Source organism: Enhydra lutris, unplaced genomic scaffold (assembly GCF_002288905.1).
Source record: "Enhydra lutris kenyoni isolate GAN:26980312 unplaced genomic scaffold, ASM228890v2 scaffoldscaffold65, whole genome shotgun sequence".
Taxonomy (NCBI): domain Eukaryota; kingdom Metazoa; phylum Chordata; class Mammalia; order Carnivora; family Mustelidae; genus Enhydra; species Enhydra lutris.
The window spans coordinates 5,831,353-5,975,531 of NW_019154149.1; the positions used below are offsets into that span (position 1 = coordinate 5,831,353).

At 36.4% G+C, this 144,179-nt stretch overlaps 1 protein-coding gene and 2 pseudogenes across 3 annotated transcripts; 1 reads left to right on the plus strand and 2 right to left on the minus strand.

The window, feature by feature from the left end:
- The first annotated feature begins 7,358 nt into the window (after positions 1-7,358).
- LOC111158961 (melanoma-associated antigen 10-like) lies at positions 7,359-14,846 on the plus strand. Its single transcript, XM_022521310.1, is given in 4 exon segments — positions 7,359-7,452; positions 11,081-11,144; positions 13,677-13,770; positions 13,773-14,846. Coding segments are annotated over 4 exon segments (1,326 nt in total).
- Positions 14,847-19,759: 4,913 nt separating this feature from the next.
- Positions 19,760-91,299, minus strand: LOC111158962 (annotated as a pseudogene). The gene is made up of 2 exons (XR_002641390.1): positions 91,275-91,299; positions 19,760-20,292 (listed from the first exon to the last, which is right to left on the minus strand). The product of XR_002641390.1 is annotated as a tctex1 domain-containing protein 2 pseudogene (transcript).
- A 116-nt stretch (positions 91,300-91,415) lies between these two features.
- LOC111158963 lies at positions 91,416-92,245 on the minus strand (annotated as a pseudogene). Its single transcript, XR_002641391.1, has 2 exons — positions 91,856-92,245; positions 91,416-91,645 (listed from the first exon to the last, which is right to left on the minus strand). The product of XR_002641391.1 is annotated as a peroxiredoxin-1 pseudogene (transcript).
- Between the last annotated feature and the right edge of the window lie 51,934 nt (positions 92,246-144,179).

Below are 144,179 nucleotides of genomic sequence, written 5' to 3' on the forward strand. Positions count from 1 at the left end.
AAGAGAAGATTGAAGGTGGTAAAAGGATAAAAGAAGAGCAGAGGTCATGATGGGAAAGGAGGCTTTAGAGGAGCCAGATTGGAGAGATCTTCATTTTACTAAAGAGTTCATTGAAGTTTCAAGCATTTTCCTTGGTAAAATCATACCAACAAGAAGGAGGTGGAGAAAATTTGTGGGTTGTATAGCCAGTAAGGGCTCAAGAAAGGGGTTTCAGTCAACTGAAAATTTCTCATGCGATCAAATAGAGAGAATGCTGAGGTCTCACAAAGAGCTAGGAAAAAATTTCCAGTCCAGAAATTGGAAAGTGAAACCACACGCAAGATAAAGAACCAGGAAAAATCACCAAGTCCAGGAAGTTAAGGGGTAATCCCCACTCAAGACAGAGAGTCAGGAAGAAAAGAATTCCAACCCAGCAGATACTTTTCACAAAAGAAGCCTGAGCCTCTGACCCAGGTTCTGCTTGTCTGGAATTGTATTCAATAACCTTAACCATAAAATATTTTTAAAAATTGAAATTCATCCTCAAAGTACACATATTTTATCTTATTAGAAATGTTTTGTGAATGTGGTACAAAATTTGAAGGGACTCCTAAATGTAGAATTCAAAATAGAACTCTAAATCCTTTATTTGTAATATAAGATCTTTTTATAATATATATCTCTCTAGTTCTCTTCCCCTTTCAAGGGTCTCTGGGGTCTTCCTATCACAAGTGCAATATTATACAAACTCCTTCCACATTCTACCAGTGACTGTGCTTGCCTCCTGACTCTTCTTCCACTCTCTCCCTATTACTCGCTCCTTTAGTCATGTAAGAGTTCTTATAGCTCCTTGAACTTGTCAAGCTTGTTCCTGCTTCAGGGTTTTTATCCTGGTTCTCTGAGCCTAAAATGCTCTTCCCCCAGACTTCAGATGGCTCTTTTCCCCATTATTCAAGTCTCTGTTCAATGTTACCCTCAGGCCCCACCCTCACCTTCTATTTACTTACTTTGGTTTTCTTCATAATACTTAAAACTCTGAAATTATCTGGCTCGTGAATTAAGTGTATCACTCTCCATTATAAAGTGTTGGGAGATTTTCACTACTGTGTCCTGGGCACTTAGAACAGAATCTGGCACATGGCATAGTTCTTAGCATATATATTTTGAAAAGAAATACATGGTTAACAAATGATTATAAACTTAGTGACTAGAATTAATTCTAGTGACAATAATAATTATCCATTTTGAGTGATAGTGATACTTCATGCATTCAAATACTTAAGCTTTCTCAGGGAAGCATATATACTAGCCTGGATATTTTCTGGTAATATTACTTAATAGAGAAAAGGGAACAATAACATTTAAGTCCATTTTCATCAGGAAATATCAAAATATATGAAGCTTTTTTTCCTGTAAGATTAAAGAATTCATATTTACAACTGAGATGGATTATTTGATGTTTCTTAAGTAAAGGAAGGCTGAAGTTTGTCTAAGGTTGAAAAAGATTAGTTTATATCATTCTAGAGAACAACTGTTTGCTCAAATTCATGCGGGATTATAATTAAAGGTCACAGGAAAGCATATTTTGTTTTACTTCCGATTGAAATGAGGGAAATGTCTCAGATTAGGTGCTCTTCTCATATAATTAACAATACCTAAAACCTCATTTCTTACAAGCAATCCATTTTATATTTTCTTTTTTTAATATTTTATATTTTTATTGTATTTACATCTACAAATGTATTTGTTCATAAATGCATTATCTGAGGTCACATTCATTTTCTTTATATTGTTTAGCTTCTCTTTTCCCCCACTCAAACAGCTCTTGCTTTGCAACTCATGTTAGCAAATGTGGCTGTGTATGTATTTATGTATTTATGTTACACATATATACACATGTGCACACACTCACACACACATACAACCCTGTGCATAACATTTTCAAATAGCAGAAAAACAAAGACATGGTGAAAAAAAAAAGCCTAAAGAAAAAAAACCTTACCTATAAATAAATAGGGATAATATTTATAGTGAATTTTTTGTCAGTGACCATGCAAGCAAAAAACAGTAGAATGAAATATTTAAAGTGTTGAGAAGAAAAAAGCCCCACCATCCTAGAATCCAGCAAAATTCTCCTTTGAAAGTAAAGCAGAAATAAAAACTTTCTCAAACAAACAGAATTCCTGGAAGAAATAAGCCAGTATAGCATGGCCCTAGGATACAAGATTAATTTACAAAAAACTCAATTGCTTTCTTACATATCAGCAATAAACATTTGGATTTAAACTAAAACAAAACAAAACAACTTGGAAACAGCACTAAAAGTGAAATCAATCTACAGGATTAGTATGTGTGAGACTACAAACTTCTTTGTAGAAGAATTTTAGAGCAGCTTTAAATAAATAAATGAGACATATTCTGTGATCATGGATTGGATGACCCAAGATCGTTAGTATGTCATTTCTTCCAAATTTACCTATAAATTCAACACAATTCTAATCAAAATCCTGGCAAGCTATTTCCTAGATATTGACAAACTGATTCTGGAGTTTACATGGCAAGGGAAACAATTAGAATAGTCAACGTAATAATGAAGGAAAAGAAGGTCATATTATCCAATTTTAAGACTTACTACAAAGCTGCCATAGTAAAGATAACTTAGTATTGATGAAAGAAAAGACACATAGATCTAGAACAAAATAGAGCCAAGAAATATACCACAAAAATATGACCAACTGATTTTCAACAAAGATGCAATGGAGGAAGTACAGTCTTTTCAACAAATGGCAACTGAGCAATTAGACATCCATATCTGAAAAGAGGAACTTAGAACCTTACACACTTTGCAAAAATTAACTCAAAATAAGTTATAGAACCTAATATAAAATGCAAGACTATGAAATTTCTAGAAGGAAACGTATGAGGAAATCTATGTTACCTTGTGTTTGGCGTTGAATTTTTAGATGCAACATGAAAAGCACAAGCCATGAGAAAAATATTAATGTTGTACTTCGTTAAATATAAAAACTACTTCTTTGTGAAAGGAAATGTTAGGAGAAGGAGAAGACAAGTCACTAACCTGGAGAAAATACACTTAAAACACAGCCCATCAAGGATTTTTATTTAAGTATACATAGAACTCCCAAATTCAACAAAAAGAAAACAACATCATTAAAAATGTTGTGGCGCCTGGGTGGCTTAGTTGGTTGAGCGTCTGAGTTTTGCTCAGGTCATGATTCCAGAGTTCTGAGATCAAGTCCTGCATCGGGTTCTCTGCTCAGCAGGGAGTCTGCTTCTCCCTCTGCCTCTACCCCTTACCACCCCGCCCCCCATTTGTGCCCTCTCTCTCAAATAAATAAACAAAATCTTTAAAAAAAATGTTTAGAAGACCTGCATATACACCACAAAGAAGATATACAGAGAACAAATAAGTGTATGAAAAGGTGTCTCAATACCATTATCATTAGGGAATTCAAGTTTATATAATGATGACACACCACTATATACCTATTAGAATGACTAAAATTCAAAACACTGACAAAACCAATTGCTTGCAAGGATTCAGAGTAACTAAAACTTTCATTGCTTGGTTGTGGGAATGCAAAATGGTACAGCCATTTTGAAAGATAGTTTGTGTTTCTTACAAAGCTAAACATAGTCTTATCACACAGTCAAGCCTTCATGTTCCTAGGTATTTACGTAATTGACTTAAAAATTTATGTTCATAAAAAAATCTGCACATGAATATTTATAGCAGCTCTACTCATAATCACCAAAAACTAGATGGTACCAAGATGCCCTTCAATAGGTGAATGGTTAAACAAACTGTTGTACATTTATGCAATGGAATACTATTCATCAATAAAAAGGAATGGGATATTAATTTAGGCAAAGACATGCATAAATCCTAAATGCCTATTACAAAGTAGCCAGTCTGATTAGGTTAGATACGATATGATTCCATTTATATAATATTTTTGAAAGAGAGAAAACTATAGAGACAGTAAAGTGACAAGTGATTGCTAGGTGCTTGGGAAGGAAGGTTGAGTATGTTAAATAAAGGGCATTTATTGGGGTGGTGAAACTATTCTGTATGAAATTATAATGGTGGATACATGACACCTTACCCTGTTGTCAAAAGCCATAGACCTTGACAGCATAAAGAATGAAAAATTAATGCTTACAAATAATGAGATAAATAAATAGGAGGTTGGGAGATGTCAGAACAGAATGAAAATTATGAAAACAACAACAACATATGTATTACAAATGTATGAAACAACTTAACTTAAGGGTATGGGGTTGAAAAGTGTTGACCTAAGTATAAGTATATTTGAACAGTTAGTAACACCAAAGCCAAAGGACTATACAAAAAGCATTGCATTCTAGTTATCAATAAAGTTGTTTCCTACATGCATTTATTAATAATTTATTTATTACATGTGATTATTAGCAATTCTGAGACCATTATACATGTATACCATAATTAAAAAATTAATTAAATGTATGGTGAATGTTGAGAGCCAGGTTTCTCACCATTTGTTGGATTAAAATGTTATGGACAAAAAAAGGTTGATAGGCTGGAATGATTCTTATAGCCATGGATTCAAGTTGCAGAAATCAATAGGAACTCATGTTTAGCTTAATAGAGACACATAGTGTCACATTAATAAGTATTCATAGATATATGTATATACACAGGTTGACATACACACATAAATTTTTTTGCTCTACCAGCTGAGAGGGCCTAGAAGAAATGGCTCTTTGGTAATGATGAGCATACCTAATGCCCAGATTTAGATTTCTTTCTTTTTTTTGTTAAGATTTCTTTTTTTATTTGAAAGAGAAAGTGAATGGAAGAGAAAGAGACAGAGAGAGAGAGAGAGAGAGAGAGAGAGAGCAGGAGCAAGGGAGGGTCAGAGGGAGAGGGAGAAGAAGACTCCCCTGCTCTCAGGGACCCCGACACAGGGCTCCATCCCAGGATGCTGGGATCATGACCCGAGCTGAAGGCAGATGCTTAATCAACTGAGCCACTCAGGTGCCCCCAGATTTAGGTTTCTGATATCAAACTCCAAAAAAAGACACCTGTGTTCTGTGAGGAAATGAATGACTCAAAGACTGGGTTAAGAAATATATAAGTTGGGGGCACCTGGGTGGTTCAGTTGGTTAAGCAACTGCTTTCGGCTCAGGTAATGATCCCAGGGTCCTGGGATCAAGTCCCACATCGGGCTCCCTGCTCAGTGGGGAGCCTGCTTCTCCCTCTCCTTCTGCCACTCACCCTGCTTGGGCTCTCCTGCTCTCTCTCTGTCAAATAAATAAATAAAATCTTAAAAAAAAAAGAAATATACAAGATGAGCTTGGAGCATTTTGTAGTGGCAGAAAGTAAGAGAGTTCTCAATTCTTCATTCTGTAATAACCTATTATAATCTAATATCACTTCATTTAATTCATCTTTGGCTGAAACAATTTGAGGAATTAAATGAAATTAGATTATAACCCAATGCATAAAATACATATCCATGGGTCCATCCGGAGGTAAATAAATAACTGAATAAATACACAATTGGAGGGAATAGACATATCTGTGCAGAAGAATTCCAAATTATATATATATATATACATATACATATGTATATATATATAATCTCATCAAAGAGTAGAGCATAACTCTCTATTTAATTACGGGGTGTGTATAGAGAGTTCTTTTCAAAGAATAAAGTATTAAAGTGGGAAAAAGGAGTAACTTTACAATGGAGAAACTGACAAATGCTGTGTTAGTCAGGTCATCATTATCAACATAAAAAGTGATGTTATGTTGACAGAGTTATTTAAAAAAAAACACTTTTATAAAAATAGAAAAAATGTAATCTACAGATTGAGAGAAAATATTGGTAAATCCACATAGTAAAGGATTCATCTTACATAAATGTAACACTTAAAACATATGAAACAGAAAGACAATAAAATATGAAAACGGAATACACACTATATCTAAAAGAATATATATACAGATTACAAAAAATGCATATGAAAGATGCACAACATCAATGACTATCAGGGAAATGCAAAGGAAAACCACAAAAAAATGCCATTACACACTTTATAGAATGGCTAAAACCCCAAAATATGAAAATACCCAGTGCAGGAGAGGATGTGGAGCAATAGGAACTTTCATTCATTGTTGGTTATAATGAAAAATGGTATAACCACATCAGAAGGCAGTATTGTATGGTTCTATTCTTATGACATTCTGGAAAAGTTACAACCATAAGCACAGGAAAAAAAGACCGTAGTTACTAAGTAGTTGTGAAGGAGACACACAGGAATATTTTAGGCTGATATAACTGTTTTGTGTGATCCTTGGATAAGAGATTTATGACTGTATTTATTGTTAAAATACGTATAACTTTCTGTGATAGTAATCAATCAGCGGTTGGATTTTTAAAAGGATCACTGGTTGCTGAGAAGAGAAAGGATTTCCCAGGGGCAGGGTGGAGGCTAAGGCAGCAGGGAGGCAACCTTTGCTGAAGTGGAGGTGGGAGATGATGGGGGCTTCACCCACAACAGCAGCCATGGAGACCTGCCGCAGCCAATGGATTTGGACGGGATTTTAGAGTTTGATGGGACAGAAGCTCGTGATGGGTTGCATGGAGGTTAAGGGAAAGAGAGGCAACGATTGTGTCAATAAAAATTTCGCAATCTTTGATTCTGACCAAAACGTGGAGTCCTGATCTGGTTTGTAGAAATTATCGCCAGATACTGTCCACGTACAGTTTCTAACGTCTCCGACCCCCACACACTTTTCTCCTTGCAATCGGAGAATGCCCTCCACCCCGCGCCCACCACACCCTCATCCATGGTGACTGTGGCAAACCTACTCTGGCAGAGCCAGAGTGTTCACGGAGGCTGACCGGAAACGCAGGAAGAGGCTCTGAAGGAGGGTCATTCAGGGGCTGTTTGGAGAGCAGTTGTGTTCCCTCTGTGGAGAGCTTCCTGACTGTCCCAAGGATTCCCACAGAAGCATTAACGTCAATCTCTCCTGAACAGGAGTCTCCCTTCTGAGATCAGGAAGGAAAAGCACAGTCGCCATTTTTCTTTCTTCTTCCAGGGGAAGTGCTCCCTTCCCGGCACCTCGGAGGAAAGACCTTGAGTGTCGTCCCCAAGGGCGTGGAGGCCAGAGCTGGAACTCAGCCACCAGCTGTCTCCATTGGGAAGCGGAGCTCTCCCATCTGAGCTTTACCACCGTCACAGGGGCTGAGGTCTCACTCGCCATTCTTACGTGAGGATGGCCTAAATGCTCCTGAGGCGCTGACACCCTACCTGAGGAAGAATGCCAACTCTGGAACAGCGAGCAGGCCCTGGGGAGAGTGGTTCTGGAGATGACTCCACCTTCAGTGAAATCAACGACCAAGCCAAAGAATACCTCTTCTGGAATCTCAGGGCTCCTGAACTTTGCTGAGGGTCCCATCACGAGTAAGAGCAGCTGAAAAGAAGTATGTGGAGCAGAGTTGGGGACAGTTCTTATATAAGCAATTATCCATGTGTTGGTGACATGACCAAGGTGACACACTTCCTCCTGTGGGGCACCTCAGCTTGACCATATGACCCCATTTATGAATGAGTGACATCCATTCTTATTCAAGAACCAACTGTCAGATTGACACATTTCCACGCATGAGTCTTAAATGCCATTTTGTTGCTGGAGAGACTTCACTAAGGCAATTCCGGGACAGATATGTGGTTGTTTCTGTTCTGGAAGAGACCTTTCCACTGTAATCACTGGAAGCTCCTTACCTAGTGTGGAATTAGCTCAGGATTATGTTTAGCTTTCTGTCCTCTCTCCACTCAGAGCACCCTTGACCTCAGCAAGATGAAAGTCCTTAACCTTGCTCCATTCAATGCCCTAAGCCCCAGTACAGGGGGGTCTACAGGAGAGTCTTTCTGATAAATGACAGAATCTGACAGACATTATCACCTGAACAAATAGGGAGAGAGGCCAAGATACCTAAGGTCCTCCCTCCAGCAGAAGCTCACATTCATGTGGGGAGAGAGGGAGGCTTTTGTTCCCATCACATGTGGACAATATGGCACTGAGGCTAAGTCAATAAAATCCTCCCTGGTCAGTTCATGGTGTCTGTAGTCAACTCAACATCGGTGGGTCATGATTTTTTGGAATAGTTCTGTCCAGATTATATTTCTTGGATATGAGTACTCCAGAACTTACCAGGGAGTCTGACTGCAGTAGAAGGTGTAATGAAGAAATCATTGCCCCCAGGAAAATTCTCCCAAGCCGCCACTAATTTCCAGATCCTGCTCTTTGAAAGTGAGGGCTAATGAAAGTAGCAAGGTCATATTTGGCTGACATAAGAGGGCAGAAGGAGCTGCCATTTCCTTTCCTTCTCTCTTTCCTTCTATTACTGACTTTACCTCATCCCCAGTTTCCTTCAGTCCCTGCCCTTAAGCCTTATCTTTGCCCTAATGGACCCACACTGCTGACTCTAAATGAGGCTATACAAGGATCATTTGTTCTCCTGGATACTCTTAAATATATTTGAAAGTGTTCATTATAGGCTTTAAGGCAGGTCTTCAAATCTTTGTGTCCCTGTTTTTGTGTGTAGTGTGAAGGAGGATTCCAGATGCATTCGGTTTTCTACATGGATGCTCAGTTGTTTCAAAGTTATTTATTAAAAATAAAAATTTCTTAGAAGACTATCCTCCTGCTCTGTGGTTGCAACTTTTTCATAAATTAGGTGTGTGTGTGTGTGTGTGTGTGTGTGTGTGTGCATGCGCATTGTTGTTTTCCAGGGCTCATGATTCGGTTTCATAGGTCTCCTTGTTGGTGTCTGCACCCAAACTACAAACTTTGTTCCTGGAGCTTGCTTGTATTTCTTACCGGCTGGCAGAGTAATTGCTCTTGCCTTCTAGTTTTCTCAAGAATATCTTGACTCAGTTTGACCATTTATGTGTATGCTCTTATGTTTAAGAATCATCCATGGTATCATGTACACATATATTCACATATGAAGCCCTTTCCTGTTTTGAAATATGGGGCTGCAGTTAATGTGCATTTTCTTTTTTGTGAGAACCAAAATGTTTACAGTATTAAACCCTTAATCTGTAAATGTATTTTATTTAATATATAGAGGGATTTATGAATATGTTTAAACAACCTTTTTAAATTAAAAATTTTTTTTTCTATGAAGTTCTTAATTTCTGTAGTTAAATATTCTAAGATACTTGATGTTTTGGTATTATAGATTGCAAGTTATATTTTGTTTATTTTCATTTTCACACATTTGTTGCTGGCAGAAAACAAAGTTCATTTTTTGGTATATTGATTTTACACTTAGCAAACATATATATGTTTATGGGTTGAATAGCTCAGCCTTCTTTTTTTTTCATTTTGGATTTTCCTCATAAACAGTCTAATCATCTGTTTATCATGAAAGGTTTGTTTCTTACTTTCTGGTCCCTTTCCCTTTTGTTACTTCTGCTTGGCATCACTGCAGTACTGCTACCTCCATTACAGTATTGAAAAGAAACCATGATAGCAGGAACCCTAGTTTAGTTCCCAAGTTCAAAGTAAAAGCTTTCAACTCTCCCTCCAAAGGTATGATGTTTGCTATAGGTTTTTTTTTTAAGAGTTTATTTATTTATTTGAGAGAGAGAATGAGAGTGAGAGAGGATGAGAGGGGAGAGGGTCAGAGCGAGAAGCAGACTCCCCAATGATCAGGGAGCCCGATGCAGGTCCCGATCCTGGGACTCCAGGATCATGACCTGAGCTGAAGGCAGTTGCCTAACCAACTGAGCCACCCAGGCACCCTCACTACAGGTTTTTCATACACATACTTTATCTAGTTTGCTAACATATTTTTAAGTTTTTAAAGGTTCATTTTAGAATAGTTTTAGATTTGCAGCAAAGTTGCAACAATAGTGAGGAAATTTCACATATGTCCTAATCTCAGTTCCTCACATTATTGACATCTTGCATTAGTATAGTACATTTGTTACAACTGATGAACCAATACTGGTAATGTAATTATTTATACAAGTACATACTTTATTCAGATTTTCTTATGTTTCATCATATTTCTTTTTGTCTGTTCAGCATCCCCTCCAGGACACCCTCTTACTTTCACTGACCATATCTCTTTAGACTCCTCTTAACAGTGCCAGTTTCTAAAAGTTCCTTGTTTTTGATAACCTTGACAGTTTTTAGGAATATGGGTCAGGTATTTTGTAGAATGTCCCTCAATTAGGATTTATCTGATAGTTTCCTCAACATTAGACATGGATTATGTTTTTGGAAGGAAGATGAGAGAGGTGAGGGGCCATTCTTGTCACATCATATAAATGGTGTACACTGTCAACATGATTCATCATTAATGGAATTAGCTAGATGAGGGAGTGTTTGTCAGGTTTTTCCATAGTAAATTAATCCCTTTTTACCTGCATCACACCGTAATCTTCGGAAGAATAGGGGATCCCCAAGACCCCCAGTCATCAAGATTAGGACTCTGAAGGATGACTGCAGAAAACCTCACCCCATATAGAGGAGGCCCCACACAATCCAGCTCTCCACACCTTCAGCCATGATGATGAATGATAGGTCTTCTTCTAGTTAGGGGATCAAACAGGGGTGAGGGACTTGTTTAGAGGGGTCTGGCTTGAGGTTGCAAAAGTGAAGAATCCAGGCCCTGCTAGAAGTCACCAAGAAGACTGTGTAAGAACTGAGTGGACTTTCCATCTCAAATAAAGGAGGACCCACAGACACCTGTTCATGCTGTCAGCCCTGGGAGGCCCTGGGCAGGGATAAGCAGAAGCTCCTGACTCCTTCACTTCCTCTTTGGGAGTCTCAGGAAAGAGGCAACTTTGGCCTGAGGGAGACATCTTCAGGCCAGCAGAGAGAGAAGGTTCAGGCCCTGTCTGGAGTAAATATAAAAGCTTTGAGGATAATTAAGTGTATTTACCAACCTAGAACCCAGAGGGGCCCACAGAATCCACACCTATCTTTACTGTCAGCTTTAGGATGCTTAAGTAGAGGTAACTAGCTGTAGTAGTGTATCCTGATTTCCGTCTTGGTTCCTGACCTTTATATCAGGAGTCTCAGAGAAGCACAACTTCATTTTGGGAGTGGGGTCTCAGGCTGAGTCATGTCAGCAAAGGTAAGGATTCTGAAGAAAGGGTGAAGGGGCCTTTCACCACAAAGAAGGTAACACAGACCTTTCTTCCTCCTGTAGTCAGTCTTGGAAGCCCTAGGGAGGGTCCATGAATACATTTCCTGTCTTCCACTTTGGGAGATTGAGAGATGTGAGGCACTCTCTGAATGATGCTTCATCAGATTAAGCAGGGTAAGGACCTGCAACTTCACATAGAGGGCTATGAGAAGACCTAAAGGAAAGACAGGGGAAATCTTTAAAGTCACAGAAACTTGTTCTAGAGTCATCTCTGAGAAGACTTGTGCATGGATTTCAGGCAGAAGACACCTTCATAATTCTGACATCAATTTCTTGTGAAATCAGGGACAGAGAAGGCCTGGATCCCCTCCATATGGGATAGAAGTTCCCCTAAAACCTCCCTCACAGCCCTCACCTTGACAAAGGAGATGAGTGCCTTGGCCTGAGGCACACATCCTTACCTTGGCAGAAGGAGGAGTGCAGACCTTGCCAAGAGGAAATATGGTGACCTTGAGGATGTATAATGGGACTTTCCATTGCAAATAGAGGGGCCCCACAGAAATCTTTCCCTGCACTTGCTGTCAGCCATGTTTGGACCTATGGTGGCCAGATGTGGTGTTCTCTCATTTCTATCAGTAGTGAGTAGTATCTTAGCTAAGGTCTTTGCTGAGAGGGCAACATGAAAGTCAGCAGAGAGTGGTGTGGCTAAGGCCTTGCCAGGTTTGAATATTAGTATCTTGAGGGATGATGGAGGGTACTTACTGTAGAACAAAGGACAACCTCACATAATCCAGTCCTGCCTTCCAGTGTTAGCTCCAATAGGCCCTGGGACATGGTAGCCATAGCAGCAGCATCTGATTTCCCCTAGGGCATCCAGGAGAGGTAAGGACCTTGGTCTGAGGGGGCAGTAGAGGGAGCAGGCCCAAGTTCAACCAGGAGTCAATGTATGAACTCTGATTAAGGGCTGATAGAATCCACCACCCAGGAGTGATGGGCCTTAGCCCCACCATGCCCATGTTGACAGTTCTCAGAGGCCCTGAGACAAGGTGTAAGCATGTGGTGGACCCTCACTGCTGCCCGATTGTCTCAAGGAAGTGAGTATCTTGGTCTGTGGAGGTCTCTCTTGGGTAAGCAGGGAAAGGGGGCCCAGGCAGTGCCAGTATTCAAGGTGAGGACTCTTGAGAGAGGTCTCAGGAAAACTTTCAACACAGGGGACTGCCAGGTGCTGCCATGTCCCTTCTGTTAGCCTGGAGATTCTCTCGGCAGGAGTATAAGGCAGATTCACTCCTTACCTCTTCATGCATCACATGGACATGGAAATCTTGGCCTGAGGGACTCATCATTACTTTTGTGAAAATGAGCTCAGGCCTAGATGGGGAAAATACATACACCTTGAAGGGAACTAAGTGCACCTGCCATCTTAGAACACAATGGGGCCCATAAAACCCAGTCCTAACATGCTTTCAATGTGGGATGCTGAGGCAGACTTAGCCATGTGTGCTGGGAGAGTTTTCCACTCTTCCATCTGACTGGGAGGGGTTGTCAAAGAAGTAAGGATCTTATTCTGAAGGGGCCCAGCTCAGCACACAAGAGAAAAGAGTCCCAGGCCCTACCATGCATCAAGCTGATGACTAAGAGGGAAGAATTAAGGGACCTCCTACTCCATATAGAGGGAGACCCAGGACTGCTCTGTCCCTTTCAGCTTTGTGAGGCCCCAGACAGCAAGCCTGGATGTGGTGTATCTGGACTTCCATCTTGAAACGCTGAGAGTGGTGAGGTTCTCTGACATGACTCAGCCTGAGACCCCACTCTCAAAATGAAGGTGTGTAGCCTCAGCTTGGCAGAGGGAGGAGTTTCAGGCCCAACGAAACATAAAGAAGAAGACTCTGAGGGAAGAGAGAGGCGATCTCCCACCCTAGAGTGTATTCTCAGAAACCCATTCTTACTTTCAGTCCTAGGAAGCCCCAGGCAGGGCCTTTGGGCAGATAATTCCACTTCTTTAAACCCTCTTTGGGGTCTCAGGGAAATGGGGATCTTGGTTTGAGGGCACCTCCCATCCTAGAACACAGGACACTCTGCTTGCCATCTGTATCCTGAAGCACCCCCTCAATTCCTCTTAGAAGAGTGCCAGGAACTGGGTGGTGAGGGCCTTGTTCTAAAGCACGTGTTCTCAGGTCAGCAGAACAGAGGGGGCCTACTCAGTGCCAGGATTCAAGGTGTAGACACTGGATGTCTACTAAGGGATCTACCCATGCCAAAACAGAGGGAAGCCTACAGTGCTTGACCCCATGTGCCTACAGTCAACCCAAGAATCCTAGGCTTTCTTGGTTGGTTACAACCTGGGGAGCTTTCTCACATCCTCTGATACAATCTTAAGGGACAAAGTGACCCAAAGTCCAGAAGGCCTTTGGGGTCCTAGAGCAACCCCTAAAGAGGAAACCTGTAAGTCAGTCTTTGTCCAGAGCTGCCAAAGTTGCATTTTTCTGCTGAGGTGGCTGACCCTCTCCCTCTCACCTCCAGACCTGTGGTACCCCAACTCCCACCATTCTGCTCACATTTCTACTTGCTGCTGCCAATAAGAGTCGTCATACCTCACTCTCCAGAGTGTCTCCAGAGTGCCTCACATCTGAGCCAGACTTTCAGGCCCAAAGTGAGATACAGTGCCTGGCAGTTGTACATGTTCTCATAGCTAAAGATGAGGAGGAGACTTGCTCCATTTCCTCTTGCTTTTTCAACTTCTCTTACCCCTCCACCTCTTCCTCCCTGCCTTCCTCTCCTATGATATCAGTCTCCCCAGAGAAGGAGGAGGGAGAGGAGCCTGCTGCAACACTGAGTCCTCCCCAGAGTCCTCAGATCTCCTTCTGCTCCTTCTCCACATCATGGAACACATCAGAGGACATCTCCAACAGCCAAGAAGAAGAGGATACAGGTTCCCCAAAGACCTCAAAAGACAATGAATCTTTGCCCAGAGACCCACTAGATGAGAAGGTGGCTGATTTGGTGCATTTCATGGTTCTCAAGTATCAACTGAGGCGGCCCATCACAAAGGCAGAAATTCTGAAGGTTGTCGTCAAAAGATATAAGAAACAATTCCCTGTGATCTTCAAGAAAGCTTCTAAGTGTTTGGAGGTGATCTCTGGCATTGATGTGAAGGAAGTGGACCCCACCACCCACTCCTATGTCCTTGTCAACTCACTGGACCTCACTCACGATGAGATGCTTAGCGACAACCAGAGCATGCCTAAAAATGGTCTCCTGATAATCATCCTGGGTGTGATCTTCATAGAGGGCAATTGTGCCCCTGAGGAAGACATCTGGGATATCCTGAATATGATGGGAGTATATTCTGGGAGGGAGAATTTCATTTATGGGGAACCCAGGAAGCTCATCACCACAGATTGGGTGCAGGAGAATTAGCTGGAATACTGGCAGGTTCTTAACAGCCATCCTCCACGCTATGAATTCCTGTGGTGTCCCAGGGCTCATGCTGAAACCAGTAAGATGAAAGTTCTGGGGTTTTTGGCTAAGATCAAAGGGACTGACCCTACTTCCTTCCCATGCTGGTGTGAGGAGGCTTTAAGAGATGAGGAAGAGAGGGTGCAGGCCAGAATCGGCTCCATGGATAATACTACTACCATGTTCCTTACCCAACATTGGTCAACAGCTTTTCCTGTCCCAACTGAAGAGTGAGGCTGAATCATCACTCTGTGTTTGAGGAGGGCAGTCTTGGCTCTGAGTAGAGGAGAGTCAGGGTGAGGCTGGGGAGAACACGGTGTATAACTTGTGTTCCCATTCTGTATGGGTGACTTGGAAGTTTCTCTTTTTTTTTCTCTTGATATTTTCCAAATGTCCCTTTCAATGGAAAGTTTAATCCTTAAAGACTCTAAGTTTTGAATGACATTAGTAATGCATTTATTGCTGTTTTTCAGGTTTAAGAATAAGAGTTTCAATATTTTGCAAAAATTTGGGAAACCTCCCATCTTATGGGGGACCTGGTACAAGGTAACATTGGAATAGAAATTTCTTTGGAAATGTGAAAGAGCTGATCAGTAAAATATAGGGTTAAATAAACAGAGGTGAAAATGTAAGGGATGGTTTATCCTTGGGTTTGTTTATACCTTCTAGTCCACCATTCTGGAAAATTAAAAATATATACTTGGATTTGCTTGGCCTATTCAAGAAAGTAGATGAAATCTTTATAAAGTCCCTGCTCACTGACTCTTGCATTCACCAAACATCTCTTTGGAAGGTCCTGTTGTACTAGTGGGGATCCTAGGATCAACAGGACAGACCCCTACCCAAAAAATGGTAGAGGCCAGTAGCATCAATCATATCAAGAAGATGGTGAGATGTCCTCCAAGAGCTACAGAACAAGAAAAAGGAATGAGGAAGCGAGACTCCAGATGGGAGGAGTCAAGTAAAAAGGTCCCAAGCCAAGGCACTTTGGGGCTCTGAGAAACTGTAATTCCTTCTGTCAGAGTTGGTTAGGAATCCGGGTGGTAAGTGGGGAGTGAAGGTTGTACAGGACATCTTTCATGAATAGGTTTGGGAGATGTCAGAATCATCATTACTGGCTGGAAGTCTCAGTGTGGTCTGAGTAAAGAGGTCAATGGAGGAGTGACTCCACAGCATGGCAGACACCAGCCCCTACCTTAGGGCCACCCTAAGTTCTGTCAGGAAGAGCACAGCTGCTCCCTGCATCATCTGGCTGAGCAACACTCTTGAATACTCTTGAGTACAAGGGTCCAGTGCACTCTTGCCTATGTCCCAGCACTGAGAGGTGTCCTGGTGCCTGCTGGAGGCTAGGATGTGTCTCCTCTGTGCACAGTGGACCCCTCTGCAGAGGCTGGGGCTATGTGAGTGGGTGGAGGTGATGACTGATGTCTGAGAGTGGGGACAGACCAGAAACACTAGTGAGTAGGGGAAGGGAGTGTGCACCTGCAAGGACAGGGGTGGTTGGAGGGGTAATGCCCTGGGACTAATCACCTTGTTGACTTGGCAGGTAAAGGGCTGAGTGTGGACATGCCTTGAAATAGGTCTGGGTATTGTCCCTGGCTCAGGCTGCCTCCCCCAGATTCTGAGCTGTTGACACACTAGAGGGCAGGTGTCCTAGACTATGACTATTGGTCTATCTTGCTACCAGATAGAGGATTGTCCCAAGGTGCCGACATTTGCATGGTGGATGGAAACCCGTGGAGATGCCACTCTTCCTTGTTAAACTGATGGGTGTATGTAGAGTCCAAAGCAAGAAGTATCATGTATCATGATATTGAGAACACCCCCAAGTCCAAGACAGTGCTTGGGCTGGGTACAAGAAGTCCATAATGTCAAACTCAGTAATAGTTTCCTAGGGGAATTCTGAAGCCATCTGTAGCATTTTCAATTTCTTCCATGGAGTTCAAAGGCCTAGGTAGGGCTCACATTCCACATTTTGAATCAAAACATGTGACTTTTCTTTCATTCATTCACCCAGTCATTCACTCAATCAATCATTCTTTCATTCATCTTTTCAGTCAGGAAGGATTTACTGAACATATGCTGGGAAGAAACACCAAGGAAATAAACCAAAGGAAAATGATAACACACATAATTCAAGCTGTGGATGTGAGAAATAAGCGGGAGACAGATTCTAGAAAATATTAGGAAATTAGCAATTATGAAATGATAGGATAATATATAATGATTCTGAGGTCTTATCTTTGCTGACTAGGCAGAAATCTTTCCTCCCAGATGACATTGATGATAAAGGAGAAAGAATTGGTGACAATTTGAACTACAGTAAACATGAAGAAGGGTGTGGCAGATGATATCACGGTGGGCCATGTAGTTGATGAAGTTGAGTGGGACATCCAGGTAAATAAGTCTGGTAAATGATAAGAACCATGGGTCTCACTCTAGGAGAGGCTACTAGGCTAGAGACTAGACTAAGCTGCATTAGTAGAGTGTTGTATAGAAATCTACATGTTACAGAATGTCATCCCTTTCCTGTGAACACACTTGGCAACCAAAATAAAAAAAGGCATAATACATCTAGGTAATACTTTAAAGGGAAAAGGTACTCCTATAATGGTAAACAAGAAGAAAAAGTTTTCCTGCATTTTCTTAAATTTAGATATATGTATATACCTGCCCATGTACATGCCTGTGTATTTGTGGTTCATATTATATATTACAGTGCTCATGAGATTTCAATCTCACATCTACTATCTTAGATCACTTTAAAGCTCTGCTCTTGGCATCCTTCATTCAGGTCTCAGCTTATTACCTATCAATACCCAGACACTTACTCCTTCCTCTAATCTAGTGTGTCTGTTTTAGGAAGCTGGCTGCTGTGCAGTAACTAAAGTTTTTCATAGCAAACAGAGCAAGACTGAGGCCAACTTGGGCCAGAATACCTGGAGGCCAGTTATCCATGATGCTTACAATATCTAACTGGTGGACACTGTAAAAATTTTAGAAGCGGGACCTCTCTCATTCCAGTGGAAGCCTTCAAAAAGAATCTGACCTATGAGCTTGAGGAAGGCAAAATTATATGATCAAAATAAGGATTGTTAAGCCCAGAGTCCCTACCAACTCAGCATGCTTTCTTTCCTTGACCCCCAGGGCAGTGGATTCTCGCACTCAAACACAGAACTCTAGGCTTTTCCTGACCACAGTGGATGGAAGACCCTTCCCTAGACAGGGATTTCATCATGCTCCTACACAGGCTTCTATCTGTGTGGACCCTAATATACCCAATGCACTGAATTCCAGTTTTGCTGCCTGGTTTTCTGGCACTGCCAAAAGTTTGATTATGACAGGTTTTTGTCATTTTTGCGCTTTCTGAAAGCAATTGGGTGATATGTCCCTTTCTCTGTATATTGTACCTTATACTTTAAGCTAGGTCCTACACCATTGTTTCTCGACCTCTTTTAATTTTAATTTCTCAGAACAGCAGCAGATATTTTAGCTTCTTCGATCTTTTCAAAGGACCAATTTTGTTTCATAGACAGCCATTGTTTTTCTAAATTCAATTTCATTGATTTCTTTCTGCTCTTATCTATATTATTCCCATTCTTCTGGTTTACTTGGGTTGGACTGATTTTTCTTTTTATACTTAAGGTGAAATATTTGGGTCTTTATTAAGCCACATAAAAGCATTTAATGACATAAATTTACCTTTCAGCATAGCATTAGCTGAATCCCTTAAATTCGGATGTGTCCTCTTTTCATTTTCATTTAGTTGGAAATATTTCCTAATGTTCCTGAATAATTTCTTTCAGGTAGGGTTGGTAAAAATGTGTTATTTAGTTTCCAAAAATTTGGTGACTTTTTACATATTTCTTTAGTTTTATTCTTTGCTTTAATTCTATAATGGGTAGAGAAATGTGTAATTTCCATTTTTGAAAAAATTGTCAAGTGTTTTACAATCTGTGTGAATGTTCTGAGTGCACTTGAAAAGAATGTACATTTTACTGTTGGAGTGTTTTGTAAATGCCAAGTAAGTCAATTTGGTTAATATTCTTTTTCAGGTTTCATGTTTTAATTATTTGATTATTTATACAGAGAGGAATGATGATGTCTCCAAATATAATTGTAGCTTCAACTATTTCTTATTTCCCAGTCTCTCAGTTTTTTTTTAGTTAATGTGTTTTGCAACTCTGCTTTAAGTCTGTACATATTAAGGACTGCTATGTCATCTTGATAATTTGACTCTTTTAACATTATGTAATATGATATTTATTCTTGGTAACTTCCCTTCTCATGAAGTTAATTTTTTCTGACATTATTTTAATTATCTAGTTACCTTCTTTTCCATTTTCATTTTATTTTTTTAAATAGCAAACAATAATACTTCTTTGGTGTACAGTGCCAAGATTTTTACCTCTGTCTAGATTTGTGTAACCACCACCATAATCAGGATACTGAATGGTTCCATAACTGCACCCTACAAAAAAATTAAAAACCCTTCCATGTGCTATTTGCATTTATATACTTTTCTGATGCCTAACCCTGAATGACACCTAACCTTGAAAATCACTCATCTGTTTTCCACATCCGTAGTTATATATTTCAAAGAGTGTCACATAATTGAAGTAATAGAGTCTATAACTTAATGATACTGGCTTTGCTTACCTAGTAAACAGTCTTTGAGAGTTTTCTAAATTGTTCTGTGTGTCAGTAGTTTATCCCTTTTGCTGCTTAGTGGTATTCCATTATATGCATACACCTCAGTTCATTAATTCATTCATCCTTGTGAGGACTTTGGATTGTTTTCAGCTTTTGTCATTTATGAATAGAGTTATCACAGACAATCATGTATAGATTTTTGGGTGAGCATAAGTTTTTATTTCTCCCAGGCATGAGGTTGTTGAGTCAAATGATAAGTGTGTATGTATATAAGAAATTACAAAGTCATTGCCCACAGTGACTGTTCAACTTTACATTCACTGGGGCAATCCATGAGAGTTCATGTTGTTGTACATCCTTGTTGGTGCTTAGTAATGTAAATGTCATTTTAAAAATCTATTCTCAAAAGTTGTATCTTACTGTGTTTTTAATTTGCTTTTCTTTAATGGCTAATAATGTAGAAAATGTTTTCATGGGCTTATTTTTTTTTTTTTTTGCCAAAATGCCAAATTATCTTTATTTTGTTGAGATACTTAACAATATAAAAAAGTTTATATTTCTTCATGGTCATATTTTTACCCAACTTTTCAAAGATTCAATAGTAGAAACAGCCGAATGCCTCTACAACACAGAATAAACTGTCATTCATGAAAACAGCGTAAGCGTAGTTGTCAGTGTCAGCACCCCAGAAACAGCGAGCGGCCATGAATACTCCTTCACCTCTTCGTTCTCCAATCACTACTTGTACCACCATTTTGTATCGGTCAAATCCCATTTCTTTTAATTTGTCTTTAATGGTTTCTGATAAACGTTTTGTGAGCTGAGGCATTTCTTCTGGGGAGTACTCAGCATTTGCTAGCTCCTCCTTAAGAACAGCATGGATACATTCTTTAACCACAGAAGGTCTGAACCCGCCTTTGCTGGAAAATGGGCCGCAGAATATAGGTATTCTCGGACTCCCCTGCGTTCTTCTCAGTCTCAGGCAACCCGTCGGCTGTGCCCGTAGTGAAGGACGCAGGTTCATGGGCTTATTTAACATGCATACATTAATTTTAGTGAAGTATATTCTACCCATTTAAAAATTGTTCTCTTTTCTTTTTATTTTTTTCAATTTTAAGGGCCCTTTATATATTCTGGATACAGATCCTAAGTTGATTTGCAAATATTGTTTTCCAGTCTGTAGCTTGACTTTGTCTTCTCTTAAGCATTTCTTTCTCAGAGAGATAAAATTTTTAAATATTGATGATGTCTAATTTATTATTTTTCTTTTTGAATTATTTTTTGGTGCCATTTTTGGGAGTTATTTGCCTAATTCCAGCTCATTAGATTCTTGTATTTTTTTTGTCTTTGACATTTATACTTTTCAATTTGCCATTTTTAATCTGATCCCAGCAAGTCATCAAAGGGAGGACTTTAAGGAAGGACTGAGGAGACCTCCAACTTTAGATGAAGGAGCCCCAGTCCTGCTTGATCCTGAGAAACTTCTGGTGTTACCTGACCTGATCAATGGAGTCTGAGGGAAGCCCAGAATCATCTGAGGGGGCCTGACTCAGGACAAAAGAGGGAGGAGTCCCAGGTCTTCCTGGGTTTCCAGGTGGGGCTTCTAAGGAAGAGCAGAAGGGATCTCCCACCAGATACAGGGCACCTCAGTCCCACCCTGCCCCTGAAGTCAGCCTCCAAAAGCTCAAGACAGGGTTTCCAGATGTGTTATTTCCAAACTTCCATCTTAGGAGCGTGAGGGACTGGGTGTGAGGCTTCCTCCGCAGCATGGGGCTTCAGATAAGCAGATAAGGGGCCAGGCTTCAAGTTAAGTCCTCTGAGGAAGGACTGAGGGACATTTTGCTGCTAACAGAGGGGGACCCCAGCCTTGCCCTGCTTGCTGTCTGCCTTCAGAAGACACAAGCAGTTTCCCTGGTGTGGTATATCTGGACTTCCATCTTTGGAGGTTGAGTGAGATGAAATTTTTCTCAGGAGTACAATATTGGTTCAGCAGAAGGAGGAATCCTAGACTTTGCCATGAATCAAAGTGAGAACACAGAGGGAGGACAGAGGGGACCTCTCATCGCAGATAGATGGATTCTCACAGAAATCTACCCTCACTGTCAATCCCGAGAGTCCTCACTAATGGGCATCAGGTAAAGACAACTCTGCATCTCCTTGACTTCTTTTTCTGGCATCTCAGGAGATGGTGGCCTTAACCTGAGGGCCCATTCTCAGGTCAGCAGATGGAGCAGGCATGCAGGCCCTGTCAGGAGTAAATATGATGGTCTTGAGGAGGACCGAGGAGGCCTACTACCCTAGTACACACAGGACCTCACAGAATCCAGCCTTACTCTGTTGTCAGCCCTGGGAAGTGTTTTTAAATATTGAGGAAGTCCAACATAACATTTTTCCCCATTTGAATCATGAATTTAATTTGCATTTCTGTAATGGCTAATGATATAGAGAAATTTTCCATGTGCTTATTCAACATATTTAACATCCATATGTCAACTACACTGAAGTATGGATTGATGCATGTTGCCCATTTAAAAATTAAGTTGTTTGTTTTCTAATTTTTCAATTTTGAGGAGTCTTTTTGTATTCTAGATATAGGTCTTTTGTTGGGTATTTGATTTGCCAATATTTTCTTCCATTATGTGGCTTTGGTACATATTTGTGAACATGCTGAACATGTCATTAGGGAACTGCAAATTAGAACAACATTGTGATACCACTACTAACCTATTCAAATGGCTAAAGTCCAGAACACTGAAAATACCAAATACTGATGAGGATGTAAAGCAAAAAGAATTCTCGGTAACTGTTGGTGGGAAGGCAAATTAGTATAGCTATTTTGGAAGACAATTTAGCAGTTTCTTACAAAATTAAGGATAATCAAAAACAGGTTTGTGATGTTATTAATAATTATAAAAAATAGAATATATGTAAGTTTACCAATGAGATAAGAATCTTTAAACTAAACAATAGCTTGAATACATAAATGTCCATTAACTATACATTGTATGTTAATTTGGGTGCCAAAAAAAAGGAGTGTAAAGCCCATTTCAAAGGTTGTGTGGAAATAAGATTTCACTTAAGTTTTATGGCTCCCAAGTCACTCCTCAAAATATTAAGAATGTTGTTGCTTATCTGACTTTCATATGATATAGGAAAAACAGCTGGTGATTTACATGGGTTTTTCTAAACTAATAAAGTCATAACAAACACCTCAAAGCCCCTGGCAGCCATTCTTACAAGCAGCACCTCTCTGAATAAGCAAAACATACATCACACTAGGCCTACAGGTGCATTTTGGGTGAATACAATGTTCAAAAAGGTAAAGAAATTCCTAATTTCAGCATTGAGGATTCAAGAAAGGCAAGAACTGAGTTTTTCAATAGACTGCAGGTTCAGCAAAAATAAACTTAATAAAAAGATGCATTGCCATTTCTGCAGCAGAAATAACTAATACGGTTGAGACTGTAAAGAAATGCAATGTTCATCTTACATTAAACATTTTTCAAGTGAAAATACATGTAAATTAGTTTTGTGCAGTTTAAAACTATGATTAAATGTATAATTTATATCCTTAATTAAACTTTTTATTGGATTTTTCATAATAATTCTGTCCAATGTATATGTATAATTAACTTATTGAAGCCATCTTTCCAAAATAAATTTATATGTTTTATAAAAATTGTTCATGTTGCTAACAGTGTACTGCACATAGTGATAATCAAATGACATTTAGTTGGGCTTTTTAAGTGGAATTTTCACAAGAGTTGAGTCTTCTAGTATTTTCATTTAAAAATGTGTATTTTTTTCCCGTAATATTGCAGCTGTGTGTTTTTTTTTTTTTTTAAATGTGTGTCTTTAGTTCTGTTTCTGATAGTGGCAGAACAGTTTGTTTCAGAATAATCCTCTCCACAGGTACTTATAGACTGAGTACAAATTTTTAAAAATATAACTGTTTGAAGGCACAGGAGACTGAAATCAGTCAGAAACTGGAGGGGATTCAATCTTTGAATAAAGGAGAGTACACTGGGTGAGATTCATGATTATAAGATTTTTCCCCTAAGACACTCCTTGGTTTTCATAAAAGAGGAATGCAAGCACTTCAACAGAAAATCACCATCCTATGGGCTTAAAATGTTGAAAAAAAAAAATAAGAAGCCTATAATTGCCAGAATCATTAGAAGTTGAAGAGAGGTATCCTGGAAAGGAGCAATGCAAAGTGAGAGTTGCCCCAAAATATGGGTATGAACTTTCTTCAAATGTTTGGTTAAATCATGAACTGTGTTTGTATAGGGAAGAGTCCAAAGAGCAAAGAGCCAATGGAAAACTACAGTAAAAGGCTGAAAAACACAAGCAGAGATTTCAGTGGTTTCTTGGTGCAAGGCTAACTGAGTTTGGAGTTCAAGTTGATAAAGGTAAGAATCACTTGGTAAAACCTTTGCTTTTCACTGACCAACCCTAAAAGTGTAAAAATTAAGTTTCAAGGTGAAGGTGATGGGTCAGGAATTTAACTGCTTGAAAGAACAAATTTCAACAATCTCTAAAAGAAAACAATGGAATTCAAGAGTGTCTGGATTATGTAAACCATAATGCCTAGTGTATAATAACCATTAATATGCATGCAGAGAAACATAAATATGTGACCCACGGTGATGCTACAGATTGTGTAATTAGTGTACACATTGTTTTGAGGTATAGATAAAATCTTCATACAGAAAGACTGTATGAGTCCATAAAATAAGTATTAAAAATTCCAAAAGATAGAATTCTTATAGAGTATGATTTCTAATGAAAGTATAATTATATTAAAAAATAAAAAGAAATCATGAAAAAATTAGAGAAAAATATTTCAACTATATAAAAATAAAAAAAAATATAGCATGCCAATGGGAGGGGATGGGGTATCTACAGATAAAGTAATTTGTAAAGAAAATGTCTACATTAAAATTCTCACATTACAATAAAGGAAAGTTCACAGATCAATAATCTACATTCTTATCTCAAGAAACTAGAAAAATAGCAAAATAAACCCAAATTAAATGGAAGGAAGGAAATAACAAAGATAAGAGCAAAAATCAATGAAATAGAATACAAACAATGGAGAAATTAACAAAAATAAACAGTAGGTTCTTTGAAAATATTAACACACTTGATGTAACTAGGAAGACAAGAAGAGATAGAAGTAGAGATAGAGATAGAGACGATTCAAAGAGAGAGAGAGAATGCATATGAGTGAGCAAACAAATGCCAATATCAGAAATGAAAGCAGGATGTCATCAAAGATCCTACAGATGTTAAAAATATAGTAAGGAACATTATGAAAACTATATCAGTAAATTTGACACCTTAGATAACATCGAAAATTACTTAGAAAAGATAACTTACAATTGCCTCAAAAAATAGAAAAATAATCTGTATCTATTAAGGAAATGAAGTTTATTTCCAAAACCCTTCACCTCATCATCACACAAAAAAACCTGGGGCCAGATAATTTAACTGGTGATTTTTATCAAACATTTAATGAAGAAGAGATAATTTTATGTCACATTATCTTTCAGAAAATTGAAGAGAGAACAATTTCTAATTAATTTTGTAAAGCAAGTATAAACTTATGTCAAAAGTTGAGTATTTTATGAGAAAAAAACTACTGACCAATATTTCTGGTAAATGTAGAGACATAAAACCTTAATGAAATATTAGCAAATCAAAGCTGGCAATATGTAAAAAGGAAAGAACATCATAATCAAGTGGGAATGCAAGAATGCCAGGTTGGTTTAAAATCCAAAATCTTTTAACATAATTCACTACATTAATTGAGAAATGAATACAATAATCTCAAAAAATGCACTAAAATATTTGACATATGCCATTATATATTTGTAGTTTAAAAAATATTCTCAGTAAATGGACTAAAAAATGTTCTCAGTAAATGGACTAAAGGCTCTAATCAAGAGACATAGGGTGTCAGATGGATAAAAAAACAAGACCCATCTATATGCTGTCTATAAGAGACTCATTTTAGACCTAAAGACACCTGCAGATTGAATGTGAAGGGATGGAAAAACATTTATCTTGCAAATGGATGTCAAAAGGAAGCTAGAGTAACAATAGTTATGTTGGTAAAATTAGATTTTAAAACACTGTAACAAAAGATAAAGAAAGGCACTATGTCATAATAAAGGGTACAATCCAACAAGAAGATCTAACAATTGTAAATATTTATGCATTCAACATGAGAGCATCCAAATATATAAAATAATTAATAACAAACATAAAGGAACTCATTGGTAATAATGCAACAATAGTAGGGAACTTTAACACCCCACTTACAGCGATGGACAGATCATTTAAGCTGAAAATCTACAAAGAAACAATGGCTTTGAATGACACACTGGATCAGATGGACTTAACAGGTAAATTTAGAACATTTCATCCTAAAGCAGCAGAATACACATTTTTTTCAAGTGTACCTGGGACACTCTCCAGAACAGATCACATATTAGTTCACAAATCAGGATGGACTGAGTAAATATAAAAAGATTGAAAACATACCATGCACCTTTTCTGACCATAATGCTATGGAACTAGAATTCAACCACAAGAAAAAAAATACATGGAGGTTAAACAACATGCTACTAAACAATGAATGGGTCAACCAGGAAATCAAAGAAATTTAAAAAATTCATGGAAACAAATGAAAATGAAAACACAGTGTATATGCACTATGGAGTATTATGCCTCCATCAGAAAGGATGAATACCCAACTTTTGTAGCAACATGAACAAAACTGGAAGAGATTATGCTGAGTGAAATAAGTCAAGCAGAGAAAGTCAATTATCATATGGTTTCACTTATTTGTGGAGCATAACAAATAGCATGGAGGACAAGGGGAGATGGAGAGGACAAGAGAGTTGAAGGAAATTGGAAGGGGAAGTGAACCATAAGAGACTATGGACTCTGAAAAACAATCTGAGGGATTTGAAGGGGCAGGGGGGGTGGGAGGTTGGAGGATCCAGCTGGTAGGTATTGTAGAGGGCACGGATTGCATGGAGCACTGGGTGTGGTGCAAAAATAATGAATACTATTACGCTGAAAAAATAAAAAATTAAAAAAAAAAAAGAAAAACACAGCAATCCAAAACCCCTGTGATGCAGCAAAGTGGTCTTAAGAGGAAAATACACAGCTGTAGAGGTCTACCTAAAGAAGGAAGAAGTATCTCAAACCAATAGCCCAACTTTATACCTAAAGGAGCTATGAAAAGAACAAAAAATGAAACCTAAATCCAGCAGAAGGAAGGAAATAATAAGATTAGATCAGAAATAAGTGATACAGAAACTAAAAAATCTCTATAGAACAGATCAGTGAAACCAGGAGTTAGTTCTTTGAAAAAATTAATAAAATTGATAAACCTCTAGTCAGACTTATCAAAAAGAAAAAAAAAGACACAAATAAATAAAATCACAAAAACAACAGGAGAAATAACAACCAGCACCACAGAAATACAATTATAAGAGAATATAAAAAAATATGGCAACAAACTGGACAATGTGGAGGAAATGTATAAATTCCTAGAAACAAATAAACTACCAAAACTGAAAAAGGAAGAAATAGAAAACTTGAATAGACCAATAATCAGCAAAGAAATGGATTCAGTAATCAAAAAACTCCCCAAAAACCAAAAGTCCAGGGCCAGATGGCTTCACAGGGGAATTCTACCAAACGCTTAAAGAAGAGTTAGTACTTTTCTTCTCAAACTATTCCAAAAAATAGAAAAGAAAGGAAAACTTCCAAATTCATTCTATGAGGCTAGCATTACCCTATCAAAAACCAGATAAAGATACCAATAAAAGAGAACTACAGACCATTATCCCTGATGAACATGGATGCAAAAATTCTTAATAAAATACTAGCAAACTGAATCCAGCAATACATTAAAAGAATCATTCCCCACAACCAAGTAGGATTTATCCCTGGGTCACAAAGGTGGTTCAATATTTGCAAATCAATCAACATGATACACCACATTAATAAAAGAACCATATGATCATTTCAATAGATGCAGAAAGAGTATTTGACAAAGTATAACATCCATTAATGATAAAAACCCTCAACAAAGTAGGTTTAGTGGGAACATACCTGAACACAGTAAAGGCCACTTACGAAAAGCACACAGCTAGTATCATGATAAATGGGAAACAACTGAGAGTTTTTCCTCTACTGTCAGGAACAAGACAAGGATGCCCACTCTCACCATTTTTATTTAGCACACTACTGGAAGTCCTAGCCACAAAATTCAGACAACAAAAGGAAAAAAAAAATGGTACCCAAATTATCAAGAAAGAAGTAACACTTTCACCATTTGCAGATGATATGATATGATACTGTACACAGAAAACCTGAAAGGCTCTACCAAAAATTTCTAGAACTGAATTCTAGAAGTGAATTCAGTAAAGTTGCAGAAGACAAAATCATTGTACAGAAATATGGTACATTTCTATACACCAATAATGAAGCAGGAGAAAGAGAAATTAAGGAATCGATCCCACTTACAATTGCACCAATAAAATAAGGTATCTAGGAATACACCTAACCAAAGAAGTGAAAGACCTATAGTCTGAAAACTATAACATACTGATGAAAGAAATTGAAGATGACACAAAGAAATGGAAAGATATTCTGTGCTTGTGGATTGGAAGAACAAATATTGTAAAAACATCTATACTACCCAAAGCAATCTCCACATTTAAAGCCATACCTATCAGAATACCAACAGCATTTTTCACAGAGATAGAACAAACAATCCTAAAATTTGTATGAAAAGATCCTGAATAGCCAAAGCAACCTTGGAGAGAAAAAAGCAAAGATGGAGGCATCACAATTCTGGACTTCAAGTTATATTACATAGCTGTAGTGATCAAAACAGTATGGTACTGGCAAAAAATCCAGACAGTTGGTCAATAGAACTGATAGAAAACACTGAAATGAATCACAGCCATATGGTCAATTAATCTTTGACAAAGCAGAAAAGAATATCCAAAGGGAAAAGAATGTTTCTTCAACAAATGGTTTTGGGAAAACTGGACAGCAACATGCAAAAGAATGAAAATCTACCACTTTCTTACACCATATATAAAAATAAATTCAAAATTGATTAAAGACTTAAATGAGACCTGAAACCATAAAAATCCTACAGGAGACCATAGGCAGTAACTGGTTTGACATCAGCTGTAGCAACTTCGTTCTAGATTATGTATTCTGCGGCAAGGGAAACAAAAGTAAAAATAGGCTATTGGGCCCAGATGTCCATTGATAGACGAATGGATAAAGAATATGTGGTATACATATACAATGGAATATTATTCAGCCATCAAAATGAATGAAATCTTACCATTTGCAATGACATGGATGGAACTAGCAGGTATTATGCTAAGTGAAATGAGAAAATCAGAGAAAGACAAATACCATACGATTTCACTCATATGTGGAATTTAAGAAACAAAACAGATGAACATAGGAGAACGGAAGGAAAAATAAAATAAGATGAAGACAGAGATGGAAGGAAACTATAAGAGACTCTTAATTCGAGGAAACAAACTGAGGGTGGCTGGAGGGGAGGCAGATGGGGGGATTGGGTAATTGGGTGATGGGCATTAAAGAAGGTACTTGATATAAAGAGCACTGGGTGTTATACACAACTGATGAATCACTAAATTCTATACCTGAAAATAATAGTACACTATATGGTAACTAAATTGAATTTAAATAAAAAAAATTAAAAAGTAGGCTACTTGGACTACATCAACATAAAAAACTTCTGCACAGTGAAGGAAAGAATCAACAAAACTAAAAGGCAATGGCTAAAATCAATGGAATTTAAGGAACAAAACAAATAAACATAATCAGGAGAAAGGAGGAAAACCAGGAAACAGAGTTTTAAATATAGAGAACAAACCGATGTAAAGTTACCTGAGGGGAGGAGGGTGGTGGGGCATGGGTTAGTAAGTGATGGGGATTAAGGAGTGCATGCGTGATGAGCACAGGGTGTTGTACAGAAGTGTTGAATGACTATACTGTACTCCTGAACCTAATATTACACTGTATGTTAACTAACCAGGATTTGAATAAAAACTTAAAAAAATACTCTTAGATAGATAGGAATAAAAGCATATTTCCTAAGTTTGAAAAATGGGCATCTATTTAAAAACCTGTATCTAACATAGTCAACTATGTCAACTTTGCCCCTCAGTTCAGAAACAAGGAAATGTGCCTACTTTTTTATTCAATAAAAAATGGATCAAAGGAAAGATCACAAGAACAACTAGAAAATAATTTGAGATGAAAAAAAAAAAACCCACAACATACCAAAATATATCAGATACAGCAAAAACTATGAGCAAAGAAAAATTTACAGCTGCAAATACCTATATTAAAAGTGAAGAAAGATCTGCTTCCCACCTAGATGGCAGAAGAATGGGGGACTCCTTTTCAACCAGTCCTCTGAATTCAGCTAGAAAACTACCAAGCCACTCTGAAAACCCATGAAATCAGCCTGAGATGTAAGATTATACACGTCTGGATCTCTATAGGGCAGAGGATCATCAGTTAAGAGGGTGCACTGGATTGTGGTTGAAATTTTTGGCTGTATATCCCCTCAACCACAATGCAACAGAATGACTAGGAGGAGGAACTCCCAGCAAAGAAAAGACCCAGAGGTAATAGCCTCTCCCATAGATCTAATAAATATGGATCTATGCAAGATGTCAGAAATAGACTTCAGGGTAGCAGTTATGAAGACGATAGTCAGGCTGGAGAAAACTATTAATGGCAACATAGATTCACTAAGGGCAGAAATGAGAGCAGATCTGGCAGAACTTAAAAATGCTATCAATGAGATACAATCTAATCTAGATACCCTAACAGTTAGGGTGAATGAGTTAGTGATTTTGAAGACAAAATGATAGAAAAGAAAGAGCAGGAGGAGACCTGGAACAAGCAGCTTAAAATCCATGAAAACAGAATTAGAGAAATAAATGACGCCATGAAATATTCCAATGTCAGAATTATTGGGATCCCTGAGGTGGTGGAGACAGAAAGAGGACTAGAAGATATATTTGAGCAAATTATAGCTGAGAACATCCCTAATCTGGGGAATGAAGCAAGCATTCGTGTCTTAGAGGCAGAGCAGACCCCTCCCAAGATCAAGGAGAATAGACCAAAGCCCTAGCATGTAATAGTAAAATTTGCAAATCTTACAACCAAGGAAACCATCTTAAGGGCAGTTAGCGGGAAGAGATTCCTTAAGTACAGAGGGAAGAACATCAGAATAATGTCAGACCAGTCCACAGAGACCTGGTAAGCCAGAAAGGGCTGGCAAGACATATTCAGGGTACTAAATGAGAAGAATATGCAGCCAAGAATTCTTTATATGGCAAGTCTGTCATTCAGAACGGATGGAAAGATAAGGAGCTTCCAGGACCAGTAGAGACTGAAAGAATATGTGACCACTAAGCTGGCCCTGCAAGAAATATTATGGGGGGGGGGAGTTTCTATAAAAATTGAAAGACGCCAAGAATGATATAGAACAGAAATAGACAGATCATCTATAGAGACAAGGACTTCACAGGCAACACGATGACAATAAATCTTATCTTTCAATAATCACTCTCAATGTGAACAGCTTAAATGCTCCCATAAAATGGCACAGGGTTGCAGATTGGATAAAAAGACAGAACCCATCCATATGCTGTCTACAAGAGACTCATTTTGAACCTAAAGATGAATTCAAACTGAAAGTGAAGGGATGGAGAACTCTTTCATGCCAACAGACCTCAAAAGAAAGCTAGGGTAGCAATTGTCATATCAGACAAATTAGATTTTAAGCCAAAGACTGTAGTTGGAGATACAGAAGGACACTATTTATTTCATTCTTAAAGGGTCTATCCAACAAAAAGATCTAAGGGTCTATCCAATAAGAAGATCTAACAATTGTGAATATCTATGCCTCCAACATGGGAGGAGCCAACTACATAAGCCAACTGTTAACCAAAATAAAGAGACATATTGATTATAATACATTAATAGTAGGAGATCTCAACACTCCACTCTCAGCAATAGACAGATCATCTAAGCAGAAAATCAACAACGAAACAAGAACTTTGGATGACACACTGGGCCAGAAGGAATATATATATATAACATTCCACCTTAAAACTACAAAATACTCATTCCTCTTGAGCATGCATGGAACTTTCCCAAGAATAGACCACATACTGGGTCACAAATCGGGTCTCAACTGATACTAAAAGACTGAGATTATTCCCTGCATATTCTCAGACCACAGTGCTTTGCAACTAGAACTCAATCACAGGAAAAAGTCCAAAAGAAATTCAAACACTCGGAAGCTAAAGACCATCCCGCCCAAGAATGTTTGGGTCAATCAGGAAATCAAAGAAGAACTTAAACAACTCATAGAAATCAATGAGAATAAAGACACATCAATCCAAAAGTTATGGTATATGACAAAGGCAGTCCTAAGGGGGGAAATACATAGCCATCCAAGCCTCATTCAAAAAAACAGAACAATCTTGAATACACAAACCATCTTCACAACCTTAAAGCTCTGGAGAATCAATAACAAATTAAACCTAACCCACACATGAGAAGGGAAATAAGATTAGAGCAGAAATCAATGAATTAGAAACCAGAAATACAGTAGAACACATTAACAAGACTAGAAGCTGGTTCTTTGAAGGAATTAATAAGATCAAAAACCACTGGCCAGACTTTTCCAGAAGAAAACAGAAAACCAAGGAAATAAATACAATTATCAGAAATTATTATCAACATCTATATGACAATAAATTAAGCAACCTAGAAGAAATGGAGGCATTCCTGGAAACCTATAAACTACCAAGACTGAAACAGGAAGAAATTGACAACCTGAAGAGACCAATAACCCGTAACAAGATTGAAGCAGTGGTCAAAAACCTCCCCCAAAAAACAAGAGTCCAGGGCCTGACGGATTCCCTGGGGAATTCTACCAAACATCCTAAGAAGAAGTAATACCTATTCTGAAGCTGTTTCAAAAAAAAAAAAAAAAAAGAAAGAAACAGAAGGAAAACTTCCAGATCCTTTCAATGAGGCCAGCATTACCTTGATCCAAAACCAGGCAAAGACCCCATCAAAAAGGAGCATTTCAGACCAATATCCTTGATGAATGTGGTTGTCAAAATTCTCAACAAGATCTAAGCTAATAGAATCCAACAGTACATTAAAAAGATTATCCACCATGACCAGGTAGGATTTATTCCTGGGATGCAAGGGTTATTTAACATTCGCAAACCAATCAATGTGATAGAACACATAAGTAAAAGAAGAGAAAAGAACCACATGGTCTTCTCAATTGATGCAGAAAAAGCATTTTACAAAATACAACATCATTTCCTGATTAAAATTCTTCAGTGTACAGAAATACAGGGGATATTCCTCAACTTCATAAAATCCACCTATGAAAAACCCACATTGAATATCATTCTCTATGGGGAAAAGCTGAGAGACTCCTTTCCATTGAGATCAGGAGCACAACAAGGATGTCCACTCTCACTACTATTGTTCAACATAGAACTAGAATTCCTAGCAATAGCAATTAGACAATAACAACAACAAAAATAAAAGATATTCAAATTGGCAAGGAAGAAGTCAAACTGTCTCTCTTTGCAGATGACATGATACTTTATGTTGAAAACCTGAGACACCATCCTCAAATTACTAGAACTCATACAATTCAGTAATGTGGCAGGATACAAAGTCAATGCACAGAAATCACTTCCTTTCTTATTACACTAATAATGTGACTGTAGAAAGAGAAATTAGAGGATTCCATTTACAATAGCACCAAAAACCATAAGATACCTTGTAATAAACCTAACCAAAGAGGTAAAGGATCTGTACTTGAAGAACTACAGAAGACTCACGAAAGAAACTGAAGACACAAAAAGATGGAATAACATCCCATGCTCATGGATCAGAAGAATAAACATTTTTAAAATGTCTATGCTGTCCAGAGCAATCTATACTTTCAACACCATCCCAATCAAAATACCAATAGCATTTTTCAAAGTGGTGGAACAAATAATCCTAAAATTTGTATGGAACCAGAAAAGACCCCAAATTGCCAAGGAAATGTTGAAAAAGAAAAACAAAGCTGGGGGCATCATTTTGCCTGATTCAAACTATATTACAAAGCTGTGATCACCAAGACAGCATGGTATTAGCACAGAAACAGACACATAGATCAATGGAACAGAATAGAGAGCCCAGATATGGATGTTCAACTCTATGGTCAACTAATCTTTGACAAAGCAAGAAAAAATATCCAATGGCAAAAAGCCAGTCTCTTCAATAAGTGGTGCTGGGAAAATTGGACAGCTATATACAGAAGAATGAAATGGACCATTCTCTTACACCATACACAAAGATAAACTCAAAATGGATGAAAGACCTCAATGTGAGACGGCAGTTCATCAAAATCCTAGAGGAGAACATAGGCAGGAACCTCTTTGACAGAGGTCACAGCAAACCCTTTATCTAAGTACAAAGGCAAGGGAAACAAAAGCAAAAAATGAACTTTTGGGACTTCATCAAGATAAAAATCTTCTGCACAGCAAACTCAACAAAACAAAGAGGCAACCCACAGAACAGGAGAAGATATTTGCAAATGACACTACAGACAAAGAACTGATATCTAAGATCTAAAAAGAGCTCCCTAAACGCAACACCCAAAAACCAAATAATCAAGTCAAAAGATGGGCAGAAGACATGAACAGACACTTCTCCAATGTAGACAAACCGATGGCTAGCAGACACATGAAAAAATGTTCAACATCATTAGCCATCAGGGAAATTCAAATCAATACCATATTGAGATACCGCCTTCCACAAGTTAGAATGGAAAATTTGATAAGACAAGAAACAACAAATGTTGGAGAGGTTGTGGAGAAAGGGGAACCCTCTTACACTGTTGGTGGTAATGCAAGGTGTTATGGCCACTTTGGAAAATAGTGTAGACGTTCCTCAAAAAATTAGAAATAGAGCTACCATATGACCTAGCAATTGCACTATTGGGTATTTACCCCAAAGATACAGATATAGTGAAAAGAAGGGCCATATGCACCCCAATGTTCATAGCAGCAATGTCCACAATAGCCAAACTATGGAAGGAGATGAGATGCACTTCAAGAGATGAATGGATAAAGTAGACATGGTCCACATACCAAAGGAATATTACTCACCCATTAGAAAGTATGAATACCTAACTTTTGCATCGACATGGATGGGACTGGAGGAGATTATGCCAAGTGAAATAAGTCAAGCAGAGAAAGTCAATTATCATCTGTTTTCACTTATTTGTGGAACATAAGGAATAGCATGGAGGACATTAGGTGAAGGAAGGGAAAAATGAAGGGGAGAAATTGGAGTGGGAGATGAACCCGAGAGACTATGGACTCTGGGAAACAAACTGAGGGTTTTAGAAGGAAGACGGGGTGGGAGGATGAGTGAGCCTGGTCATGGGTATTAAGGAAAGCACAGATCGCATGGAGCACCATGTGTTATATGCAAACAATGAATCATGGAACGCTACATCAGAAACTAATGATGTACTGTATGGTGACGAACATAACCTAAAAAAAAAAAAAGAATGAAGAAAGATGTAAAAAGTAACAAAGCTGTATCTTTTTAAAAAGGTTTTTTTTTTATTTTGAGATAGAAAGAGAGAGAAAGCACATGAGTTGGGCGAGAGGCAATGGAAGGTGAAAGAGAGAATCCTGAGCAGACTCCCTGCTGAGTGCAGACCCCCCCCAACACAGGACTCATTCTCATGACCTTGAGATCATGACCTGAGCTGAACTCAAGAGTTGGATGCTTAACTGACTGAGCCACCCAGGTTTCTCTCAAACTGTACATCTTAAGGAACTAACAAAAGAAGAGCAAGCTAATCCCAGAAGCAGTAAAAGGAAGGAAATAATAAAGATTAGACTGGACATAAGTGAAATGGAAAAGAGAAAATCACAGAGAATCAGCAAAACCAAAAATTGGTTATTTGAAAAGAATGGCAAGATCTATGAAACTTGAACTACACTGAGCAGGAAAAAATAAATAGAGTGGGGTTAAAAGTGAGGAACTCACTATATACCTTATAGAAATAAAAGGAATTGTAAGAAGATACTATGAATAGTTGTATATCAACTTACTTATTTAGATGAAATGAAAAAATTCCTGGAAACACACAAACTACTAAAACGAACCAAAGAACAAAAAGGATAATCTGAACAACCTTAAAACAGTAAAGAGTTGAAATCAGCAATCTAAATTTCTCAAAAAAGATAATCCCAGGATCATTTGGTTTCAATGATGATTTCCACCAAATAATTAAGGAAGAATTAACACAGACTTTCAAACTGTTATAAAACACAGAAGAGGACTGAACTATTGCACCAACATTGCCCTGACACCAAGGCCAAATGAAGAGTTTACAACAAAACAAATTTACATACCTATTATTTCTTATGCATATAGATGAAAAAATATTCAACAAAATCTGAGAAAAAAAATCTGGGATCATATTAAAAGGATTATACACCATCATCAAATGGGATTTATTCCAGATGTTAAAGTAGTTCAACATAAAAGAATGAATGACTGTAGTACATAGCATTCATAAAATGAACAATCTACATAACCATCTCGATTGCTTTTTGGCTAAAACTAAAATAGGAAAAAATTCAACAAAATAAAACTCTCAGAGTGAAAGGGAACTTCTTAAGCATGATAAAAGGTAGTTTTAGTCACTTTGACTGCTATGACAAACAATGCCACAGACTAGGGGGCTTAAACAACAAACATTTATTTCTCACAGTTCTGGATGATAAGAAGTTCAAGACAAGGTGCTGGCAGTACACTGTCTGTGAGCGTGAGCTTCCTTGTCCATTGACAGACATAGACAGTCTTCTCACTGTGTCTTCAAGTGGTGGAAAGAAGCCTAGAGGCTCTCTAGGGTCTTTTTAATAATGGCACTAATCCTATGCATGAAGGCTCCACCATCATGACTTAGTTCCCTTACAAAGGCCCCACTTTCTAACAGTGTAACACTGGAAGTTAGGATTTCAGCATATGAGTTTTGGAGGATGCAAATATTTAGTTCATAACAAGGTATTTATGAAAAAAAAAGACATAGGTAATATACTCAACTGTGAAAGACTAAAAGTTTTCCTGCTAAAATCAGGAACTAGACAAGGATGCCCACTATTGCCATTTCTATTCAATACTGTACTGGAACTTCTGGCCAGAGCAATTAGGAAAGAAAAATAAATAGGCATCCAACTGGAAAGTAAGAAGTAAAAGTGCAGCTATTCCCAGAAGACAATGTCTTTTATACAGAAAATCCACACACAAAAGACACAGCTAATAAACAAATCCAGCAAATTTGAAGTATACAATGTCAACACATAAAAATCAATTGTCTATACACTAAACATGATCAATCCCAAAAGGAAATTTAAAAAGTAGTTTCATTTTCAATAACATCAAAAAGAACAAAATATTTAGAGATAAATTTACTGAGGCATAAAGACCTGTACACTAAAAACTACAAACATTGCTTAAAGAAGTTAAAGAAGACATAAGTGGAAAGATACACCAAGTTCATGGATTAGAATACTTAGTGTGGTTAGTATTAAAATACTTCCAATTAAGGAGAGCACATGATGTGATGAGCACTGGGTGTTATAGGTAACAGATGAATTATTGAACTCTATATCTGAAACTAATGACGTACTATATATTGGCTAGTTGAATTTAAATAAAAAAGGAAGGAAATTCTCCCTAAAGTGGTCTACAGAATCAATTCAATCTTTATCAAAATCACAACTGTCAAAGTTCACAGAAATGGAAAAATTCATGTGGAATTGCAAAGAATATCATATAGCCAAAATAGTCTTAAGAAAGAAGAACAAAGGTGGATGACACACAATTTCCTACTTCAAAACTGACTACAATACTACAATAATCAAAACAGTGTGATACTGGTATGAGGTTAGGGGTATAAATCAATGGAATAGAGTTAAAAGTCCAAAAAAAAATTCATAGAGCATTGGCTGGTTAATTTTTTATCAAGGAGGACATAACAGTCTCTTCAAGAAATGGTGCTGGGACAACTGTATTTATCTAAGTATAATTAGACACTTACCTTATACCATATAAAAATTAACTTGAAATGGAGCAAAGACAAATATGAGGTAAAACTCTAAGACCCTTAGAAGAGAACAAGAGTATACCTTCATGACTTTGGATTGGCAATGGACTTTTAGGTAAACACCAAAATCATGAGCAACAACAAGAACAAAATAGATAAACTGTACTTCAACAAAATTAAAAACTGCTGTATCCAGTGGAAAAAAGAACTGTGACATGGGCAAAAATATTTGCAAATTGCATATTAGATAAAGTTCTAGTGTTCAGAATACATAATGAGCTCTTACAACCCAACAATAAAAGACGAACAAACTCAAAAAGTGGGCAGAGGTTTTAAATAGACATTTTGCCAAGAATGTATATAAATGGCCAATAAGCACATGAAAAGATGCTCAACATCATCAGTCATTAGGGAAATGCAAATCAAAGCCACAATGAGACACCACTTCACAACAGACAATAACAAGTGTTAGCAATGATGTGGAGTAATTAGAAGTTTCATATAATATTGGCGCGAATATAAAAGGGTGCAGCTGCTTTGGAAAACAGTTTAGCTTGTGCTCAAAAGATTAAACATAGTATTGCCATATAAACTAGCAAGTCTCCTATGTATATATCCAAGAGAAAGAAAACCTGACCTCACTAAAACTTGGACACAAATGTTCACGGTGTTATTATTCATACTAGTCAAATAGTGGAAACAACTCACATGTTCATGAACTGATGAATAGATAAACTGTGGTACACACATACAACGGAATATTTTTAGCCATCAAAAGGAACAAAGCACTACTACATTCTACAACATGGATGAACTTTGAAAATTTTGCACTAAGTAAGCAAAGCTACACAAAGGACAGATATTGTGTGATTCAGTTTATATGGATCATCCAGAACAGGCAAAGCAATAGAGATTGAAAATAGATTGCCGGCTAGTGATGATGAACATTTTTTCATGTATCTGATAGCCATTTGTATGTCTTCATTGGAGAAGTGTCTGTTCATATCTTCTGCCCATTTTTTGATATGATTATCTGTTTTGTGTGTGTTGAGTTTGAGAAGTTCTTTACAGATCCTGGATATCAACCTTTGTCTGTACTTTGTCTGTACTGTCATTTGTGGATATCTTCTCCCATTAAAACCACATTGAGATACCACCTTACACCAGTTAGAATGGCCAAAATTAGCAAGACAGGAAACAACGTGTTTTGGAGAGGATGTGGAGAAAGGGGAACCCTCTTACACTGTTGGTGGGAATGCAAGTTGGTGCAGCCTCTTTGGAGAACAGTGTGGAGATTCCTCAAGAAATTAAAAATAGAGCTTCCCTCTGACCCTGCAATTGCATTACTGGGTATTTACCCCAAAGATACAGATGTAGTGAAAAGAAGGGCCATCTGTACCCCAGTGTTCATAGCAGCAGTGGCCACGGTCACCAAACTGTGGAAAGAACCAAGATGCCCTTCAACAGACGAATGGATAAGGAAGATGTGGTCCATATACACTATGGAGTATTATGCCTCCATCAGAAAGGATGAATACCCAACTTTTGTATCAACATGGACGGGACTGGAAGAGATTATGCTGAGTGAAATAAGTCAAGCAGAGAGAGTCAATTATCATATGGTTTCACTTATTTGCGGAGCATAACAAATAACACGGAGGACATGGGGAGATGGAGAGGAGAAGGGAGTTGAGGGAAATAGGAGGGGGAGATGAACCATGAGAGACTATGGACTCTGAAAAACAACCTGAGCGTTCTGAAGGGGCGGGGAGTGGGAGGCTGGGGGAGCCAGGTGGTGGGTATTATGGAGGGCACGTATTGCACGGAGCACTGGGTGTGGTGCAAAAACAATGAATTCTGTTACACTGAAAAGAAATTAAAAAAAAAAAAAGAAAATATATTGCTGGTTGCCAGATGGGATGGGGGGTAGGGGGCATGGAAATGGGTATTTACAGATAATGTTTGAGCATTTCTTTTTAGAGTGTTGAGAATGTTAAAAAATTAACTGTGTTAATGATTGCATAATTCAATGAATATACTAGATACTACTGAACTGTATTCTTTAATTGGGTGGGTAAATGTAATGGCCTGTGAAATATATCTCAATGTTAAATATATCTCAAAGCTGTAAAATATTCACAATCTCTTAAAATTAATACAGAATCAAATTACAATTAAGGAAAAAAGGAGAAATAAGAGAGCTTGTTAGCCATATATGTATACAAATTTTGTAATTAAAAATTCTCCCACAACAAACATCCCAGAAGAATTTGTTGGTGAATTACATAGAACATTTAAGGAACAATTAATATCACTTGTATATAAACTTATTTGAAAAGCAGAAGAGGAGGGAATACTTCCCAAATTATTTTTTAATGATAACTCCAATAAAAAGGGCAGAAAAAGAGATCATAAGAATAACAAATATAAGAACGACAAGCTACGGACCAAGGTTTCATTAATATAGGTGTAAAATCTTTAACAGGATAGTACCAGATCATTTATTAACATTTTAAAAGCGTGTAGCATATCATGAAGAATTATGGTTTATCCAATAAGAACAAGGTGGGTTTAACTTTTGAAAATCAATCAATAGGATCATTTTCATTAACAAAATAAAGGAAAAAAGAAAAAAGAATACCAAAAGAGCAAAACCATATGATCATCTCTGTACTTTCAGAAAATATATTTGACAAAATTCAATACTCATGTATGATTTTTAAAAACACAAAAGCACACTCATCTAACTAGAAATAGATGAGAGATACTTTAATTAGCAAAAGAGCATATATGAGCAGCTTAACAGCTAATATAATCAATGGTGATTCATATATTCCTCCTAAAATCAAGAACAAGGTTGATATGGGCACTCTCATCCTTTCTATTTATTTTTCTTATTAAGTTTTTCATTTTAATTCCAGTATAGTTAACATACAGTGTTATATTAGTTTGAGGTATACAATACAGTGATTCAATAATTCTACACATTACTCAGTGCTCATCATGATAAATGTACTCTTTAATTCCCATCACCTAGTTCACCCATCCTCCCACCCACATCCCCTCTGGTAACTTCTTTTTCTTTTTAATTTTTATTAAATTGAAAATCTCATTGTAAAATTCATACTGAAATTCAGAGCACTTAATGTATTTAAAATATATTTTTAAAGAAAAATAACAAAATGGAAGGACTACACTAATGAAATATAAGTCTTACCCTAAATCTACAGTAATCAAAACACTGTGAAATGGCATAAATGCAACACAACTGGGTGGACAACCTAGAAATAGACCCAAAACATATGTGGCCAATTGATTTTTGGCAGAGGAACCAAAGCAATTTGATACAGAGAGGAAAGTATTTTTAGCAAATGGTTCTGAAATAACAGTATATCTATATTAAAAAAATAATAATCTTGACCTCTATCTCTTACCACACACAAAAATTAATTCTAGATGGCTCATATATATAAATACAAAAGCTAAAATTATAAAGGTTTTAGAACAAAGATAGAAGACATATTTATGACCCAGGGTTGACAAAGACTTATTAGGATAAGAAAATCAATAAGCATGGGAAACAAAAAAGTTAGTCTTTTCAAACTCAAAAAACCTCTTTTCATAAAAAAATATAGCATTAAGAAAATGAAAAGGCAGGGCGTAGACTGGGATAAAATATTCACAAATCATGTTTCACCAAGGATTTGTATTCAGAATTTAAAAAGAAATGTTATCTTTCAAAAAAACAAAACAAAACAAAGTTTAAATAGATAAAATACTTGATGAGATACTTCACAAAGGATGATATATGAATGTCTAATAAACACATGAAAAATGCCTAACATCATTAATCATTGTGGAAATACAAATTAAAACTTGTGGACACTATTATTTACTCCATAAAATGGCATGAATTTAAAAGATAGCGACACCAAATGTTGGCGGGATGGAGATCAGTTGAAATTCTTTCTCATTGTTAGTGGGAATGTAAAAACACTTTCGGGAGAGTTTTGGCATGTTTTTAATAAAACTAAAACTATACCTGTCCATCAACCCAACAATTTTACTTTATCCAGGAGAGGTTAGAATATTCAAGAAAAAATTTGTAAAAATAATAAAGTTTATGAATTTTATTAAAAATATCCAAAACCTAGAAGCAATGTAAATGCATATCAACAGAAAATGGGTTAAAAATTGTAATATATTCATACAATAGAATAATACTTAGCAATAAAGAGAAATGGACTACTCTTTCAATCAACAGGATGGATGGACATCACATTTATAAACTTAAATGGGAAAAGCTAAATATAAAACCATTATATAATATAAATGAATCTCTACAAAATTCTAGAACATGTATTACTTGTCTAAGGTGAAAATTTTCAGAACATATTTTATCTTGGGTCTGGAAGGATAGAGTCAAAAAGAACATGAGACAATTTTGAGAAGACAGACATTTTATATATGGTGAGAGAGCTGTGTATTACATAAGTATCTATTTGAAACAAATTTCCAGTTAAATTTTGTAAATTTCAATATATGTAAATTTTACACAGAAAAATTACTATGGGTGGCTGTGTGGCTCAGTCAGTTAAGTGTCCAAGTCTTGATTTTGGCTCAGGTCATGATATCTGGTTTGTGAAATTGAGCCCTGCATCAAGCTCCATGTTGGGCATGGAGCCTGCTTAAGATTCTCTCTCTCTGCCCCTCCCCACCCTCTTTCTTTCTCTCTCTGTCTCCCTCTCTTTAAAAAAAAAAGAAAAGAAAAAGAAAAATGGCTGTGAAAAATGAGCAAATAGGGGAAGTGATGTCCATGCAGATAAAACAACAAAGGTAGTATGTAGATAATTATTGAAATTGGTTGATGGTTTTTTATGAGGGCTTATTCTGCATACTTTGTATAAGTTTGAAAATTTGCATAATTAACACTTTAAAAGATTTTTAAAACAGTAACATTCTTTTCAAGTACAACTGAACATTCACCAAACATTATATCTTGGGTCACCAAAAAACCCCAACTAATTTAAAAGGGTTAAATTCATGCAGAGACTATTATCTGACAAGAATGGAATAAAACTAGAGATCAATAACAGAAAAATAATAGGAAAAATGTCAAACAACTTGAAAATAACACATTTCTAACTCACATATGAGAAAATGATAGTCGAGATTTTTAGAAAATGTTTTGTACTATTGAAAATATATCAAAATTTGTGAGGTATAGCTAAGAAAAGCTTAGAGAAAATCTAAAGCATCAAATCTTATATTAGGACAGAGCAGAGGGCTCAATCTACCAATATAAGTTTATATCTTAAGAAACTAGAAAAAGAAGAACAAAATAATCCCAAAACAAGCAAAGAAAGGGAATTATACACATAAAAGCAGATGTATCAATAAAATTGAAAATAAAAATGAAAATAAGTGAAACCAAAAGATCAATCAAATTGATAAACCTTTCGAAAAAATGACAAAAAATCAACATGAATTATCAATATGAAGAATAAAAATAGATGTACAACTACAGAAGACATTAATAAGACTATAAGGGAATATTAGATACAACTTCACACAGGTAAATTCTACAAATTTGATGAAATGGATGAAATCCTTGAAAACCACTAACTACCAAAACTCACTCAATTTGAAATAGATAAACTGAATAGTTCTCTAACTACTAAATAAATTCAGAGTTAAAACCCTCTCAATAAAGAAATCTCACAGCACCAATGGTCTCACTAGTGAATTCTGGGAGACATTCCAGAAATGTATAACACCAATTCTACAGTATCTATTTCAGAAAACAGAAAGGAATACTTTCCAACTTGTAGGAAGCCAGTATTACTGACACGAAAACCAGAAAAATACAGTACAAGTAAAGAAAACAGTACTGTTCATCAACGAAGATGCAAAATAGTAAAAAACAAACAAACAAACAAAAAACAAATCAATACAGCAATTTTACAAAGAACAAAACACCACAACAAAGATTATTTATTCCAAGAATGCAAAGCTGGCACATTTGAATATAAACTAATGCATTCCATTAAAATAATAGTTTAAAAAAGAAAATAAATTATAAAATCAATAGAGCAAATTTATTTGGCAAAATATAACTTCTATCCATGACAAAAACATTCAATAAATGAGGAATACAGGGAAAATTTTTCAACTTGATAAAAATGTATAAAAATTCTACAGAAAACATATAGACTGAATGTTTTTCTCCTAAGACTGAGAACAAAGATACCTATTCTCATACTTCTTACTCAACATCATAGTGAAAATCCTATCCAGTGTAATACAATCAGACAATAAACAAAAGAAATATATATTGCAGGAAAAAAGAAATAAAATTGTCCCTATTTGTAGAGCACATACTTGTCTATATAAAAAATCCCAAGGAGTCCACAAAAACCCATCTTAAAACTAATAAATCTGTTTAGCAATGCCATAGGACATAAAATAAAAACACAAACACAAAATCATTCTTAATATATATATACTAACAATGAACACTGGAAACTAAGTATTAAAAACAAAACTACAGGGGCGCTGGGGTGGCTCAGTGGGTTAAGCCTCTGCCTTCAGCTTAGGTCATGATCTCAGGGTCCTGGGATTGAGCCCCACATAGGGCTCTCTGCTCAGCGGGGAGCCTGCTTCCCCCCTCTCTCTCTGCCTCTCTTCTCTGCCTTCTTGTGATCTCTCTCTCTGTCAAATAAATAAATAAAATCTTAAAAAAAAAACAAAACTACATCATTCATAATAGCTTTCTATTAGAAGACTAAAATAGTTAGATATAAACTAACAAAATATGTATAGTATCTCAAAAATATTACCAAAAATTGTTTGTTAAATATTAAAGATCCAAATAAATGGAAATATATATCATGGTCATGGATTAGAAGACACAGCATAGTAAAAATATCAATTTTAAAAAGGTTGATCTATAAAGTTACAAATCAAAAATCCCTGCCCAATGGTTTTGCATATACAGACAAGATGATTCTAAAATTATATTGAAATACAAAAAATTCACCTAAATAATTTTGAAAGAGAAGAAAAATTTGGAGAAATCACTGTACCTGATTTTAAGACTTACTATAGAACTGCAGTAATCACATTATAGTTATAGTATTGGTGTTGGTCTCACAGATCGACGAAATAAAATAAGAGTTCGGAAATGGAGCCTTGCTAGCATGAACAATTGACTTTTAACAAAGATGCAAAGGTAATTAAGTGGGAAAGAATAGTCTTTTTAATAAATACTATTGCACCAATTAGACAACTCTAGGCCAAACAAATAATAAATAAATGTAGCAACAGTAAATAATCTATACTTCATAACCTCTGCAAAAATTACCTCAAAGTGGATCATAAATCTAATGGTAAAATATAAAACTATAACAATTTTAGAGAAAAACAGGTTATCATGACATAGTTTTAGGAAAAACTTGTTAAATATGACACCAAAATCACAGTCCATGAAAGAAAATTATGACAAAGTGGACTTAATCCAGATTTTGAAAGTTATTTGAAAGATACTTTTAGGTGAAAGAATGGAATAGATATAGTCTGGGAGAAAGTATTTGCAAATAATATAGCCAACAAAAAGCTTTTATCCAGAATTATAAAGAAGAACTTTCAATTGTAAGAACCAAAGAAGGAGTAAAAACAGGAATTCTGACACAAGAAGGAGCAAGAAATGTGGAGCAAGTGTATGCATTTGGGAAGGTCGAATAAAGCCTTAGCTATAACAGGACCAATGAATAGTATATCCCATATAAAAGGGCACGGATTGCATGGAGCACTGGGTGTGCTGCAAAAACAATGAATACTGTTATGCTGAAAATAAATTAAATAAATTTAATAAAATAAATAAATTTATAAATAATAAAATAAATAAATTTAATAAATAAATAAATAAATTTATTTATAAATAACATAAATAAATTTAATAAAATAAAATAAATAAATAAATTAAAAAAAAAGCAAACAGTAAAGAGTTGAGGAGGTGTCTGATACTTCAAATGTGAAAGCAGCAATGCAAAGCTAAAAGGAACATAGAGAATCAGGGAAACATACCATTACCAAAAGACTAACAATAATCTTTCAACTACTGAATTCAAAAGCATGGAATTTTGCCATCTAGCTGATAAAGAATTCAGACTGGCTGTTTGGCAGAAACTCAACTAGCTTAAAGAAAATTCAGAGACACTTTACCAAAATCAGGAAAACAATACATGAACAAAATGAGAAATTTAACAAAGAGTAGCCAAATCAAACAAATTCTGGAGCTGAATTCAGTGAATGAAATGAAAATTGCAATAAAGGGCATCTGTGGCAGAGTAGAACAAATGGAAGATAGAATAAGTGAGCTAAGGGACAGGAACTTTGAAATAAGCAAATAGAGAACAAAATAAAAAGAATGAAAAAAAAGGAAAGAAAACCTATCAAATGTATAAATATTAAAATAATTTGAGTTCCCAAAGGAGAAGAGAGGAAGAAGGGGGCAGGTTTATTTAAAGAAATAATAGCTTTAAAAAATAATAATTGCTGAGAAATTCCCAAATTTGGGAAGATGCTTGGACACCCAAGATCATGAAACTAATAGATCATTCTATTATCTCAATGCAAAAACATCTTCTCCAAGACACCTTATAATGAAACTGTCAAAAATAAAGGATAAAGAGAGAATCCTATAAGCAACGAGAAAAAAAATAAAGATTGTAACCCACGCAGGAACCCTCATTAAGTTATCAGTGGATTTCTCTATAGAAACCATACAGACCAAGAGAGAGTGGAATGACATGTTCAAAGTGTTGAAAAAAAATTGCCAGCCGAGAATGTTCTGACAAAGTTATCTTTCAGTTATGAAAAAGAAATAAAGACTTTCCCAGACAAATAAAAGCTGAGGGAATCCACCGCTACTGGACCTGCCATGCAAGAAATGCTGAAAGAAGTTCTTTAAGGTGAAACGAAAGAGGCTAATTATGATACAAAACATACAAAAGTGTAGAACACACTGATAAAGTTAAATATGCAGTCAGATATAGAAAACTCTAATTCTGTAATAGGATAGTGTGTTAACCACTTAATTATAATATAAATATTAAAGAAAATGTATTAAACAACTCTAGGTAGTATCATTTGTTAATGAGTATACAGTATACAAAGAGGTAAATTATGACATAAAAAATATAAAAAGGGGAGAGTAAAAGGGTGGAACTTTTGTATGTGATCAAAGTTAAGTTACTATCAGCTTAAGATAGACTATTTTATTTACATGATGCTTTATGTAAGCCTCACAGTAACCAGAAAGCAAAAACCTATAGTAGATTCACAAAAGATAAAAAAAGAGAAACAGGGGCACCTGGGTGGCTCAGTGGGTTAAGGCCTCTGCCTTCGGCTCAGGTCATGATCCCAGGGTCCTGGGATTGAGCCCCGCATCGGGCTCTCTGCTCAGCAGGGAGCCTGCTTCCCCCTCTCTCTCTGTCTGCCTCTCTGCCTACTTGTGATCTCTGTCTGTCAAATAAATAAAAAAATAAAAAAAAAAAAAAGAGAAACAGAGAACACCACTGTATAAAATCATCAATCTGCAAAAGGTCACCAGAAATGGGAGGGGGGGACAAACAATGGAAATACAAAACAGGCAGAAAGCAAATAATAAGATGGCATTAGTAAGTCGTTACATATCAATAATTACTTTAAATGTAAATGGATTTAATTTACCAATCAAAAGATTCAGAGTGGTTGGATACATAAAGAAATAAGATCAAACTATATGCTGCCTATGAGATATTCACTTCAGATTTAAAGATACACTCAGGATCAAAGTGAAGGGATGGAAAAAGTTATTTCATGTGAGTAGCAACCAAAAGAAAGTGGGGGTAGCTATACTTAAATCTGACAAAATAGACTTTAAGTTGAAAATAGTAACTAGAGATAAAGAAGGTTTTGATAATGATAAAGGGGTCAAATCATGAAAACATATAATAATCATAAATATAACAAACCCAACATCAGAGCACCTAAAAACATTAAACAAACACTAACAGATCTGAAGGGAGAAAGAGACAATTCACTAATAATAACAATGGTTCAAGCCCAGGGTTTCCCTGTTGACTTTCTGTCTAGATGATCTATCCATTGCTAAAAGTGGGGTAGGGAAATTTTCTGCTATTACTGTATTGTCTTCTAATAATTGAAAATTTGTACCCTTGACCTGCATCCCTGGATTTCCCTTACCCCCAGCACCCAAAAACTAGTTTTATAAAAATAAGAAAAACTCTCAAAAATTACCAGTAAGAAAGCAAGCAACCTAATTTTTTACTTTTTTTTAAAAAAAGATTTTATTTATTTATTTGACAGACAGAGATCACGAGTAGGCAGAAAGAGACCAGGAAGCAGGCTCCCTGCTGAGCAGAAAGCCTAGCACAGGGCTCCATTCCAGGACCCTGGGATCATGACCTGAGCTGAAGGCAGAGGCTTTAACCCACTGAGCCACCCAGGTACCCAGACAAACTAATTTTTTACATGGTCATAATAGTTAACAGACACTTCACAAAAGAAGGTATAGGAATGACAAATAAGCATGAGAAAATATTTCAGTGTAATTATTCATTAGAAAAGTGGAAATTAACACCATGATGAAATATCCTTACTCTCATCAGCTAAAACTCCCATACACTGTTGTTGGTAATGCAATATGGCACAAGCCTTCTGGAAAATGTCTGGCAGTTTATCACAATGGTAAACATACACTTACAATAATGATTCAACAATCTCATTCCTGGATATTTACCCTGAAGAAATAAAATGCATTTGCATACACACAAACTACACAGATGTTTATAATAGGAGTATTCATAATTGACAAAACCAAGAAACAACACAAATGTCCTTCAACACATGCATGAATAAACAAACTATTGTACATCCATTTCATGGAACTTCTAAGCTATAAAAAGAAAATAATTGCCATCAGCAACTTGGATAAATCTCAAAGGCATTAATCGGAGTGAAATAAGCAAGTTCACAAATATTATGTAACCTACGATTACAATTATATAACATTAAAAAAACGATAGCAACAGAGAAAAGATCAGTGGTTGCCAATGTTTATGGTTGTGAGGAAAGAATGACTATTAAGGGATGATAATATGCGGGATTTTGTGGGGGTCATGGATCTGCTCTATATGTTGATTGTGGTCATGGTTAGACAAATTTATATGTGTGTTAAAATTCATAGAACTTTATGAAAAAAAGTAAATTTCATGTATTCTAGTTAAACACACACACACACACACACACACACACACACACACACAAATATTGCACCTTGGAGACACAGAGGATACAGCAGGGATTGTCCTGATCATATCATTGTTTAATTTAATCACCACATGGGTCCTGAAAAATCCAGATGATAATGGTCTATGACAGTGGACTAATGCAAATTTAGGCAAATAATAGGCCCAATTACAACTGTTGTGTCATAGATGGTATTTTTACTAGATCAGATTAACAGCCTCAGGATTTTGTATACAGGTATTGATATGGAAAATATGTTATTTTCCAAATCCATTAGGAAGGAAAATCTGAAACACCCCAGGGATATGTTAATTCTCTTTCTCTTTCATGTAATATAGTCCATAGAAATCTAGATACATCTGGCAATTCCATAGTACATCCCACCGATTCAGTATATTAGAGGACTTGAGGATGACAAGTCAAGTGACCCTGCAGCTAAAACTACCAATCATAAGGCTGGATACTATACCATAAAGTGTAGCACATTCAGCAACAATTCTTCATAAGGGGAAGTGGGATTGTGCATAAACAGTGCAGAGGCTACAAATAAACTGGACTAACATATGGTTATCTAACATAGCCCCTACCACTGTAATATTGCTGCCTGTTACTCAGATCATGCTTATTTTCTCATGGGAATTTCTTTATGTTCAGGTGAAAGAAAAGATCACAAATAGATAAGCCTAGTACACTTGTGCAAACTAAAAATGGACTACTGCTGAACTGCAGTATCATTCAGGGTTGCCTTGAGATACACTGGTGATGGGAAATCCTCCCAGTGAGCAGAGCTCTGTTCATTTACTTTTTTGTGGCGACAGAAGTGGCCAAATATAGGAAAGGTGCCCATGGATTTACTGGGTCCATGAAGTGGCTTAGTTGGTTTGTCAATAATCCAGAAGGAGCAAGGTAGAAGATCAAAGATGTGGATGGGGACGCCTGGGTGGCTCAGTCGGTTAAGCCGCTGCTTTAGGCTCAGGTCATGATCATGATCCCTGGGATCGAGTCCCACATCAGGCTCCTTGCTCATCAGGGAGCCTGCTTCTCCCTCTGCCTCAGCCTGCCACTCTCCCTGTTTGTGTGCTCTCTCTCTCTCTCTCTCTGACAAATGAATACATAAATACATAAATAACATCTTTTAAAAAAAAGCAGGATGTATGACAACCTTGTCTTTAAAAAAAAAAAAAGATGTGGATGGACTAATGGGAGTGGATACAATAGATACAAGTGTAAAGCTCTCTTTTTTTGGCACATTAACATGCTTCGGAGAATATCTGTCCCAGTAGAGGAACTAAACATTCAAGTGGACAGATGACCTGGCAAATTAATGATAGTCAGCTTCTGTCCTCTGTTACCAGAGTACTGGCAGAGATGGAAGCTATATATAGTCCAAACAACATTGGTCCCCTTTTACCACTCCCCACCTCACTACTACCAACGCTGAATGTCTGAAATGTCAACAATAAAGAGAGATATTGAGTCCTTGATATGACAACAACCCCTGAGGACATGAACAGTCACTTTGAAGCAAACTGATCACATTGAAGCACTTTCAGCTTGAAAACTAAAACAATTCTTCCTATGATTAATATATATTCTGGGTATGAGTTCGAATTTTCTGTCCACAAAGTCTCAACTCAAACCATTTCTAAGAGCTCACAGTATGTCTGATTTATCAATGTGGGAAACTTCATAGCATTATCTTGGATCAAGGGACCCCATTTAAGGCAAAGGATGTGTGGTAGTAGGCACATGGATCATGGGATCCACTAGTTCTTTTACATAATGCACTATCTAAAAAAATGACAGGATAATAAGGTAGAAAATGGACATTTAAAGATGTTTTTGAGGGGAGTTACAGCAGCAAGTGGACAGAATTAGAGCTCCCAGACCTCCTCTCCCCAGACCTCCTCTTCCCAACAGGAACATTAATTTAGACAGCCATCCAAATACATGGAAATTAAGCAACACACCTGAACAACCTTTTGGTCAAAAAATGAATCAAAAGGGAAATTAGAAAATATCTCAAGATAAATGAAAAGAAAAATACAACATATCAAGAGCAATAAGAGGGAAATTTATAGATATAAATGCTTAAATTAGAAAGAAGAAAGGTCTCAAACAACCTAAATTTATACTTCAAGGCACTAGAAAAAAAAAACACACACTAAGCCCAAAGTAAAAAGTAAGGAAATAATGATTAGAATACAAATAAATGACAAGAGAATAGGAAAATATTAGAAAAAATAGACAAAAATTGAGTTAATTTTTAAAATAAAGATAAAATCAACAAACTCTTAGACTAACCATGAAAGCAAGAAGACACAAATAAAATCAAATGAAAGAGGAGACATTACAATTGATGCCAAAGGAATAAAAAAGTTTAGAAGGGATTGTGAATAATTATACACCAATATATTAGAGAAACTAGAAGAAATAGATTAATTCCTAGGAACAACTTACCAAGACTGAATTAGGAAAAAATAGAAAGCCTGAGCAGACCAATAACAAAGAGATTAAGTTAGCAAACAGAAACCTTTCAACAAAAGAGAGCTCAGGAACAGATGGCTTTACAGTGAATTGTACCAAACATTTAAAGAAGATTTAATACCAAAACTCTCAAACTCTTCCAAAAAATAGAAGTGGGAACATTTCCAAAAACATTTTATAGGCTACCATCACCTTGATTCCAAAGTCAGACAAAGACACCACAAGAAAAGAAAACCACAGACCAATATCCCTGATGAATATGATGCAAAATTCCTCAACAAAGTATTAATAAATTGAATTCAACACCACATTGAATGGTTCACACATGAGCAAGTGGGATTTATACCTGGATGCAACAATGTTTCAATGTATGCAAATCAATCAATGTGATACATCACATTAAGAGAAAGAACGAAAATTACACAATCATCTCAGACGCAGAAAAAGCATTTGACATAATTTAACACTCTTTTATGACAGAAACTCTCAACAAATTAGGTATTAAAGGAATTTACCTCAGTGCAATAAAAATCCATAATGACAACCTCACATCTTACATTATATACAGTTTTGAAAAACTGAAAAATTTTCCTCTAAGATCAGAAACAAGACAAGGATTTCCACTTTTACCAGTTCCATTCAACATAGTACTGGAAGTCCTAGGCAGAACAATTGGTAATGTAATTTACGTTTGCAGGCAGATGACATGGTCTTTTATGTAGAAAACCTGATAGACTCCACCAGAAAAATAATTCAGTCCAAGTTGCAGGATGCAAAATCAGCATACAAAACTCAGTTGCCTTTCTCCGTACAACAATAAACACCTTAAAAGGGTGTTAAGAAAGAAAAAAATTCCACTTACAGTAGCATTAAAAACAATACAATACTGAGGAATAAACTTGACCAAGGAGGTGAAAAACTTGTACATTGAAAACTAGAAAACACAGAAGAAATTAAAGCAGACACAAACAAATGGAAAAACATCCCATGTTCATGGATGGGAAGACTTAATATTGTTAAGATGTCCAGGCTACCTCAGTCTACAGAGTCAATGTACTCTGTGTCAAAATTTCAATGTCATTTTTTGTAGAAATAGAAAAAAAAATCCTAAATTCTTATGGAACCACAAATGATCCTGAATAGTCAAAGCAATTTGATGAAGAAGAATGAAGCTAGAAGCATCACATCTCTTGTTCAAAATATATTACAAGGCTATGGTAATCAAAAAGGTATGGTACTGACGCAAAAAATAGACATATAAACCAATGAAACAGCATAGAGAGTCCAAAAATAAGCCCATGCATATACAGTCGGCTGTTATTTGAGAAGGGAACAAAGAATTCAGAATAGGAAATGGATAGTCTCTCCAATAAACGGTGTTAGGTAAACTGGATTTCCAGATGCAGAAAAATGAAATTGTAAATCTTACCTCACCCTTACCTTACCTACTCAAAATAAATTAAAGACTTCTTTATAAAATCTTAAACTCTAAAACATAAGGGAAAAACTTCTTGATATTGGTAATGATTTTTTGGATATGGCACCAAAAGCACTGGCAACAAGAGCAAAAGTAGATAGGTGGGAGTACATGAAACAAAAGCTTCCACACAGCAAAAGAAACAAAATGAGAGAGCATCCTAGGGAATGGGAGAAAATATTGGTAAACTACATAAAGGATAAGGGATAAATATCCCAAGTATATAAGGAACTCCTACAACTCAATAGCAAAACAAATAACCTGACTAAAAAAAATGACATATGAAATGAGTATGTATTTCTCCAAAGAAGACATACAAATGGCCAAAAGGTATATGTAAATGTTCTCAACATGACTAATCATCAGGGAAATGCAAATCAAAACCGCAATAAGAAATGGCCTCATACCTGTAAAGATGATTATTACCAAAAAAGAAAAGATAGCAAATGTTGGTGAAGATGTGGATGAAAGAAACTCTGTGCAGTAGTCCTCCTTTATGTATAGTGGATACACTCCAAGACCCCCAGACAATGCCTCAAACCACAGATAGTACTGGGACCTATTTATGATATATTTTTTCCTATACATAAAGACCTATGATAAAGTTTAATTCATAAACAGGCACAGTAAGAGATTAACAAAAAAAACCAACAAAACAACAATGGCTAATAATAAAATAGAACAATTATAACAATATACTATAATGAAAGTTATGTGAACGTGGTTTCTTTCTATTTCTCTCTCTTTTTGTGTTGTACTATATTTGCTCTTCTTGTGATATGGGATGATAAAATACCTACATGATGAGATGAAGTGTAGTGAATCATGTAGGCATGTGATGGAATGCTAGGCTGCTACTGACCTTCTGATAATTCATCAGAAGAAGGATCATCTGCATCCAGGCCATGGTGGACCTCAGATATATGAAACCAGGGAAAGTGAAACCACAGGTAAGGGGAGGCTTCTGTATACTTTTGGAGAGAATATAAATTGGTGCAGTCACTATGGAAAACAGCATGAAGATTTCTCAAAAAATTAAAAAATAGAATTATCACTTGGCCCATCAATTCCACTTTGGGTATATATCCAAATACATTGAAATCAGAATCTTGAAGAGATAATCTGAACTCCCACGTTCATTGCAGCATTATTCGCAACAACCGAGACACGGAAACAACCTAAATGACCATAAATGGATGAATGGATGAAGAACATGTGGTACGTGCATGTGATTGAATATTATTTAGCCTTAAAAAAGGAGGAAATCCTGCCATTTGCAAAAGAATGGATGAGCCCAGAGGACATTATACTAAGTGAAATAAACCAGACACAGAAAGACAAGTACTACATGATACCACTTGCATGAGGAAACTAAAATAGTCAAATTCATACAAGCAGAGAGCAAAATGGTGGTTGCCTTGGACTGGGGGAGAGGAATATGGGGAGGTACTAGTCAAAGGGCATAAACTTTCAATTATGCAAGATGAATAAGTCCCAGTGATCTACTGTATAACATAGTGCCTATAGATAACAATAATCTATTGTACACTTTAAAGTGTACTAAGAGCAGTTCTTATGTGAAGTGTTCTCATCACAAAATAGTAGTAGTAGTAGTAGTAGTAGTAGTAGTAGTAGTAGTAGTAGTCATAGTCGTAGTTGTAGTAGTAGTAGTAAAGGGAAAATGGAAACTTTTGGAGTTGACATATGTGTTTATGGCATGGATTGTGGTGATTGTTCCACAGATATATACTTCAAACTCATCAAATTGTATACATTAAAAAGATTGCTTTTTGCATGTAAATCATCCCTCAATAATTTTTTTTTAAAAAAGATACTGCTGAAGCACCAGCTTGGACATGATACTTCTTGTGGGTGGGGTGTTATTCTTGAGAATAAGCATGATTCTTTAAAATGACAGATGAGAGATTGTGTTGTGTCCTCAACAGATAGTATCCATGGACCCAGGAGCCAGGTGGTAGAAATTAGGAATGGACCCCGTGCACAATCATCCCCAATTATGAACTTTAGGAATTTGTGCTTCCTATTGCCTCAACTCTAGCCTATGTGGATGTAGAGGTCCTGTTTACCAGAGTGGGAACACCTCCACCAGGAGAAACAGTGAGATTCCTGCTACATTTAAAGCCTAGAGAAACTGCCTGGTCGCTTTGGATTCCTTTTGCTAGGAGGTCAGCAAGTACAGAAAAGAATGACCATATTCGCATTAATAATTGATCTTGATCCTCATTAGGAAGTAGGGTTGCTGCTGCGTAATGGGGGGCAGAGTGGAGTCTGTTTGGCATTCAGGCATCTCTTGGAACTCTCATGGTAAGTCTTAACTGTAAATGGACAAGTGCAGGAACCACAGTACATGGGATAAATGCATGGGAACTGTAGCTCAGACCCTTCCAACATGAGGGTCTAGGTCACCTGACCAGGCAAGCCACCTAGACCCGCAGAAGTGATAGTTTAAGGAAAATAAAGAATGTGTGGTAGAGAAGGAGAGGATCCATATCAGTTACAATCTCAAAATTTCTTTTAAACTTCCCTAGAAATTTCTCTTGGGAAGCTGTGTCCAAATATACTGAATCCAATGTGAGAAGCAATTGGATCTCAGTGGCACAAGGAGTGGACTGCAGGAGACGTGGTCTCATGCTCGAATGCCCATTCTGCAGCTGGTGCACCCAACCTTCCAGCTGTTGTAGTGGGGGAAGCCCTCTGGCCTAGAAAATTACATCTTCCGAGTATGGCCTACGACTAATGACTAAAAGACAGAGGGTACAAAAGACTGACTCATTTATTTCAAGTGAAGATAACCATTACGCTATGTTTATATTCCAGTGTTCCCCGCGGGGGGCCTGGACTAGACATTTTATTAGACCACATCCCTGCTGTGCTCTTTCAGCTTCTTTATCCTGCCTCATTCCCTCCCTTACAGGCCTTTACTAAGGAGTACTCCTCCAACAGATCACTTTTACAAAAACCTCTGTTTAGAATTTGCTTTTAGAAATCATACATAAGTAATTTTAAAATGTGAGTTAAGATCCAGGGGACAAGACGTGCCTGGGTGACCCAGTTGGTTAAATGTCTGCCTTGGGCTCAGGTCATGATCCCAGGGTCCTGGGATTGAGCCCCAAGAGGAGCTCCCTGCTCAGCGGAGAATCTGCTTCTCTTTCCTCCCTCTGCCTGCTGCTCCCCCTATTTGGGCTCTCTTTCTGTCAAATACATAAATAATTTTTTAAAAAGATCCAGTGGGAAAGGAAACATGAATATACTTATGCTGATGGAAGGGAACAAGGCCCCAAATATGGAAAGGCAGAGATGGGATCTCAAACACAGAATTATACAATAAAGGAAAAATGCATGCAACTAAGTTCTGAATGTGGAGAGCCACAGAAACTGATGGACTCCATGAAACCCCACAAGGAACAGTCGCTGGGACTGAGTCAAAGGAAGCCCAGCAGCCTTGTTTGCTGTACTCTATTCACGGGGCACACTCTCTGTGCATGCGCACTGACTAGTGAATTGATCACAAATCTCGGACAGAAAAGTGGTATCCCACGACACAGGCACATCTGCAGGATGACTGTAAAGCTGATCTGTTATTTGTTTAAAAGGCAAAGTGCTCATTTACCTATACAAGTGTTATATAGTTCTCTAACATACATCAGATGCTAGAATTGAAAGACAGCTCTATTCTATTTGTACTGGGGTTTAACAAGCAATTGTAATTGTAATTTGCTCATGATGCTTCCTAATGAAATTTATTCACCCCCAATCCTTTACCTTTAATCTTAGTGAGAAAAAGAGTCGCTAATAACATTGAATGAACAGTATATACATGTGTTTGTGTGTATCTGTAATGTAAATTTGCATACATGATAAATTAAATCATATCAAAAACTCAGATTTCCAGTTACGTGCTGCCTAAAGACATGAAAAACAAACATTGCTCATTTGTTGCATACCCAACTCATTAATCTAAGAAACACGAAATGCAGGTATGAGTTCTGGATCTGGCAATATCTAGCACCGTAAACCTTTGAGACAGAGTTTACACATTAGCAAAATGATGAGATTGGTTAATTTTGTTGGTTTCCCACCTATTTCCTTTTTTATCCTCTCCTATTTATCAGATACCGAAGTAAGTGCTGACTACTAAAATTTCTCTCAGCACCAGTGCCACTCTCAGTGTAACTATCCACACTCTCACCCTGCAGTTCTCATCCTGAGCCTGTCAAGTGACTTTCACTGTCCTTCTTCTATGGATGTGGGTGAAAGGTGTTAAGCCAGGATTCAAAGCAAGGCTGAACTACAGACATATTGTTCTTCAAGTCCAACTTGAGGCATGCTTCTCCATCTTAAAAGTTATGAAGGTTTATCATGACTTTGTGTTTATGTCATATTTTAGCTTTACTACCCTGACTTATTTTCTTCAGTGTCATCTGTGAGGCATTTCTGTTTCCTACAGTCTCTAGGAATACATGGTGTTAAAATGGCTGCATATATTAAAACATTATATCTTATTAAGAATTCAAAACCAAAACAAAACTTAACAAATTCAAACCCACCACAGGATTCCACACTACCTTGGGGAGAGGAAACAAACAAACTCCCAAACTATGATTTGTCAAGTGCTGTGTATCTTTCCCTAATTGTGTTCTTTTCAGCTACATGCTGAGTACTGTGAACACAGCATCTGGAACTCTTTAAGAGTTAGAGCTATAGGTTAAAAAATAAGTGGTTTTAATAAAACAATGTTTTGGGGAAGTTTTGAGAGGGATTATATTTCCTAATATTCCTGGTAATGCTGTATCAAGAACTAGCCCGTCAGTTTTATGAAAAACAAGATGAAACAAGATGTTTTCCAGTTCCCACAAGTTTCCATGATATTATAAAGTGGCTCAGTACAGGGGAATATTTTGTTTGGTAACATACTTTCCAACTGCATGAAAATGAAAACTGAACTATGATTAAAAATACATTTTCTTTTTTTCCCAAGATTTTATTTATTTGAGAGAGCAAGTGCTCAGATGAGCGGGGGGAGGGGCAAAGGGAGAGGGATGGGAAGAAGCAGACTCCTTTCTGAGTATGGGGCCCTTCAGGGAGCTCGATCTCAGGACCCTGAGATCATGACCTGAGCCAAAGTCAGATGTTTAACTGACTGAGCCACCCAGATACCCCTAAAATACATTTTCAAACCTGATGTGTTAAGTATACATTTTCTGTGTCTATCTCTTTAAAGTTGCACTTTTCTCCTATTTTCCCTGTATATACCACTACTTTTTAAAAAATAATTGTGTTTAAGTAATAATGATATAGATTGATCTTGATTTTCTGTATTAACACTACCATGTAGTTAATTAGAAACCTGACCCACAACTGTACAAAAACAATCACAAATCCATATGTAATAACCTATTACAGAAATGCAAATGATGTGTTGGAAAAATGAAGGCTTTCCAGCACATATAGCAGTCAGTAAAATAGGGAAAAAATAACTGGCAGAGACATGAAACAACTTATTATAATACTTTATACATTCATTATACAGGGCTTTTGTTTTTTTTCTCTGATGGCTTCCCAATTTCTGCCTTCTGTAAATAATACACTTGAAAGTGAAGAAACACCTTTGCTGAAATCATGGAATCTAAGAGGTTTTCTTTACAATAGTTTTTGACAGATATTTTTTAGGCCATTTCAGAAGAAAAATAAGCACAGGCAATGACTTTTTAAAAACCAGGTCAGAAATATCTGCATTAGGGGTCCCTTTCTATCATTGCGATTTTTGTCTAGAAATAGTGAGAGGCATTTATATTCAAGGTGGTGGTAATTCTTTCACTTATAAGTGATACTTCTCTCCTGGGACCTCTTTCTTCAGAATTAATTGTGCAAAAATTAATCTGGTATAGTTGATAGTATAATATTTGGTGCTAAGGTGGGAGTATGTCTACAAATAAGGTTTGCATAGTTGGCAAGGTCTAGATTATGAAGTATGCCACGTTAGAATTTATTCTGTAGGCAATCAGGGACTATTGAAGGCTCTTAAACCATGACTTAAACTAAGAAATCAATACTTGCTATGAAGATTCATATTTCATGATTCATGAGATATTTAGGAAGGAAAATCAAAAGGCCACGGTGAAGGAAAATGGAGAAAGAAGAGTCATGGTGGATCCCAAGGCTTCTGACCCAAGCTTCTTTGGGGATAATGGTGGGATATGCAGAGGAACAGGGTTTTTGTAGTGTGATATCGACTTTACTTTGTACTTTTTTTGCCTTGGTCTTCCTATAGGACACACATGTAGAATTGTCTACTAGTCAGTCACATTTCTGGGTTTGGGGTTTGTTGCTCCTCAGACTCAGGAAAACAGCATGGAATAAAGAAAGAACAAAGAAGATAAGGAAAAAGTGCTCACACAGTCCTTTCCCCTTGGTCAACCTAGGTATCCTTATTACATAAATAGTTGATCTGTTTGAAAGAGCGCCAAAACCCTAACCATAACTTCCAGTTAAGGTAGTTCTGTGTAGTACATTCAGTAAATCCCCAACTTGGCTACACACACAACAATGTTGAATATTTTAAAAAGGCCAGATCACTGCTTAAACACAAGATATACATCTCCATCAGCCAGAACTGGTACAGAACATGTAGTCCTTTGGGCTCCGGGTATAGAAATATGCTTGCCTCATAACCACCCTTCCATTGCCACAGAAACTGGAAAAAGGTGTGATCACAACCTAGGGCTGAAAATGTATATATTAGCAGCTAAAGGAAACCCAGCTGAAGTACAAGGAACTAGGACAAGTCCCTGTCCCATAAGCCAAGGAACCGAACCTGTGTTATCTCCAATATTGGTGCAGAACAGGACCCCTGAGCTGCCAATAGTAGGCCCATTTCTAGACATATGGTTCCCAGGGGTCTGTGTAGAGACAACCACAAAACTAATAGACACAGAGAAAGAGCAAAAGAAAGGATATATTTCAACCATAGAGAATGAGTAGGATATGAGAAATAATGCTACTCAAATAAGGAAATACATGGGTAATAATTACTACCACCTATAAAATAGCTCATTTTTGTGGTAAAACAAAAAGTCGAACTGAAACCCAGACAAAAATAATAAGGAAGATGACTAAGAAGAGGGTAGGGGAATAGAATTCTGTGAATGGCTGAAATGTGTTATTTGTCTTCTCAGTTTTTATAGTGTGTCTTATATAGTCACAGCAGACTTTACAGGAAAAGATGTAACCAAATATATATCTTTATAGATAGATGATAAATAGGTAATACTTGTGTAGTAAAAATTTACAAAAGATCTGCATGACTACATTTGCTTTTGGAAAGTAAAAAAAAAGAAATAATACTGAAGAGAACATTTAGTTTTATCTATAATGTTTCATTTCTCTAAGAACAAAGAAAGATTTGAAGCTGATATAAAAACAAAGAAACAAAAGAAAACACAAGAGAACAGACAGAAATGGACAAGAAAATTAAAGAACCAGAAGCAACACAGGAAGTTACCAACCACCAGAATATGAACAAAATTCCTTTAGGCAATCAGAAGTGCATATGAAACAGAAGTCCCCATTTTCTCCCATTACAACAGCAGCCTCACCATATGGCATGAAGGTAATGCAATGTGATCACTTCAGAGTAAGTATCTCTGGGAGATACAGTCATGACCTAATCAATTGAAGTCATGGAGAAGATAATAGACCACAAACCAATCTATGGAGAAAGGCACCAAGAGATTCTTGTGAAAAACTAAAAGTGAGGAATATCTGAGAGGGACTTTGAACATTTAAGAAGAGCATTATATTTGACAGTGCCATTTTGGAAATTTCTTTTAATTCCCCATAGCAAAGAGATAGTGTCAAACCAAGAGTATTTAGCATGTAGAGCAGATCACTCTTTAACCCTCCCCACAACTATGTGACAAATTATTTTTAATAATAATCATGCATAAATCAGTAATACTTATTATTTTCTTGATCTGTCCTTTAGTATTAAAGCCAACTTACCAACAACTTTTAAAAGAAGAGATTTTAATGTTCAAGATGCTCTTAAAATCCAGTAAAATATTTCATGTATCATCTAAAATTCAAACTATCAAACAACAAAAACTACACAGTTTCACTACTTGAAAACTTCAAGACAAATTAAAAACTCCAAGTAGTCAAATGAAATGATGGTATTGAAGCATCTTCAGGTCATTTTTTTCTCCACAGTCACTGTGCTATCATTACTTACAATCTGCACATTAAACCTAGAATCTGTAGTACCATGGGAATTGGAAAGAGAAATTGTATCTGAAAGAGCTTGAACCATCCTAAATTGTTGTTATTCACAACTCTTGGATATAAGGAAGGCAAAAAACTCCACTTAAAATGGCCTAGGCAAAAAAGGCGATTTCTTGATTAATAGAGATGAAATGTCCAGGAGTGCTTCTGGCTTCATACTTCATCAGGACCAATTCCTCCCTCTCCACCCTTTCTCTCCCTACACCTTTCCCTCCCCCAAGTGTTAGCCACTTTCCTCTGCATTGCCAATATCTCATGCAGATTCTGCTCATCTGCAGGTTGTCCAGTAGATCCATTATTGCACATTTATAAGCTGTACATGTATTTGAAAAGTGTAAAACTTACTTAGCTTCCCTCATCAAGTACCCCAATTTTAGCATTTATTATATAACAAGACCACACTTGAATTAGTCATTATAGTTGGGTTATATGATGATCTGATTGTCAGGTTTAGGAGCCATTCCATCCCTTGGGATTCCCCCTCCAAACCACATGGACTAAGCATAGACTAGTTCTACAAGGAAAACTGGGGACACTTATGAGAAGAGTGGTAGCAGATAATGGATTGCTAAACCATGGCCCAGTGTGCTAATACTAATGCAAATTGACTGTGATATATTTTGCTTTTGGATAATTATTTACCTAATTTATCAGAGGATGGCTTAAAGCCCCTGACTGACATTATTCCATACTTCTCATGAAATGAGGAACAGATGTCAGGTTAAGTAATTTAGAAAGATTGTATAGTCAAAGTTATGAAAATAAGTTAAAATTGATGAGATTCCATTGTTCCAGCATTCATGGGTTCCATGTAATGTAGTTTAAAAGTACTTGACTGAAAGCATTTGGTACAAAGCAAGATATTTAACATCACAATTAGATAAAAACACTGATTTGATCAGAATTAAGGTTCCTAGATGCTACCATTAGATTATTATAAATCTTAGTAAACATCAGAGTGTTTCTGTAAATTTCTGTGAATCCAAGTATTTTGTCAGGTTTTGAGAATTTTAAAGATTGTTAAAGTTTGTTTTTAAAATTCTAATCCATATTAATTTAATTATCCCTATTTGTCTAAGTTGTAATACTGCAAAGCTAAACTACCTAAATATCTAATAGCAGAGGATTAGTTGGAACTAATTAAATTCCCCTCACCAAAATGCATACATAGATAAGTATCTTTTAAAATATATGCCAGGGCCAGTGAGATTATAGAAATATTTAATGATGTTTTGCTTTTCATATTTTCCATATATATAGTACATGGATTTTTGGTGATAAAAAAGCAATGAAACATGAAAAAATATAATAGGTATAAATCTAAAAAATATGTACAAGATCTATATGAGGAGAACTACACAACTCTGATGAAAGAAATCAAAGATCTAAATAAATGGAGAAATATATCATGTACATGGACAGGAAGATTCAATATTGTCAAGATGTCAGATCTTTCCCACTTGATCTATAGATTCAAAGCAATCCAATCAAAATTCAAAAATTATTTAGTATATACAGACAAACTGATTTTAAAGCTTATATGGAAGGGCATGAGGTCCAGAACAGCAAACGCAATACTGAAATTAGAATAAAGTCAAAGGACTGACATTATCTAACTGTAAGAGTTAACTATAAAGCTACAGTGTTCAAACTAATGTGATGTTAATGAAATAATAAGTGAACAGATTAGTGTATTAGACTGGTGAGTCCAGAAGTGGACTCACACAATCAGTCAACTGATCCTTGATAAAGGAGCAAAGGCAATTCAACAGAGAAAGAATAGTCTTTTCAACAAATGGTGCTGGAAATATTAGATGTTCAATGTGAAAATATGAGTCTAGATACAGACCTTACCCCTATCACAAAAATCAACTCAAAATAGCCCATAGACCTATATGTAAAGCAAAAAATTACAACACTCCTAGAAGATAATAGGAGAAAACCTAGGTGACTTTGAATTTGGTGGTGATTATTTAGATATAACACCAAAAGCACCACCCATAAAAGAAAAAATTGATAAGTTGGATGTACTTAAAATTAAAACCTTTAAGTCACTGACAAGAAAAAGACAAGTCATAGACTGGGACTTTGCAAAACAAACATTTGATAAAGGATTAGTGTCCAAAATGTACCAAGAACTTTTAAAATTCAACAATAAGCAAACATCCTACTAAAAAATGGGCAAAAGATTTGAAAAGACCCTTCACCAAAGATATACAGATGGCAAAAAAATTATATAAAAATATTCAACATCAGGGACACCTGGGTGGCTCAGTCAGTTAAGCAGCTGCCTTCAGCTTAGGTCATGATCCCTGGGTCTTGGAATCGAGTCCTGCTTTGGGCTCCTTGCTATGCAGGGAGCCTGCTTCTTCCACTGCCTTCTGTTCCCTCTGCTTGTGCTTACTCTCTGTCTCTCTCTTCCTATCTCTCTGACAAATAAATAAATAGAATCCTTAAAAAATATTTAACATCATATGCCATTAGAAAAATGCAAATTAAAACAACAATGAGACCATGATACATCTATTAGAATGGCCAAAATAAAAAACACCGAAGCACCAAATGTTGGCAAGGATATGGAGCAACAAGAACTCCCATTCCTTGCTGATGCAATGCAAAATGATACAGTCACCTTGGAAGAGACAGTTTGATGATTTCTTACAAAACCAAATATACTCTTACCATATGACCCATCAATCACTCTCCTAAGTATTTACTCAAATGAGTTGAAAATTTATGTCCACACAAAAATCTGCACATGAATGTTTATAGTATCTTTAGTCATAATTGCCCAAGCTTGGAAGCAACCAAGTTGTCTTTCAATAAGTGAATAGATAAACTGGGGATATCCATGCAATGACATGTTATTCAGCAATAAAAGCAATGAACGTTCAAGGCACAAAAAGACATGGAGGATCTTTAAAACATAGTATTAAGTGAAAGAAGCCAATCTAAAAAGGCTATTTATTGTATGATTCCAACTATGTGACATTCTGGAAAAGGCAAGTCTTTGGTGACAGTAAAAAGATTAACAATTGCCAGGTATTCAAATGGGAAGGGTGGGGAAAAAGAATGAATGTGTGGATCAGGGGAGATTTTTAAGGCAGCAAACCACTGCGTATGATACTGTAATTGTGGATTGATGTAATTATACATTTGTCAAAACCCACTGAATGTAGCATACAGAGAGTGAACCCAAATGTATATATTTGTCAAAACCCACAGAATGTAGCATACAAAGAGTGAACCCAATGTAAATTATGGACTTTCATTACAAATAATGTATCAACATTAGTCAAATCATAACAAATGTAGCATACTAAAGTTGCGTTTATACATTATTACATTACATATACATTTAATACATTAATAATAGGGGAAATTGTGGGAGGGTAGTGAGGGGGTATATAAGAACTCTGTACTTTCCACTCAATTATTCTATAAACCTAAAATGGCTCAAAAATATAGCCTATTAATTTAAATAAATCAAATAACTGCATCACTAACTTTCCCACACATTAATTCATTAAATAAATATTTTTGAGCAAATACTATATCCCAGACACAATATCTGCCCTTGGGGGCTGCACAAGAAAACAAAGCATGTGCCTGCCTTCAAGCAGCTGGTATCATAGTGTCAGATATTGTCAAGTAAGCATGCCCTCACACTGCATCTAGTAAGTACTACATAGAGGTGATGACAGAATGCTAGGGGACCACATATTTTATTGTTGGAGAATAAGAGAAGTCTTTCTGGAAGGAGTAACTTCAGGAACCCACTGTATCTAAACTAAATCAAGACATCTCCTTATCCCTAAAGAGCTAGCATGTTTCTTTTGGGTTCCTGGATTTGGTCTAATTCAATATAAGAGGTGCCTGTGAATGCCTCTTACCTGCAAACAAATAGGTCTAGACGTTTTCCACACTGTATCTAACAAACAGTGCTGGGAACCAAAGCTTATTCAAATGGAGCCTCAAAACTGGTATTAGGAGAACTACTGGAAGTCAGGCACATGACAGAGATCAGAGATCAAAGGAAAACAAAAGTGAAGGAGAGTGGACCATAACAGGGCAGTGGACAAATGGAGCCAATATTACTAACATAATGTCACAACTGCCTATGGCTGATCTTTACGGAATTTTTAATAAAAGATTGCGCTAGGGGGTCCAATGAATTTAAAGGGAGCCCTAGAGAACAGACAACATTACAAAATATCAGAACTAGCCCTAAAGATCCTTCAGTTCATCCACTGTCTATGCTATTTTTATGACAGTAATATCTTATTGTGCAGGACCCAGTGCAAAATGGAAATGTGAGGTACCTTCTTCAAAAATTATTACAAACTGAAAAATAATAATAGTAGAGCATTATGAAGCCTACTGCAGCTGTAACAGTCATGTATTCATAAAGACAGCCATGCCCACACCTGTTCTTACACAATCATTTTGCAAATGCTTCAACTATGCTAACAAGCACACTGAAATTTGTAATGTCTCTGGGAGTTTAACGAAACCAGAGGGGAATCAAAATTCATTCAACCCAGATTGCAAGTTTTACCCCCATATTCTCCTCATTAAAGTGGGACATGACCACTGGGACCAACTGTTATTGTTGGTCCTTGACATTGTCTTCACCTGTATTCTGAAACCCAATCTAGTCAGGCTATATAGGTATAGTCATGAGAAGCCAAATTTCTCCTTTGGCTTGAAAATAAATAATAACAGTGACTGGTATTCAATTAAAGCTTTGTTGAATTAATTAATGGATTCTTCATGTCTAAAAATGCTCCATAACTTAGAGTCTCATATTTCCACTTCTACACTTATTTCCTAAGAAAATAGGTCAAAATGCAGATGATTTTATATAACAATATCTATTGCAACACTGTTCATAATTGTGCAAATTTGGATACAACCTAAAAGTTTACTAGTTTCAAGCAACATGGGAAATAATTTTTGTATAATGTTAACTGAAAACATAAAAAACTAAATGTAAGGATGTTTTTATGTAAAACATAAAAAACTAAATGTAAACATAAATGTATAAAATGAATAAAGAAAACATAGAAATTTTGAACAGACTGATTACCAGAAATGAAATTTAATCATTAATTAAAAAAAACTTCCAACCAACACAAGCCCAGGACCAGACAGCATTGCAGGTGAATTCAACCAAATATTTAAGGAAGAGTTACCACCTATTCTTCTCAAAATATTCCCCAAAAATAGAAGAGGAAGGAAAGCTTCCAAGATCATTTTATAAGGGAAGCATTACCCTGATTCCAAATCAGATAAAGACACCACAAGAAAAAAAAAAGAGAACTACAGGACAATATCTCTGATGAATATAGGAGCAAAAATTTTCAACAAAATATTGGCAAACCAAATCCAACAACACATTAAAAAACTCATTCACCATGATTAAGTGGGATTTATTCCTGGGATGTAAGCATGGTTCAATACTCACAAATCAATTAACATAATATATCTCATCAACAAGAGAAAGGATAAAAAAACATATGATCATCTCAATAGATGCAGAAAAAGCATCTAACAAACTACAACATCCATTTGTAATAAAAACCCTCAATAAAGTAGGTTTAGAAGGAACATACCTCAACATAATAAAGGCAATATGTGAAAAACCCACAGCTAACACCATATTTAATGGTGAAAAACTGAAAAGTTTTCCCCTATCATAGGGAACAAGACAAGGATGTCCAGTCCCACCACTTTTATTTAACAGTATTAGCCTCAGCAGTCAGACAACAAAAAGCAAAGAAGAAGTCAAATGTTCACTACTTGCATGTGACATGATACCCTGTGTAGAAAACCCAAAGACTCCACCAAAAAATTGCTAGAACTAATACATGAATTCAGCAAAGTCACAGGATATAAAATCAATGTTCAGAAATCTGTTGCATTTCTATACACCAATAATGAAGCAGCAGAAAAAGAAAGCAAGAAATCTATCCCATTTACAATTGCACCAAAAACAATAAGATACACTGAAATAAACCTAACCAAAAAGGTAAAAGATCTGTACTCTGAAAACTATAGAACACTTAGGAAAAAAATTGAAGAGGACACGAAGAAATGGAAAAATGTTCTATACCCATGGATTGGAAGAATGAACATTGTTAAAATGTTTAATGTTAAAAAATACTGGGGGTGCCTGGGTTGGTTAAGCATCTACCTTCGGCTCAAGTCATGATCCCAAAGTCCTGGGATTGAGTCCTTCATGGGGCTCCCTGCTCAGCATGGAATTTACTTCTCCCTCTCCCTCTGTCTGCTGCTCTGCCTACTTGTGATCTCTCTCTCTCAAAAATGAATAAATAAAGTCTTTTAAAAAATAAGAAAAAGAAAGAAACTAGAATTTAAAAAAAAGTCTATACTACCCAAAGCAATCTACACATTTAATGCATTCCCTATCAAAATACCACCTGCATTTTTCACACAGTTAGAACAAACAATCCTGAAATTTGTATGGAACCATAAAAGACCCCAAATAGCCAAAGCAATCCTGAAAAGGAAAAACAAAGCTGGAGGCATCACAATTCCAGACTTCAAGCCATATTACAAAGTTGTAATCATCAAGACAGTATGATACTGGCACAAACATAGATACATAAGTCAAAGTAACAAAATAGAGAACCCAGAAATGGACCCAAAACTATATGGTCAACTAATCTTCGACAAAGCAGGAAAGAATATTCAATGGAAAAAAGACAGTCTCTTCAACAAATGGTTTTGGGAAAACTGGACAGCAACATGCAGAAGAATGAAACTGGACCACTTTCTTACACCATACACAAAAATAAATTCAAATGCATGAAAGACCAAAATGTGAGATGGGAAGCCATCAAAATCCTAGAGGAAAACACAGGTAGCAACCTCTCTGTTTTTAGCTGTAGCAACTTTTTACTAGACATGTTGCCAGAGGCAAGGGAAACAAAAGCAAAAATGAACTATTGGGACTTCATCAAGATGAAAAGCTTCTATACAGCAATGGAAACAATCGGCAGAACTAAAAGGCAGCCTATGGAATAGGAGAAGATATTAACAAATGACATATCCAATAAAGGGTTAGTATCCAAAATCTATAAAGAACTTACAAAGTTCAACACTTAAAAAACAAATAATCCAGTTAAGAAATGGGCAGAAGACATGAATACACACTTTTTTCAAAGAAGACATCCAGATGGCTAATAGACATGTGAAAAGATGCTCAACATCACTCACTGTCAGGGAAATACAAATCAAAACCATGATGAGATCCCACCTCACACTGGTCAGAACAGCTAAAAATAACACAGGAAACAACAGATGTAAAGGATGCAGAGAAAGAGGAACCCTCTTACACTGTTGGTGGGAAGGAAAACTGATGTAGCCATTCTGGGAAAAAGTATAGAGGTTCCTCAAAAAGTTAAAAAATAGAGCTACCCTATAACCCAGCAATTGTACTACTAGGTATTTATCCAAAAGATACAAAAATACAGATTTGAAGGGGTGCATGCACCCTGATGTTTATAGCAGCATTATCAACTATAGCCAAACTATGGAAAGAGCCCAAATGTCCATCAACTGATGAATGGATAAAGAAGATGTAGTGTATACATATGATGGAATATTAGTCAGCCATCAGAAAGTATGAAATCTTGCCATTTGCTACAATGTGGATAGAGCTAAAGTGTATTATGCTATGTGAAAGAAGTCCATCAGAGAAAGACAAATACCATAAGATTTCATTCATATGTGGAATTTAAGAAACAAAACAGATGAACATATAGGAAAGTAAAAAAGAGGGAGGGACGCAAACTATAAGACTCTTAACTATAGAGAACAAACTGAGGGTTGATGGAGGGATATGGGTGGAGATGGTCTAAGTGGGTGATGGGTATTAAGGAGGGTTATGGGTATTAAGGAGGGCACTTGTTGTGATGAGCACTGGGTGTTATATGTAAGTGATGAATCACTAAATTCTATTCTTGAAACCAATTATTACACTATATGTTAATTAACTAGAATTTAAATAAAAATTTGAAAAAAGAAAAAAAAATCCCAAAGATTCTACTGAAAAACTACTAGAGCTGATAAAAGAATTTAGTAAGGTCACAGGATACAAAATCAATGTACAGAAATCTGTTGCATTTCTATACATTAATAACGAAGCAGCAGAAAGATAAATTAAGGAAAAAAAATCCCATTTACAATTGCACCAAAAAGAATAAAATATGCAGGAATAAACTTAACCAAGGAGGTGAAAAATCTGTACTCTGAAAACTATAAAACACTGATGAAAGAAATTGAAGATGACACAAACAAATGGAGATATTCCATGCCTATGAATTGGAAGAAGAAATATTGCTAAAATGCCCATACTACCTAAAGCAGTCTACAGATTTAATGCAGTCTCTATCAAAATACCAGCAGCATTTTTCACAGAACTAGAAAAACTAATCCTAAAATTTGTATAGAACCACAAAAGACCCTGAATAGCCAAAGTAATGTTGAAAAAGAACAAAACTGGAGATAGCACAAGTCCAGATTTCAAGATACACTCCACAACTGTAGTAATCAAAATGGTATGATACTGGTGCAAAAATAGACACATAGAGTGGCACCTGGGTGGTTCAGTCCATCAGGCATCTGCCTTCGGCTCAGGTCATGATCCCAGGGTCCTGGGATGGAGCCTCCTGTCCATTGGCCTCCCTGCTTAATGGTGATTCTGCTTCTCCCTCTCCCTGTGCCTCCCCACCTGCTTGTGTGCTCTCTCTCTCTTTCTCAAAAAAAAAAAAAAAATAGACACATAGATAAATGGAACAAAATAGAGAGCCTAGAAATAAACCCAGGATTATATGGTCAATTAATCTTTGACAAAGGAAGCAGGAATATGCAATGGGAGAAAGACAGTCTCTTCAACAAATGGTGCTGGGAAAACTGGACAGCCACATGCAAAAGAGTGAAACTGGACCACTTTCTTACACTGTACAGAAAAATAAACTCAAAATGGATAAAAGACCTAAATCTGATACCTGAAACTATAAAAATCCTAAGAGAGAGCACAGGCAGCATTTTCTCTGACATTGGCCATAGCAACATTTTTCTAGCTATGTCTGCTGAGGCAAGGTAAATAAAAGCAAAAATAGTTTCTGCACAGCAGAGGAAATAATCCACAAAGCTAAAAGACAACCTATAGAATGGGAGAAGATATTTACAAATGACATCTCCAATAAAGGGTTAATATCCCAAATACATGAAGAATTTATGCAAGTCACACCAAAAAACCCCCCAAATAATCCAATCAAAAATGGGGAGAAGCATGAACAGACACTTCTCCAAAGAAGACATGACATACAGATGACCAATAGACACATGAAAAGGTGCTCAACATCACTGATCATCAGGGAAATGCAAATCAAAACCACAATGAGATATCACCTCACTCTGATCAGAATGGCTAAAATCAAAAACAGAAGAAACAAGTGTTGGTGAGAATGTAGAGAAAAAAGAACCCCTCCTGCATTGTTGGTGGGAGTGCAAATTGGTGCAGCCACTCTGGAAAATAGCATGGAGGGTCCTCAAAAAATTAAAAATAGAATTACCATATGACCCAGTAATTCTAGTACTGGATATTTACCGAAAGAATACAAAAACACTAATTTGAAAAGATATATGCACCCCTAGGTATATTGCAGCAATATTTACAATAGTCAAATTATGGAAATAACCCAATGTGTCCATTGACTGAAGAATGGATAAAGAAGAGATGGTATATATATACACAATGGAATATTAGTAAGTGGTAAAAAGAATGAAATCTTGCAAATACAGCCATCCATGTTGGATCTAGAAAGTATAATGCTAAGTGAAATAAGTCAGTCAGAGAAAGATTAATACCATATGATTTCAGTCATATGTGAATTTAAGAAACTAAACAAATGAACAAAGAAAAGAGACAAACCAAAAAATAGACTCTTAACTATAGAGAACAGATGGTTACTAGAGGGGAGGTGGATGGGGGGAGGGGTGAAATAGATGAAGGGGATTAAGAGTACATTCATCATGATGAGCACTGAGTAAGGTATAGAACTGTTGAACCACCATATTGTACACCTGAGACTAATATAACACTATGTGTTAACTATACTGGAATTTAAAAAAAGAATAGAGTATAAAGGCCAAGTTCAGGGAAATATGCCGAACTGACAAAAGATACAAGGAAATATGCCAAAATGACAATCAATAGTGGTTTCTCTGCTTATATGTTGCTACATGTGATGGGTCTTTTATTACCTATGAATGTGGGCTTCTCTTATATATTTGTTTTCCCTTTCCTCATGATCCAAGCAGGTAGTTAGGACCTCTATAGTTTTTTTTGCCCCAAGTATTTTCTGTAGAATCCAATACCAAAGCAAATTAATAGTTATGGACATGTTCTATTGTTTATTAAAGCCTAAATTCACTGAAAAGCTATAACTAGGTTTACATAAGTGGAGTCAGGCAAAGAGAGAAAGAAAAGTGCCTTTAAGAGTAGTGAAGGGAGAGGAGGGAGATTTTCCTAGTTTAGGAAAGATAGATCTACAGGTCTAAGATAACAAGGACTGGTACATCTCTTAGAAAAGAGATGGCAAGATCCTACATGTGGACTAGCAACCTCCATTACTGTGATGGCCAGAGGAGACGTTAGTGGTTAATCCTTCATTTCCCTTTTTGACAGCCCCTTAAATCCTGGTACTAACAAAGGAGGGGAAATTGAGCCCATAAATGATAGAATTTTCTGCCAACACGTAAGGAAGAAGCCTTGGAGATAAAATTATGTTAACTCAAGAGAAATAAAATATTTTGATTCATTCTTACTTATATATTTCCCAAAGTTTCTGCAATGATTATGTATTAATTTATCACCAGAAACAAGCAAACAACAATATGAAATCAAATAAAATACGTCCACACTAATCTCAGATTTCAAACTTGGGTTGGACCTCTTGATGACCAACCAAGACCAAGAGACATATTTTATGGAAACAAAAGGTCCATAACTCACATCTGTGATCACATCCATGATCATCTGTGATTGTCACAAAAATCATACCATGTTGACAGAACTGCTATTATAATCCCTATTTTTCAGATAAGAAAATTAAGACTCATGATTAAGTACCTTGTGCAGAATTATAGAACTTGTTACAGAGTCACAATTAAAACCCAGATTAAGGGTTTACACTGTGTGGTAGTGAGAAGAGCATAAGTTATAGTCAGAGAAATTTAGGAGCATATGCTTGTTCCACTGTTTCCAGCTATGTGACCTAGTTTCTGATCTGTAAAATAGGGATAAGAGCTCTTCCATAAAATGAAGCTGTAAAGATGAAATTTGACCATGTTCTTAATACACCTAGCATATACTAAACACTCCAGTTAATTAATTTTGCCTCTTCCATTTTCCAGGTGTTCTGATCCAATATTCTGACTTGATTGTGTTTCTGCATTTCTCAAAGCATGGTTGCAAGCATTCAACTGGAAACCTTGACAAAATCTTCCTGGCCCTATTTCTGTCTTACTAAATCAGAACTTCTAGGGATAAGGCCCTGGAATATGTGTTTTTTTTAAGATTTTATTTATTTATTTGTGGAATATGGTTTTTTAATGCTTCTTAAATGGTTCATACAAAGAGTAAAGCTTCAGAACCACTGCAATGCATCTCCTATACCTATCTTTCTTGCCATATAGGGACATTTATGTGCCAGAGCATATCTTTGGTAAATATTCATCTATGTTTATCAAATACTCAGAAAAGACTGTAACAGATGAAATCCCTACCCAAACACTTAAATCCAAGTCTGTTATGCTAGTTCAAGGAAGAATTGTCCTCCAGTGGTTTCTCTTTTAAGGTTGACAGTAGGCTAAAATATGTCATGTGTGTTTCTTCAGCATCTGCAGCCCAAAGTTCACTTAATGGTTTTACAAGGAGACTTATCCGGTCCTTAGCTTCATCCAGGCAAGTAAGATAATTTGGGATTTTAACTTCCATGCATGGTAATATGAATAAGGTGAAATCAACAGCAAGTAAAGTGCTAAAAAAGCTCACAAAATTTAAGTGAACCCTTAGAACAGTAAGAAGAAAGAGCCCAAGTATCCATACAGCATTAATCATTTTGTAAGGAGTCTTAATGACATGAGGTGTTCTATAAAAGTGGTTCTCAAATTTTAATGTTCAAAAGATTGATGGAGGTATTCGGTAAAATGTAAATTCTGATTGAGAGGTCTGAGATGGGTCCCATGATTCTGTACAAGCTCCCAAGTGATACCAGATCTGGTCCCTGGATCACAGTTTGAGTAACAAGGGTTTTTTAAGGCCCCAGTGACCTTAAGTAGGTACACTTATCTCCATTTTGCGGCTAAGGAAACTGAGTCTCAAACATTAAATATTTGTCCAAGTTCACATAGCTATTAAATGGACACAGACTAAAAACAAATGATTTGATTTCAGTTTATTTTCAATTATAGCGATGTTTAATTATCATTGTATAACCAATGACTCTCATCTCCTCTAGAAAAAGATATAGAGATGAGAGAAAAGTAGGCACTTGGTGAATTTGTTGAATAGATGCCAAATAAAAGGAAGACCCTATCATTTTGTTGTTTGGTTGAATTCTATGTTAAACTGAAAATCTATTCGTGGTGCAGGTGGTAAAACTTTAAGAGAAACATGGTTTCTTGGGATTGTTCATTTTTTTCCAAGCTTGTCTGGTTGAGTGTAGTCACATCGATCACTGCATCCATTCAAACAGCATGTATTGAATACCTAGTCTAAGCAGGGAATGATGTGGGGTTACAACCACCATTAATACCCTCAAGAAGCTCAGAATCTTCAGAGGAAGAGGGAGATTGAAGACTATTGGGATAGGAAATATGAGTGATGAGGATGAGCAGGAGGTACTAAGGGGTATAGAGGAAGAAGGCTGTAAAAGGGAGGAGTTTAAAGAAGACTATGTGAAGAAACTGGCATTGGAGTTGCATCTCAAAGGATGACCTGGTGCTTGAAAGGCAAGGGTAATGGCATTATATATCACAAAGAGTTTGAAAGGCATCAGAGAAAGCAAGGACACATGAATGAGCATGGTTCAGGGCTAGAGGCATTTCAGGATTATTGAACTTACAATTTATTCAGTACAGAATGTTTCTCAAACTGTGGTCCTCAGACACATGTGAGCACTCAAGACACTTTCAAGGGTCTGCAAGGCCAGAACTATTTTCAGAATTATATGTAGACATTATTTGCCTTTCCCCCTGGGTTGACATTTGTACTGATGGTGCAAGAGCGATGGGGATAAAACTCTTATCATCTCAGCACAAATCAAAACTAACACTAGAGTGTACTACAAAATGCACTAGTCATCTTGTATTATTCACTGTCAAATACTCAGAGTAGAAGAGAGAAGAAAGGAAAAAGACAAAGGAAGGCAGGAAAAGGAAAGGGAAAAAAAGAAAAGAAAAGAAAGAAGAAGAGCCACTTGCATTGAGGAATGTCCTTAACAAAGTAGTAAAAATCATTAATTTTATTAAATCTCAACCTTGAGCATACATATCGTTAACATTCTATGTGACTTCTGCAAACTGAAGTCTGATGGTTATCTCTAGGAAAAGCACTTGTGTGACTGGGTTCTTAGCTGAGCTATCTGACTTGTCCATGAAACATTGTTTTTACTTGAAAGAATGATTGACAAAATGGTCATTCAGATTGGGTATTTGGCAGATATTTTCTCAAGAATGAATAAAATAAGCCTATTGCTTCAAGGAAAACAACTGATAGTGTTTATTGCCAATAATAAAATTCAAAAATTCAAGTTCTTGGTGAACTTTTAAAAATTCAAAACTCTTGGGGTGCCTGGCTCAATGGGTTAAGCCTCTGTCTTTGGCTCAGGTCATGATCTTGGGTTCCTGGGATCGAGTCCCACACTGGGCTCTCTGCTCAGTGGGGAGCCTGCTTCTCACCAACACCCCTCCACGCCTGCCTCTCTGCCTACTTGTGATCTCTCTCTCTCTGTCAAATAAATAAATAAAGTCTTTAAAAATAAATAAATAAATAAAAATTGAAAGATCTTGGTGAAATTTAAAATTTTGGAAAATTCTTCAACACAGTGAGCTTGACAGTTTCCCAATACCTAAATATTTTTCTAATGAGATTGGTGATGATATTAACAAATGCAAATTTTTGATGTTTATAATGTAAAAGGCCAATATTTTAAAAATCTGCATAACTTAGTGAAACCAAAAATTTTTAAAAGACCAGTGCTAGTGAAGGAAATAGTCAACAAAACTAAGAGGCAACGCATGGAATAGGAGAAGATATTTGCAAATGACATTATAGATAAAGGGCTGGTATCCAAGATCTATAAAGAACTTCTCAAACTCAACACCCAGAAAACAAAAACTCCAGTCAAGAAATGGGCAGAAGACATGAAGAGACATTTCTCCAAGAAGACATACAAATGGCTAACAGACACATGAAAAAATGTTCAACATCAGTAGCCATCAAGGAAATTCAAATCAAAACCATGATGAGATACTGTCTTAACACCAGTCAGAATGGCAAAAATTAACAAGACAGAAAATAACAAATGTTGGCAAGGATGTGGAGAAAGGGGAACCCTCTTACACTCTTGGTGTAAGTGCAAGTTGGTACAGCCACTCTGGAAAACAGTATGGAGGTTCCTCAAGATGTTAAGAATAGAGTTACCCTACGACCAAGCAATTGCACTACTAGGTATTTACCCCAAAGATACAGATGTCATGAAAAGAAAGGGCACATGCACCCCAATGTTCATAGCAGCAATGTCCACGATAGCCAAACTGCAGAAGGAGCCAAGATGCCCTTCAGTGGATGAATGGATAAAGAAGATGTGGTCCATATATGCAATGGAATATTACTCAGCCATTAGAAAAATGAATACCTACCATTTGTATCGACATGGATGGAACTGGAGGGGATTATGCTAAGTGAAGTAAGTCAAGCAGAGAAAGACTATCATATGGTTTCACTCATATGTGGAACACAAACAATAGCACAGGGGACCATAGGGGAAGGGAGGGAAAACTGAATGGGAAGAAATCAGAGAGGGAGACAAACCACGAGAGACTCTGGACTCTGGGAAACACACAGGGTTATAGAAGGAAGGGGGTGGGGGAATGGGGTAGCTGAATGATGGGTATTAAGGAGGGCATGTGTTGTGATGAACATTACGTGTTACATGCAACTAATGAATCATTGAACACTACATCAAAAACTAATGATGTACTGTATGTTGGCTAACTGAACGTAATAATAAAAAAAATGACCAGTGTTTGGTGTGACAAAACGAGGGGAAGGGATTGAAGGGATGGGTGAGCTTGGTGGTTGGTATTAAAGAGGGCACATATTGCATGGAGCACTGGGTGTTGTACTTAAATAATGAATCTTGGAACACTGCATCAAAAACTAATGTATTTTTTGGTGACTAACATAACACAATAAAAATTAAAAAAAAAAACTATGCATGGATAAAGTGTTTACTTAAAGTGTGGTACAGACCAAGGAATTTTAACTAAACAGAATACAGAAGTTCACTGACATGCCCCAAGAGTCCATATGGCAGCTAGCTTTTAAGTACCTACCACTTGTTCAGTTTTCGAGTATCAAAGAAGAATAACCAAAAACTATCTGAAGAAGCAAATAAAATAATCCTCCCTTTTCCAACTATGTATCTGTGGGAGGCTGGATTTTTTTTTAATTTGCTTCAACCAAAACAATACATTGCAACAGAATGAACGCAAGACCAGATATGAAAATCCAGCTGTCTTCTATTAAGCCAGACATTAAAGAAAATTATTTAAAAAAATGGAGCAACATTACTATTCTTGCTCATTTTTTTATGTCTTGAAAAACAGTTATTTTTATAAAATATTTATTTTCACTTATCATGGGATTATTATAGTTAATTTTATTTTAATTTCTAATATGGCAAATATCAATTAGATACAGCCCACATAGACAAGAGATCTTTTTGGTCCTCCGTAATGATTAAGAGTGTAAAGGTATCCTAAAATGAAAAGTTTTGAAAGTTGCTGCCATAAATGATAGAAAGCAGCTGAAGGGTTTAAAGCGAAGAAGGGTCATGGTCAAATATGAAGATTAGATATATGACTCTGGCTGTGCTCTTCATGACTATTTACAAAGACTGACTGTGCAGGGTATCTTATATTTGGAAGAACACCCTTTTATGTATTACAAACATTAAACATGTCCAGGCCATAGCAAGATAGTGGGCAGGTCACTTTTCCTGTAAGAAACAATGTGACTTTGATCTACAAAGGTTAAATAATTTGCCTTTAGTCATTCAAAATAGTCATGCAAGGATATAGGAACTCTGATATGTCTGACTCCAAAAATTTACATTTTGTCTAGTACACTGTACAGTTTAAGCCTACAATTCATTACAGAACATAAGTACTTCCATCACTCTGAGTCTAGCGAAGTTACCCTTAGCGAGGAGTTTCAAAAGTTACTCTTTCTGTGTCTTTGCTGGACATTTGCATACTGGGTCCCATAGTGACCAGAGGAGCATCTTGATTCCAGGGGAAGCACATAACCAGTCATTGAACAAAAATTACTTGGAAAAGTGACATTTTTCTATAGCACAGACCATCATGAGAAAAAGAAGGTAAAGCTGGACCCATGAGCTCCCTAACACACACACACACACATGGGCAGGTAGAGTACACACATATCTGCAAAGGGGTAATTGTATTAGTTTCCTGTTGTGTCTGTAAAAAATGACCGCACACTTAGTAATGTAAAACAACACAAATTCATTATTTTATAGTTCAGAAGTCCTACACAGTTCTCACTGGGCTAAAATTAGGTGTCAGTGGGCTACGTTCCTTCTAGAAGCTCAATGAGAGAATGTTTCCTTGCCTTTTCCAGCTTCTAGAAACTGCCTCCATTCCTTGTCTCATGCCCCACTTCCATCTTCAAAGCCAAGGATTATATTACTCAAACCTCTGCTTCCATCATCATCATCACATCTCCTTCTTAGACTGATTTTCCTGTCTTGCTCTTTTAAAAAGATTCTTGTAATAACTTCCTGAATAACCCAGGATAATCTCCCCACTTCAAGGTCAGTTAAGAAGCCATCTTAATTCTATCTGCAACCTTAATTTTTATTTGCCATGTGACATAGCATATTTCAGGTTCCAGCTATTAGTAGGAGGACATGCTTGGGGCCATTATTCTGCTCACTACCATATGTTTTTTTGTATTGCTTATGTTCAGTTTAAAAACATAATACCAACTTCACCTTACTTCACACACACACACACACACACACACACACACACACACACACACACTGTAAGTAGTTTTCACTTTGGGCATCTTTATTTTCCAATACTATACAGATATCAATCCAAATTATGTTGCTCCCCCTTTTTTCTCTTCTGACCTAGTACTACCCAGATATGCAGACCTGGATGACAAGAAATTGATTGTCCTAAATCCTGCTGAGGATGAGTTACTGCTAATTGGTTCTTTGAACAGACCGAATGAGGTGAGCTTCTTTCAGTTTACAATTGATGGGGATAGATTTCATGTCCTCAAAATCCATAAAGATTTTTGGGGTGTTTTCTTTGATTTGGTGCATTGTCTCTTCATGTAATCAGCACTTTTTTCAGACCAGATTTATTAGTAGGAGAGAAGATGATGCCTTTGCCCTGAATAGACATGTCTGATCCCCTTGGGACAGTTTATGATGTTACCTGAATAAGAGACTGATTCTTATTCAACAAATCTAAAACATGACAATGGGTTTTCTTTCCTGATTAAATGATCTGTTCATATGGCTCTGATTGCCGTGGATTTTTTTTGGTTCCACTTTTGTTACAATAAAAACTTAAAAAAAAAGTTAAAAATGTTTTTTCATTTTATTTTGTTTAAACCACCTCAACAATTTAAGTGTCTACAAAATACTCTATCAAGTGGATGCATGCACCTCGACACCCTAAACTGACTTGTCTTCGTTGGGGGGAGCGGCATCAAGGTTGTTCTCAACGTACCACTAAATACACAAAGTTCTGCAAGGAGCGTCTTAGAGAAAGGTTTCCCACTTTGTCACTAGTGACAATAATTTGCTGTTGGGGGCTATCCTGTGCATTATAAGGTGTTGAGCAACATCTCTGGCCTCTACCCATCAGCTGCCAGTAACATTCTCCCAGTTGTGACAAACAAAATAGATTCAGACATTGCCAAATGTCTCTGGGTGGGGGTAGGGGAGTGGGGTGGTGGGGTGGGGGGGTTGGGGGGTGGCACAAAATTGTCTTTGGTTGAGAACACTGTCTTAAAACATATTTGTTCCTCCAGTTAGATAATTTATTTGTGACAGATTTCCAGGATCAGAATTTATGGGCCAAATAAAAATATTTGTATGGGTCTTGATGTATTGCTAAATTACTTTCCAAAAGGGTGTGCCCTTGTTCCCTTCCCACCAGTAAAATCTGAGTGACCCAATTCCGTATTAACAGCAGGGGCCTCAGTTAATATCACTTTACTTTTGTTAACTTGCTGATACAAACTGGACTTCACGATCATTATTATTGTTATTATTATTTTAATTCAGTTTTTTTCTTTAAACCCGTAAGAATAAAATGCTGTGTATGATCATTATTTGCTTTGTTTTGTGAAATATCATTTCAAATCCTTAGCATGTTATAAGGTTTCTGGGAGTAGCAAAAGGAGGAAAACATATAGCAGAAGAGTGCTTTAACAGAACCGGGGCACTCTTTTTGAAATGAGGGTTAATTCAATAATTTAAAAAATGTGGATTACATTTTTTCAAGATTTTGCTTTTATTTAGAAAAAGGAAATGTGTGAAGTGACAATTAAGATTTATGATTTCCTTCATTTGTGGAGAGGGTATGTCTAAATTTTTAGAAATTGCATATCTAGCATACACCACAATATCTGGTTGATCATGTTGCAAGTTTAAACAGATTTTTGTAAATTAATACCCTTTGGAGATTCTGAAGTTCATGTCATTGTTCCTTGACAACATTGTAAACTACTCACTTGCAAAAGATTTTTAAAAAATAATGTCTCTTGTATTGTAGTCATGAAAACAAGGTATTTTTCCATTTTATGTATGATAATCAGCAATGTCTTTATTTTTTTCCTCAGTGTAATTTAATTATTTATTTATTTTCATTTTTTTTTTCTTCTTCTTTTTTTTAATGTTATGTTAGTCACCACACAGTACATCATTAGTTTTGGATGTAGTATTCCATGATTCATTGTTTGCTTATAACACCAGTGCTCCATGCAATATGTGCCCTCCTTAATACCCATCACCGGGTTCAGCAATGTCTTTAAAACAAGGGATGGACTACCTTGCCTACTTACTTTTGAAAAATGCTCCTCTTCCCTACCCTCGTCTTGCCTTGTCACATCACTACTAGCATTTTCTTCTTTCCGCTTCCTAGAACAAGTCTGACAATAGTCAAAAACACCTGCTAAGCAAATATAATTGATCAACTCTCTTCTATCTAGTAGACCTGATGATGAAAGACTGAGGTAGTCAATCTATACAGGGATAGGTATAGAGAGACACACTGAATTTACCCTTGTGTGGATCTCAATTTCCTCATCTACATGTTGAGAGATCTCAAATTCTATAACAGACTCAACTAGTTCAGTGAGGCAAGCATAGCCCTCAGACTTCCTCACTGCTTTTCCCTAGCCTGTTTGTTGTCGGAGAGCTAGAACGTTACTGTGAAGACGCTAAGCCAAACTTTAACAACACTGTCAATGCCATGTGTCTTCAAGAAAGAACTCACAAACCTGAATCATTCAGAAATTCATCCTCAAATTACACAACAACTATTAGAGAAAACATTTATGAGGTTCAATAGGTTGTAAATTCTGTCTCTAATAATGATGAGAATTTGGGGCACCTGGGTGGCTCAGTTGGTTAAGGGTTCAACTCTTGGTTTCAGCTCAGGTCATGATCTCAGGGTTGTGAGATCGAGCCTCGTGTCAGGCCCAGCATTCAGCAGGGAATCTGCTTGAGATTCTCTTCCTTTTCCTGTCCCTCCCCACATGCTCTTTCCCCTGTTCATGTTCTCTCCCTTTCTCTCTCAAATAAATAAAATCTTTAAAAAAGTAATGATGAGAATTAACAGTAAGCAGAGTGGTTACATAATCTCTTTCATAATTTTCCTTTCAGTAGCTTTTTCATTAGCCAATACTGTTGATGCAGTATTATGCCAAATTTTGTGGCCTTTTAGTTAAAATTCAGTTCCTGAAGATCGACTTAACTTAAATATGGAATGTTCGTTTAATGTAACTCCGAATTGCAGCTAAGTCGTCTTTTAAACTGTAGTATTTCATTTTTAGAAGAAAAAACACACTGTAATAACTAGGCAATCTTGTTGAATCTTCTGCTGTGATGTTATTTCTGCCCTAGAATGATCACTTGTCTTCATTTTGCCAAGTTTATTGCCCCAAAAGGATACCAAAAAAATACAAATTGCTACCTGCAACAAATGTTCCAGTAGATTTAATATCTCCACTAAGGCAGTTTCTAATACTAGTATTGGGTTGTTACTTTAAGAAAAAGTATCCTTTCATTTCTCTTGTCTTTTATTTTTCAGTAGCTGAGTCAAGCAGTTGAATCAGACAACCTGTAGTCTTTCACTAACAAACAAATGAGAAGCTGAAACCCGGGGCCAATGACACATACTTCTGCCCATTAACAATCTATGGAATGCTCTCAGCTATGTGTTGCAGCACACCAGTGCACAGCAGAGCAGAAAGTAATTACAGGGCACAGACATTTATGCAAGGGGAAATGTGCATGAGAGACAAAGGGCCATATTAGCTAGGGAAGTCTCTGCCTCTGGATGATGGCAGGAGAAAAGAAAGAGAGATTGGTTTCTGGGGTCATGTGAATGTTGCCCTGGAGACAGAGGGAAGCATGAGGTTATATCTTAAAAGCTTTTATCATTTCCTCATTTTATGCAGCACCAGGCTCTGGTAGATATGAGCAGCATATCTTCCCTTTGTCTTCTAGAAGCTGGAAAAATATGGTGATGGAGAAAAAAATACGTGATATATGCTAAAGAGCTCAGTTGGAGGAATGTTTGGACAACTTAAAAGTGTTAAAATCCTCAGCTTCTTCTCTGTAAATAAAGACCAACTTGGTTGATTGAACATTTCTACACTCTCTTAAATTCCATATCAAAGTCTATACGGAGGGAAACCTCTGCCTTGAGAAGGATATAATCCCCATTTTCAGCATCGGGTTTTTGGCTATTCTCACATTCTAAACATCTGTTTTTGTAATATTTGTACTATCCTGACAATGCAATAGGCAGTGGGTGCATTGGGTCAGCTCATTTTAGGCATTCTGCATTTCTAAGCTAAACTGCTAGTGGGCTCCCATCTGCTTAATAACATTGCATTTAAAATTACACTGGGAAAAATTTCAAAAAAATGTTGACAATCCTGGGCAAACTTTAACAGAGTGCCTTTCTCTATTCCATCTCCTTGAAGGAGTTCCAGGGGATTAAAGGGCAACTCTGAACTTGTGGCTTTCTGTAAAGCTTGAGAGTTTTACTTCCTGTTCAGATTCCCAATTATAGCATTGCAGGTCCTTAAGACAGAATCAGGTCTCCAAGGTCAGTCTGCTATCAGACTTCTGAGTAACACTTAACTAGAAAGAGCATGAGCTTTGAAGCAAACAGTCATGGATTTAAGTCCTGCATTTGCCACTTACCTGCCAACGTGATATCAAACCTCTACAATTTTGTACATGAGTTCCTTGTATGTAGAATAGAAACAATATCCTTTAAGACCCTTCTAGAATACGTGTGAAGGGCCAACTTAATGATAAAAATGAAAAGCAACAGCAAAACACCTGACATGTGAGAGGCCTTCAATAGTATTCATTAAGTATACAATGCAAGAATGACTGTGGGATGTAGCTGTGCTAATTCTCACTTTATGGATTAAGAAACAGATTCAGATTGTGGGTTTTGGAAGGGAAGGGGGTCGGGAGATGGGTGAGCCTGGTGGTGGGTATTAAGGAGGACCCATATTACCTGGAGCACTGGGTATGGTGCATAAACAATGAATCTTGGAACACTGAAAAAATTTAAAAAAATTAAAAAAATAAAAAAACAAAAAACCAGATTCAGAGACATCAAGTTACTGGTCCAAAGTACACAGTTTCTCAGGCCATTAACCAAAGAGACGTTCACGACTTCTCTTTTTCCCCTCAGTCCTCCACCCTCTTGATAACTAATCCATTAGCAAGATCTGCCCTAAATCAGATCTGCAATCCTGCTATTTGTCACCATCTCCACCATAACAACTTCAGTCCATGTCTCTCACTTTATCTCTTACTGAGCTTAGTTCAACAGCCTCCTAACTGCCCCCCCCCAACTTCACCTCTCACATGCTATCTTCTCTGTTCTTGACACAATCAACAGGATAAACCATAAATGAGACCATGCCACTTCCCTGCTTGACTCATCAATGGCTCCCATCACACTTAGATTTCAACCCAACTCTTAGCAGAGACCTCAGGACTCTGTATTCCCCCATCTCTGTCTGCACCACTAATTTAGTCTTTTCTAACTCTTCCCTGTGTTCATCCTCTCAATCACAGAGGCCTCATTGCAGCTCCTTATGCAGCCAAAATTATTTGCTGCCTCTGAGCTTTTCCATTTGCCACCCCTATGCTTGGAAGATGCTGCCACTAGATCTTCACAATGTTTCTCCTTTCTCATCCTTTCTCAGATCACTGATCAAATGTCATCTCCTCCATAGGCTGACCACCTTATCTAAAATAGCATCACAGCCCCAGTTTTCTATAGACTCTTCACTTGTCTTATTTTCTTCCTAGTCCTTACTACTATCTAAAATTACTGCACTATTTACTTAATTTTTTTACTTGTTTATTTTCAGTCCCATCCTATTCCCCCAAAAGTCATGCTTTTTCAATATAAAAAATGAAACAAAACAAAGACAAAAACATCAACTTAAAAAAAAAATAACCAAACCCAAAACACAGATATTTAAGTGGAAGGGGGAAATTTCTGTTAAATTCATATTATCTTTTAAACTGAACTAGCATATCCATTTGATCCCAGCCAACTGATTAGTTTTCCAATGTAGAAACAGTCTAAGGCAGGCATTTTTACAAAGCATTCATACCCTCAGGACACTATTTAGCAAAGAGGAAATCAGCCAGCCTTCTGCTCACTCGGGAATCAGGAGTAGGAATAGCATGGATGATTTCCTCTCATTTTGGCCATTAGTTGCAAACCTCCTGCAAGTCTTTTGCCAGAGCTACTAATGAGAAACCAAATTGACTGATTTGATCTCCACCTCTCTCTCCATCCCTGAGCAACGCATACTGGAGGTGTTAAGGAACAACAAAGCGTCTCAATGCAAAATCACAGGAGACCAGAGGAAGAAGAGAACAGAGATTCCTAACTTGTTGGCTAATAAGGTTTGTATTTTTCATCCACTTTCTTGGCTAGGAATGTGAATATGTAAAGCCTGGTATACTTACTCCTGAATATGTGCTGATAGAGGGAGATGATCAGCCCAATGGGAATCAGCAAGAGATAGAAAAGTGGCTCAGGGCCAACCCTGCCATCTAGACAACAAAAGAAACCAAGCTGTCTAAGTTTAGGACCAATACACTTCATTCACCAATACCTTAGTGGGGGTGGGGAGGGTGGAAATTCACATCAATTCCATAGTGCAGTAAGGTTTGTACACTATTGGCATTGCTGTATAATATAAACTCCTAATATAAACATTAGTAAATGTTGTCATTCATAATGGTTTTATTTCATCAATTCTGAACAAGACGTATTTAACCAATGGCTGAAGCCACTCCCCAGACTGGATATATGGCACTGGTAGAATTTCTGAGTAGAAGCCTTTTTTGTCTGGACCACATTCACTTCCTACTACATAGGCCCTCATGATCAGAGCCATACCAAAGCTCATAGAAGCTGGGAAGATCTGGCTTTATTTAGCTTATGAGCCTGCAATTGGAATTCTTATATTGGCCAAAAGATTTGGAAATGCTATTTGACACAAACCCAAACATGCTGGAAAACTGTCAAAGGGAACTTGCTCACCAATAATGGTGTCTTCCCAGATATAAAGAAAAGAATGGTGTGGATTTTTAATTTATGAATTGCATAGTGCTTGCCTCTACCTGAGCAATAATTCTGAAAAGTGAGAAAAAACAGTTGGGTGATCAACTAATTCATTTGGAGCTCTGAGTTCTCCAGTTTGGTCACGTACAACGAGCAAAGAAATTAATAGTAGGTCAGACTCCGTGCTGTGTTGGCAAGACAGCCTGAGTCCCAGATTTCTACCAATGTAAGATTTACACTGCTCAGCAGACACTGCAATGCACCTCTTTTTGCATTTCTATTTAAACAAGTGTTTGGATAAATGCTCTGATGTCACTGCTCAAAATAAAGACTGCCGCAAGACCCAACTGCAAGGATTTGTTTAACATTCCGTGCACATATCCCTGCAAAGCCAGCACATTTCCAAAGTTACTTCATAACTCAAACCTTCATTACAAGAGAATAGTTAGGTTCCCCCCACCCCCACCCAGCCCCATGAATTGGCTGTCTCTGGAGCATCTCCAGTTGGGTGCTAATTTGTCATGCTACAGAATTGGGGCACTGTATCTTTACTTTTCACGTCAGTCTACTCATCTGATGCAGGTATATCTGTCTTTTAGTAATTACAGCTTTTGTTTTATGAGAGAATATCCTTGCCTTCTCCCGAAGAAGCCATAGCTCCTTAACCAAGGATAGGGTTTAGCTTTACATTAATATACACTTACTCATACAATACAATGCATAGTAATAAAAATCATTACTTTTTCTGGGCTCTCTGTGCTAGGAGGCACCCTGGCCACATGACTCACAGACCCCAGTGCAAAATGGAAATATGGAACCTATTCAAAATTATTAAGAACCTCAAGATGATGATAACAGAGCATTAAACTAAATGCAGGGCCCTCCTAAGTGTAAGGCCCTGGGCGATCACACAGATCATGTGCCCATGAAACCAATTCTGCTAAAAGCAAATTTATTCTTTTAATAGCGCTTTGAGGAAATCATAACTATTTCTAGTTTGAAAGGGCAGAAACCAAAACTAAGAGAAGTAAAGTAACATAAAAAATTAGACAACTAGGGGGCACCTGGGTGGCTCAGTTGGTTAAGCAACTGCCTTTAGTTCAGGTCATGATCCTGGAGTCCTGGGATTGAGTCCCATATCAGGCTCCCTGGTCAGTGGGGAGCCTGCTTCTCCCTTTGACCCTATCTCTTTTTGTGCTCTCTCCCTCTCACACTCTCTCTATCTCAAATAAATAGATAGATAGATAGATAGATAGATAGATAAACAGACAGGAAGTGGTAGAGCCAGATCTATATATCTCGAAAACCTATCTTTTTCTCCTATACTAGAGGTTGTCACACAGGCCAAATCTGGCCCACAAGCTGAAAATGTTTTTTACATTTTTATTTTTAAAAATTTTTAAAGATTTTATTAATTTATTCATCAGAAAGAGAAAGAGAGCACAAGCAGGGGAAGCCATAGGCAGAGGGAGAAGAAGGCTCCCTGCTAAGCAAGGAGCCTGATGAAGGACTCAATCCCAAAACCCTGGGATCATGACCTGAGCAGAAGGCAGATGCTTGAACGACTGAGCCACCCAGGCATCACATTTTTACACTTTCAAATAGTTGAATAAAACCAAAAGAAGAATAATACTTCATGACATGAAAATTACATACAATTCCAATTTCATGTCCATAAAGAAAGTTTTGTTGGAACACAGTCATGCCCATTTGTTACTCATTGTTACTACTGTTATACTCTAACAGAAGAGTTGAGTAATTGCAACTGACACCATGTGGCCCACCCACCTGAAATATTAATCCTCTGCAGCAAGTTTTCCAACCCCTGTCCTACACTGGCCAGTGAGCACAGACTCGATCATGTGTATACTTAATTGGATATTGATGTATTAGTTTCCTAGGGCTGCCATAACAAAGTACTACAAACTGGGTAGCTTAAAACAACAGGAATGTATCTTCTCACAGTTTTGGAGGTTAGGAGCCTGACAGCAGGGTTAGTTCCTTCTGAAAATTCTGAGGAAGAATCTGTTCCATGCCTCTCTCCTAGTTTCCGGTGGTTTGTGAGCAATCTTTCCCACTCGCTCTTTGCCCTGCTGCTGTGTAACTCCAATTCTGTCTTCACATGGCCAATTTTTCTAAGGATATTAAGGATACCAGTCAAGCTGGATTAGGGGCCCACTCTACTCTAGCATCTCATCTAAACTAATTACATCAGCAAAGACTGTATTTCCAAATAAGCAAATATATCTCTTTTTTGGGGGGGGGTGTAGGTAATTCAACCCATAACACTTAATACAATAAATAAATATGTAGTGAGCAAGCAAATAAATTAGCAAAAAATCTATAATCTATAATCCTATGTCTTTATTCAGTCTGTTTTCTCCATCTCTGATGAGACCACAAGCTGTGCAGGAAGTATTTATAGGACTTCTTCAGATCAATATTCTCAGCCCTACTTTCAACCTTCATCTTACCTAATTTCTCAGATCCTGATGTAGGGAGCAAAATTTTGCCACTCCATGATATGCTTCTGGCACACTGATTATTTTAAGCTTGTAATTAATGAGAAATTGTAGGCACATGAGAAGCTCTGTGAACCAAGTAGAAGTTACACTTTTCTGAGACATTTACATTTATAATGGAATCTCCATTTGTAAATGTATACCAGAAAGAGGGGAATGACTTAATCTCTAGGAAGCCTTATCAATGAAGAAGGCAATGACTTAAATCTGCATAACAATCATGTCCTTGTTTACAGTGCTTTTTCTTGAAAATTTCCAATAACTGCCCTCTGCCACACCCAGCATCTTCCATCTTTGAAGATGGTATTTAAGGTGATGGATTGGGCCATTTCAAGGAGTTACTCAGCTTTCCTAGGTCTCTCACATGTATACAGCAGGAATGCATGTTATTAAACCATTGATTTTTTTCCTATTAGTCTGTCTCACATCAACTTAATTCTTAGACCAGGCAGAAGAATTTTGAATGGTTGAGAATTTTTTTCCTCACAACACCAGGAACATCTTTGATGTCCAGTGGACTCTGCCTTCAAACTCCTTTGTTCTAGTATCTATAACTCAAGATCAAGCAATGCTGTAGGAGATTTTTACTTCATACATTCTGAATTTGGGGATGTGCATCAAGATGGGGTTCCTTACTTCATTCCACCTAAATCCCATTTTTTTTTAAAGATTTCATTTATTTATTTGACAGAGAGAAATCACAAGTAGGCAGAGAAGCAGGCAGAGAGAGAGGAGGAAGCAGGCTCCCTGCTGAGCAGAAAGCCCGATGTGGGGCTCGAACCCAGGACCTGGGATCATGACCTGAGCCGAAGGCAGTGGCTTAACCCACTGAGCCACCCAGGCGCCCCCCTAAATCCCATTTTTATCTTGAATATGTATCTTTGTATTTTTATATGTATATATATACTTGATAATAAAGTAATACTTTACTAGAAATCAGAGGCTATCAAGCACTTTATTGTTCCACTTGAATTTTCAACAAAGGCCTTTTGTTATCTAAAAGCATTTTGGTATGCCTTCCATTCCTGGCACCAGTATTGCAGACTGTATTGTACCAATAACTGTTGCATGCATACTTAACTCTTTAATACACAGAAACAATTTTCATCTTCAAAGCACTGCTTCCTGACTTAATTAGCCTTTCTAATTTTCTATGAAGTAAGTGTGCTATCCTCTTTTGTAATTTACATTAAAGGAAAGCGAGGTAACAAGAGGAAATCACTTATAGAGCATTGGCAGATCATTCTTGATGTGTTAGGAGCTAGTTAAAGTGGCCTGAGTCATGAGATAGCAAGTAGGATATTATTGGTATCAGGGGCAACCTCATAGAATTCCAAGCATTTCTTACTAGGACCTTCTACTCATTGCATACCACTATCCAGCAGAGAGGGGCTACTTAATAAATTTATATTAAATTTATATTAGTAATTTGTAAAATGACTTCCTGGTACTGCCTACATCTTCTCTGCTATTTCCCTACTTCAATCTCTGACACAACCATACAGAGATTGCAGTAATTGTGTTCCATGTCCAAAGTGCCTTCAAAGCCTTAGCATATAAGAGAAAACACCCAACCCACTTTCTGCTGAAGTTACAATCCTAGGTGGTCATGATCCCTTTATTCCTGCAGCTGTCATTCCTCATATGCCCTCTGGCTACAGGTAATCAGATCACAGGCAGGAGCATGACTAAAGGGTAAACTATGATGTGGTCTACCACACACAGAAAAAAAAGAAAAAATGACTATCCAAACAGGAATAGGTTGAGCCAACCTGTTTCTTGTTCTTAGAAATCTGAACTGAAAAACAGTGCAGGGAATGACATTGTTAATAGGAGCTACACAGGCTACACAGAGAACCCATGAACAGCTAAGAGTTATGAGATTCATGAGAAAGCAGAAATTATAAGTGGAGAACAGTAGAAATACATGGAACTAAAGATGCCCCTCTCATTCATTTCATGTTTCAGATTTTAGCACCTGAATCCCTACGTTGCTTTCTAGCCATATGCTTGTTATTAATTTGGCAATTTCAAAGTTCACATGGATGATTCTTCTACACCCTGACTTCTTAATTCCTTGATCTTCTCACTTCCAATGGTCTTGGCGTCCATTCCATCTTGTCTACCCATTGCACAATACTACCCTTAAAGTTGTTATCCCAATAACTGATCCACTACAAAGACTGAACTAAAACAAACTACCCAGCATGGGCTATTACAATAGTTATTTCAAAAAAAAATGATGATTGCTCCAACTAGTAGAAGAAATGGTTATAAGAGTGACAAAGTTTGGATTAGTTTATAATCTTTGGTGACATAGTATAACTTGGGATATGGTTTGATAGTAAAGCCAAAAGGATTTGCTGATGCACTGGATGGTGGCAAGGGTGAGGAGAGTAATCCAAGATGACAACACAGTTGTCCTGAGCAACTGGGTGAATGCCATTTACTGACATGAAGAAATAGTTCTTGGGAAGAATTTCAGAATTCAGTTTTGGAAAAGAGGAAATGTCAAGTAGGCAATAGCATATATGAGTGTGAAGCTCAAAAGGGATGTGAAAGCCACAGATGTAAGTTTGGCAAACAATAGCATACAGAGAATAGTTCAATCTGTAGATCTGAAATCACTGAAGTTGTGACGGTAGATATCAAAGAGAGGAGAACCAAGCTCTAAGCTCTGGAGCACTCCAACTTTAATCCTTTAGGAAGAGGAAGAAGAACCAGAGAGGGATATGTATGAGTATCTAGTCATTTAAGGAGGAATATAAGGCATGGATCAAAGGATATAGCCATAAAAACACAAGTAGTAAAAGGAAAAACAAGTCATTTTATGTTTTCTGGGTCAGCTCACCAGTCAGTATATTAATCAGTGTATATTGGTATATTAATAAAATCATCATAACTGAATAATTGAATAGGTTTGTGTCAACAGAGCTTCCAAAACAAAACACACACACACACAAATACACACACACACAGACTAAACAACAACAACAACAACAACTACAACACACTTGTCATACCTGTTTGGTTTCATAAAGATAATATTTAGAGATAAACTAAGAGCAGCAGTAATATAACTCATGTCCTCAGTCTTATTTTATCTTATCTTTGACCTTTACCCCAAGTAAGGTTATTTATAACTAGGTGTTTTTCAAGAAAATATAAACTTCTAGTATACTTTAATGACCTCATCTACTTCAATTTCCCTAAAAACTGTCCCTTTTCCTTCCAAATCAAGATTTAGTGCTCCTTCTCCTTGCAGCTGAAACATTCTATGTCCCTAGTAAGGCATTATGAAATTTCATTACAGTATGCTTACATGTTCCTCTCTTCACCATAATGTATACTAAAAAATAGGAACTATGCTATATGCATCTCCATACTTACAGTTTTTAGCCCAGTGCCTAAACCAGTGCGCTCATTTATCAAACAAACATGTATTGAACACTTACAAACTCCATGTTCAGGAAACTCCATTGCTCACAAGTTTTCCTTTTTTTTTCCCCCTCAGTTCAAGTTTAATAGAAACAACAAAAGATCAAAAGTGATGTCCTACTGCTGTACATCACAGTTGGCCTGTCCCCTAACACAGCTCAGGCCATTCTCCCTAGAGGAAGGCTTCCAGGCTTCCAGCCAGCTGTGCACACTTCCCCATGCTTGTCAGTGAACTGGAAGGCCTGAGCCAGTTGCAGAGTCTCAACCACAGAGCGGCCGACAGGTAGATCATTTACAGTGATCTGCCTAAGGATACCTTTATCATCAATGATAAAGAGGCCCCTGAACGAGATGCCTTCATCAGCTTTTAAGACTCCATAGTCCTGGGGCGCCTGGGTGGCTCAGTGGGTTAAAGCCTCTGCCTTTGGCTAGGGTCATGATCCCAGAGTCCTGGGATCGAGCCCCACATTGGGCTCTCTGCTTGGTGGGGAGCCTGCTTCCTCCTCTCTCTCTGCCTGCCTCTATTCCTACTTGTGATCTCTGTCTGTCAAATAAATAAATAAAATCTTAAAAAAAAAAAAGACTCCATAGTCTTGAGCAATGGTACGCTTGGCGTCTAATACCAAGGGAATATTCATGGGTCCCAGTCTTCCTTGTTTGTTGGGTGTGTTGATCCATGCCAGGTGACAGAAATGAGAATCCACAGAAGCATCAATCACTTGACAGTTGAGCTTCTTAAATTCTGCCCTGTCACTGAAAGCAATGATCTCCGTGGGACACACAAAGGTGAAGTCAAGAGGGTAAAAGAAGAACACAACGTATTTTCCTTTGTAGTCAAATAGGCTGAGGTCTTTGAACCGGCCATCTGGCATAACAGCCGTGGCTTTGAAGTTGGGGGCAGGATGCCCAATTTTGGCATTTCCTGAAGACATCTTGTTATTGGCAGCTCTACCAGCAAAAACTCAGGAGACAAGCCAGGAAGAAGACCACAGGTTTTCCTTTGTAATAAGCTGGGTGGTGGTGGGGAAGCCAATAATTTCGCAGATGGAATGCTGTACCAGCCCTTCCAAATAAAATGAAGGCAAATTTAGAAGACAGCTGCATTATATACTGAAAAGGAGGTTAGGATTTTTGACTTCTATTTCTCCATGTCTCTAAAAGTTATGACTCAGGGCTAAATACTTCTCCAAATTGAAGAGTTTAGATTAAAATGCTATGATTATTTTAGCAATTAACTTATCCTGCGTGTTAATTGTGACTTCCAATACTTCATGACCCTATCTGAAAAATGAGAAGGGTTTTCATTCTACACCAGCATTAAAATGTGAGAAAATTATTGTGGAGCCACAGATTTACAAGGATATGCAGGACATATATAGAAGCAGTGCACTTCCCTGTGGCAGACTGTAGGAGGCAAAGTGCTCCACAACAGTCCTTCTGATGTTACAGCTCCTCATTTATGGGCTCGTTTTTCAGGGAATCAGACTCTTTCATCTCAACTTCTCAAGTTGCAATTTATTCTGCCTCCATAGTAAGATAAAAGGCAAGAGCAGCAAGCCATTTATATTAGGGAAACTTCTTGATATTTCCTGCTTTTATGTTTAAATGGAAATTTTGTATATTGGCTTTCCATCATATATTTTGCTCTTATTTTATATAGTTAATTAGATTACAATATTTCACATTGAGACACATATTAATGAATGATTTAAAAGATCATCTTAATTAAAAAAAACAAGTGTTAGATATAGGAGATTGTAGGTTCTCTTATAGAGATTCTTTTCTTTATGTAAGGTTAACTAAATGGTTAACTAAAATCTATATACTTAATTTTAGCTAATTATTTCAATTTCTTTTCTATCTGAGCTAATAAATGCATCAACAATGACTGCATTGAATTTTACTTGATTTTTTTGTAGACATGCTAGAGGGATGGAAAGGGTAAAGGAGAATTTTGAAATGTATTGCCAATTGTGAAAACACTGCAAAAAAAAAAAAAAAAGAAAAGAAAAGAAAATGAAGGACTAGGTGGACAGCGTATCTTTTTCATCATTTAAAAAAATCCAAAAACAAAACCGAAAGATCATTTACTTGTCAGTTCTATTCCCCATAGACCTTATAATGGGAACCAATGAGAAAATGAGATTTGTTTTATAGGTTCTGATTTTGAAAGTACTTTTTTACTATGTAGATATTCAACAGCAAGTATGTTAACTATAATTCTTCCATCAGTTCTCAATGGTAGTAGGGTTTTTTCCCTGTATCCATACATAGGTACTCAGTTAAGTCATTTTTGGATCTGAGATCCTGCACACTTCAAGCACTATAATAAAGGCAGAAAAGGAGGCCTGGGATGCCTTCTGTGGATGAAGAGTTTATGATTAATTTCTCTTTATACTTCTTCAGTTCCTGGAACTGCTAACGACTATGTAGAACCATATCCTCTGAAGTTACACATTGCTGGTCATTGTTATGCTACTTGCACAACCAAGTAAACACATGAATTACATGTACACTAACTTCTTCTGAGTTTGTTCTTAATTGAGTTCTTGTAAAAGTCACTTTAAATTTATAATGATGACTGACCTCTGGGGAACGCAACTGTCAAGACACAAAGAAGGCTGTCCAGGGACTGAGAGAAAGACACGCCTTCATTATGCAAATATTGTGTTTTCTAGATATGGATATTCAATTTTTCCTTTATTGCCTAAAAATACATAAATATTCTAATTGCAGCTTTTATGCAGAAGACACCCAAGAGCTTGTATCCTGGTGGTAAAAGGACCCTGAAGAATATTAAGTAGAGAGATACATGTAAAGAATAATACATATTTTAAAAACATACTATAATAGTCAGGGGCTTTCCAGGCTTCTCTCCTCTACTTCAATACTCCAACAGGGGTATTAGGATAGAGTAAAGAAAGCTGAGACTCTTAGCTGAGAGCTCCAGGAAACTCAAAGCCAGAGCCCGTGTTCTATTTTTTTCTAGGGCCTCTTAGATCTGTGTGCAATTGGCAACCTATTTTGAATCCCCCAGATAGGTCTTTTGTATCTGTCTAGACCTGCTTGCATTGGAAATGTTCCTCAGGAACCACTCTTAGCTTACTCAAATCCTTGAGGTCATGCTAGAATGGAATTCACACTAAGCTGTAATGGTAAAGTACAGGAAATACACACATTAGAAAACTAAAAGAGTTGAAAAACTGAAATAACTCTTCACAGTGACAAGAATCAGGAACAAGGAAGAATGAGAGTAGGTGGGCATATTGACTAGAAACAATTTCATGAATACACAATTAGCAACAGCTCCAAACAGACACAATACTGTCTCCTTTAGGGAATCCTGATAAGCGGGTAATACATAGGCAGAAGACCTGTGGAGCTAGAGTGTGCTCGACCCCCATCCTCAGTATTTACTAGTTTGAGTAAGTTACTAAACTTCCTTGAGCCCCAGTTTTTCATCTATATAACACTATGCATCTGCAGAATGTAGAATGATATCCCCCCAAATATGTCATGCCGAAATCCCCAAAGCCAGGGAATATGTTACTTTACATGGCAGAGGGGACACTGCAGACATGATTAAGTTAATGGCTTTTAAGACATGAGATCATCCTGGATTATCTGGGTGGGTTCCATGTAATTCTATAGGTTCTGACAAGTAGAGAGTTGTGCTCAGAGAGAGAGAGAGAGAATCAGAGATGGCACCATGAGAAGGACTCAGCCCACCATTGCTGGCTTTGAAGATGGAGGAAGGGGCCCAAAATCCAAGGAATGTGTGTGATCTCTAGAACCTAGAAAAAGTGAAGAAACTAATTATCCCCTAGAGCCTCCAGAAAGAATGTAGCCTTGTCAATACCTTGATTTAAGATGAGTGGCCCATTTAAGACTTCTGACCTCCAGAACTGAAAGCTAATAAACTTGTGTTATTTACTTCTGTGGCAATTCATTTTGTGGTAATTTGTTATAGCAGCCATAGGAAATAGTACTTCATGGAGTCGTTGTGAGGATTAAGTAGGTAATCATATGTAAAACACTTAGAATGATATCTGCCACATAGTGTGTATCATTTAAGTACCAATTACATTATTATTGTTGTTATCATTATTATCCTAAGAAGAATAAGACATTAACTACTAGGGAAGTAGGGGAAATGGATATGAACACAACTAATAAAAACACATCAAACAGAATCAAGACTTGTATTAAAAATGTGAAATATCAGAAGTAGGAATCACTAAGTTATGGAGACACCATTGGAAGAAAACTTAAGGTAAAGTGTGGAACTTGATCATTTAAAGGGGAGAGAGCTCAAGCAGAGGGAGAAGTCAAAGCATGTGAAAGTAAAATAGCCAGGAAATTGGTGTGGCTTCCCTTTCATACCCCATAAATCCTTTCTCCAATTTTATCTCTCAACATCTGTGGAACTATGTGGAAAAACAATATATTATGTAGACAACATCATACTGCTGAAATTCAATACTATTCCAGGAAAAACTAAAAGCTCCTGCCTGGTTTCTCCTGGACTTTGCTACTGACATATTTTCCCTTTGCTACTTTGATCTATGTCCTTTCAATGTAATAAACTTTAACTGTGAAGACAACAGCCTCTGAGTTTTAGGAGTCGTTCTAGTGATGGAATTAACATGTTAGAAGGTGGTTTGGGGGACCTCCAGCACAGTCTCTTCAACCCATAAAATTATAAGAGGGAATAAAAAAGTTGTAATGTACATGCAAAAATATGTAATGTTGAAATGAACCGTACACGCTGAAATACATTAGTTAGTCTTCTTTAGGCTAATATGAGGACATCCCATAAAGTCTGTTGCCCGCTGATGAGAAGCCTTGACTCAGCAGACTGGGCTCAGAGGGTCTATGTCCCTGCCTAACTTGTCACCCCGTATGTATTTCAGTTTCCATGGGACAATCTTCTAGACATCAGTTTTGTTTGTACACACGCCAACTCAATAATGTCCTCCTCCCTACATAAAACCTAGCAATATATTGAACTGTCCAACCCAAATGCTCATATTTTCTCAAGCCTGCTTACTGTCATTGACCGTCACTCATACTATCTAGGCTGTACATATCTGTACCTAGCAGTTGGAAGTCCACCTTCTGAAAAGAGAAGTCTGGAGTTGGCAGCTTTATAATTTATCTACCTGATTTCCAGCTCTCACAGCGGCAGCCCTTATGAAGGACATAATTGGGATATCTCTTCCAAGTTAATAGCTCTGCCTAACACCCAAGGAAGAATGAGTCCTTGTTAATATAACAAGCATTGCATGTCAGGCATCCTCTCCAAGCTCTGTCCATTACTAGACATTTCAAATGCAACCTTTTGTAACAGGTAGAAGCTTGGGTTTGGATACTTTGTTCTTGGTTTACCCTGCAAACAGCACATATAGCAGCAACCTCACACTAAGTACATGTTTGAAACAGCTCATTCCGATGCATCCAATACTTTACTCACAGGATGATTTTACCACAGAAGCATCCATCAACTGCTTTTCTATCAGACATGCACCTATATGCTCCTGCCTGTACCCAACTTCTACCCAATCATCCTGTGGATATTAGTTTGATTTCCTTTTCTGTTCTCTGTACAGTGATCAAGCTAAGGGCCTGGTTTTCAACTTTCTCCTCTCCTGAACTTGATGTCAATCATCCTCTCCCCCCGTTCCTATTTACTAGGCAATTGGAAGTCAGTTTTCCAAAGGAATCAGGCCTTATGTTGCCTACACAATGATTTACCCTGCTTTCATAGAAGTCTTAACAGAGGTGTACAAACCCAGACCCAAAGCCTTAGGGCCAAGCTTAGTCTCCTCTCACATTCTACCTCTACCCTCCACAGGCTCCAATCAGCCTTACCTCTAAGATTGATGATGCTCTACATTTTCCCCACAAGCCTAAAATATCTTACACCACAAATATATAAAATTAGCAGAATTCACAGCATATATTGGCTAATTGAGATGTTAGATCCATTTAATAACATACCCTGTATTGGAAACATCCCCCTTTTTTCTTATCTCCCCATGCAGTACTTAAGTCTTAAGCAAGTGATCTCCAAACATGAGATAATAATGTTAATCTCTCAATAAATGTTAGATATTATCATCATTAGTAAGTCATGCATTGGGTTCAATAACTTAATCTTTGTTGACTTTAATATGCAGTAGGTGGATACTGTAAAGATTTTTGTTTAGTGAAGGCTCAGAGAAGTTAGGTAACCTCCCCATGGGCATTCCAACTGCAGAGCTACAATTTGAATCCAAGTCTGAATGACTGTAAAATTCATGTTCTCTACCACTATGACATTTTATAAATGTCTGAATACAGAGCAAGTGACCAAGTCTCAACCTGAGATATGATCACATACTTAAGAGATTACAGAACTAATCAAGCCAATGTAAGAAAACTAGTCAATATAAGTGGTGTGTCATGTGTTTGTGTGTGTGTGTGTGTGTGTGTGTGTGTGTGTGTGTGTGTGTATACAGCTGACTTTGAAATGGCCATTTTTAGATGGAATTATTCAGTATTTTACCAAACACATTCTTAAAAGAAAAATCAGTATGCTTCAGTTACAGGAAAAAATGAAACAAAGAAACACTGATGGATGAAATAAAAGTCACAGTTTGTGTTATTTAACTAAATACTGCCTCATTCTCCCTCAGAAACTCTCCTTGGAAAATGAAGGGAAATATACTGATAGCTCCTGAAACAACTCTCCTCTGATGTGGGGACTGCGTTGGTTATTAGAAGAAAATCTCCAAGAGAATAACCAAGAACTATGTGTATTGAATTTACACCTACCACAAGGGAAGATGGGCAGCTGAGTTACGGGAGTAAATTAATATTAACACAACCTTCTTGGCTTATTAATATTCCATTGGAATACATCAGACTAAAATTTTGTAGAATCTTCAATTAGACTTCTTGAAAACTGTACTTCTTTTTCAAATTTAATTTAATTTAAATTCCAGTATAGTTAAAATACAGTGTTATATTAGTTTCAGGTGTACAATAGAGTGATTCAACAATCCCATAAATAACCCAGTGCTCATCAGGGCAAGTGCACTCCTTACTCCCCATTGCCTATTACTATTTCTCTTTATGGTGTTTATCAAGGTATTTTCATTTTTGTGTGTCTGGTACATGAGTATTCACTGAAGGATTGTTGAAAAGATATATCCATCAGGAATGGGAATGAATGCATCTTTATAAGGAAATGTCTTTAAACTGAAAAAGGTTAAAGAGGCCAGTAATGAATCAAACATTTTGGTCAAATTGGTTTTGAAGAATTTCATTATATCCCATGTTGGTATAATCTGTGGTAGGTCATCCAATTAGTAAGCAGTACCCTCTGAATGCAGACCCTACTCCTGTGGTTCCAAAGCCTACTCTCTTTCCATTATACTCTGCAAGACAAAACTGACAGGTGATGTACAACATATGAGAGGAAGGGTCTTATTTTGTTTGAAGATGTTAGGGCAACCTCCAAGGAGAAAATATCATTTGAGCTAACTCTTGAAGAATGAAGAGGCATTTTCCAAGAGAACAGAACAGGAAAGGATATTTAGAATTGGTGTATTTTAAAGATCTTATTTGTTTATTTATTTATTTGTCAGAGAGAGTGAGCATAGGCAGACAGAGTGGCAGGCAGAGGCAGAGGGAGAAGCAGGCTCCCCGCCGAGCAGGGAGCCCAATGTGGGACTCGATCCCAGGACGCTGGGATCATGACCTGAGCCGAAGGCAGCCGCTTAACCAACTGAGCCACCCAGGCGTCCCAGAATTGGTGTATTTTAAATACATGTGTGCTTTTACATGTATAAAGGCAAGGAGGACTAACAATCTGGTGTGTGCATTCAAGGATGTGCAAGTAACTGGTATGACCAAAGTTCGTGTTGCACATGGGAAAGTGGTGCCTCACAGGGCTACCAATATTGACAAGGATTAGACCACAAAAGGTCTTATGTGCTAGGCTGAGTTTCATTTCCCTAGGCAATGGGATTCACTGAGGGGTTCTGGTCTGGGAAATGAAATCTAAGGACTGTATTTTGGGGATGTCTGCCTCACTGCAGAGAACAAAGAGGAGAGGAGCAAAATTTAGAAAGACAAGAGCAGAGAAATGACTTATTTCACTTAGTAGCAGAAGTAATGGAGAGAAGCAAAGAGAATAGGGATTTGGAAAATCTCAATAGAATTAATAAGACCTGGTCACTGATAGAATCTGGAGCAAAGATGGAGGGGGAATTGAGAATGAGTGATGTTTAAACTCATTTGGGTTTCAGATGGAATGTTGGCTTCAGCTGTCCAGAGAGAGAATACATGAACAGGAGCGGGTCCAGAGGTGGTGGGAGTGCAGTTTTGAGAGCAGAATGGAATCATACTGAGAACCTGATAGGGCTTGAATCTCAATTTTGCCACATACACTTGGTTGAGTTATTTAATCACCTTGAGTTTTGTTTGTTTTTTCATTCATAACTTGTCTAATTAAAGCACTTACTTCAGCATCACACAGCATTGTTGAAAAGTTCAAGTAAGAAAATGTCTACCACATGGTTTGCAAAATGGCAAAATGGCAAATGGTTCATTTAGTAGAAGTTAAAAAAAAAAACAATATAGGTTGGACTTACTGAGAGTTTGAGGTTCCAGTAAAACATGTAGACATAGAGGTCTGTTAAAATCAGGATCACTTTGCTCCAGGCATACGTTGCCTTCCTAGGGACGCTGAACAGCATAAAAATCAAGGCTCTTCGATTTGCTTCTAAATAGTTTTTCTTTATTTGAGGTAAACTATATTTTCCTCACTAAATATAATACAAAATATTCACAGAATATTTAAAACAGAAAAATGCAAAGAAATATTATTGAAATTATACAAATTCTCACCACATACAACTCACTACTAACATTTTGATGTATTTCTTCCCATTTTCCCCCTTTTCTATGACAGTCTATTCTATTGATATGCATCTGTATTCTTGTGAAGGCATCATATTGTTACAATAAAATTTAGGTATTAATATCTCATGGTATAAGTTCCTCATTTATCATTTCAACTTCAGACATTTTCTGGCTAAGTTCGATATGTTTCATCTTCTAGACAAACTTGAAAATTTTGTCAAGTTATAGAAATTCCACTTACATATTTCTCCAGAATCATGTTAAATTTATAAATTAATTTTTGGAGAATAGACATTTCTATAATATTGAGCCTCCTAATCTGGGGGTGTGATATACCTCTTTATTAATGCAAGACATTTTATAACTCTGTGGCCTTGGAATGGTATTTAACTTCTGTGTGACTGTATTTCCTTTAACTATAAAATTGTGCACAGCTCATAGTATTATTGGAAGGGTTAGATGAGTTAATACATGTAGTTTGAACATGCAGTTTGAAGTAGTTTGAACAGCATCAATCATATAATGAGTTGGTTTTGTTGTTATTTCCTCTGGAAAAGTTGATAGTTTTCTTCATTTATTCCCTACATATTTTTATTATGTTTACTTATAGAATTTTGTTTTTTGCCTTTATTGGTAAGATTGCAAGATAAAATAAAAGCTTAAATTGCAAAAAAAAAAGAGAGAATAATTTATGTTCCATGAAATACTTGGAATATACACTAAAAAATTATTTGTGGTTCATCTCAAATTCAAATTTAACTAGGCCATCTAAATAATTTTTCCTTTTTGTTTAAACAAGGCAATGCTACAGTATTGGGAATGTAATATTTTCATATTGTTGCTTTAGGTAGTGATTGTGGGGAAATAGAGAAGGCTTTCCTTAACTTTTATTTCTATTTCCTTCTAGCAACTCTTCTGGAAACATTAACATGAACCAGATTATCTGGAGAGCTTCTTAAGACACACATTTCTGGAGTGCCTGGGTGGCTCAGTGGGTTAAGCCTCTGCCTTCGGGTCAGGACATAATCTCAGGGTCCTGGGATCAAGTCACACATCAGGCTCTCTGCTTGGTGGGGAGGCTGCTTCCTCCTCTCTCTCTCTGCCTGCCTCTCTGCCTGTGTGTGATCTCTCTGTGTCAAATAAATAAATAAAATCTTAAAAAAAAAAAGACACACATTTCTGGGCCTTAACCTCAGAGTCTCTGATTCCATAAGTGTGAGAATTTCCCCTGTAACAACTCCCATATGATGCTGATGCTACTGGTCCAGGGACCACACTTCATGAATTGCTGCCTTTAGTGGGACTCTTAGTTCTTATTTCTTATACTTTATCAATGGATTCTATTGGTTTAGTTCCATTTTGTTTTGGTAAGGAGTGAGATCATTTTCAATTAATAATAATATTGTTTCCAGATACTTGACAATTAAAATTTTCTTTTCCTTATATCTTGTGTCTGTTTTATTTTTAAAATTTAAATTCAATTAGCCAAGGTATAGTACATCATTAGTTTTTGATGTAATGTTCAATGATTCATTAGTTCTGTATAACACCCAGTGTTCATCACAACTCATGCTCTTCTTAATACCCATCACCTGGTTACCCTACCCCCTCACCTCCCTCCCTTCTGTAACCCTCAGTTTGTTTCCCAGAGTCCAGAGTCTCTCGTGGTTTGTCTCCCTCTCTGATTTCTTCCCATTCGGTTTTCCCTCCCTTCCCCTATGGTCCTCTGTGCTATTCCTCATGTTCCACATAAGAGTGAAACCATATGATAATTGTGTTTCTCTGATTGACTTATTTACCTTAGCATAATCCCTTCCAGTTCCATCCATGTCAATGTAATTGTGTTTGCTTTATCTTTCGAGGTGATGCCAAATTATAGTTGTTGTGTGTGTTCTTGCCTTATTTCACATCTTGAATGGGGATGTCTGTAGTTTTTCTAGAGAATGATTAATTTTTAAGTCACTTTATTCCTGGCTTAGTAAAAAGTTTAATGTCTCCTTATATTTATCCATATAATTGTGTTTTCTTCTCCATTGTCATAGATATTATGATATTGTGTAAAAAAGAAAAAAACAGACAGGGTCCAAATTGTCCAGAACCCTAAAAAACATGAAGAGGATTTTTTTTCTTTATTTTTCAAGCATGGGCTTACAAGAATGACTGTTATGATCAGATCTGGATCCCAAAAAGATCCTTCTGGATGAAGAACTTCATCCATTCATGATGGACTGATTTTGTATATTGCATAATCAAAGTCATTTTTATTCTGCCACTTATTAGCTGATCACCATAGATAAATTCATCTGACTGCTAAAAGCCTCAGTTTTTTCATCTGTAATTTTGAGATAATATTGGCTTCATTCTTTCAATAAATAGATACTGATCACTCATTTTCCAGATACTAACATTTCATAAAATTTTGATGAGGATTAAATGAGACAACCCATGTAATTTCTCAGTGTCTGGCAGAGAGTAAGTGCTCAATAAATGTTTGTAATTATTATGGTATTTCATAGATTTCTTATACTGAATTAGAAAACTTGCCTCCTTTTTTTGTACTCTGGAAGAATTTGCACATCAGAGAATAGTATACTCTCTCACCAAACAACATGAATTCTCTTCCTCCTTCTACTACTTACTAGCTATGATGCCTTAATATCATCAATAAAATGAGGATGAGAATAAAGTACCCATCTCACATAACTGTTATGAAAATTAAATAAATAACTGCATATAAAGCACTTAGAACAGTGTCTGGCATAAGACCATACTCTTTCAAAACTACTTACATACATTGCCTATTGACTTATGTAAGTGAAATATTTCATGGGTGTTTTGTTTCCATCAAAAGGTATTTTGCCATAGAGAAGCTAAGAAAAGTTTAACACAAGGTAAATATATATCTATGTTTCATATATTATATATGTTTCACATCACATGTTATATATGCTTAAGCATATTCATTCTATATATTTCAAAGTTATACATATTTCAATTGTTATTTGATAAACATAAAAATGCAAACTTACTAAGAACAGTTTTATTCAATAACATGTGTTTATATAGAATTCTTTCCATGAAAACAAAACTTTCCATCATACTCCCAGAAATAGGAACAAAGACTACAGCTGTTTGAGCTAATGTATTAATCCTATGCATTTGGCAGATAAATCAGTGGGCCTCCCTTCCATTACTTGATTTCAGCATTTAGTTTCTGCATAGTTTGTGCTGTTGCTAGCTTCAGAAATTCCTTTCTTATCACTCCAGATGTCTTTTGCTTTGCAATCAGACATCCTTGGTTAACCCCAAAGCCCCCTCTTTATTTTTCTGTTTAGATCAAATTGCTAATTGTCCCAGTAGGCTGATAGAAATGAGTCTGGAGCTCAGGGAAGAGGTCTGGTCATTAGAGAAGGATCCTGGAGACAGCCTGTGTGAGAGGTGGCTGGTGCTGCAGAACTGGATGAGAGTAACAAAAGGAGAGAACAGGGTGAGAGACAGAACTCCAGAGAACTTCGACATGTAAATTTCTCATAGAGGGCAAGGGAGAAATAAACTTTAAAAAAAAATGTTATTCAGGACAATCAGAGGGGTAGGGAAGGGCTTGGTGATGCTGGAAGACAGAATTTTTGTTGTTATTTTGCTTTTATATTTCCACCTAAAATCCAAACGAATCTGAAAATTTTACTGGAGAGGAGTTTATCGTTGGATGAGTTGAATAAAAGGATAAGAATTTTTTTTAAGTGTGAACTATTTTCTTGAGATTGATTTTAGATTCCAATAACTTACAGCATACCCTTATGATTCAATTTGCTCAGAAATACATCATAATTACAATGTCTTTGTGCACACAGTGATAGCAGGTGTGAAGTAAAGAATCTTCACCATAAAAAACAAAACAGTAAGACTCGAACCCCATTGTTTTTGACAGCTCATAGTTAGAGCAACTGTGATACTTAGTGGACATAAATCATCTATCATCAGAAAGTATAATGCATTTAGTCTTTTCACACCAAGAAATATCTTTTGTGGTTGACTGCTTGGCTGAATTTAAGTTCACGAATATTAAGAGTGTTCACAAGGAATTAGGTGATAGCTTATAAGGATGGGCTGATCTGCACCAACCTAAAAAAGATGCAAAAGTTGGGTGAAGAGCCAAATTGCAAAAATAATACATTTATGATAAGGCAGGACTTCTGGGCTTTTTGTCATTGTTGCCACTGCCATTGATATATTTTGTCATTTTGATGAAATTGAAAAGAAAATTCTTCAGAAAATGTGCCTGAAATATGGGAGCATTTCTGACTCCTGTTGTCAGTGAGAGAAAAAGATATATATTAATAATAAAAACACAAAAGAAAAAAAACAAAGTATATTCCAGAGGGTTTTATTAAAGGACAATGCACCTAATACGTCAAAGAAGCATAATTAACAGAAGGTAAGCCAAGATCACATTTTGCCTATTTAAAAATAGTTCCTCTGTCTGTCACCTTACCTTTCTGCCTACTCAGGCAGTCCAATTAGCTTCATTTTGAATTACCTCCACCTTTCTTCTTTCCCCTCTATTTGACAACTCTCCTTTAGTTACCCAGAGAAGCTGCATTTTCTCCTAGGAGAACTTTGAATTGTAATAATAAAGTATTAGCTATCCTTAGAGAAGAAGCAAGTACTGATTGAAAATTAATCTTATTTGTGTTCCTCAGAGTTGCCTGTTTCTTCCCCTATTTCCACGTTAGAGTTTTAAGATACAGTTTTTATGTGCATAAATTTTTTTAAAGAAAGCAGCCTATGGGCTGGTAATAAGGAGCAAACTATTCTATTCTGAAAGCATTCTTAGAGAACAGCAGTAAACACCTTTAGAACAATCACAATCACACTTTAGAGGGGTATAATTCTTTACAATGCACCTGGATCCTTGACAACAAACTTTTCACGTTTGGGGTTTTCATTAGGAGAAACCAAATTACATTAGAAGACGGACAGTGATTAGCTTTGATCACATACCGGGTTCCTGGCTGAGCTAGGACTGGAATCTGCGGCTCAGCCACGATTCCCACCCAGGTGCTCTCCAGACCCAAATCTGAAACTGATTTTCCCCCCGTTTCTTAAATGATGAAGATCACCTGTATTTAGCTAGGTGATTCATCGGCCTCTTGACACAACTTGACCAGTGTGCATATTAGGAACACGACCTTTCTGCAGTTGTGGGTACAGTCAGGAAGAGACAAGAGGCATTTGAACATATGAAAAGAGAATCATCAATTGGACATGACTAAAGGACAACTGCTACCAGCCACAGGGAGACTGGGAGAGACATCCTAAGTATGTTAGCAATTAGAGGGCTGGGAGTAAGAAGCAGTAGAGAAAGAGGAAAAAGCTGAAAATATACTTCCACTCATCTCCAGTGTCTCTCTCTGGATATCTACCACCTACCAGTGTTATTCACATATGACAATGAATGGCTTTAGAAATAATCAGTCTTCCATGCACTGAGAGGATCAAGGGAGGCAGAAAGCATGATGGCATGTGTAGAACTTGAGTTTGGGTGTCCTATAGTTTCAGAAGCCTCCTCTGCTATTTTCCAGCTGTGTGACTATGAGCAAATAAATCACTTAGGTCCCCGAGCCTCTGTTTTTTTGGTTTGTTTGTTTGTTTGTTTTTTAGCTGTCAGATGGTTATAATAATAACTGGGTCAGAGGTAATCTTATTTGCTCATATTATCATGTCATTCCCCCTAACCTCCAATATTTATGGATATTATGGAATGAGATGCTCAAGAGACTAACTAAGCATATGGGGGTGGTGGTGCGTTTGAGGGACAGGGGTGTTGCCATTATTTAGAGATCATCTGACACATTCCAGGCTCTGTCCAAAGTGCTTTTTACATATTAACTCACTGATCCCTTGTAACATCTCCCCATCTCTTATTTACAGATGAGAAATCTGAAATTAGAAGTTAGATGACTTGTTTCAGGTCACAGAGCTATTAAATGGTAGAGGCAGAATTTGAATCCAGAAGTTGTACTCTTAACCTCAGTGCTAACTACATTGCTTTCCCCCAAATCTTAAATTTTAACACAATTTGTTGCTTGCCTGCATGCAACAAACTAGGAGCTCCTTTTAAGTTTTAGCAAACTCTGAGGTCGGATATCAACAAATTGTCCTCACATTCTACCTTATTATTACAAAGCTTATTAGAGGCTAGAGGAAAATACCACATCCTGGAAATTTATAGCTTACTCGGGACAACAAGTGCACAGTTCTTATTGTTGTAACATTTCTTTAAGAGAATATTGTTTAAAATGAGTTTAATTTCCATGTTATTATTATTTTATATGGATCTAATTAGTGAAGTCTCCATTGACTTGCATGAAGTTCTCTCTTCAGGCATCTGACCTAGCTGTTTTTACAATAACTTTAAAAGTCTCCTTTCTCAAAAAGGTTTTATTTCTCATCATGCACTATACCCACCCCCTTTTCTTCCCTGCCCTAGCACCACAGGCAGAAAATACAATACCTTCTTTAGAACTCACTTCTGTTCTTCCTTCCTGGCAACATCAGGCAACAATCCTATGTCTTGTTTGGCTCTTGTTTCAAAATAGAAAAATAGAAAACTGTATTTCTGCACATGAAATAAGTATTTGGAAAATGTTATTTTAAAGTTAATATTTTTTATATGTATAATGTTAAAGGAGTAGCACCTTCAACCTACTTCACGCTTTGTACATTCAGATGGGCTGCTAAAGTATCCTTAGAGATCCAAGTGTTATTTAAAGTGGTTTTATCTTGTGATTCTTACAATGTAGAATCATCAAAACATCAATGATATCCCTTGCTTATGTTTGAGATTCATTTTGAATCCATATTATCCTCTATACAGAATTACTTTTATGATAAGGGGCCTCTCAGTTATATTTGTGAGTATAAGTACACATATCCATTCAAAATTTATTGAGCACTTTGTAAGTGCCATGTAATGGGTAAGGTATAATATGCTAGTCTTCTTAATATATAATCCAGCAATAATTATAATTAGTATATTTTAAAAGAGGTTATTTTCATGACTGTTTAAATTCTAATTCAGGAATGAAAAGTACATAACCTTTGGTATCTCTTTCTCTCTCTCACACCCATACCTCTAACTGTGATTGATGCTGCTAATTGGTCATGACTATCTTTCCCAATGAGACTTGACAAAGTCTCAGAATCCATCTCAATCCTGTGCAGTAGGCAGCTAGTATCATCGATTAAAGTTCACACAATAGATGAAACCTGTTTGTCATCCCTACTATTGCTAAAAATGATCCTCTATATCTGTTTTTAAAATATCAGTCTTTTGGGGGCGTCTGGGTGGCTCAGTGGGTTAAGCCTCTGCCTTTGGCTCAGGTCATGATCTCAGGGTCCTGGGATTGAGCCCCGCATCGGGCTCTCTGCTCAGCAGGGAGACTGCTTCCTCCTCTCTCTCTCTGCCTGCCTCTCTACCTACTTGTGATCTCTGTCAAATAAATAAATAAAATCTTTTAAAAAAATCAGTCTTTTGTAGAACTATTTTAAGACTACAATGAACAGAGTCATACAAATACAAACTAGCTTAGCTGATTACAATGGTTTATCCTACTTGAACATTAGCAAGATCTATTATATAATATTTTAAAACTGTAAAGCAACATAAATGGAATCCAAGACAGTAAAACCACTTTGATTACATAAATTCAGCTATATGTTTCCCAGAAGCTCAATAAAGAATTATCTACAAAGATCAGTGGCCCCCAAAGTTCATTGGAAATCTCTGCAGATACCCCAAGTAGTTTATACCTAGAAAAGGCAAGCAAGTGTTTTCACCTATTCCTTGAAATTTAGGAAAGCTTCCTGATAGAAACATTAAGAATCTGAAAATTGTGAATAAGTGGTCAAATCAAATAATAATATCAGAACTCTTTGGAAATATGTCAATGCATAGAAAAATAAGGGAAAGAAAAATGATTAACCAGAGCATAAGTAATGAGTCACTTCAGTAACCTTTGAAATATGAGGATGCTCTAGGAACTGACCCCAAGAAGAATCCAGAGGTGTAGATTCAAATCTAATAACTGAAGAAAAAAAGTACTTCATTTATAATAAAGGAATTCAAATGAAAACAAAACAATATCATTTTTAGTAATAAAAATAAGATCATTATGAGTATGATAGTAAGCCTCGGGAACATACAGGCTTTGAACAGGTAAGACTATAAATTGGGAAAATGTTCATGGGAAATAATATGACACTATATCAAGAATATTGAAAAAATTCATATTTTTTTCTATTTTTAATTTTTATTTTTTATAAACATATAATATATTTTTATCCCCAGGGGTACAGGTCTGTGAATCACCAGGTTTACACACTTCACAGCACTCACCTTAGCACATACCCTCCCCAATGTCCATAACCCCACCTCTCCCAATCCCCCTCCCCCCAGCAACCCTCAGTTTGTTTTGTGAGATTACGAGTCACTTATGGTTTGTCTCCCTCCCAATCCCATCTTGTTTCATTTATTCTTCTCCTACCCCCTTAACCCCCCATGTTGTATCTCCACTTCCTCATATCAGGGAGATCATATGATAGTTGCAGCATGGAGGTTCCTCAAAATGTTGAAAATAGAGCTACCCTATGACCCAGCAATTGCACTACTGGATATTTACCCTAAAGATACAAACATAGTGATCCAAAGGGGCACGTGCACCCGAATGTTTATAGCAGCAATGTCTACAATAGCCAAACTATGGAAAGAACCTGGATGTCCATCAACAGATGAATGGATAAAGAAGATGTGGTATATATACACAATGGAATACTATGCAGCCATCAAAAGAAATGAAATCTTGCCATTTGTGACGACATGGATGGAACTAGAGGGTATCATGCTTAGCAAAATAAGTCAATTGGAGAAAAAATTCATATTATTTAAGGTGGCTTTGCCATATTTTATGAATCTATTCAAGAGAAATAGAAATGAAGAGACTTACTGGCAAAGCTGGTTACTGTAGCATTATTTATGAAACAAAAACATCAGAAAAAATGGAATATGAAACATAGGAAAATGGTTACATATATTAACTCACATCCTAACATTAACATTGTAATGGCATGAAAAAATGTTTGCTATTAGATATTTTATAAAATATAGGTGTGCTTGGGTGGCTCAGTCGGTTAAGCATCTTCTTTTGGCTCAGGTCATGATCCCAAGGTCCTGGGATCGAGCTCCACATCAGGTTCCCTGCTCAGCTTAGCAGGGAGTCTCCTTCTCTCTCTCTCCCTTTGCCATTCCCCGTCCTTGTGTTCTCTCTCTCTCAAATAAGGAAAATCTTTAAAAATAAAATAAAATATGCCAGACATGATGGTTTGCACAGAATGATCTTCACTATGATATAACATATGAAACATGAAAAAAATATATTGCCAAGATGTTAATAGTAGTTACCTCTGGGTAATGAAATTATAGAATTCTTTTGTTTTTCAAGATGGCAGAATAAGTGGAAAGGATGGAAAAATTTTAAAGCTAGCAGAGCATCAAGAGAGATTGGTTTTGAAATATCACTTGGACTGATAGCAGTTTTCTCATCAGCAAAAGTAAATGTCAGAAGACAATCACAATGTCTTCAAACTGCTGAGGTAAAATACCTCACACAATAGAATTCTATACTCAGCTAAACTGTCATTCAAGAGTAAGGGAATAATGAAAATTTCAGCAGATTTACAGAAACCGAAAGACTAGAAAAAATACAAAAATAAATGAAACAAAAACAAAAAACAGTTTTATTCCAATACAAAGAAAAATGAACTCCTAAAAAAGAAATATGATGAGGGAAAAACAAAAGATGAAGGGATAGATGAAGGGAAAGATGAAGAAAGATGAAGAAAAAACAAAGATGAGAGAAAAAATCATAACCAACAAAAAGCTAATTAGTAATTAAAAAATTGACAACAAAGGTATACAAATTAATATAATATAAATGTTCCCTTTTATTAATTCAATTTTTTAGTTTAACTGATATTCTTCATTCCTGCCATAAAGTCTTCCAGTTCTTACTTGATGCCCACAGCACATATGCACTTGTGCTCCCTACTGCTCAGCTGTATGCTGCCAAGAGTCAGGTGTATTTGATCTTAAAACCTGTGTGAATTGTTTTTATTTTCATAATTACATAAATTAATGGATTATTACATTAGCTTTATGAAAAAAGGGGGTTGTTTCTACGGAAACTTAATTGAATGCTTTGGAAAAACCTAATAGAAGGGAATTATTTTAGGAAAAAAAACCCTGTTGAATCAGATGTGTTTTAGACAAGTGTAAAATCTTGATAAAAATAATGTCAAGCTTCCAGAAAGACTCCACATTCCCGTTGCTTAAATTCTCACTCTACTCAAAAGGAACAGGTGGGTCTACTCAAAGGAACCATATAAAGAAAATGCTTTGTCAAACTTTTTTCTTTCTTTCTGTGTGTATAATGATGATCTTAAGGGTTTTGTTTTTCCTTTTAATTTAACATGCTGAATTATATTGACTGACTTTTGAATATTAAACCAACCTTGTATTCTCAGGATAAACTCCACCTGACGGTGATTTATTGTCCTTTTCATAAATGTTCCAATTTGATTTACTAAAATTATGTGAATAATTGTATTAGATCATAGTTTACTTTTCTTGTAATGCCTTTGACTAGTTTGATACTAGGGTAATGATGGCCTTCCAGAATAAACTGGGAAATGTTCTTTCCTCTTCATTTCTCTGGAAAAGAATCATATTTGAGTCTGGAATTTTCTTTTTTGGAAGGTTTCTAACCATAAGCTTTATTTAATAGATACAGTTCTATCATTTATCTGAGTCTTCTGAAGTAAGATTTCATAGGTTGTGTCTTTCAAAGATTTTGTCCATTCCAATCTAATTTGTCAACTTTATGGGCATACAGTTCTTAAAAATTCCTTTATTATCCTTTTAATGTTGAATGTATAATGTTGAATCTTTAGATCCTTTCTATGTTGAATCTGTAGTTCAGCCACTTCTCTCGTTCCTGACATTGGTAATTTGTGTCTACTCCTTTTTTTTTTGTTACTCTGCCTATTGGTCCACCAAATTTATTGATATTTTGATTCAGCTTTTAGAATTATCAATTGTTTTGTTGTTTTTTATTTGATTGATTTTCATTAGTTACTTTCTTCTGTTTACTTTAAATTTCATTTGGATGATGAAAATGGGGAGAGGTATCTGACTTTGAAGATAGTTTAGGGATTACAGTCAGTAGGGATTAATTCTTAATTGGTTAAGGAGAATTGGTGAAGGAGAGATGACAAGGATACCTTCTAGGTATCTTGCTTGCACAATTGGATGAATTGTGATTCCACTTACTGGGACAAAAAACAATGGCAGAGAACTAGGTTTAGGATAATAAGCTACTTTTCCCCTTACTAAAAAATACCATAGGGGTGTGGGTCTGGGGGATCTCTCCGGACACAGCCAAGTTAGACATATCCTCTTAAAATATAACTTTCTGGTGGTATATTGTAAATTCTGGTAGGAGAACACTTTCTGTCTGATTTTTTCTGAAGCAAGGGTCAAAGAATCTTGCCAAAAGATATTGTTCCTGCTCAAAAATGTCATTGATTCTTTTATCTTTCAATAGGATTTGTGATGTTGCTTTGGTTACAGCCACTGAATCCATGCTGCCTCTCTTTCCTTTGGAATGAGAAGCTTTCAAAAGAAAGCCACAATCCCATACGGCAAAATTTTAAAAATCAATCAGTATAACAAATATCATGCCATCTGCACATTATCCAGAGGCAAAATTAGGCAAAGTAAAACTCAGTAGTAGACAGAACACATTGTATAACTGCCCAGAACTTCAACGTCACCAGGAAAAGAATACAAAAAGTAATAGGGGAAAGATTTGAATGCATTTATTACCAGAAGTAGAGCAATGTACACCCTTTTCTGAATATTTGGTGATCAACAAAATCTACGTCTTAATAAAGGAAAGATGGTAATCATTTTCCAGAAGATGAAACCAAGGAGAAAGGATTCAAAGCTCAGGGACATACAGGTTATAGAAGGCATCAAACTATATCAAGAACAAGTTAATTAATACTTTCTTTTTCCTGGTAACAAAGAGTACTGTTCACTTCTTGTTTTCCTCTCTCCTTTTTCAAATTCTGTTAATTCAGCAAATATATAGAAGGCTCTTAATATGTGCTCTTTGTTTTCACTATCTATGGCTTGACAGATGGCAAATTGCATGATTTGTCTATCTAAAATTATAGCATATGAATCAGTGAAAAGATCTAGGACTCGCTGTTATCAATGAGAGATAATGTAAAAGACATTGGCAAATAAGAATAAAGAGACAGTCCAAGAATGTACATTTTATTCAGCTAATCTAGTAGTTCTTTAGGATGTGAAGCACATTTTGTATTACATCATTATTAAAAATGAAATAAGGTAATAATTATCAGTGGTATATCACAGAATTCCAAGTGGGGAAATATTTTGTTTCTATCCCATCACACAGAGTGCAAAACCTTTTAGGAATACAGGATTCCACCAATTAAATCTACTTAAAGCCCATATGACTTGCCATTACCAATACTTCTATCAAATATTTGATAGAATGGACTATTTATTCATAACAGTTGACCTTTAAGTGTTCATTGAAATGTATAGTGAATGGAAGGCAAAATACAATTCTGGTGATGCAATTGTTTTTGTTTCAAAAGCCTGGATATTGCAAATGTGCATGGCTGAATTATCTAGATCAACATTTCTTTAACTTCTCATATGTAAATACAAATTATCTAACTGTTCCAAATAGTCTTGAATAAGTTTCTCCTAATAATGTCTACAACTCAGATATCGCCAGTATAAAATTAAAAATAAAATCTTACAGAATTTTTTCCTCAAGTTATACTAAGGAAATCTTAAATTTTCTACTTCTTTTCTTTTCCAGATGGCTAATATTTTGCTGAAACAAAATAGAGCTATTTTCCAGAGAAGCTAATCACTACCTGCTTCATCTTTCAAAGAATAATAAATATGAGAGATAAGAATGTCCTGGAAATGACAAATGAAGTGGGTTTCTGTCCACCTGCCATACTAATAAAACCCACATAATCAAGATTATTTCCCCAGGTAAAGTCACTTGGTCTTTTGTGGCCAATAAGATAAGATTGACAAAATAGCCCCTTATCTATTGGATTTTCAAAATCTATGAGCCTGAAAAGTCTTACAGTAGCCTGCTTCTCCAATAAAAGACCTGTCACATTTGCAAAAACCAGGGTAATTCTTGAGAAACCCCATAAGATCTAGAAAAATGATCAATATAAAATACATGTACATTGGAGGATGACTGAAAAATACTAAATACTGAACTAGAGGATAAATGAAAGATTAGCTTTCTGATATTTCCTAATTCTGATTCACTAAGAAACACATTTTCAAATGGTAAACACTCACCCTTAAAACTAGTGAACATTTGTCTTCTAGCAACCAATCGGCTTGTTTAGTTTTCATTTCTCCATGTGAGGCCAGTTACAGGAAATACTCTAGGCTATGTCTGTTTTTAAGTGACCTGCTTTCAAATGTGTGCTGCTTTCAGTGCTTTTGAACTACTCAGAAAGAAAAGGATGGCACTTTCTTGAACACGAATTAAGAAGCGGACAAGTTATTAGCAGATCTGCTGAGGTGCTTTGGCAGATGCCAAGGGGGAGCATGCACAGCCTCAGAGTCAGAAAAGCTGTGAAAAAGGTCTGACTCCTGATGGAGAGTGTATGGACTCAGGAACTGGAGGTCCTGCCTCCATTGTTTTTTTTTCTGTGAATTTTAATTTTAGCTGAATGGAATCCCAAAAAGAGATAATGGTGAGATATTTTATTCCTTAGATTGGGAATAAGTAGATTTCATTAGCACAGGAAGTGCAGAAGTAGAAATGGAAATTAAGAGATAATTCACAGAACAAGAGATATGGATTATTGTGGATGAAAAAATGTCCTCGGGGAGCCTGGGTGACCGTTAGCATTTGCTTTCCGCCTAGGGTCTGTCTTCCACCTAGGTCATGTTCTCAGGGTCCTGGGATGGAGACCTGCATTGGGCTCCCTGTTCAGCAGGGAGCCTGCTTCTCCCTCTGCCTCCTTCTCTCCCTGCTTGTGTTCTCTCTCTCTCTGTCGAATACATAAAATCTTCAAAAAAAATTGTCAGTAATAATCAAAGGGATATAAATTGAGTTCATAGGAATGTATCACTTTTAATATTAAAAATTGGCAAAAAATAAAAAAACACCAACACCATTTGCTGGCATAAGAGTCCTGAGAAGGATACTTTCATAGATTGCTTATAGGAATGTCAATTCAAACAGAGTTTCTGGAGAAACCATGTCAAGTGTATCAAAAGCCTTTAAAATGCGCATATTCTTTGATTCTGGCACTTAGGATTAATAGGAATTTGAAAGGGGATGATAATTAGATATGCTCTTCACCTTATACAAGGGCCTATTCCTAGCCAACCCAAAGAGTAAGGCCATAGGTCTTTCGGGACATCCAAATCACATTGCTGCTAGGTGTTTGAAAGACTTCAAAGCTATTTGTGATTGCACTTGAATCCTAAGGCATTTTTAGCTTTGAAATATTATTTTAAAATCCAGAAGTGAAATAGATAAAGCAATGCGCAGATATAGTTCTTTAAGTCAAAGTCCATTGAAAATGCTTAGATCTGCTGTTTTATCTCATGGAAAGCAAATTCATTTAATTGAAGAAAATCTCCAAAGATCAGATCAGTAAAGGGAGCTTGATAACAAGTCAAAAACCAAACGGTTTTTGACTCATAAATAGCATAGGACATATTAGAATAAATTGAGTTCATTTTAATCAAGTAAGCAACCTTGAGAGAATGGATTCTCATAGGCAGCCTTAGAAACGTCAATAATGTAAATGCTTAGCAAGAAATGCATCCACACGTTTCCCGACCTGGCATCTGGGCTTGTTGTGAATACTCTTCACCTTGCTTCACTGCACACCTACAATTGAATTACACTTTTGAGTCCTGTATGGGTTATCATTTGGCTCCCTACAGGAGCTGGATTCAAAAGGATAGACCATAAACACAGCTTGAATGGCCGTGATAGAAGAGACAATAATCTCTTAAAAATACACAGAATATACCATAGGTCTTAGAGAGCAATGAATCACATATGTGTAACTGATGGGAAACAAACTGCAAAGCCACAGTGTAAAACCTCTTCAACATAGACCTGCATCCTGACTTCTGACTGAACACTAAATAATGGCTTGGGAAGAATGACATGAGGATAAAAATGTCACAGTGAATTGCTATAAGAAAGGATCAAGTAGCCCTGGTAATTAAGAGCCTGTCACTTTGACACAAAGAAAAAAAATCACAAGAGGTGCCAGATATCTGGAAGAGACATGTGCTTGTCATTTCAATGCAAAAGCAAGGGAAAATCAGCTTGATTAGAAGAGGGCACTTTGGCAAATAAGAGCATTGCGTTTTTTGATAACTTGTATTCTTGCAAACATTTTTTAAAGGAAAAAAGCAAAAGCTTCACATTAACCGTTCCTTTAAGAGTATTTAAGACAGCAAACAGCATTTGAGAAGAGCTGTGGCTCAGGTCAATCCACATATTTGTGGTATGGGGTCGTGTCTTGAATCTATTATATCTGACAGGTGCAATGTCTCCCTTTGACTTACATGTAATGTGGCTCCTAAGAGATACAGTTATTTTTGATGCCAGATTATTGGATTTGGAGATTTTCTAGGACAAGACGACCAGAGCACAGTGGGCTGTCTGAGAGTTACATGACCACCTTATTCTGTACCTCCTTTGAAGATTTTAAAAAATCTTAATCCAGGCACTTTAAATGTCTAATTCCATAGTATCCATTTTTTGGATATGAAAACGAATCATTAGCGAGGTCAAGTAACTCACCCAACTCACAGCCCAGAATAGGAGAATAGGATTTGCCCCAAGATTTGCCAGAGATTTACAAAGCTTGTATAATTTTCCCTATAGTATGATGACTCTCTAAGAATACTGGTGTAGAGACAAGAAGACCTAGGGTTCTGTTCTGTTCCTGTTCTGTTCTGTCTCAACATATGATCATGAGGAAATCAGCCCTTTAATGGGTGTCTTCTCGTCCACTTGTCATTTTATAGGCCACTTCCTTTTCAGCACAGCCCATGATGTTCACTGGCTTGTGTTTCTTTCATTTTACCAGCATGATCCTTTCATAAATACTTTTAGAATCCAAAGGAAAAGCAGGTTGAGTGTGCTCCCACAGGCTTCTAGGATAATTGCACAAAGAAGTCCCTCAGAGAGTTCTATCAAGTAGAACAAGAGGAAAAGATTAGAATTCACCACAGCCAGTCCCCCCTTCTTATCACCCTTGGTTTGATCCCTCGAGTCTGTCATTGTTTGTGAGGCCTCTGGAACTTAGGTAGTAGGGTAGAAATGCAGAAAGTTCTAAACAGGTTATTTAATTAATTTTGTTGTATCTGCTAGTATTCTCTCACATTAACTAGAATAATTGAAAACTGACTACAATAACAATGAGGTTACTGCTGAAAATTGGTGGGGTTAGTCTCACAGAACAGAAAGGGTAAAGTTACCAGACATAGTAAGTCACTCTTCATCTATTTCTTCCCATAGAAACAGACAAAGAATGTAGACTACCTTAGAGAACACTAATAAATTTTTCTCTCAGCCTTTTTTTCTCTAAAAAGAATTTGGATAATATTCAAAGACGTTTAATCTCTATTAACATTCATGTAAGTGATAGGCAATACTACCAATCATGTCAATAATAATGATGATAAAAAATTTGAGGCAGATTCTTGATAGAATGGCAGATAATACTAAATCTGGGGATAGGAGAAACTTAAATTTGTTAAGAATCCTCAAAGGCCAGAGGAACCTCTTCAAGGTTCTTCACATCCTTTACCAAATTTTAATATAGAAAAAAATCAAGCACTGTGGATATTTTTGTCTTCATTTTTCAGATGAAATAACTGAGGAACATAGAGGTTAGTAACTTGCCCACGGTTCCACAGCTAACTAGGAGAGAGCTGTCATTACTTCAGAAGCTTTTCCTTGTTCCACTACACCATGCTAAACATCTGGGCTCTCTCTGCTGGTCCTCCTTAGCCTTTGGGATTGAAGACATGCATTTAACAGTTGTGGCTTTATAGCGGAGTACAGTATTCCCTTATGTGCAGACAACTTGTCATGTCCTTCATTATCACTAGGATCCAACCAACTGAACAAACTAGCCCAGCTTTAGAATCAGGAAAAATAAAAGCGCTTTCTAGCTGGCACAAGCTGGTTCAACATCTAATTAACTCCCTGAACAGCCCTTTCAAGGAAAGAGCTGATATTATCAGCCTCTTGACAGATGAGGAAACTGAGCCAATGGAAGCTGAAATGACTTTTTGGCATCACTCAGAAAGTAGATATAGAGCTGGGAAGAGACCTACGGCCTTTGGGCTCTTCTTTGGGTTCACTGACAAGAACATTCTACACCAAACAGAAAGAACTATAATATATAGCACCAGCTCTATAGGTCAATTATTCACTGCAAATAAAATATAGAAACATATTTTTTAAAAAATGAAAAGTGGTGCCTTAATTTTGATGACAGCCATCCAGGTATGGGGAAGGAACTAACTAGTGAATACAGGACTGAACTTTAATTTAACAAGTCAATTCTATTTTTCTGTAAGTGATTTCATTAAGATGTTCCAAACTGGTGAGTTCTGTAATTTCGAAGAGACACATCCCTAATGAATATTCTGTGTCTGTCAGGGTCCCATATGTGCATAATAAATAAAGTTCCATTGTAGAAACCCAACCGTAAGACCAAATCCTATTATCTTCCATGTCATTTAAAATAAGACTTAGAAAACAGATTGTAACTCTAATTTCATGCAGTGCAGTTCTGTCCCTTCACTCTTCGGCTTTGGCTTTCTTGGTCTTACATATCAAAATACCAACAACGTTTTCCACAGAGCTAGAATAAACAATCCTAAAATTTGTATGGAACCACAAAAGACTCTGAATAGCCAAAGAAACTTTGAAAAAGAAAATCAAAGCTGGAGGCATCACAGTTTCAGGCTTTAAGTTATATTATAAAGTTACGGTGATCAAAACAGTATGGTACTGGCACAAAAATAGACACACAGATCAATGGAACAGAACAGAAAACCCAGAAATATACCCACAATTATAAGGCCAATTAATCTTCAACAAACCAGGAACAAATATGCCATGGGAAAAAGTCACTTCAACAAATGGTGTTGGGAAAACTGGACAGTGATATGCAAAAGAATGACACTGGACCACTTCTTACACCATACACAAAAATAAATTCAAAACGGATGAAAGACGTTAGTGTGAGACCTGAAACCATCAAAATCCTAGAGAAGAACACAGACAGGAACTTCTTTTACCTTGGCTACAGCAACTTCTTTCTAAACATGTCTCCTGGGGCAAGAGAAACAAAAGCAAAAATACACTATTGGGACTTCATAAAAATAGAAAGTTTCTGCATAGCAAAGGAAAAAAATCAATAAAACTAAAAGGCAACATATGGAATGAGAGAAGATATTTGAAAATAATATATCTGATAAAGGGTTAGTATCAAAAATACATGAAGAACTTATAAAACTCAACACTCAAAAAACAAATAATCCAATTGAAAAATGGGCAGAAGACATGACCAGACATTTTTCCAAAGAAGACATCCAGATGACCAACAGACACAGGAAAAGATGCTCAACACCACTCATCATTGGGGAAATACAAATCAAAACTACCATGAGATGTCTCCTCACATCTGTCAGGATGGCTAAAATCAACAACACAGGAAACTAGAAGTGTTGGCAAGGATGTGGAGAAAGGGGAACACTTTTGCTTTGATTGGTAGGAATGCAAACTGGTACACCCACTGTGGAAAACAGTATGGAGGTTCCTCAGAAAGTTAAAAATAGATCTACGATCTAGCAACTGCACTACTAGGTATTTATCCAACACATACAAAAATACTAATTCAAAGGGCTACATGCACCCTGATGTTTATGGCAGCATTATCTACAATAGCCAAATTACAGAAACAGTCCAAGGGTTTATCAACTGACGAATGGATAAAGAAGATGTGGTAGACACACACACACACACACACACACACACACACACACACACACATTACTTAGCCATCAAAAAGAATGGAATCTTGTCATTTACAATGACATGGATAGAGCTAGAGTGTATTATGCTAAGTGAAATAAGTCAGTCAGAGAAAGACAAATACCATATGATTTCACTCATATTCAGAAATTAAGAAACAAAACAGATAAGCAAAGGGAAGAGAGAGAAAGAGAGAGAGATGGCGGAGAGAGAAAGAGAGAGAGAAACAGAGTCTTAACTATAGAGAACAAACTATTGGCTACCAGAGGGGAGGTGGATGGGGGGATGCGTAAAATAGGTGATGGGGATTAAGGAGTACATTTGTTGTGATGAGCACCAGATGTTGTATGCAAATGTTGAATCACTATATTGTACACCTGAAACTAATATTACGTTGTAAGGTAACTAACCGGAATTTAAGTAAAAACTTTAAAAAAATTAAATAAAGACAGAAAAAAGATAAATAAATAAATAAAGTCAGAAAAAATTCCCATGCTGACTTCTTGGAGAGCACTCAACAACTACTAGCTGACTCATGGAAGTAAGAATAGTTTTAATTTCAGATGTAATAATAATAATACAGCTACTATTTATGAGTTCTTATTATGCATTGGATACCGTGATAAGTTATGCTTGATATGCCTTATTTCCTTTAATCCTTATAGGAAACCTCAGAGATAGTTGCTATTATTTGATGTAATTCATATTTTAAAGATATGGAAAATGAGGCACAGTATGTTGACATATTTCACCCAGTTATGAGTCAGAGCAAGCATTCAAACTCAAGACTCTGATTCCAGTGCCTGAGATCTTAACTCATATTCAAAGTAATTCTCCTATCGAGAAGACTATACAGAGTTTCAGAGCCAATGTGTCTGCTGAATAAAGCCGTCTCAACTCCCAAGGGATGATCTGACTGGGCTGTTAGCCAGTGTACTGCATTATCCCTCTTACTTTGCAATAAAGACCATTAGCCATTGACTAACAGGCAACAGGCATTTACACAGTATACACTGTGTGCAGGGCTTTAGACAAGGGACTGTAAGGGTAGCAAGGAAAATGGAAAGAAAACAACAAAATCCCTGAGATACACGGTTTGACTTTCAGAAAGGAAGAAATGGCCACAAAAAACATCACTAAAGTGAAATGGAGATTACCCATGCAAAGGATAGTTTGGAAAATAGAAATTGAGCCATTCACGGATTCTGAAGGCAACAATTACATCCAAAAACCAGTTAGGAACTGTACAGCAAGTTTATGGGAAGAAGCAATTGCTTGGCCAAATTCCTTATTTTATCCCCAAACCAGTATACACACATGTGTGTCTGGGGGAGGGAAGGAGAGGTTGTAAGAAACTATCAAAACTACACAAAACTAGTTAGTGACTAATTAGTGTTTATGTCTCTTGTTTAATGTGTCCTATATGTTATCATTGGAATATCAATGTAGTATGTAGGATATAGTACATGAACAGTTCACCTTCCCTTTTTGTCTCCTGGTTCTCGGATCAGAACTTAGACCATCAACCCCCAGCCTCCTCAATTCACAGGCCTTTGGCTTTAGACTGAATTATACTGCTGGCTTTCCTGGATCTCCAGCTTGCAGACAGCAGATTGGGGGACTTCTCAGCCTCCATAACCACGAGTCAATTCCTATAATGGCATTCCTATATCTATATCCATATTGATCCACCTATAGACATATATCCTATTGGCTCTGTTTCTCTGGAGAACTCGAATGCACCAAGCAACAAAGCACCTCAGATTCAGTGATTTACACCTATACTCATTTCCTACTGCCCACACATCTATGCGATTGAGTTTAGTCTCAACTAGATGGATCTGCTCTTGATGGCAGGTCTGTGGGCTGGCAGGGTGGCTTTGGTTTAGGTTGTGGCATATGATTGGCTCCACTTCACAAGTTTCTCATTTTTGCCTGAGACCTGCAGGATTACTGGACATTTTCTTCTGGAGTCAGGAGATGAGCAAAAGGGTGAGCAGAAGCATAGAAGGACCCTTCAAGTTGAGTGTTCAGAATGGTACACTAGCACTTCAACTGACATGCCAGTGGATAAAGCAAGACACAGGTTTAAGCTTAGAACCAAGAAATTGGAAAATAAGCTCCTTCCACAATGAGACCATGGAAAGGATGCGGATGCAGGGAGAAGTAAGGAATATACTTAATCTACCACAACTTGGTAAGGAATAGGGAGTTTATTCTGACTGACTTTTAAAAATAATTCACACATTTCTGTACAAAGAATATATAGCAGAGGGAAAAGGTGAAAGCAAAACCAGTCAGGAGACCATTGCAGTAGACTAGGTAAGAGTGGTGTAACTTTGATTAGATTATGCTAATGATGTGTTGGCCAAGGATGTAATATGAAAATAAATTCATCAGGATTGCTGATGAATTGCATGTGGGACATTAAAAAAAAAAAAGGAAGGAAGTCAATAACACCAAAGTGACGGTTGGTGCCATTTATTAAGATGGGGAAACTGGCAGAGGAGCATGTTTCAAAGAGCCTGTGTTAAAACAGGAGTTCAGCTTTGGACTTATTAAATTGGAAATGTTTATTAGACATCCAAGTAGGGATATCAAGGAAGCAGCAGAATGTATGACTGTAGATGATAGCAGAGAAGTCTAGGCCAGAGGTATATATTTGAGAATCTATCAATTGGTGTGACTTCAGCCTCATTAACAGAAGAGCCAACTGAAAGTATTTCTAACAATCAGAAGTTCTCTTATACATCAGGAAGCTCAAAGATAAGCGGTTTCAGATTTAACATATTTAGCAACTCAGCTACATCATAAAGACTAGAGTTCTTTCTGTTTTTCTGTTCTGTCATGTTCAGTGTGGTAGTTAATAATGTCATGGTTAAAAGATAGCTGCTATCTGCAGATGAACATATCAAAGGTAGAGGAAAAGAAAATGTCAAGGAGGACAGAGTGATAAACTGAACTAAATATTACTCATTGCTAAAGTACAACGGAACCTGAGAACTGACTATTGGGTTTAAAGAAGTCATTGGTGACCATAAAAGGAATAACTTCCATGTATTGTGAAGAATAAAAACCCAATAGGATTTGGATCAGGAAAGAAGTTGTGAAGAGAAAGACAACTCTTTTGAGGTCTTCTAGGTAACATAAATGGGGTTGTAAAGTAGTCTGAAACTCAGAGGAAAAGGATGGGCAGGGTGTTTATACTACTGGAAGATAGCCACTAGAGAAGCCTTGAAAGTAGATGTGAGAGTGAATGCCTCAAAAATCATAGAGATTGTTGGACCAAAAAGAGAACTCTAAATCCTCATCTGAAAAATAAGAGGACTTCATGAAGTCACCTCTCAGCCTTCCTTCAGTAGTAGTGCTGATAAATCCTCTATTCTTGTGTGAATGGCCCTTTGAGCATTTGGAGTCTTTTCCAAGCACATTCTGTTTCTGTAATTCTCAATAGGGCATGAGAGGTTTAGAAGAAGAGGTAGAAAGGAATACCATGGAGGCTACCCTCCTTTTAAATTACTTGTCAATTTCAAATTAATATATTCTTACCTCAAGTTAAACTATTCATAGATACATAAAGAAAAAAAACACAGTCCCATTCCTTTTCACTATAAACACTATTTCTACGATTACATACAGATAAAGATATCTCTCTGTCTTTCCTTCTGTCCTTCCATCTGTCCATTTATCTATATATGTGTGTACAGGAAGAAACTTTTTCTTACACAAAGTCTGTACTCTCAGTTATACTTCAAGGGCATTCATCCCAATTAATGTCTACATATCTAATTCATTTTTTTAAAGATTTATGTATTTATTTATTTGAGAGATAGAGAGCGTGTATGAGGCAGGGGAGAGACAGAGAGAGAATCCCAAGCAGACTCTCCACTGAGCAAGGAGCCCAATGTGGGGCTTGCTCTCACAACTGAGATCACAACCTGAGTTGAAACCAAGAGTTGGCCACTCAACTGACTGAGCCACCCAGGCACTCCAATTCATTTCTTTTGGAGGTCGTTTTTGTTCATTTTCTTCTGTGTGTGTATGTGTTTTGGCCACTACAAAGAACACACTTAGACATAGGTGTATGTACTATTTGTTTATTTCTGTGTGATAGATTCCCAATAGTGGAAATGGTAAGTCAAAAATTAGGTGTTTTTTTTTTAAGATTTTATTTATTTGACAGACAGATCACAAGTAGGTAGAGGCAGGCAGAGAGAGAGGGAGAGGCAGGCTCCCCACTGAGCAGAGAGCCTGATGCGGAGCTTGATCCCAGGACACTGGGATCATGACCTGAGCCGAAGGCAGAGGCTTTAACCCACTGAGCCACCCAGGCGCCCCCCTGCAAAATTAGGTGTTTTTACAGTTTAATAGATCCTAATAGACTATTTCTGAAAATATTTGTAGAAATGTATATTCCCTTTAGCAACCTAAGAGAGGAATGGTTTCCTTGGGATTTCCAATTTATACACCATCCTCCCCCATTCAAATAAGTCACCTGAGACTTTCTAAGGCTGCAGAATCATTGATTTATTAGCTCTTCTTTCTCCACAGGGGCCCAGGCTCTGAGTACTGGTCAAAAGGAGAGGCTTAGGCCATGTCTATGTGGACAAATTTAACAAGTATTCCCAAATATACTTTAAGGATAAATAATTTAATTATTCGAAGAGATCTAGGGAGCCATGTAATACTATTACCTCCAAGCGAGAATTTGACTGAGAGACAAATTAGAACACTTCCACCTTCAGAAAATAACATCCAATAGAAAAGAAATGGAACAATTGTACTTACTGAGCAATTTCAGGAAAAGGCATTTACTTGCTATTGTGTAGACACAGTCTAGCATAGAACTTTAAACCTTCCCCAGATTGCCTACATCTTGAAATGAAGACATTCAGTAAACCATAAATGCAGCTCCCTTCCCCCATGTTTTGTCAATACCATAATAACAGTATTGCCAATAACACATGTAAAAGGAAAGTTTATAGATGGTCAATGACAATGCCCATTGAGATGATATCTCCATTATTTATATGCCTCACAAATAGAAACTTAAATGCACAGAGAAATCAATAGACTAAAAAGAAATCATGTTCAGTTTATTCTTAAAGCTACCAGACTAAAGAATAATTTCAAAAATATCAATGTGCAATATGATAGGAGAGTTAAAAATTCTGAACATTTTATTTTCATGCACACTGCAAATGCAACATTGATTTTTTAAAAATGTTTAAAGCTTGTGTGTGTCTGCATGTGTGTGTGACATACACTGAAAAAATTGAAAATAATTTCCTTATAGTTCAAGTTGATGTTTCAGGCTAAATTCAGCCCCAATTGCTCTGCTGGTAGATAACTTGTGAAGAGAGGATTTTCATAATGAAGTCTGCAATGCAGATGAAAATTACTTCTTCCTCTCACACACACACCTATCCCTCAAAGGTAGTTACTAGTTAGGAAAATAAAAAACCTTTGGTAGCAAAGAATTCACCAGCTAAATTTAAAGTTATTTCCTATATGTGGCTTTGTATATGCACTCAAATATAAAAGCCTTTCATGTTTCTGTTATGGAAGCTCTCTTGCATTACTCTCTCCCCAGCATTGTACATGCATGCTCCTGAACATCACATTTTCAGAGTGATTTGGAAGAAGATTTCAGCCTATGTGAACATACACCTTACTTGGATTTTCCCAGAGTGACATGTTGAATACGTGCTACCATAACAAGTACAGAAACTCAGGGACTAGGGAATTATTGTGATTATGTATTGGAATTTCTCTGGTGGTTTTATGTTTATCATCTTCCCTTTTGTGAATTTCCTGGGTTTTGTTTTTATTATTTTTGCCTCGTTTGTTTCCTTTTCTTTATTTAGGTGATTATAGATGCACTATGGAAATGGAAAAATGGAAAAAGTTCAAGCTTCATAAGCACACAGACAGCCCTAGGTTGAATCTGGGACTTGTCATTTTCTGGTTGTGAAATTATGACTAAGTTCACCATTTCTTCATCTGTAAAATAGGAATAATAATAAAACCTACCTCAAGGTTATTATGAGTAATTGAGTAACAGTGATGTAATAATGAGTAATAACGCATGTAAAGTGTATAACAGTGTTTGACACAGTAGACAATCACACATTAACTGCTATCACTGCCCCTGCCATCCCCACTGCAACCATTACTACTGTTTTAGTTCATTTGGGCTGCTATAACAAAATGCCTCAGCTTTTCAGCAACAGCAATTTATTTCTCACAGTTCTGGAGGCTGGGAAGTCTAAGAGGAAGGCACCAGCATGGTCTGGTGAGGGTCCTCTTTGTTGTTCATTGCTGGTAACTTTTCACTATGTCCTCCATGGTGGAAGGGACTAGGGATCTCTCCAGAGCCTCTTTAATAAGACATTAATCCCATTCATATGGATTCTATACTCACGACTTAACCACCTTCCAAAGTACCCCCCCCTTCTAATATCAACTTTGGAGGTTAGGATTTCAGTATATGCATTCTGAGGGGACACAAATATTTGGACTATATATGTGTGTATATATATATATATAGCAACTATATACTTGATTACTGCGAAGGAAAATGTGGTGGGTAGAGGAAGAAAGGCATTTTTTTCTACTTCTTGGACTGGAAAGACAACCTTATCAAATGAAAGAAACTCTTTGTTAACAGAAGTAGACACTGAAATACGTATAAAACTTGATATTATCTTTCAAATTATTACACTTTCAATCGAGTTAGTTTTCCAAAGAGCTTGTTTGGCTTCAGAAACAAAACAATTGATTAACTAATATGATTATTCTTCCAGTTGGTATCATGCAGATATAGCCAATTGGTGGGATGGAATTATTTGTTTTTCCACAAAACAAGGGGTAAGAAAGGGTAAACTTGCTGAATGATATATGTGATGCAGTTGCAAACCTTGTAAAAATCCTGTGCTCTTTGCCCAGGACTACTGGACTCCTTTGTATGGTTGCATGGAAGGAATATTCGTTTCTTGGAAATTATTAACATAGACATTTCAAAACACGATTTTTTATAACAATAGAGTATATAATGCATGGGATAAAAACTTAGGCTAGTGAACTTTTTATCTATCTTTGTGAAGTGCTTGAAAAATGTAGGAGGATAAAATAACAAGCTAGAATTAGTAAAATTTTATTGTCTCATTATCTGCCTATTACAACTGGAGAAACAAATGTACAAAAATAAGGTCAAGAAAGTTGGACAAGGTTGTAGACTCATTGGGGAGCCTTTATCCTGAATTAAAGCCAACCTTTTAATGCATAAATTAATAGTATACAAGTAAGTCAGCTAAATACTTCTCTTGTTTTATGATAATTTGTGTATTTTCTTTATAAATAAAGAGGAGAGGGAGGAAGGAGGGGAGAGGAAGAGAGAGAGATGGAGAGAGTAAATGTTATTCCATTAACTTATTATAGTAGAAATAATATTTTAATAAACTTAATAGAAAACAACAAAAGGAACCCAGATTATATAGGACAGAATAGAGTCTATTAAACTATTATTTACAAAAGTAGTATTAAACCATTATTCACTCAAAAATATGGTATCAAAAGTTTAGCTATCATTCACACAAAAATAATCTGTGAAAAAATATCTTGTTGTTTTTTTTTCAGTAAGTGTTCTAGGTTGAGGGAAGTCCTTCTGGAATGGAAGAGTAAAAACCTTTGGATAATCAACTTTTTTATAAAAGCAATGAGAACACTGACAAAATATTCAAAATCAACATTTTAGAAACTATAGTAATTAACTAAAGACTTGCAAAAATCCAAGGAATCTTTATTCAAGAAAAAGACCCAAATCTCTGTAAATAACAATTGTGAAGTGTTTAATCTTGACCTTTTCCCACTCCCCTCTCCTCAGTTTTGTGGTAACCTGGAAACTCAATAGCCTCACAATTATAGTAGCTGTGAAAACCAACAACTGAGCAGTCACTGAAGGAGGAAGAAAGAGTTTGGAGCTGGCCCCAAATACTCTCATATAAAGAACTGTCCCTATTCGACCTGTTTGGTAGTTCCTGAAAAAGTCACATTTAAATTACTTGTCTTAATTTGACCGGACTCACAGCATGACCAGTGCAAATTGTCCTATTCTTAGGACATTTGTTAAAAACAATCAGCCATACCTGTACAACATCCTAGCTGCCTGAAGTGATGACACCTGTTGGAACAAATAAGAGATTGACCAAAAAACATAAAAGGAAAATCTAGGGAATGAGAGAGTTGTAGCAGTCTTTGAAAAGATCAAACATATTTCTGGGAATATAGAAAGCATGTCCAGGGTTATGTAAATACCCAGAAAATACATGAGAAACATTAATCTCTCATTTGTAACTGAACTTGAGTCTCTGCAAAAGCAGGAAGTGAAGGTGAACACAGATTTATAAAATGACTGCTAGAATATAGAAGTCATGCCCCAACATATATACAGAGTCCCCTTGGCAAAGGCTGGGAATTTATTGATTCAAGGCATTGAAGGAAGCTTTTCTTAAATCACTAGCTGACCACTAAGCTAATGATATAGAGACTTCATGACCACACACAACAAAGAATACAGACTTTGCAGATTAATTTAGAAAAGTCACTAAAACAAACAACAAAAGCAAGATAAACTAAGAGTGATAACAACAAATCCTTTTGGGAAATGGGATCTGACGTCCAGAATTCCACATTATACTATTTTAAATGACAAGCTTTTAACAAAAGTTATGAGACACATAAAGAAGTGAAAAAGCATGTAAAATATTCCAGAATATAAGCAATAAATAGAAACTTTATCTTCAGGAATCCTAGATGTTGGACTTACTAGACAGACTCAAAATCAGAACAAATGAGTTCAATGCACTAAAGAAATTTGTATCTAAAGAATTAAAGGAAAGTAAGATAGCAATGTCAGACCAAATAGAAAATATCAATAAAGAGATACAAAAAAGAACCAAATTGAAATTCTGAAAAGCTCAATGACTAGAAAAAAAAAATCACTGGACAGGCTCAAGAGCAGGCAGGAGACATGAGCCAGCAGAAGAAAATAACACACTTAAACATAGGTCAATTGAGAGTATCTAGTCTGAGGAAAAGAAAGTAAATGAATGAAAAAGAATGAACAGTGCTTCAGAAGCCTGTGGGATGCATTTAAACACACCAAAAAAACATGTAATGGAATACCAAGAGAAGAGTAAAAGAAAGGGACAGAAAGAATATTTGAAAAAAAAAGTAGTGGCTGAAAACTTCCCCAATTTAATGAAAACTATTAATCTACACACCCAGGAAGCTCAATCAACTCCAAGTAGAAAAATTGGACAACACGCACACAGGGTTAAACTTTCAAATGACAAAGACAAAGCAAGAGAATCATGAAAACAGGAAGAGAAAGTTGACTCATCAAGGTCAAGGGATAGTCAATAATATTGATAGCTAAATTCTCATCAGTAAACACGGAAGCTGAATGAAATAGATGGTGAACAAAGCTATCTTTCAAAAACAAAGGAGAAATTATGGCATGCATAGATAAACAAAAGCTGAGAGTTTGTAGCTAGCTGACCTGCCCTATAAGAAATACTTAAACTTTAAACTCTAAAGAGAATCCTTCAGGTATAAATGAAAAGACACTTGTGAGTAATTTGAATTCACATGAAGAAATAGAAAGCACCAGTAAATGTAACTATGTAAGTAAATAAAAAAGACTATAAATATTTCATTTGCAAAGCATTTTTCCCCTCCTATTTTGATTTAAATGACAACTGCATAAAGTAATAATTATATATTTTTGTTGATAGGCACAGACTATATAAAGACATAATTTGCATGATAACGATAGCACAAAGAAGGGGAAAGGAAATGGAGCAATATAGGGGCAACGATTTTTATTCTGTTGAAATTAAGATGATATTAATTGTACCTAGGCTGTTAAAAATTAAAATGTTAATTTCAATCTCTAAGACAACTATAAGAAAATAAGATAAACACTATGGTAAAAAAGAAGAAGAAGAAAAGAAAAGAAAAAGAAAAAGAAGGGTACAATTGAAAGTAACTAACAAAGAACATAGTGAAGGGGGAACAGAGGCATAAAAAAGACAGAAGGCATACAGAAAACAAAAAATGACAAACATAAATCCTAACCTATTATTAATTACATTAAATATAAATTGGTTAAACAAACCAATGAAATGGTAGATTAATATATACTTTTAAAAATGGATAAAATAACTAGGTAGAGAATCAACAAGGAAAAAGGAAACTTGAATATAATAAACCAACTAGACTTAACAGACATTTATAGAACACATCACCCAACAGCAGCAGAATACATATTCCTCTTAAATATACATGGAACATTCTGAAGGATATACTATAAGTTAGAGCATGAAAAAGTCTCAATATTGACAAATATGTGGAAATTTAATAACACTACTAAGTAACAAATGAGTCATAAAAGAAATCATAAGAGAAATTAGAAAACACTTTGAGAAGAATGAAAATGAACACACCACTCAAAACTTAAGGGTCTCAGCAAAAGTGAAGTTTATAGGGACATTTACAGCTCTAAATGCCTATATTAAAAAAGAAGAAAGAGGGGTACCTAGGTGACTCAGTCTGTTAAGTGTCTGAGTCTTGATTTCAGCTCAGATCATGATCTCAGGATTCTAAGATTGAGCCCCAAGTACAGCTCTGCACTGAGTGTGGAGCCTGCTTAAGATTCTCTCTCTCCCTCTCCTGACCCTTCCCTCTTTAAGAACAAAAGAAAGAAAGAAAGATTCCAAATAGTAACCTAACTTTACACTTTGAGGAAATAGAAAAAGAACTACAAGTTTGTCCCAAAGCTAGTGGAAGGAAGGAAATATTAATTGGAAGTCCAGTTAATCTATTTTTCCTTTGGTCACCTGTACTTTGTTTGGTGTCATATCTAAAAGTCTTTATTTAACCTAAAGTCATAAATCTTTACTTCCATGCTTCTTTCTTTTGAGAGTTTTGTGGTTTTAGCTTATATTTGGGTCTATGATCCATTTTGAATTCATATTTGCATATGGTATAAGTAGGGGCTCAACTTCCTTCTTTTGTATATAGATATCCAGTTGTCCCAGCACCACTTGTTGAAAAAAATTCTTCTCCATTGTATTATCTTGGCACCCTTTTTGAAAAGCAATTGGCCATAAATGTAAGAACTTATTTCTGGATTCTAAATTTCCATTCCATTGTTCTATACATCTATCTTTATGTCAGTACCACACTACTTCTTTTTGTCACTGTAGCTACAATTATTGTAAATTTTGAAATTGGGAAATAGGAATCTCTCACTTGGTTCTTGTATTTCAGAATTGTTTTGGCTCTTTTGGGTCCCTTGAATTTCCATATGAACTATGAGATGAGCTTGCCAATTTCTAGGGAAAAAGTAGCTGGCATGCTTATTAGGGTTACACTGAACCTGTAAATCAATTTGGAGAGTATCACCATCTTAATTATATTATGCCAGTCAGTCCATGAAAATGGAATGGCTTTCCACTTATAGTGATATTCCTTGATTTCTTTCAACAATATATTATGGTTTTCAATGTGCATGTCTTGCGATCCTTTTCTTAAATTTATTCCTGTAAGATTTCAGTAGTGATGTCTTTCCTTTATCCCTTATTTTATAAACTTGACTCTTCTCTGTTTTTCTCCTGGCTGGTCTAGCTAAATATTTCTCAACTTTATTGATTTTTTTTTTTCCAAAAAACCGACTGTGGCTTGTTGACTATCTCTATTGTATTTTTTATTTCATTTATTTTAAAGTATACCACCAGAAAGTGAAAAGACAACCTATGAAATGGGTGAAAATATTTGCAAAGCATACATCTAATAAAAATCTAGCATCCAAAAAATATAATTAAAAAATTTTTATTGCTCATGATTAAAAAGACAGCCCAATTTAAAGTGGGAAAAAATATTTAAACAGACCATTCTCTAAAGAAAAGATACAAGTGGCCAGTAAGCATGTGAAAAGATACTCACCATTGTTAGCCATTAGAGAAATGCAAATCAAAACTACAATGAGTTACCCCTTCACATCCACTAGGATAACTATCACAAAAAATAATGGAAAATAACAAGTGTTGTAGAGAAATTTAACTCTCTTATGGTGTTTATGAAAATGGAAAATGGTGTATTCACTGTGAAAAACAATTTGGCTGTTCCTCAAAAAGTTAAACACTGAGTTATCATATGACACAGCTGTTCCACTGTCAGGTATATAAAGGGAATTGAAAACATATTCACCCAAAACCTTGTACACAAATGTTCACAGTAGCATTTTTCATAATCAACCGAAGTAGAAACAACCCAACTACCCATCAGCTGATGAATGGATAAACAAAAATGTAGTATATCCATACAATGTAATATAAATCAGCTATAAAAAGAAGGTACTAATTCATGCTACAAAATGAAGCTTGAGAACATTATGCTAAAGGAAAGAAGGCAAAGAAGTCCACATATTGTGGGATTATATTTATATAAAATGTCTCAAATAAGTTATTCCATAGAAAAGAAAGTAGATTAGTCATTGCTAGGTGTTGGGGACAGCAGAGAAACTGCCATTGGTAATGACTTTCTTTTTGAGGGTAATGGAAATATCCCCAAATTTAGATAGTGGTGATGTTTGCAGAATTTGGTGACTATGATAAGAAAACACTGAGTTATACACTTAAAAAGGACGAATTTTGTGGCAAATGGAGCATATCTTAATGAAGTTGTTGTTCTAAAGTGTTTAAGCTTTCATGGACTTTTTTGAATGGGGAGCATTGATTAAAATTAGCTACTTCTCTTTATTTGTTACGCTATGTATTTAAAAAATAATTCTGCAACATTCACATATGTGAAATTTGGTATGACTTAGTGGAAAGAGGACAGGATTTATAATTATATATAAATGATTCAAAGCCAACTTGCCATCATGTAAGGAAATCTAAACTTTAGTTTCTCCATCTGTGACACAAATAACACCTGTTGTTTGGCTTACCTGAAGGTAAGCACACCTAACACAACGTGTAGTATAGAGAAGGAAGAACTCAGTAAAAACTAGCTCGATTTAAATAATGGAAATGATGAAATATTTATTTAGGTCGTACTCCCTATAGCAGGATTTGGCAAATTATGGCTAAAGATCCAGCTTCCATTTCTTGCAAATAAAATTTTATTGTGAGAGAGTCCTAGTGGTCTATCTGTAAGCCTAAAATACTATCTGGCCTTTGAAAGAAGTATTTGCTGATTTCAGTCCTAGAGGACAAGGATGTGGTAGGGTGGAGTAGGGTGTGGCAGAATATGTAAAACAGGTTACTTTTTACTAGTACCCAGGTAGCAGTGTCCTGTCTCTCTAAAGCTACCTCACTATGGAGAAGTCAGGGACAAAGAGACTCATATGGTCTTTTGCAAAGTAAATTTGAGATCCACATTCCAGGACTATTGACTCAACACATAGTGATAATGAGCAAAACTTACTTTGCTGTCCCAAATAAGCATCAGCATATTTAAAGGAAGGGGGATAGTGTGGCACGGTGACTAATGGTCATTGGAAGAGACAAAGAAAAACAAATTATGGATTGTGAGAAAATGCTATGAAAGCAGCAAACAGGTGATGAGATACGGAATAGTGGGAAGAAGGATACATGAAATGGAATAATCAGAGAAAACCCTCTAAGAAGTAATATTTGATCAGAAAATGAACACTATGGAAGAGCTTGGAGTGTTCACTAGAGTGCAGTGTGAGAGTGCAGTATTTCCAAAGGTGAAATCATGGAGGTAGAAATGAAATCTGTCAAACTGAACTTTGTAGGCACAATAAAGATTTTTAAAAATTTTAATTTGATGGGAAACCTTGGGAGTATCTGAGAGTAATGTAATTTGATACATGTTTTTTTTAAAAGATTTTATTTATTTATTTGACAGACAGAGATCACAAGTAGGCAGAGAGAGAGGGAAGCAGGCTCCCGGCTGAGCAGAGAGCCTGATCCCAGGACCCTGGGATCATGACCTGAGCTGAAGGCAGAGGCTTTAACCCACTGAGCCACCCAGGTGCACCTTGATACATGTTTTTAAAATATCGCTCTAGGGCTGCCTGGGTGGCTCAGTCAGTTAAGCGTCGACCTTCAGCTCAGGTCATGATCCTGGGGTCCTGGGATCGAGCCCCATGTCGGGCTCCCTTCTGGGTGGGGAGCCTGCTTCTCCCTCTCCCTCTACCATTCACTCTGCTTGTGCTCTCTGGCTCTCTCTGTCAAATAAATAAATAAAATCTTTTTAAAAAAATCACTCTAGTTGCAGCTCTAATAATGTGTTCTTTTGTTTTTACCCATTTCTTCTAGATTTACATTTCAAGTTCAAGTTGTTCAAGTCTTTGCTTATTGCAATTTTTATTTCCTTTCCCAATGGACTGGTTCCTAGACCGCTCAGTGCTGCTTTTTCCCCAAGACCTGAGCAGAGGTCTAACAATCCTTGGACATTGTATAGGACAGCAAATACTTGGGTAATTTAGTAATGACCTCTTCCATGCATCTCTTGATAACTTGAAAACAAAGGAAGATCTGTGGCCTGCAAATTTCCTGTATAAATTATAGTTACTTTTCATGTTAAAAACAAGGTAGCGGGGCGCCTGGGTGGCTCAATGGGTTAAAGCTTCTGCCTCTGAAAAACAATCTGAGGGTTTTGAAGGGGCGGGGGATGGGAGGTTGGGGGAACCAGGTGGTGGGTATTAGAGAGGGCACGGATTGCATGGAGCACCGGGTGTGGTGCAAAAACAAGGAATACTGTTATGCTGAAAATTAAAAAAAAATAATAATAAAAAAATGAAAAAAAAAAAAAAAAAAAGCTTCTGCCTTTGGCTCGGGTCGTGATCCTAGGGTCCTGGGATCGAGCCCCGCGTCAGGCTCTCTGCTTGGCAGGGAGCCTGTTTCCCTTCCTCTCTCTCTGCCTACTTGTGATCTCTGTCTGTCAAATAAATAAAATTTAGAAAAAAAAAACAAGATAGCATTCATTTTACACTGTGTGCTAAATATTATGTATTTGAGTTATTTACCCAAAATGTTCCAAATTCCCTCATGCTGAAACTACAGTCAGCACCTCTCTATCCCTAGCTCTGTTAATCGCTAATCTGTTCTGTTCCCTATAGTTTTACTTTCTCCAGAATGTTATATAAATAGAATCTTACAGTATGTATCCTTTTAAGGCTGGCCTTTTTCCACTTAGCACACGGTTTTGAAGTTCACTCAAGTTGTTTTATGTATCCATAATCTCTTCCTTTTTATTGCTTAATAGTTAGTGTTCTGTAGTACGGGTGTGCTGGCTTGTTTATTCATTCAACAGTTCATGGACGTGTGAGTTATTTCCAGTTTTGGTAGTTATGAATAGTGCTGCTATAAAACATTTTCACGTGAACACAACGTTTCTTTTTTTTCTTTTTTTCTTTTTGACTAAATTCCTAAATGTGGGATTGTTGAGTCATTCAGTAATTCTATGTTGACCTTTGTAAGAAACTGACCATTTTCCAGAGTAGTGTACCATTTTGCATTTCCACCAGCAGTATATGAATGACCCAGTTTCTGCCCATACTTATTAATACTGTGTGTTTTCTGAATAGATGTACTGTGTCGAAAGATTATAAAACTTAATACAGTTAAGATGTTAATATCCCCAAATTGATACATAGTTTAGCACACAAACAAAACCCCAACATGATTCTTTGCAGATATAGGCAAGCTGATTCTGAAAGATCTGTATAGAAAGGTAAATAAACTAGAATAGTCCAAAAACTTTAGAAAAAAATTATCTTTTAAAAAGTTAAACTACAGCACCATTAACAGACCAAGAGAAAAAGTAAGGATAATTTCTTAATATCATCAAATATCTAGTAATGTTCAATTTCCCCTCTTGTCTCAAAAATGTTTACTTTGCATTGTGTTTGTGTCAATAACTAAACAACTTTTATAGAATGTAATTAATTATTAGAGAAAAGAAGATTAAAGATCAGCAAATTACATGAAGATAGGCAAAAATATCCTTTAAAAATATTAGAAAATTGAATGCAGAGTTCTATTACAAGGATACTATATCATGACCAAGTGGGGTGACCCCAAAAATGCAAACATTGTTTAACATTTGAATATAAATGAACATAACTCACCAAATGGATAGAATAAATCAGAAAAACCATATGATCATTTCAATAGATGCAGAAAAAGTGTGTGGTAAAATTGAAAACCTGTTCATTACAAAATTCTCAGCAAACTAAGAATAAAAGGCAAGTTTCTAACTTTGATAAATGGTATTTATGAAAATTTTCAGCTTAACTTACAATTAATTCACAGCTTAATTCACAATGATAAATCATTATTTGTGTACCCTTAGTATCAGAAATAGAGCAAGAATATTTACTCTCCTGACTAGTCTTCAACATGTTACTGAATGGCCTAGAAAACAAGAAAAAAATACACATAACAATGTCAATATGTATATTATAAATAATTAACAAAAAATGTTACAGAACTCTACACATAAGACTATAAAATATTTCCCAGAGAAATTAGCGATATCAAAATTATTTATGGATTGGAAGACATAATCTTATTTGGATGTCAATTTTCTACTAATTGTTCTATAGACATAATGTAATCCAAATACAAACTGAAGCAGGCTTTTTAAAATGAGAAATTGACAAGCCAACTCTAAAATTCATATGGAAACTCAGGGCTCCAGAGCAGCCAGAAAAATGTATGACTTAAACTATCTGTCTTCAGTATGTATTGTGAAGCTACATTAATCAAGACAGTGTGGTATTGGCATAAAGATAAATAAATTAAAGAACAGCATAGACGATCTACATCTAGACCCAGACATACACAATCAATTGATTTCCAACAAAGGTGATAATGAAATTCAATGGAAAGAAGAAATCTTTTCAGCAAGTGGTGCTGGAACAACTTGATATCTATATTAAAACAAATGTGTGGGGCACCTGGGGGGCTCAGTGGGTTAAGCATCTGCCTTTGGCTCAGGTCATGATCCCGGGGTCCTGGGATTGAGCCCAACGTGGGGTGGGGGGGGGTGTCCCTGCTCAGTGGGGAGTCTGCTTGTCCTTCTCCCTCTGCCCCTACCCCCTGCTTGTGTGTGCTCTCTCTCTAATAAATAAATAAAATCTTAAAAAAGAACACAAAATAAATAAATTGGACTTAATATTTTAAAATACTCTGCTCATCACAGGATACCATTAAGAAGACAAAAATAACAAAACAAAACATAGACATAGAAACCATTTTCACAATGCACATATCTGACAAAGGACTTGTATCTGAACAGTTAAGAAATTCTTACTAACCAATACCAACAAACAACTAAAACTGGAAAGTATTTGAATAAATACTTTACAAAAGAAGATACAGAAATAGCCAATTAGTTCATGAACAGATACTTAACATTATTATAATTTAGGACAATGCAAACTGAACCCTAAAGAAATATCACTATATACACATTGGAATTGCTTACATGAATGAAAATACAAGGTTTTGGCAAGGATATAGAATGACAGAAACTTTCCTATATTGCTGTTGCAGTATAGCTTGGTGTTTTCACTCTGGAAAAAAAAATTTTAGCATTTCTAATAAAATTAAACCTCTATCTGAACACTATGACACAGCAATTCTCCTAGGTATTTACCAGGAGAAATAGATGCCTACATAGTTCATAAGACTTGTACAAAAATATGCATGGCAGTATTCTTCATAATAGCCTAAACTGAAAACAATCCAAGTGTCCATCTGTTATTTCCATGCACTTATAGTCCACTCAGCAATAAAATAACAGAGTAATGATACATGGATGAATCTCAAAAGTTTATTCTAAGCAAAGGAAGCTGGAAATAAAGGAGTATACACTCTAAGATTTTGTTACTATGAACTTCTGGATCAGGCACAACTAACTTATGGAAATGGTAATAAAACTCAGAATGACTCCTTCTGGAGACGGGTTAATTGGAAAGAAACACAAAGCTTTCTGGAACGTTGGAAAGGTTCTGTATCTTGATGTGGGTAATGATTATTCAAATATATACATTACCCAAATTCATCAAACTGTACACTTAAGAATCTGTGCATTTGAATGTAGATAAATTATACCTCTATAAAAAAAGAATTGGCTTTTGAAAATTTAATTGTTTAGTAGTTACGTAAACTATTTACCTAGTTTCAACTTCCAATCACTTGTCTTCATAACAATACCTCTCTATATACTTTGTTTTCTGGAACTTTTTCTCTAATAGATTCTTCACGAAAGGCTCACGGGAAGAATACTCTGATTTCTTCCATATCCATAAGAGCTTTTTTGGTGGCCTTTTCCCTTGGCTGCATATAAAATCCTCAGGTCATATTTTCTTTCCTCAAGTATATTAAACACATTTTTTTCCCCTTGCCTTTTGGTAAAGAACTGTTGTGAAATCTGATGACAATTTGCTTTTCCTTTCACTAACACATAGCTTGCTGCCTGGATGTTTGAAGTTTTTATGTCCCCTTAAAGTCAAATTGTTTTTTACTTGAACGCCTTATGCTCCTGACAATTCCCAACTGATTTTCCCAGATATACCTTTTGTACTTTTGATATTAATTTAACATCTTCATTTATTCTACAAAAACTTTTTTGATTTAAATTTTTTGTTGGCTAATTTGTTTGGGTTTATGTTTATGTTTATAAAATCTGATTTCTATCTTCTATATATATCTATAGATACATCTATATCTCTCTTAAAACCTTTTTTTGTCTCTTCCTTTCTTCCTAAATTAAAAAAATTTTTCTTATTTTCCATGTTTTCTTATTCTTAAGGCATTTTCCATGGCTTTAGTTTGCTTTGGTTATTTTTTTCTAGTTCATTTTTCAATTATATCATATTTGTTTTTTCATTTTGAATTCTGTCTTAGATTCTGATAGTTTTTCAACCTGTCCTTTTTCTTTAATAATCTTATGTTTTTAGTTTGTACAATCATATCTCATGCTTTTTTATACCTTCTATAACTTTCTGGGAAGATTTCTTACACTATTCATCTGTTTTGTGAGCGTATCTTTCCAGTGTGTTCTCATTGTATATAGGGACATTATTTTGTTCATTATTCTCTCTTTTTCCTATAATAATATTACATGGGATTTCACCACAATTGAATTCTGTTGCTTAATGTTTAATTAAGATTAACTTAACTTGGTTCTTAAAAGGAAAAAATGGGAAGGTGAAGAAAAAGGTGGAGTACGCAGCTCTAACAGCCTCTCTATAAAAAAATTGAAAAAACCAGGGGCGCCTGGGTGGCTCAGTGGGTTAAAGCCTCTGCCTTCGGCTCAGGTCATGATCCCAGAGTCCTGGGATCGAGCCCCACATCGGGCTCTCTACTCAGCAAGGAGCCTGCTTCCTCCTCTCTCTCTCTGCCTGCCTCTCTGCCTACTTGTGATCTCTGTCTGTCAAATAAATAAGTAAATAAATCTTTAAAAAAATATATAAAAAAAATTGAAAAACCAAGCAAAACCTCTGAATCACTTTTGTCACAACTCTGGAAAATAGTCAAAGATTCACAACAGCCAAGCATGTGCTGCATTAAGATAAAGGGCAACTTTTACATAATAGGAAAGATTTGTGGCATTTTTATTTGCCTTTACCTTAGCCCTTTTCCCCAGGTCAGTGGTGGCCACCTTGAAGCTTAACAGTCTACATTTCCAGTATGAAACTCTGGTCTCTGATTCCAGTGCAGTAGAGCAGATGTTATTTACAAAGATTTTGTTTTTCTGTTGTAACCGGTATAGAGGCTACCTAACAGACAGATGCAAAGTGTCTGACTTGGTTTTACCTCATAGGGAACTAGCTCACTTAGGATGAAAAAGTAGTAAGCATTCCTCAAAAAACACTTTGAGGCAAACAAACCACCTGCAGCTGTCTGAGGCAAAAATTATGGTTAAGCATCAGAAGTCTGGAAGGAAAAGCTGGGGAGAGCTTCTTTGAAATACAGGGTATTGAAAAATACTCATGTAGAACAGGGAATTTAGAAAACCATACACATGCCTAGGGCAGGATGCGTGCTCAGAATAGACCTGAGAAGACAGCATTTTCAACTTGGGTTGATCTCTAGGCTCTGCAAAGCTTATTTTTCTTCTTTTCTTCTTTTAAACTGTTTTCTTTAGCAATAGTCAAGTGCCCCCTTACATACTACTAAGTATTATATATTATTATTTTGACCTAAATTCAATCTTGAGAAGTAATTAAATGAACCCTGAATTGTTTCTTATTGGCTTAGTAATTAATTATTTTTTTGTTTCAAACACTCCAAATTATTTCTTAGGTATATCACAAAGATAGAATCTTATATTATTTTCTATTAGTAGGTTTTCTAATTTTCTATTGGTACTCTTAAGTTTTTATTTTAATCACTGGGTGCTCATCACAGGTGCACTCCTTATTTTTTATTTTATATTTTTTATTATTAGGTTTAGTTACCCAACCCTCATTTTGTTTCCTGGAGTCCAGAGTCTCTCATGGTTTGTCTCCCTCTCTGATTTCTTCCCATTCAGTTTTCCCTCCCTTCCCCTATGGTCCTCTGTGCTAATCCTTATGTTCCACATATGAGTGAAACCATACGATAATTGTCTTTCTCTGACAAGTACATTCCTCAATTCCCATCACCTATTTAACCCATCCCCCTCTTCCCTCTGGTAACCATCAGTTTTTCTCAATCATTGAGAATCTGTTTCTTATTTTCTCTCTCTCTCTTTTTCCTCTGCTCATTTGTTTTGTTTCTTAAATTCCACATTTAAGTGAACTCATATAGTATTTGTCTTTCTCTAACAGGCTTATTTCACTTAACGTAATACTCTAGAGGTCCATCCATGTCATTGCAAATAGCAAGTTTTCATTCTTTTTTATGGCTGAGTAATATTCCATCATGTATGTATACCACTTCCTCTTTATTCATTCTTCAATTGGTGGACACTTGGGCTGCTTCCATCTTGGCTATGCTATAAACATCAGGGTGCATGTATCCCTTTGAATTAGTAGTTTTGTATTCTGTGGGTAAATATCCAGTAGTGCAAACACTGGATCATAGGGTAGTTCTATGTTTAACTTGTTGAGGAACCTCCATACTGTTTCCAGAGTGGCTGCACCAGTTTGAAGAGAATGACAGTTTTAAAGTGCTGAAAAAAAACTCAACAGAAATTCCATATTCAGCAAAACTATCCTTCAAAAAATGAAGGAGAAATTAAGAAATTCCCACATAAACAGAAGCTGAAGAAGATCATTGCTAATAGACATACAAGAGAGGCTAAAAGGAATTCTCTAGGCTGAAATGAAAGGACACTAGATAGGAATATGAAGTCATATGTAGACATTTAAACAACAACAGCAACTAGTAAAGACAACTAATAGGTAAATAGAAAAGTCAGTATTGTATTTTTGACTTATAGTTTTTTTTTATTTCCTAAGTGTTTTAAGAGACTATGCATAAAGTAATGAATTATAAGTCTATGTTAATGGGGACAGAATGTATAAAGATATAATTTGTGACAACCACAATATGGAGAAGAGGGACAGAGCTCTAAATGAACAAAGATTTACTAGCTACTGAAGCTAAGTTGATATTAACACAAACTAGATTTTTAGAAATTTAAAGTGTTAATTGTAATCCCCATGGTAACCACAAATGAAATATCTAAAAATACATACAAAGGAAATGAGAAGGAAATCAAAATGGTACACTACAAAAAATTAAATACAAAATAAGGCAGTAATAGAAAAGAGAACAAAAAAGTATAAGACATACAGAAAACAAAGAGTAAATGTTAGAAATAAGCCCATCTTCTCTGATACCTGCTGACTCTGTTCCTCTTTGAATTTACTATTCATCTATTACTATAATCTCTGTCCTATTCAATTTGCAATCTATTTCCACAAGTTTCTTCCCAGTTATTGTTGTTGTTGAGAGTTTTGTTTGCTTATTCTTGAGATTTCACAGACCCCGTGTCACTCCAGCACACTCTCATCTATTAATCAGAACCTGTAAAGCTCCTACTCCATTGTAGCTACTCTTCTTACATCAGTCCATTGAACATTCTAATTACTACTTTTTGATGACTGGGACCATTACAATACTTTAGCTTCCCTCCAATTACTCCAGCATAGTTGCTCTTACCAGACAATTCTTTTCCCTTCAAGTGGTTCTCCCCACCCACTCTTTTGTGTTTCATGGTAATTCCTCTCACCTAATTTTGCTGTAGATATTATTTGTGGGTTTAAAATTTTTCTGTTCATGTTACTCTACCTTGTGGGAGAATTTATTGAACACACTCACACACACTCACTCCATTATGGCTCCCATCTTCCCAGAATCTTCTTCCCTCAAATTTCCTCTTGTCATGGTTTATCTAGGCTTTCTAGCTAAAGCAGGAGACAGATTAGACAACCACTAGAGTGCAACTTCAGTGGCTAGAGACACTAGTTTTCAAAGGAAAACATTCATGTACATCTGCTAGAAACTAAGGGGTCTCAGAACTGGGAACCAGATTTTTCTTAATTGGATATGCATGTCTCAGTCACCTCTACTTTTTCCTTACCTTAGTTTGGTGTAGATTTGCGTAAAGGACTTTTAAGTGATGGCTAAGCTTGAAAGTGATATTGAGATCTCAGTTAGGCATGCATTTGCAGCTCAGTGAGATTTCCCATTGGTAGCTTAATTCATGCCCCAATAGTTTATTTAACTTTTTTTTTTTTGTTCTCGAAACACAGTGTCATCTGTTTGAAACTATTGTTTTAGTTGTTCAGTGAGTTTCTTGCCTGAATAATTTGACATACTCAGCAGCTCTGCTTAAAGAAAGGACTCTAAGGTCTTTCTTTTTTAGAGGCAAAATGTGTGTCAGAGGGGAATTAGGAAGGAATTACCTTTGTTTAATGAATACTAAAGTAAAAAAAGGATTAAACAGCTCTACAAATAGCCAGATCCCATGGGCCTCTTGACTTTAAAGATTGTGGAAGGTAATTATATAGTGTAATTAAATTATTTTAATTCAATTTCAAACTTTGCTTCATGAATAGAAAATATTTCCTGTTCTGAATAGGGAATACCTTTCTTTCAGCTAAATTCTCCTTTGGGATAGAAGAGACTTTGTCATTTAAATGTAAGCAACAGAGACAGAGTAAATTTAAAAATAGAAAAACAACAAAAACGTTCTCTGTTTTTATCTCTTCCATTCTATAAATTTTTGGATTGAATTTAGCATTTGTACATAATGTTATTGGCAAGAAACTCAAGTAAGCCTTTTAAAACTTGGCTTGGTATAAATGTTCAAGCATAGTAGACTATAGAATAGACTTGTTGCTTTGTGATTTTCTTACCAGTTATCAAGAGACACTTCCATATCAATTTTAAGATATGAGTTTATAAAATAACTGAAGACATTTTTATGGCCATTTGAATTGTTGGTAGAGCCTGGAAAGTCATTGGGATATAGTGGAATGATTGAAGAAATGTGTGACAGAATCCTGGACTCATTAGCTCTACTCCCAGGATAAATTTGTTTAACCTCTCTAAATTTCAGTTTCCTCATGTGCAGAATGAGGAGTAGGGCTAGGTAATTTCTAAGGCCCTTATCCACTCTAACATTCTGTAGGCCCTCAATAACAAACAATAAGCACACTTAAAAGTAATAGGGCACATAGCTTACTAGTATTTTATAGATGAGGAAGTTGTGACTCAGAGGTTAAGTGACTTGCTCACAGTGACACATCTAGGAAGTGGAGGAGCTAGAATTGTGACTCAGAACCTGGCGATGCTTCTCTATAGCCATGTAGAGAAAAAATATAATTACTGTTCCTTTCTGTGATTGACTTTCCGCTCATAACTTTCTGTGTGCAAGTCTAAAGCCAATGGTAGAGAAGAGAACACTGAGCACTTGTAAGACCAGTAACACTGAGAGCAGTGTAAGGAAAACAAAGAGGCCTTCAACGGTAGACTTGGAATTTATAAATCCAGTTCATGAACATTTCAAAACAAAATAAACAGGATGGAATTAAGAGTGTGAGAAGAAAACCACTCATTTTTTTTGAAAGATCCTCAAGGGTTAATATGCCACCATCTTACCCTGGGTAGATTCTTCTCATGGAACAGAAACCTCTTTGGTTTCCTCATATGTTTGTCTCCTTCTACTATAAATAAAACTTTTGTGAAGTGAGACAATATCTGATTTATTTCTGTATCCCCAGCACCTAGTTCAGAACCTGGCACTAAGTGGAATTGATGAATATATGTAATTATTTAGAAATTGTATTGCGGGAGATAATTTATCTTTTTTTTTTCCTGAAGATTTATTTATTTATTTGAGAGAGAGTGAGTGCAGGGGGAGGGGCAGAGGGAGAGGGAGATAATCTCAAGCAGACTCCCCATTGAGCACAGAGCCTGAAGTAGGGCTCAATCTCATGACACTGGGATGATGACCTAAGCTGAAATCAAGAGGCAAACACTTAACCAACTGAGCCACCCAGGCGCCTGGACAATTCATCTTTTATTAACAGCTGAAGTAGCTGTCATATACTGAATTAATATTTATCAAATACCTACTATGTGCCAGGCATTCCTCTAGATTATACAAGGAACAAAATAGACACAGTTTTCTGACCTCATGGAGCTTATATTCTAGTAGAGGAAGACAAGACAAGAAACAAAAAAGAAGTAAAACAGATTGTATATAAATGTTGATAAGTTCAGTGAGAAAAAATAAAGGAAAGAAGAA